At 42.4% G+C, this 144,179-nt stretch overlaps 1 protein-coding gene and 1 non-coding gene across 4 annotated transcripts; both read right to left on the reverse strand.

Annotated features, from left to right (window-relative positions):
- Positions 1-17,807: 17,807 nt before the first annotated feature.
- Positions 17,808-81,436, reverse strand: AMOT (angiomotin). Of its 3 annotated transcripts, XM_047764815.1 has the most exons (14): positions 81,004-81,436; positions 73,166-73,243; positions 66,019-66,166; positions 63,155-64,088; positions 56,071-56,596; positions 51,042-51,186; positions 50,382-50,474; positions 47,278-47,423; positions 31,957-32,106; positions 31,024-31,214; positions 22,597-22,719; positions 21,492-21,724; positions 19,634-20,326; positions 17,808-19,289 (listed from the first exon to the last, which is right to left on the reverse strand). In XM_047764815.1, exons 4-14 carry the CDS (start codon positions 64,024-64,026, stop codon positions 19,192-19,194), a joined length of 3,270 nt encoding a protein of 1,089 aa, XP_047620771.1. In that variant the 5' UTR covers positions 64,027-64,088; positions 66,019-66,166; positions 73,166-73,243; positions 81,004-81,436; the 3' UTR covers positions 17,808-19,191. The 3 variants fall into 3 exon arrangements, with proteins under 3 accessions (XP_047620771.1, XP_047620772.1, XP_047620773.1); XM_047764816.1 differs by lacking the exon at positions 66,019-66,166; XM_047764817.1 differs by lacking the exons at positions 63,155-64,088; positions 66,019-66,166; positions 73,166-73,243; positions 81,004-81,436 and adding an exon at positions 60,222-60,306.
- A 20,502-nt stretch (positions 81,437-101,938) lies between these two features.
- LOC125119025 (small nucleolar RNA U13) lies at positions 101,939-102,042 on the reverse strand. The gene has a single exon (XR_007132987.1). It is a non-coding gene; the product is annotated as a small nucleolar RNA U13 (small nucleolar RNA).
- Between the last annotated feature and the right edge of the window lie 42,137 nt (positions 102,043-144,179).

A 144,179-nucleotide genomic window follows, 5' to 3' on the forward strand; every position in this document is an offset into this window, starting at 1 on the left:
AACAAACCCTACTAGTATCCATGAGGATGCGGAATTGATCCCTGGCCTCGCTCAGTAGGTTAAGGATCTGTTGTTGCCACCAGCTGTGGTGTAGATGGCAGACACGGCTCGGATCTGGCGTTGCTGTGGCTGTGGCATAGGCCAGCATCTGTAGCTCTGATTCAACCCATAGTCTGGGAACTTCCGTATGCTGTGAGTGCGGCCCTAAAAAAAAGACAAAAAGAAAAAAGAAAAGGACTTTGTCTTCTAGCTCTGCCTCTTGATAACTAAGTTACCTTAGGCGAGTTACTTAATCTTTTTGTGTCTCAGTCTCTTCCTCTATAAAATGGGATAATAACAGAATCTATTTCTTAGAGTTATTTTGAGGATGAAATGAGGTAATAGAGGTAAAATTTTTGCAACAGTGCCTACATAACTGTTGAGTTACGATAACAAATGTATTTCCTTGAGTCACTTGCCTTTTTTACCCCTGTGTACGTCTACTCTATAGGCAACTTTGGGTAACATTTTGTCAGCCGGATAGTGCTTTTTATTCTTTATTATTTTTTAAAAAATTTTAAGGAGTTCCCATTGTGGTGCAGCAGAAACAAATCCAACTAGGAACCATGAGGTTGTGGGTTCAATCCCTGGCCTTGTTCAGTGGGTTAAGGATCCTGCGTTGCCTCAAGCTGTGGTATAAGTCGCAGATGTGGCTATAGTGTTGCTGTGGCTCTGGTGTAGGCCAGCAGCTGTAGCTCTGATTAGACCCCTAACCTGGGAACTTCCATATGCTGCTAGTGTGGCCCTAAAAAAAAAAAAAAAAAATTAGGGCCAAGACACATGAGAGCTCCCAGGCCAGGGATTGAATCCGAGCTGTAGCTGTAACGCCAGATCCTTTAACCCACTGCGCTGAGCCGCAGTCAGATTCTTAACTCACTGTGCCACAGCAGGAATTCTTTTTTTTTTTTTTTTAATTTTATGGAGCTGCTGCTTTAAAAAAAGATTTGTGTCCTTAAAGGCATAAATTTGAATTCTTTACTGTATCCCCAAAGCCAGCATAGTCTCTGGAACATGGTCTAAAGAATGAATGAATAAATGAATGAATGGATCTGAAGCAAAACATGAATAAATAAACAAACAAAAGTATGAAAAATTGGGTTGACGTTCTGGGGCAATTATAATATCAGCAGGTAGGACCAATTTTTCTGTCCAAATAGTAGAATGGAAAATTCCTTCCTGCCCACTCTGGGGTCTTATTAAATATTTAATTAATGGCACATAAATAGCAATATGCAAATAGCGTATTCCATTTCATTTAGCTCAACGTGCTACCTCATAGTCCTTCATCTGAAAGCAAACATGAGAGATAATTCATTTTGCCTTACAAATCAAGCATCACCATGAAATAGCTGCCTTTTTTTCAAACCATGGCAGCCTGAGGGTCTGCAACTGATCTAGCTGAGGAAAGCTGAGGTTGGCTTTTCTGCTAATGTCCACCTCTTAATTTTGGAGGCCTTTTAAAGGCGAGGGTTTTCGATCTTGACTGCATGAGAATAATTTGGGCGTTTATTAAATATGCAGATACCCACGTCCCATAACAGACCCATTCAATCATATCTTCTGGGAACAGAGGTCCAGGACCTTGCACTTTTAGAAATCTGCCCCAAGGACTAAAGCAGTGCCTTAGTCATTTGACCAGTAGATATCACTGAATCCTCCCAAGCCTCTATCACTCACCTGTCCTATTGTCTTAACCTTTGCCAACTTACTGGGAAACTAAGAACCAGTAGCTCTGACCATATCCCAGAAGCAGCCATAGCTCAGGTCACATGGACTGAGAGAGAGAACAAGGGCCCTGTCATACATAGCATCTGGAAACCAAATGTTTTCCTGGGCGGCTGGGTGAGGCAAGCTTGGTGAAGCCTGTGCAGGAAGCAGTCCCCAAGCCTGTGGTTTTTCATTCCATCTTGATGCATTGACTGCTAAAGTGATAGAGTCTAAAGGAGCCACTGTTCCTTTGGATGCCTGGAAAGAAACAGATCTGATAAATGGAGAACAGAATCAGAAACAGCAATTTCGTTTTCTTTAAAAATGAAAGAACAAAGAAAAATAGTTTCGTTTCCAACTTGACTTCAATTTTTAATGTTTCTAGGTCTTGAGAAACGGGGCGGGTGGGTGGGGGGGAGAAGCAGAGCCAAAGAAGGTGCAGAAATAATCCCATCTGCGACAGAAGGCCTCTACAGAACTTGACCACTAAAAAAGGAAACAGACTGTTCCTTGCATCAACAGCTCAGCCTCTCATGGTTCAGTCAGCCTTACCACAGGATTCAGTGATGTACTCAGTGGCAACATGGCTTTAGCTTAAAACACAAATGACCCCCTGCTGGAAAACAGTTGTCTGGGGACGCAGGCACCACTCACTCACATACCGCTGCTCCCCATGTTTAGGGGCCCCCTTGGATCAGGTGGAATTTCCTCTTGATTCATACCCCTTTCCTCCGTGGCTGCTGTGTGTACATGGGCATATGTGTCTGAGGTGTGTTGGCTGTCTCGGTCAGCATGGGGTGCCATAACAAACACAAGAGACTGAAGGCTTAAACAACAGAAATTTATTTTCTCACAGCTCTGGAGGCTGGGACGTCCAAGAGCAAAGTTCACCAGGTTTAGTTTCGGGCGAGACCTCTCTTCCTGGCTTGCAGGCCGCGCCCCCTGCCCCCTTCTCACCCTGTGCTCACAAGGCCTTTCCTCAGTGCCTGCCCATGGGAAGAGACATTTCACTGTCTCTTCCTCTTTCTATAAAGCCACAGATTTTATCAGATTAGGATCCCATTCTTATGACCTCATTCAACTTTAATTACTTCCTAAAAGCCCTATCTCCAAATCTAGTCATATTGGAGATTAGGGTTTTAACAGGTTTTAACATAGGAATTTGGGGGTGAAGGGGACACAATTCAGTCCATAGCAAGAAGGCAGTGTAGAAAAACTGAAAACAGACACCTCAGCCAGCCTGCAAGCACTTTCTGGAAAGGCTCAGCCAGGAAAGAGAAGCACATGTTAGACAAGGGAAAGAGCGCAAACTCAACTGCCCTGAAGACAGTCAGGCTGCACTCCCCAAACCCTACCCTCCACCCACCCTGTTGCCCTCCCCAATAGCCTGGGAGTGTCTGCTTTAACCACTGTTTCAAAAAGTACCCCAGCCAGTACATTTACACTATCGAAGCCTCAATTATCCTCCCTCCAAGGAGAAGGGAAACTTGGATAAATTGGGTACCAATTATCACCATGACAAGTAAGAAAAATGAACATTAACTGTGTATCACAAGAGCAGAGACATGAAATGCTTGCATAATGGTGATCATAATTGCAATTGTAGAGTGCGGTTTACTTTGACAAAATACATTCTAGTATGTTACCCTGCTTGATCAAAGTAAGTCAGGAGTTATTACTCCCATTTGACAGATGAGGAAACAAATACAAATGAGTTATGACAATTCCCAAGGTCACAAACTAGGTGACTGTTGGAATCAATACTGCAGTCTTAAGGAATGCCACTAGTCATTCATAAATGAACAGGGCCATGCAGGCCTCCTGGACACTAGAAGTGCTATTATATGGACATCACCACATAATGTAGCACTCAAGTTCTTTCCTTTTGCTTCATATATACATTTCTTTGGTCTCTTTGAATTGTGAATTTCTCAAACTCAGAAACCTAGGTTTGGAGTTCCCGCCATGGCACAGTGGAAACGAATCTGACTAGGAACCTTGAGGTTGTGGGTTCGATCCCTGGCCTCATTCAGTGGTTAAGGATCCAGCGTTGCTGTGAGCTGTGGTGTAGGTTGCAGACAAGGCTCAAATCCCACGTTGCTGTGGCTCTGGCGTAGGCAACAGCTCCGATTAGACCCCAAGCTTGGGAACCTCCATATGCCGAAAGTGCGGCCCTGAAAAGAAAAAAGAAAAAAAAAAAAAAAAAGAAAGAAAGAAACCTAGGTTTGTATGTTATCAAATTGCCCATAAGGCTTAGCAGCATAGTCTTTTATTTTATTTTTTTAGAATCTGAGAAAGAATGGATATGTGTACCTGTTTGACTGGGTCACTTTGTTGTACAGCAGAAAAAATTATTACAGCCTTGCAAATTAACTATACTTCAATAAAACTTTAAAAAAAAGGCCTAGCATAGGGCTGGGGCAAGAGGATGAACTCACTGGAAATACTTATATGTTGATATAGCGCTTTACAGTTTGCAAAGTGCTCTTACATATATTATTTCATTTCATCTCTATGACAAGCACCAGAACATCATTTTAGGAAAGGTCACTTTTCTCATTCTCATTACGCTTTTTCTTTCTTTCTTTCTTTCTTTCTTTCTTTCTTTCTTTCTTTCTTTCTTTTTTTTTTTTTTTTCTTGCTTTCTACGGACATCCCCTTGGCATATGGAAGTTGCCAGACTCAGAGTCGAATCAGAGGAGCTACACCTGCCGGCCTACACCATAGCCATAGCAATGTGGGATCCAAGTTGCATCTGCAAACTACACCACAGCTCATGGCTACGCTGGATCCTTAACCCACTGAGTGAGTCCAGGAATTGAACCCATGTCCTCAAGGATGCTATGTGGGTTTGCTAACCACTGAGCCGTGACAGGAACTCCTCATGATGCTTATTTTAATGCGTTCATTTTGTGAAACATTCACTGAGAATTTACCATTGTTGTTATCATGAACAACTAAAACCAAGCACCTATTCTATAAACAGGCATTGAACCAGGCACTGGGCCTAATGCTAAGAATACAAAAATAAATCATATATGTCCTCACCCTAAAGGAACCTCGTGAATAAATAAATAATTCAAGGAAGTTCCCGTGAGGCACAGCAGGTTGAAGATCTGTTGTTCGCCTCACCTGTGGCTCAGGCTACAACTGTGGTTCAGGTTTGATCGGTCCCTGGCCTGGGAGCTCCCACATGCCATGGGTGTGGCCAATAATACATACAAACATACATACAAATTTTAAAAGTTAAATAGGGCATTCCTGTCGTGGCTCAGAGGGTTAAGAACCTGACATAGTCTCTGTGAGGAGGCAGGTTCAATCTCTGGCCTCAGTCAGTGGGTTAAGGATCCTGCGTTGCCTCAAGCTGTGGTATAAGTGGCAGATGCAGCTCAGATCCCATGTTCCTGGGGCTGTGGCTTAGGCCGGCAGCTGCAGCTCCAATTAGACCCCTAGCTTGGGAACTTCCATATGCTGCAGGTGTGGTCATAAAAAAAAAAATTAAATAAATACATAAGTAAATAATGCAGTTTGATGAATGACTATTAGTGATCATTTGGCTCCAGACTGTACTGCTCTAATGAAGATCTAATTTTCCTCTAAGCAGCTGACTTCATTTTGTTTTCCAGATAGTCCTGATAGAAAGCTCTTCCTCATCTTGTATCCCCTTTGCTTCCACTCCTTGCTCTTAGCCCTAGCCCTGGAGCCACATAATACAAATTCTCCTTTACACCTGACAACGCTTCAAATATTTGAAAGCAACTGTTATCATCAGCCACCCCCTCCTATGCTTCCCCGTCTCTGCCTCTGCCCTGGCTCCCTGCCCTCCACCAGCTGGGCCCAGGGATCTATCCCAAGGACTCAGCCCCACCCCAGTTTCCAGAGCAACTGAGGCTTGAGGTAGGAAACAGCCAAGTGGCTGGCCTCTTTCTCCTCCACTCCAAACTCCAATCATGGAGGCTCTGCATTCAGACACTTTCCTTGTTCTATTGGTTTCCGAAACTTGGCTTCTTCCCCACCTATGCCCTAGTTTGTGAGGCAAGAGGTGAACCTGCAGCCCGAGCACTTTAATTAGAGGGGAAGGAGGAACTGAGGAGAAGAAAGCTTGCAGATAAGGGAAAGAAGAGATTTCATGGGTGGAACAAAGTGCTCGAGGAGATAAGGGTGAAGTCCAGAGGAAAGGTAGAGATGGTGGGGTTGATCTTGATCTGCAAGAGGGATGCCTTATCTTCAGAGACTGAAGGAAAATGACGAGTTGAGGGGAGCTGTAGATAAGTTTGCTACTGGAGAGAGCTGGAATTTGAAATTATTCCTGAGGCTGATTTTGAGCTGGTTGACACCAACATGGTGACATCAGCTGTTAAAGCTGAAGTGCTTTTGGAGTCCCCGTCGTGGTGCAGTGGGAATGAATCCGACTAGGAACCATGTGGTTGTGGGTTCGATCCCTGGCCTCACTCAGTGGGTTAAGGATCCAGCGTTGCCATGAGCTGTGGTGTAGGTCGCAGATGCGGCTCGGATCTTCTGTTGCCATGGCTGTGGCATAGGCCAGCAGCTATAACTCTGATTAGACTCCTAGCCTGGGAACCTCCATATGCCATGGGTGTGGCCCTAAAAGGCAAAAAAAAAAGAAGAAAAAAAGCTGAAGTGCTTTCTGAGTGGACAATAGCGGTACCCTATCTATTGTTATATATTGTCTTATTTTCTTCCAGTTTTCCTAAGATATAAGTGACATAGAGGTCTTGATAAGTTTGTGCTGCAAAATTACTTGATTTATATACCTCATGAAGTGATTACCACAAGAAGTTTAGTGACATTCATCGTCACTATCGATACAAAATTAAAAGAAAAAAAGGTTTTCCTGGAGTTCCCGTCGTGACGCAGTGGTTAACAAATCTGACTAGGAACCATGAGGTTGCGGGTTCGGTCCCTGCCCTTGCTCAGTGGGTTAACGATCCGGCATTGCCGTGAGCTGTGGTGTAGGTTGCAGACTCAGCTCGGATCCCAAGTTGCTGTGGCTCTGGCATAGGCCGGTGGCTACAGCTCCGATTCGACCCCTAGCCTGGGAACCTCCATATATGCCTTGGGAGCGGCCCTAGAAAAGGCAAAAAGATGACCAAAAAAAAAAAAAAAAAGGTTTTCCTTGTGATAAAAACTCTTAGAATTTACTCTCTTAACAACTTTTATATATAATGCACTACAATGTTAATTATCATGTTGCACCATACATCCCTATATGCAATGTTATATATTTTTTAATATGAACCTCAGGTTCCCAATTGAAAACCCTTTCACACTGAAGTGGGGGGGTGAGGTGATCTGTGAAGAGGGCGGTCGGCAATTGCATACTGTTTGGGAAGAGTGCTATGTGTGGAATACTTTCTGAGGGGAACAGGAAACTGGGCAGGGGCAAAGACAGAAGTTCTCAGCTGGAATTGGAGTCTCTGAGGGTGTAGTGGCACCAATTTCCTTATCTTTCTTCAGCAACCACAGCAGCTCAGATACAGGAATCAAGAATACAGTTTAATTCATTCATTCATTTATCAAAAAAATTACTGAGCACCTACTTGATATCAGGCACTATTCTAGGCTCTGAAGATGTAATAAGGAATAAAAACAGGGTCATTTACAGTATCGGTATGTCTATATAAGTCAGCACTTTCCCTTTCACTTCCTGGAAATCACGCAAGAGCAAAAAGGAGAGTGGAAAAAAAACCCTCCAAGCTCAACTTATCTACTAAGACAGATATAATCACCAGACTCCAAATTACAGCTGCCAAAAGTATTTGCGATAGGGGAGGAATGGGAAGAAGGCATGGGAAGGGAAGAAGCCCTGAGAGTGTAGAAAAAACACAACAGATCTTAAGAAGCTTCAACAAAAAAAAATACTTCCTGAAGGTGAGTGGTACTTCCTGAGGTATAAAAGCTAATTCCCTGGTTTGCAACAATAGGTCCAAGGACTGGGATGAGGACAGCAGGGGCAGATGTTCTCCTAGACTAGATTTGGCTCAGAGAAGCTGACAAAATAGGACTAGACAAAGAACCTCACAGAGGAGGCATATCATCTCTTTGCCTGCCAGGGATAGAATTTTTGGGTAGTGAGACATGAAAGGCTACCCCAGCTCATTTTCCATCACTGGAATCTCCTAGAAATAGCTGAGATGGGATAATCCAAATCACTCAAGCATGGATAATAAAAAGGAACTGACATAGTATTGATAAAAGCATACTGTCTTTTAAAAGGTAGAAAAGTGCAACAGAAATAAAACGCCATACACGATTGTGCCATTGAGTAGAGGAAAATTGTTTCCCAAAATTCCTCCATAAAAATAAAAATAATGAGCTAACCAGCTCTCTGAGTGAAGAACACAAAGCAAAGATGACCAAATTCTGGAAGAGATGGTGCTACAGCAGAAGAAGGTGAAACTAGCACGTTCAGTAGACATGGTCAGATTCTGGGTATATTTTGAAGATGGAAGTCATGGGATTTATTGATGGGTTGGGTGTGGGATATGAATTGCATAGGGATGCCCTGGGAGAGTTCCTAGCAATGGGCTCACATGCTGGGGTGTTCCTATAATATTTTCAAAAATAAGAGAGTTTAACCTATTGGGTAAAATTGGTTAATATTGCTATAATGATTAAATTTATGTGCCAACTTGTCTATGCTATGGTGTCCAGTTGTTTGGTGAAACATCAGTCTACATGTTGCTATGAAGATTTTTTTAGAGGACATTAACATTTAAATCAGTAGACTTTGTGTAAAGCAGATTGCCCTTCATAATATTTGTATACCCATCCAATCAGTTGAAAGCCTTAAAAGCAATGACTGAGGTTTCCCAGAGTAAAAGCAGTTCTGTCTCAACATTTCAAATGGGATAGCTTCCAGATATCTCCCTCTTACTCTCTCCCTCATATCTCTCTCTCTCTCTCTCTCTTTTGCCTTGTTTTTGTTTTTGTTTTTGTTTAGGGCCACACCCTTGGCAAGGGCAAGTTCCCAGGCTAGGGGTCAAATGGGAACTGCAGCTGCAGGCCTGTGCCACAGCCACAGCAATGCCAGATCCCAGCTGTGTCCACGACCTACACCACAACCACAGCAACCCGGGGTCCTGGACCCAATGAGCGAGGCCAGGGATAGAACTGGCATCCTCATGGTTATTGCTTGGATTTGTTTCTGCTGTGCACTACAGGAACTCCATCCCTCCCCTCTCTTGTTTTGTTTTTCTGGAGAACCCTGACTAGTATAACTGCTAATCTCATCCCACTCTCATTTCCGTCCCTAACACTTTCTCTCATGCTGGAGATCTAGCAAAGGGGAAGTTTGGTGGGAGATATATTTAGTTTGTGTTCAGTGATATATTTATGTGGTTTGCAGTCAGTCCTACGTGTAGATAAATCATTGCTAAACCACCCTGGTAAAGGAATGACTTCCAGAAATACCTCCACTGCTCACTGTGCTGAATAATCCAGCATGGTAATACACAGGTGCAAAGCCAGAAGTCTTATCACTCTATGAATGTGTCTTATGGGACTCGGCCCTGAAAGTATGTGGGTACTGAGATAAGGTTTGGAATGTATGGATCCAGAAACAAATCTGTAGAAATTTTCTTCAGTCCCCTGATGTGCAAAATGGTATGCGGGTATTCATTTTCATGAATGTCTAAAAACAGAGAAAGTTTTCTTCTCTTAGAAATATACTCAATAATACAGTATATACAACTAGGCATAGTACTTTTATTCTGTGATAGGGGTTGCCTAAAATATAATTTACCAGAATTCTTATGTGTAGAGAGCACAAACCTGCATCAATTCTACAAGCACCGTTTCTACTTCAAGTATTCATGAAATTGCATGCTTTAGTTTTCCATAATAATACATTTTGAGGAATTCTTGTTGTGGCTCAGCGGGTTAAGAACCCGACTAGTATCCATGAGGATGTGCGTTCGATTCCTGGCCTCATTCAGTGGGTTAAGGATCCAGTGTTGCCATGAGCTGTGGTGTCGGTCACAGATGTGGCTCGGATCTGGTGTTGCTGTGTCTGTGGTATAGGCTGGCTGCTGTAGCTCCTCTGATTCAACCCCTAGCCTGGGAACTTCCATATGCCGCACGTGCAGCTCTAAAAAAACAACAAAAAAATACATTTAGATTAACCATGCTAGGGGGAAGACTACATTATCTTGTGATTCTCTAGCTAGGATAGGAAATGATATTACAAAACCATTGTCATATGAAGAAGCCAACAAAAACATGAAGCCAAGAGTATAGGAAAAATGTATTATAGGGGTGTGCTGGGCAATTAATTAACAAAAAATATTCTGTTGTTTTTCTTTTTTATTGCTATATATGTGAAGTTTGTCAGCTTTAGAAATTTTGTGATTAGTTCTGATTTCTCATTCTAAATAAGTACTTTACCCTCTGGTTGTGTATTTATAATTTAAAAAATCCTTTTTCATAAAGAGGGTTTTCCAAATTGTCTAAATTTCAAAATGCACAAGATGTGGATTTGCCCCTGGGTGTGAAAAAAGAAAAGAGTTTTAAAAAGACATGTTAAAAAAATTTGGATCTCTTAAACTTTTGTTGTTGGGAAGAATACATATGTTATGTACTTGTTGCACAACTAATTTTTAACAACTGGCAAGTTACAAAAAATGTCTTTTCCTTTTTCTCTCCTAGCTCTAGTTAGTCCCATGGGTTTCATGGTAGCTCAGCGAATGGCATCATTCTCTTGGCCTTGATTATTTCCCTTTTACCTTCCCTTGTTTGTGCCACTCAGCCCCCTATAACTGAATAAATGCGAATTACCATAGACTCATAGCTTGAAAGAAATTTAAACTATCCTACCTTCTCTATGTTTTGATCTTTGATTTTTCTGGGAAATTTATTCTTGTAGATGTGCCTTTTTGGAAGATGGCATGTATAGAAGGAGAATGAAATATGTATAGCCAAGATGGGAGAATAAAATGCCAAGTGTGGGCAGAACTGGCAGAAAAAAATTGAAGTTTGATAAATAGATTTTAGGCCTTTGGAATATTTTCAATATATTCAGATTTTAAAAACTTTTATCTGTGCCACATGGCCAATTTTTGATCCATGCAAAAAAAATCTATGACCTGAGAGGTTGTATTTAGTCCCATGGAATCAAGGAATATAAGACTCAAAAGGGACATTGGAAATTATAATCCAGTGGTCTCATATTATTGGAGCTAAATGAGCTGACCAGGATCATACGTATGGTTGTGGTTGTCTTAAAGACTATAAACCATGTAAACCAATAACAAAGGTAACCAATATGTCTTGTTTGCTCAGAGCACTAAATTCAACCACTTAAGAATTATATCTGGGGAGACTAGGTACCTACTGATAGATACTAAGAGTGAACAACACAGAGAAAATGGCTGCCTATTGAAGTAAGGGTGTGTGGTGATAGCTAATGTTCAAACTGGACTTAATCATTTAACTGTGTGCAGTTGAGAATCTTTTATGTAGCAGAGGAACTGAAGAGGGGGAGGGAAGTAAGATAAATGCCAGGAAATCCTCGGCCAGAGTTTTTCAAAGTATGTAGTCTCAGGACAAACTACATCAAAGTCTCCTGGGAAGCTTGTTAAATTGCAAATTCCTGGGTCTTATCCTAGAACTACAGGATTATTTCCCTGGAGGCAAAGCCAGGGAGTGTGCATTGAATAAACACCTGGTTGAGGAGATTCTGATACAGATGGTTTGGAAAAGACTTCAAGAGGTATTCTTCTAGGTTAATATCAGAGAGAATAATGATGCCATGGCAGTGGTGTGCTGTGAGCCTAAGAAAAAGAAGATACTCAGAATAAGTCACGATAAATGACCCTATTGGAGCAAGAGTTCAAGATATTTGGGTTTTAGCTTCAAATCCAGCAAATCCCCCCAAATGTGGGGTTAGTTGTTTAACTCTTGTGGTCTCATTCACTTTTTCTTTTTTTTTTTCAGAGCTGCACTTGAGGCGTGTGGAAGTTCTCAGGCTAGGGGTTGAATTGGAGCTATAGCTGTGAGCCTACATCATAGCCACAACAATGACGATCTGAGCCATGTCTTTGACCTATACCACAGCTCACAGCAACACTGGATCCTTAACCGACTGAGCGAAGCCAGGGATTGAACCCTTTTCCTCATAGATATTAGTCAGGTTGTTGCCGCTGAGCCACAATGGGAAGTCCTCATTCACTATGCAGTGGGAATTTTTGAAAGATTTTAAGCAGGGGAATGACACGATATGAATTATATTTGTTCCTGAGTAAATATAAATATTTGTTGCTAAATAGATATAAAAAAAGGAGAAGCGTGGGCATGGCAGATCAGTTAATACGCTATTGAAATAGTCTAGGTGAAAGATAATGAGAGCCTAAAATAGGTTGTTGGTGGTAGAATTGGAGACTATTGAATGGATTTTGTGATTTATTTTGTTAGGATCAGTGATAGATTGGACATCATCTATGAGGAAGAAGGGGGTGTCAAGCATGACTCATGAGTTGCTGGCTTGTGATGAGTGATTGAGGTTTTAAGGGTATGAATGATCTGAATTTTCAGGTGATTTGAGTGTGAGGTTCAGATCAGGTAGCTCAGGGCTAAAAGTTGAGGAAATAGGGGCATCAAAGGACTTTGAGGGCTCTGGGAAGCCAAAGGGAAGATATATAAAGTGGGAGTAGGAGAACCAGGAGGATGGGAGACTGTGGTCAGAGTGGGCTTCTGGGGCATGTGATCTCCACGGTGGAAGAGTTCTGCGTGATGCCAAGGTTCGGGTCAGCCAGGGGAACGAACATGGAGGTATGTGGAGCTGGAGAGGGCAATGAAGCTGATAGGCCAAGATGGTAACCGTGTCTTTGAACCTGGAGAGGAAAACTGTGACCCAGGGAGCCAAATCATTAGTGTGCTTTGGAGAGTGACCAAATTGGTAGATAAGAGTAAACAAGGAATAGTTGGATGACAAGGACTTTTAAGGAGCTGGAGCTTTTTATATGGCTTAGAGGAGGAATGATAGCTTGGAAACTTCATTGGAGTTTCTTTAGAGAACATATCTTCCCCTTTGATATGTGAATTGTGGGAGAATGAACCTCTCCATTTTTGAGACTAAGTTTTAATTTAGGGCAGGAGAACTTACAAGAAGTTTTGTAAGCGATGAAGCACAAAGATGATATCATTTTGTTGTGTTGGTGGGTTGTTCATTTTCGTTCCTGGAGTAGCCTTCACATTTTTCATTAATAATAAAAATGTCATCTTTATGCATACAAAAGTATTTTGGGATGAAATGCTATTATGTCTGGGATGTGCTTCAAAATAACAGGGTGGATGGGTGGTGGTGATAAATGAAGCAAGATTTGCTGTGTGTTGGTAATTGGTACAGCCCGGTCATGGACACACAGAAGTGCCTTAGAGTGTTCTGTTTTTGTGCAAGTTTGAATTTTTCTTTGATGGAAAGTTAAGTAAACCATTTCATCTTTATAGATTCAGCCTATCATTTTGACCAGCATCTTTTTATATTCTCACTTTGTGAAGCACTCTTATCCTCTCTCCAAGAGGTCTGCAGGGATAAGTATTTATCCCTATTTTACTGATAAACGTCTCTGATCCCGTTAAGAGATCTGTACAAAGGTAAACATCTGTTTTGCGGCACTTTTGGACCTAGAACTCCATGTTCTTTCGACTTCTGGACCAGAATGTCCTATCACCTCATTGAGTGAGTTTTTAAGTTGCCATTAAGAAGTCGTTAAAATTCAGAGTAGTTCTCTAGAGACTTTGGTCTTGGAAACAGTTTTCATTCTGTTGCGGGTCTGACCAAGTGAGATTTCCTTCGCACAAGCTCTTTCTCTTGCCTGGCATTTTGTCCCCATCTCCTAGTACACCAGGTTAATACCCGTACAGCCTTCAAAGCTCAATGTGGTTCTTCCCACACTCATCCAACTCTCTGTTGCATCCCCGAAATCACTCCCGTCTTTGCGCTAGTTCCGTATCCTGTTTGAACTTCTTCCATTTCATGTATCACAGTGGATTGTAAATATGTGTATGTGCATGTGCGGTTTTCTCTAAGAAACTAGAATTAGGGACTGTATTTTTTGGAACTTTGGGGCCTCATACACAAGGGAAACATCTAATATGTAGTCATTCAACAATTCCCCTGTGCCTAAAGCTAAGGGTAGAGGCAACAGGCAAATGAAAAAGAGTGGGAGCCAAAATAAATAGCCTGGGCTTGGCCAGTTTGGGCATCTGAGGAGTGAGGTACTTGGATGTGGTATGCAATTTTAAAGTTGTAGAGAACATTTTTTTTTTTGTCTTTTGTCTTCTTTGTTGTTGTTGTTGTTGCCATTTCTTGGGCCGCTCCCGCGGCATATGGAGGTTCCCAGGCTAGGGGTTGAATCGGAGCTGTAGCCACCGGCCTACACCGAGCCGCGTCTGCAACCTACACCACAGCTCACGGCAACGCCGGATCGTTAACCCACTGAGCAAGGGCAGGGACCGAACCCGCAACCTCATGGTTCCTAGTTGGATTCCTTAACCACTGCGCCACGACGGGAACTCCGAGAACATATTTCTTTTTGGAAACTAAGTCCTGTCATTCAGGGGACTTCGCTCCAACTATCAGGGTGACCTCCAAGCAATGTAGAAACGATTCTAAGACCAAATCACTTATACATTTTTCTCCTCCAGTAAAAACCTTTCCGCAGGATAAGATGGAGGCGAAGGTGAGAAGCAGGGGGTGTTTTGTTTTTTTTTTTTCCTGCAATGTGTAACTCATACAGACTGAGTAGATCACTAATCATGGTAGGGGTGGCCCACAGGATGGGAGGCGCAGTACCATAGAGATAATAAGATTGATTATAATACTGCATAATATATAGAAATTTTCCTACAATGTGACCTTAGTCACTTTTAAAGGGACACTTGCTTTTTCTCTCCACAAATGACTGCTCATTAAGAACTAGGCACAGTATATTTCTGAAAGGAATGCTCCACAAAGTTTTGTAAAAAGGTGTAGTTAATACTATCTCCTTTGCCCTGAAAAAGAGGACTGGGCTTTCACGCATATAGTTATCAAAGCGCTCATCATAAATATGGAGGGAACATAGCACAGCTTTAAAAAAATCGAATTTAGAATTGAATGCATTCTATACCCCCTTCCCATCTCTTTTGCAACACCCATCAAGCCCAATTTCACTGTGAAAGTGTCATTTCAAAGCCTGTGGGGATCTTAACCTCCTGGGTCAGACTGGGACTCAGTGGTAAACAGGAGGCACAGAGAGGGCAGTGTAAAGGCAGCTTTAACATTTTCAGTGAAAAGAGCCAACTTGTTTGTGGTTTTGATTTGCTTTTAATAACAAGCTCCCTCAACCAAAACTGATGAATTGGCATAAGAACAAGGGTACAAAAGGAACATCAAGAAGCCTTCCAAAATCCTAACCGAAGGATGAATTCTCTGCTTTGGGTGGCCATCATTTTATCCCTTGGAACCAGGAGATAAAAAGATGCAAAGCTTTTAATATATGCTGCCTGAATATATAAAGGAACCGATTAGACCATGCGGCCCACGGTGGTGTTATCTTAATACTTTATAATCACATTCCATACTTTAAGCAAATGCAAATTCTGCCACATGCTGCCCTTGAAAGGCAATTTCACCACATACTAAATTGAAAATAATCACTGACACAGCCCAAATAAAGCCTCCGTTGGGTAAACACCAAAGCATTTTCCACACAGTACTGCATTTTAAAATAGCTAACTTTATTGTCAGTGAAAAGATAGGCACAAAGTGGATTCAAACCTGCTTAACTTTATTGGAACTAGCTCAGTTGATTACAGAATGGGGGGGTCTCAATCATTATGGGGCCACATACACTTTAACCCAAAGGTGATTCCTGCCTAGCCTTCTACCAACCCCAGCTATCCATTTTACAAACATGCCATCAATCACAAGGGAGGCCAGAAGGAGGTTTGATGGCTCCATGTAAACCATCGTTGCTACCAGAAAAAGATAAACAAACTCCCAACACTTGTCCAACTGATGATGGATGGTACATGGAAGATAGATTTCTAAGGATCATGGCGGGCTGACATTGGTGGCAATTAGCCCGTAGCTGATGTCTTCCTTTGAAAACATGTTCAGTAAGAATGCACACATTTTAAGTAACACATTCCATATGTGAATGAGCAATAGAGATAACAGGAGATTGTATGGCTAACAGACATGAGAATATAATTTATAAAAGTTAGTGCATACGTATACACTTTAAGCTGCCGCATTATGAGTGATTAGGCTCTTCATAAAAAGTAGTCTGCACAATCAGTCTGTTCATTTTCCAACTGCTGTCTCCACTCAACTGTGTAACAAGAAAAAGAGAGCATGACAGGTCTCTTGGTGTGTTTCCTATGGCAGATGACGGCAGATATTTCAGGTTCCTACTATCCTGTCATCCTGAAGCTCAAAAGCAGCATTGAAAACAAATCCTTCATTAAAACAACAATCAAGATACATGACCTTAAAAGAAAGCTCAAGCTAGTTTTATTTAATAAAAAATTGTTAATAGGAATTTTATGTCAAGTAAAGTTTGTTCTAATGAAGGTTTTCTGTACATGGGACAATGGTGTTCAACTGACTTAGAAGGTCCCCAGAGACCACCAGGCAGTACGAGTTAAGACAAGGTCACCCTCCTGTCCTGAGGTGCCAGTAAAATGCATAGATAGGTGGGAGTCCAGAAAGATTCCCCCAAATGTTACATCCACACAATCATGAAAAGGTGGCTAACTCAAGATTTCCCCCATGAACCTGAATTTTTTAAATGACATCTATTAGAGATTTTCTGAAAAGGCTGAATCTGTTGTCCTCGTAAACATGATACACTGACACGGACTTCTTCCATCTCTGAGATGTACCATATTATTTTAGCAAATTACCTGGGATCAAAAATTGAGCCTAAAAGGACTCCCTCTGATGTGAAGGGGAAGAGAAGTTGTAGAAAGTTCAAAATAGTACTTGACCAAGAACTTCTTCCTTTTCCCAAAATATGAGTCTAAAGAGATGGCTGCCACACGGTGTGGAATGTATGACATTTGTCGCCTTACAGATTGTGATTAAAATGATGCCTCCTAGAGCTAGCAAAAATTACGGCTGTGTGTTATAACCATGAAAGGAGTCGATGAAAGGTTTTAGTTTATTTTTAAAAATTTATTTGGATAGAAAGTAGCAGTCCTGGATTTGCTACTTGTTGCTTCTATTATTTGAGCGTTTCTTTCCCTATGAGTGAAGGGTAGTATGAGTATTAACACCAATGTACTTTTAACTTTTTTTTATTACTCAAATGAATTTATCACATCTGTATGTACTTTTAATTTCTATTTGATATTCACTTGATGACTGAGGACTAATGTGTAGGATGATCACTTCATTAGCAGAAATGTCAGGGCTGGCTGAAAAATCCTATCACCCTCCCTCCTGTCTCTCCCCTACCACATACAAAATAATTCTTTTTTAGGAACAACATTAAAATACTGTTACATATGCCATTCCTATACTCACAGAGGAACTGTGTCAGATGATCCAAGACAGCCAATCCCATAGCAAGAGAAGAAGTAAGACTGATTTCTTAGGGGGATGGTTCATGTGACTCAGTGTTGAAATAAGGATCAGGAAAGGGAAAACCTTGCAAAAGGCACTGCAGGAGAGGCAGATAGGAATTCAAAACCCTGGACAAACTATGCAAGCCAGGGGCATTTTCCAAAATGCATGTGCCCTGGACCATGTCGCTGTCTTTTCTTAAAATGGGGCTTTTTGTATATAAGGGTTTCCCAAAATAAGCATGGTAACTGGCAGAGCGGAACGCTGTGCTGTGTGATCTGGAAAAAGTCATTCAACCTCTCTGGGTCTCAGATTCCTCATTACTAAAATGAGGGAGTCGGGCTATATTGCTAAAGTTCCTTCCAGCCACTATGCCTCACAACGTCATATATCAGGCCTAAGATCCTATTCATCTGGTTTCTAACTAACACATCCCCAAACCTCTACCCCCTACCCTCACCTAACACCCCCCAACTCCCCTCACCCCCCCCATACCCCTGAAAACTTATCTTAATGACATTATCTGTGGGTTTGTCACCTTAAGGAAGGGCAGAGAGGTGACACAGGGCAGAGGCCTGTGGCAACAGGCAGCCCTTCTGTGTCCCTAGAGGCAGCCCTAAGGCTTGGGGCCCTGGCCTCCTTGGTCCCTGCCCACATGCGCATTTCCTGCTGCTCTCCAAAGGTATTCCCAGATGGAGTCACTGGCAGTGAGAAGAGGTAGCTGAGGATACTGCTGCAGCCCCCCTCCCCTGACCGCAGCATAGTACTTTGGGCTTCTGATGCTCTTCCCTTGGAGGTGATAGTCAACTATGCTTTTGAAGAATTTGGGAAAGACAACATGAGTTATTTCAAAGTAGTCACCAGAAATGCAAAGCATTCAACCCGTCAACAGAAATGCTTCCTCATCTGGCAAATGACTGGCAATTTGAGACGGGTGACACAACCAGTGAATCTGTGCTGGAGAAAAAATAAACACTAAGCAGATTGGTCTCGGGAAAGGCAAGTAAGCTGTGCTCCTGGCTACACACAGACCACACCAGTCTGCATACAGCACCTCATGCAACTCTCCATCAAGGCCTCTGATGGTCTAACTCCCTAAGAGAGAAGAAGTTGTGTAACACTCAGCTAATTTACTCTCCTAGCATCTGAAAGCAATATATTAATTACCCCAATGCATAAATTACTCCAGAGTATATATATGAATGTATGAACCTCCATGAGGGAACCAAAAGAATCCACTTCCAAAGCACCGCTGAAATAAAGAAAAACACACTCTCCTGGCCCAGGGTAGCTGGGAAATTGGGAGGGAAAATTAGCTCCAGCACCCTTCCATACCCCAATACTCCCTACCTTTTCTCCAGTTTATGGAGCTCCTAAAGCTATTCCTTTTCGTGAGCCCGAGGCGAGAGCTCTCTCTGGATGCTGCCTATATGGTTACTATACAAAACAGCACACACCCACATTCTTTCTGGCTTCCCACTTCCGAACTACATGTTACACACTGTCTTCCGAACATGCTGTGCTCTTCGAATCAAAGAATGATCTGGAATATGGAAATGCTCAACAAATTTCAGCACATTGAGAACATTGATGTCTACCCAGCTAGAAACAGTCCCAGTATTTGGAGAAATCCGAACAAGAGACTCTAGAGCACATTCTGATTGATCTGGCTTCCGAGGTACTCTCTAAGTGTACCAGAACAGACTGGAGTTCGTATGGTATATACCTAAGTACTATGTTGTTTCAATAAAAAGTCCCATTAAAAAAAACATTCCCCCCCAACCCTTGTCCTGACCCTCAAAAGAAGAACAAACAAAAGGGAAAAATGATTAAAAACATTCTTGCTGATACACTGCAGCTCTGGATTAGGCCGTTTAGATGAGATATTCCACCATCTCTGCATCAGGCTCTTGTCCCAGGATCTGAATGGGAGCTTTTCTTTCCAGAGTATTGCAGTGGAAAACAGGGCCATCTAAATGGAAATAAGGGGTTAGAAAACACTTAGGTGAAAACTCAAATTGCAGAAATGGCTTTAGAGCTCACATCAAGCCAATGGCAAAGTGAGATCTGCCTGCTACCCACCCCCTGCTTCTTGTTCACCTGAGCATTTACTACTGGGAGAATGGCCTTGACTCAGCCCGTTCCTATCCTGGAGAAGTCATTTTAGACTCTCCGCCCTTATCTCTTCTGATTAATCCGCTTTAGAACTTGAGAAGGCCCAACTAAATGACCAACTGAGCCTAAAGAGCAGCGGCCAACACACACATCTGTAATTGAGGGCAAAGCCCACAGCTACCAGATGGAGAGAATTATTACCCGTCTTATCTGGATTGCAGCTCAAACTTGGTACAGGCGAACGACGTGGTCCAGAACTGGGAGCTGGACTTGCAGGAGCCTCAGCCTGAGCCAAAGCTGGAGTTGAAGCTGGAGCTGGAGGAGCAGCCGCAGTCGGAGCCGGAGCTGGTGCCTGAGTCTGAGCCGGAGCAGAAACCTGAGCCGTTGCTGGAGCCGGAACCGGAGTTGGAGCTGGAGCTAGAACCGGAGCCGGAGCAGCTGGAGCAACCTGAACAGCAGCAGCAGCAGGAGCAACAACAGCAGCAGCAACAGCAGAGGCAGCAGCTGGAATCGGAGCAGCAGCAGCTGGAGAAACAGCAGCGGCAAGAGCAGCAGCAGCAGTTGCTGGAGATGGGGTGGCAGCAGTTGGAGCAGCGGCAGCCACAGCCACTGGAGCAGCAGCTACCATGGTGGTGGTGTTGGTGGCAGCGGTGGCAGTGTTGGTGGCAGCGGCGGCAGTGATGGCAGCAGCAGTGGCGGCAGCAGCAACTGGAGCAGGAACAGAGATTGGAGCGACAGCTGCGGTTTTGTTGGGTTCCGTTCCCCGTTCCGTTTGGGTGCTGCAGTCCCGGCTGCCAGTCTTGGAGTGAGCTGAGAGCAGGGGAGTGGAGGGCGGCACAGGCGAAGGCGTGGAAGGTACAGACTCGGCACGGTAGTCTCCACCCAGGAGGATACCTACCAAGGAAGGAAGGAAAGAGGTTAGGACACTATAGGCTATTCCAATGCAGACATCTGATTACCTCTTCTTCCTCTCGGGAGGTTCACGATAAATATGAATGGTTCCAAATTCTTTATTTTTGCCTCCGGGGAACCCAGGAATCAGTCTGCCAGGCACCTCCCACCACGGCTAAAAGCTTCTTTCAGGACTTGGCAGATCCCTTCTGGTTTTCATTCTCCAACCTCCCACCACAACGTATTAAACCTTTAAACGTCCTGCGTATCTGTTTTGATTTATTTTTCCAATGGTGATTGATTTCCAACGAGCTGTCAGAATGCTTCTACTCAGTTCCACTTATAACCGACACCATCCATTACCAGACAGCTGGAAGGGATCAGGGCAAGAAGCCTGTGGTTGCAGATGAGTGTGGTAATAATTGCGTGATCTAAAGTTCTAATCATGACCATGGTCACCTAAACACCTACTTTAACCAAAGGACACGGTAAGTGTCAGAGGACCGAAAAAGGTATTAAGAGCAGGAAAAAGAGCTACAGTGAAAATGTAGATAGCTTGTTTTCTCAGGCTCTAAAAATGTGCTTCATGGTATCCACAAAACTTCTGGGGTTTTGATTACAGGGGAAGGAATGGACAGGAATGAAGTGAAAGAGTACATTCTGTTCTCATCTCAGAACATTCTGGTAACAAACCTGCTACCCAGCTTCATTGAGCTTAACTAGAACTCCGTGTCCTCCTATCTTATGGGCAGAAAGAACCCAGAAAAGGCTGGAATACTGAAATTTCGAATGACACAAAGGCCACATGGGCTTTGAACAAAGACAAAAGGTCCTGCATGGCAAAAGCCAAAGATGAGAATTTTTAAGAGGAAACTGAAGTTATCTTCCTTCCCACACAAATATAACTCAGGATTTTTATCTTCTAAGGCCTTGGATTCAACCAATATTCTCTCAGGGAGACTTTACAGTGTGGAAGGGCTGCTAAATATGCAGCCAGCCTCTTGGGGGGCGGGGGGGGGGTGTGTGTGTGTGTGTCAAATACCCAACCTGTTATATCTTCCTCTCTAGAGTTAGGACCATTGCTCCTTTTCACTGCCACATGGGCAAGCATCTTTAGTCAAGGTTCCTTAAATGTGTCACTTTGATCTTCCTTATTTACTATCATTACCTAAGCTCCCCTTCCAGCTCTTGTCATCCCGCTTCTCCTCCATGATGGGGGTGCCGGTCAAGGTGGAAGAGTGGGAGAGCAAGCCTGATCCAGCATTGGAAATGGACATCAGAGACTTTGCTGGCCGCATGGATGACAGCTGCTCTGTCTTACTCGGCTCCTTCCGGGAACGCTGCTGGAGTACTTTGATCATGGCATCCTTCTCAATAATCTGGGCATGGAGGGTCTTGATCCTAGGAGCCAAAAGCAAAGAACATATAAAACACTGTTGCCACCTCCAGGTTCTGGGCTCACTACTTGCATGGATTTGAGCTCCCATTATCTTTTTGACTGAAGGATAGTCTCGTTGCGCTTTTTTTTTTTTTTTGTATAACATATCTTTGTAGTTCATTTTATTTTATTTTTTACTTTTCTTGTATTTTATTATTTTATTTTTTTATTTCGTTACTTTTGAGTTGCAAGACCTGAGACAGGGTGCAACAATTTCTAATGCCTTTTATACACCCAAATGGGCACAGTGGAGGATCCAAGAGTCGCTTAAACTTTAGGCCGTCTAAGCAGTGCATCAGTGAAAGAAAGGCTGTGTGTGAGAAAGTAAACTGATGTAGTGGGACCATAGCGAAGAATCTAAATCAATGGAAATGATGAGTCCATGAGAAGATGAGAACCTCTAAGAATGGGCTGCAACTTGGCTAATAAGTAAATGATAATGAGTTCCTAAGAGACATCACATCAGATGCCCTGGCTCCCAGTTTGAGTGGATGTTCTTTTACTGAGCACTCTGCTATAGCACAGAGTTGAGGTGCAATGCTAGAAAGAATACCCCAGAGCGCAAATGCCAACAATTCAGATGTTGGATAGAATACAATTACTGAGGCCCATGGGAAAAGCAATGTTACTTGGCATTCCACAGTTAGTGGGAATGAGCGAGGTAGAGACTGCATCTCAAATCCTAAGTAAAATGCCGGCAGGGGTGCAGAGGTTGGGGGAGGCTGCATTATCACGTGTCCCTCCTGTGAAGGAAGATGCTCTGCCCTTCCCTACCGGCCTATCTGGTCTCCATACCAACTTCTCAGATCTTTCAGGGTCCAAATCAACATTTTACCTGCCCTCCATGTCAAGGCAACGCTTATTGGCCATCAAGATTTCTTCTTCCTCCTTCTGGATTCGAGCTTCTAGAGCTGTGTCATAACTGGTGTTAGGAGAGTGGCTGATGACTGTTGTGTCCCTGGGCAAGAAAAAGGCAGTGATGATGACAGGAGGGCAACAAAATCGATGAATCCTATCTCCCTCCTAAGTCAAAGGTATTGCTGGAAAGCCTTGCATTGAAATCAAACTTATTAGGAATGGTTGGTTTTGAGGTGACTTACTGACAAGAACCTCCAAGATGGGAATATTCAGCTTTCAGAGCTAGAAGAGGAGATCAACATGGAAAAAACTGCAAAAGTCAGTGATGGATTCTATGAGAGGTACACACATGTGTCTTCAGAACCAGACGGACACCCTCCCCAAATCTTCTGGCATACAGTCCCTTCAAGTCTTTAGATCATGACCAGGCAATAGGAAGACATTTATATTTCTACTTCATATTATTATTTATATTACATATGAGATACTCCCACTTTATTCTCATAACAGTCACGAAGGGGAAAAGGCTAGATGCTGAAGGAAGTAGAGATGGTACGCAATAGCGACTGCTACATTTAGTAACAGTAATGCCACCTAAGTGCCGGAAACAAACTCTAGATATGTCAACAGCGAAGTTCAGGTAGGGCAGGGGGAGCTGAGTGAGGAGCAGGGCCTTTGAGTCAGTGCCACTTGATTCCTATCTAAGCTGCATCTTATACACTCTAGTGCCAAATCAACGAGTCTCCCCAGGTGACTATTCTCTTGCCAAAGTCTCAACTGCATGAGGGACCATCTTGTTCCATCTGAAATTATCTCAGGCCATTAATTCAAAGAGTAATTAATTGAAAGTATGTGTGTGTTTGTGCGTGTGCACAGGCGGTGGTGGGGAGGGAAGCGAAGAGAAGCAAGCAGAGGAAGGGAGAGGGTCTAACGCATGGGCAAGGCTGGTGTTTAAGCAGCACAAGTCAAAAACACATGGGAATCCGGAGTTCCTGTTGTGGCGCAGTGGTTAACGAATCCGACGAGGAACCATGAGGTTGCGGGTTCGATCCCTGGCCTTGCTCAGTGGGTTGAGGATCTGGCGTTGCCCTGAGCTGTGATGTAGGTCACAGACATGGCTCGGATCCTGCGTTGCTGTGGCTGTGGTGTAGGCTGGTGGCTACAGCTCCGATTTGACCCCTAGCCTGGGAACCTCCATATGCCGTGGGAGCCGCCCAAGAAATGGCAAAAAGACAAAAATAATAATAATAATAATGGGAATCCTAAATCCTCTTGATAAGTGATGCCATGCATCTTTCTTTAGTTCATTTGGAACGAGTAATAGAGAAAAGAGAAGAGAATGAAGAAAACTGGATCTTATTTGAGTAACTTGGAGGGAAAGAAAAAGGGATCAGGGATAATATTGATGTAATTATATGGGTCTGAAAGAAAACCAGACAATAAGCTGAGAAAACAATGAACCAGCACTGTGGCGTAATATTTCCTCTGAGAACAAGGATCTGCGGGACAACTCCAGGCATCTTTTCTGCTAGCAGCTGGCTATACTCTGTTAGCTTAGAGACTGTAATCAGTGCATAGGGCAATGAAGGGGCAGGGGGATGAAGAGGCAAAACGTCGGCATTAAAGGTGGGGAATTTGGGTGTGCTTCTGCACACCGTTCTTCCAAATGCTTGCACTTTACATGCAAGGCAGAAACAATTTATTTGAATGGTGAAATAAGTGGAGACCAAAACGGTATGGGACCACAGTGGCTTTCACCATTTGCTAAATTCAAATATTTTAGCATCTGGGACTTCTACCCTCTTTCTAGTACAGCTCACTCGATTATAGTCCTACTAGGAACAGCCCCTGTGCTCCAAAGTAATCAAGATGCAGCAGCATATTGTGTAGTGTTGAGAGCACAGACCCTGACTTTAGATCACAGCAGGGCCAAGTTCCTCTTTCCTCAGTACTCTGCCACTACCAAATTCTATGAGCCCAGGAATTAGGTTAACTGCTCTAAGCCACAGTCTCCTTGTTTGCAAAACTGAGATAATAATTTTATCTCATGGGATTTGGGGGAGGATAAAATGAAAGTGTGCATGTAAAACATACAGGGCTAGGCACAGCAGAAACACTCGACAAAGTTATCTGTTATTGAGAAAAAAGTGTAGGCAGAAGGAGAATAACAAACAAAAGAGTATGAACCAAGTGAATCCCAGCCCTTGGAATGACCTGGAGGCAATTCCTGCAGTGCACAGTTCCAATGTGATGGTAGAGATTTCAGAGCCAGGCCTCTTTTAAAAAGTGCACAGTGTCTATGGACACTGGGGACTTGAGCGTACGGTTTGTCACTGGGGGAGCCAGTGCTGGCTTACTGCCACTTTCATTGCATAAAAGACCATTTTGGGGACACAGAGCTCTGCCAGCTAATTGATATGGACACTGTGAACTCCTCAGGAATGGAGCCTGAAAATGTGGGGCACTTAGTGAATTCCTCCAGAGCTGCCAGGACAGCCTTCAACATCAATCTTCTTCTAGAAGACTTAAGCAAAAGCAAGAAAGGACAGCATTTGTAGGAGTAACTTGACCTGCTAACTTCCAATACTCAGAGACTATCCTTAAGCACATCTGTGGGGAGATGATGGACTTGAAATTATAACCCACAGACCCCCAAACTGTATATCCCTGAAATTACTGTCCTATGTCTTTTTTTTTTTTTTTTTTTTTTTTTTAGGGCTGTACTTGGGGCATATGGAAGTTCCCAGGCTAGGGGTTGAATCAGAGCTGCAGTTGCCGAGCTACACCACAGCCGTGGCAAGACTAGATCTGAGCTGCATCTGTGACCTATACTACAGCTTGTAGCAATGCTGGGTTAACCCACTGAGTGAGGCCAGGGATCGAGCCTGAGTCCTCATGGATACTAGTCACGTTCTTAACCTGCTGAGCCACAACGAGAAGTCCTCAAATTCTTTTTTTTTTTCCTTTCTTTTTCATTTTTTTTTTTTTAATTTAGTACCACACTCATGGTATATGGAGGTTCCTAGGCTAGGGGTCAAATCGGAGCTTCAGCTGCTGGCCTCTACCACATGGCAATGCTGGATCCTTAACCCACTGAGCAGGGCCAGGAATTGAACCCACAGCCCCATGGCTACTAGCCGGGTTCATTACCACTGAGCCACAACAGGAACTCCTCCTCAAATTCTTAAGGAAACAATTTCTGGCAACTATCCCTCCTGTCATCTTCCCTTGTCTTCCTCTGTGTGACAAAGTTATCCCTGTCACATTACTTACATTGCTTTCTAGAATGTCACCCATGACCTCCTAATTAAAACATCTAGCCGCCTTTTAAACTTCAAGGCCATCTTTTCCTATCAGTAGCACCCCTTTGTTTACTTAACATGTGAATTAGACCACGAGTGGAGCACAGCGTTTGAAGTTCCTGGGAGGCTGGAGAGTGGATGGACAACGGATAAGACTAGCCCCTGATTGCAGAGAACTTGCAAGAGGAGAAAAAGAAAGTAGATAATTAACTATTACAGACATGAGTTTGGACTTTATTCCAGTAGACACTGAAGATTATTAGAGCTTTTCAAGGGGGACTGAAATGATCCAAGCTGTGTGTTAGGAAGATCGCATCATCTCTGTTAAAATGTGATGGAGGGATTAGAGGAACCATATGCGGGAACCAGGCAGAACACTCAGAAAGTTTATAAGCCTGACAAGAGATATCGAAAACAGGGTCTGGTGAAGTGGCAAGGGAAATGGAAACAGGCTACAGGAGGTAGAATTGCTAGAACTTGGAGACTATTTAAATGTGGGAGTTAGGGAGAGGGAAGAATGAATGAGGACTTTGTTGTTTCTAATTCCTACTGCTCCTTTTCTGTGATAGGAAACCAGGGAAAACTTTTTTTTGGGGGGGGTGGGCGGAACTCTATAATAGGTTTTGACTTTAGCTACAGTGGAGTTAAAGCGTTTTGGGGTTTTTTGCTTTTTAGGGCTGCACCTGCAGCACATGGAAGTTCCCAGGCTAGGGGTCCAATCAGAGCTGTTGTTGCCAGCCTACACCACAGCCACAGCAACGCTGGATCCTCGACCCACTGAGTGAGGCCAGGGATTGAACCCACATCCTCATGGATACTAGCCAGATTCGTTTCCAGTGCGCCACCACGGGAACTGCTAAAGTGTTTTATGAATAGCCATATGACAGTAGCCAACAAGTTGTTGAAAATTCTAACTTTAACTTCAGAGATGTCAGAGATACTATTTGAAGCTATAGGAGAGAACAAGATAACTAAGACAGAGGATAGGATGAGAAGAAAATTGAGAACAGAACCTGAGAAAGACCCCTGCAGCGAAAGACTAGGCAGACACATGTAACGTATGTGACCGGCTTCTACCTTCTGCTTTTCTTTACTTCCTTTTCTCCCAGATTTTCTTTTCCTAAATAAAAATGAAGCATTTGCACATCCAGAGAAAGGTAATAACCTGATTCAGTAAGTACAAAGTAACAAGTTACATGGTCGATCAGCTGTGTTATCTTTTTAGCTTTTTGCTGCTAATCAGAAATAAATCACCATTTGTGAGCTGGAACTAAAAATAATGCGCATTGCCAAATCGGTTCTTCTGAGATGAACTCCTGCTTGGTAGTAACTTCCCTCATCTACATTAAGCATCTAGAGAGGAATCTCAAGGAGCACAATAACAGGAAGTTATAATATAGGCCATGTTATTGTGATTAAAAGCAACTACATAATACTCAATTACTACCTCTTAAACAGGTAATAATCCCTATTTTACCATCTTTGAAATCATCCTATCTGGGAGGCAGCAGAGTATCATGGTTAAGGTGTCAAAAATATGTATTTAAGTCCAGGTTCTTCTGCTCTTAGTAGCTGTGTGAATTATTTAACCTGTCTGTGCCTCAGTTTCCTCACCTGTAGAATGGGTACTAGTTCCTATCTCAAAGAATTATTGTGAAGGCAAGCAATAATTGTAAAGTGCTTAGAAGAGTGCCTTATATGGTAAACTACATGAGATTCTTGAAATGACAGCTTCCCCTTTAACAAGAAGTGTTTCATAGAATGAGAGCGCTGAAATGGGTATAAACAGATAACCTATGCCTTCTTCCCTCAGAAAAGACAGATGTCTCTTCTTATATTAAAAATCCGTATTATTCACAATGGCCAAGCCCTGGAAACAATCCAACTATCCATCATCAAGTGAATGCATACACTGTGGTACATCCATGCTATGGAACATTATTCAGTAATTAAAAGGGTATAGACTATTGATGTACACATTAACTTAGAGGAAGCTCAAAATCATCACGCTGAGGAAAAGAAATCAAACAAAAAGAGTACGTATTATACAGCTCTTTTTATAGGATGTTCTAGAAAAGGCAAAATTACCATGACAAAAACCAGATGTTGTCTGGGGCCAGGCATGGGAGGAAGGGATGGAGTTACCCCTTGATTGTGGTGGTGGCGACATTATTGTATACAATTACTGACATTCGTCAAATCATACACTTGAAAAAGGGGGTTTTTAAGTAGGTGAATGATACTTCAATTGAAAAAAATCCTCCAACTGCCCATGATACAACTCAAGCAACATTTCCTAATTGTGCAATCTATTATCTACCTATGAGCTATTGCATTAGGAATAAATTAAGTTTGGGATAGTAGCAGGAAGACAGGCTGTTAAAATGTGTGCTAGACTTAGGGATTTAAGTTATTGAGTTAGAAATCTTTTCCCTCCTTCTTTTACTTCTTCCTTTTTCCTCCTTTTTTTTTTTTCTTCCTTCATTACTCAAATATATGTTGAGGATTTTCCATCTGCAGCAAAGATCCTTGGTGCTTAAAACTTATTTTGGAAGAAAATAGAATATAAAGCTTATACTACAGAAAAGGGCAAAGAGCAGAACCTTGGTCAATGCATTTAGGGTTGGGAGGAGGAAAGTGAATCACTGGCCCAAAAAGCAATGCCAAGAGAAGGAAAGGCAGAAGAGCCTACAGGTTTTGAAATAAGGTTTTCTGAATGTTAATTTCCAAATTTGAAATTCCAACAAGAGAGAAAGGAAGGAGAAGGAAATCCATCTCCGTGGAAAAATAGTTTAATCTTACAAATAGAAGAATCTGGAGGAATCGCCTCGTCCAATTCTTTTATTTTATAGGAATTCGAATACAATCTCTCAGTCTCTCCTGTGGGTTGGATTAATAGGCATGCAAAAGGTACACAGTCCAGATACAGAATGTCTGTCCGGGGAACTATTACAAAGTGTTCCTACTAGGTGGGAACTGGCTGCTTTTTATCATATTAAATGATAAGCATGAATATTTTACAGAAAACAGTGGTTACATGGAAACTTTCTACCTGGTAATTTAAAGGAATTCAATTTAAATTAAATCTATTTTATGGGAGCCAAGGGATTCTGGAAAGAAATCCATCTAAAAGGGTCCCCTCAATAGTCAAAACCCTCCAAGGAGGAAGGAAAAGGGTAGATTGTTCATACACCCCACCTCCCACCCTCCCTGCCTGGTGACAACCTCCTAGCTTTCCTGCATTTTGACCTAGAGTCTTTTCTGGAGTCAGTTTCAGCAGTGAACTTCCCTGTACCAAGACCCTGGGTTTCCAACATTTTCTCACACTGCACACCTTCAGGATCTATTATCTTTCTAAGTTTCTGTCCAAAGATGACAAAATTGCCCTGCATCTCCTTTTTAGCGTTAGGGCTTCCTGAGTAACCTCTGAACAAGCACTGGGGCACAGATGTTTTCTTGGGAGGCAGCAGCTAAAACTACACTTCATTCTGCTTCTAATCTGCCTACAACTTCTCGACCATCTTCTAGCAGAGCTGGGGCTTCTGTGCACTGTGTTACTATGTTACCATGTCCTGAACACAGTGTTCTCAGAAAAAAAGAAAAAGACAGGTAAGCTAAAGCCCATGAAGACCTCAAAATCAAGGCACAAGCAATTTCAATCTATTTAAGGTTTATAGGTGGTATCTGGAAACAGACAGAGCATGTTAGAGAAATACAAGATGCCTTCCTGGGGAATAGGGAGTGGGCTTACAAACCACTAGTCCAACTCTCAAGCACTGACCTCCCCCTGATTTGGCATGAGAAGGACTCAAAAATAAATGTCTCCACCACCCCTTCCACACACATATCCCAGCCCCAAAGTCTGGCAAGTGCTTCCAGACTCTGCCAGCTCACCGTGTTGAGGAGAATGTTAAAAACAAACACCATGGTTTTTAGTAACTTTCTGGATAGAGACCTCTCTGGGTACAACATGTTACAGCCTGCCTTAGACACTCAACTCCAGACCATGGCTCTGTTTGTATCTCCAAGCATCCACATCATATCCTGATTTGAAATGAGTGGGGTTTTTTTTTGTTTTTTTTTTTTGCTTTTTTTTAGAGCCGCACCCGTGGCATATGGAGGTTCCCAGGCTAGGGGTCCAATCGGAGCTACAGCTGCCAGCCTATGCCAGAGCCACAGCAACACGTGATCTGAGCTGCATCTGCAACCTACACCACAGCCCATGGCAATGCTGGATCCTTAACCCACTGAGCTAGGCCAGGGATCAAACCCATGGCCTCATGGTTCCTAGTCGGATTCGTTTCTGCTGTGCCATGATGGGAACTCCTGAATTGAGCTTTTGTTGTTTCCTTCTTTCCCAGCTGATGATTATGAACAGCAGCGAGACAGACAAACTGGATAAGAGCACTATGTCCTCCACAGACCGCGAATAAATGTTTATGACATGAAAAGGGGAACACATAAAAGGCAGAACCCTAGAAGGCCTCCTGCCACTTTTTCTCCCTTACCAAAGGGAATGTGACTGCTTCCATGTGATCAACTCATGAAGGCAGAGAATGTGGGCTTCAAATATAGACCTGCTCAAAGGGCAGGGATGGATTCGTGTTCAGCACAGCCTTTGGCATACCTTGGACAAGCCAGAGCTATCAAATAGCAGTAGCCACTCCTGAGTGACATTTACTTGCTGAGTGGCATTTCTCTGGAGAAACTTTCATGCCAGTCCTGGGGCTAAACAAACCTCCACATGTGGCTGAAAGAACCTGTGGCTCTGGGGAAGGAAGTGTGCAAATGTTTGGTTGATCCCATTCGCAATTCTTCTGGCTCTTGAGGAAAGCCCAACTATGATTCCAGGAAGTTCAGAAGTCACTTTAATTTTCAGATCCCTGACCCTCCGACCCCACAGTCGTTCAGGCACTCCATAACCAGAGGAAAACAAAGAAACAAACAAAAACCCAACTACACACTTAAGAAGAAACTGAGAAACAAGAACTGGAACATTACGGCAGAGAAAATGCTGGAAAAAAACTCTTAATCAGTCACTTTTCTGTTGTCCTCACCACCCATGTCCTTCAAGCAGTGACTCTACCTGGTCAGCTACTCACCTCTGGGCAGCTACGGTCGCTGCAGCATCCAGAGCAAAATGTCTCATCACGTTCTCCTCCAAATACTTCTGCTCCCACTTAGTCATATCGGCTTCCAGGGCCAGGATCCTCTCCTCCTTCTCACGAAGCAGCTCCATCAGGGCAGCGGCATTGTATTCTGAAACGTTGGTGGGCTGAGAGTTGCCCTGGCGCTGTCGGAAGAGATGCCGGGACCCCTCAGGTTAGTGAGAGAAGAATCGTGGTGGCCAAGTTCCACTTGAAGAGCCCTCAGTCTTGTGAAGAATTACTGCCCAAGCCCTTGCAGTTTGGATTCTGATTCAGGGGCAAGGGGAATTCAGATGTCCTCCTAAGGCCACAAGACTTTCTATCTTGGGCTTGCGTTTGGGACTCCCTTGACCATGAAATGGGCCTACCATATCAAAGTGTCATGCTGCCTAGAAAGTGGGTCAGTGGTTTCAAAATCACTATCCCTGCCTGCCAGCATGGTTTAGCATAGAAACGGAAATGAAAAATCTAGGAGTTGGTCTCAACATTGCCCCTAAACCTGTTGTGTGACCTTAAATGAGTCATGCAACCTTTCCTGGGTCTTGACTTTCTCTCATCTAAAAGTGAGGAGGTATATGGCCAAATGATTCTAAAGACTATTTTCAACCTAAAATGTCCAGGAGTCTATTTTAGAGCATCCTCACTTCTTATAGGGTCTACTCTTTCTGGGGTTCCTATGAAAACCCCAAGAGCAAGGTAAGAGGCATTAAGGATTTTGCTGCCATAGGAAGCTAAGGAAGCAGACTTTGTGTTTATAATTGGGATGCACTATGGAGTAAGATCAGTTGGGGCCAATAACCTAAAGATGAGCAAGAGTGTGCTTCTGGCTTTCCTGTCAGACACCATCTGAGAAAGTAGCAATCGGGAGCAATTTTAAGTTCCTCCTACCTGCTGGATTCGAAGGGATTCCAGTTCTCTCTCCAGTCGTGTCCGGAGACGGTGCTCCAGCTGCTCACGTTTCTCACATGCTGCCTGCAGCTGTACAAGAGCCTGCTGCATCTTTTCCACTTTATCGACATACACTTGCTTCTTTTTCAGCTGCAAATCCAGGTTTGGAGAGTTCCAAAAGGGAAGGAAAGGGAACAACAGGGTCAGTTATACAGCCCCCAAATCCAGTCTTGGGTTTAGATCTCTCTGTGTCCAGCTCCAGAAAAGAATGAATGGCAAGAAGGTCCTTCATGATGAGTAGCAGGCTTCCTTATATTTATCATATAGAGAAAGTCACAAAGGGTAGGGATTAGGAGCTCCTTTTCCACCTCTCCCTCCTTCCCCATCTTTGTGTCTGCCCCAGATCTGTTCTTTTCTTTCTTTCTTTCTTTTTTTTTTTTTTTTTCCCTTTTCTAGGGCCACTTCCCACAGCATATGGAGGTTCCCAGGCTAGGGGTCGAATTGGAGCTGTAGCCACTGGCCTATGCCAGAGCCACAGCAACTTGGGATCCGAGCTGAGTCTGCAACCTACACCACAGCTCACGGCAATGCTGGATCCTTAACCCACTGAGCGAGGCCAGGGATCGAACCCGCAACCTCATGGTTCCTAGTCGGATTCATTAACCACTGCGCCATGACGGGAACTCCCCCTAGGTCTGTTTCTATCAGTAGTATCTGTCTTAGATGGCAAGCTCTTAGGATTCCCATTTACGGATGTGGATGTCCTCACCTCTGCTCTTCTTCACTCTGAACTGGAATACTCTGAGAGAATGCGTATCTTATTTTGGTCATGATAGTAGAGGAATGCTGAAAAAATAAAAGAGGGCCTCTCTCCAGAGAAAAGAGTTTAATTTGGAATGGAAAGGCAACCTACTCCTCTTTTTTTTTTTTTTTTTTCTTTTGTTAGGGCTAGACCTATGACATATGGAGGTTCCCAGGCTAGGGGATTGAATCGGAGCTGCAGCTGCCAGCCTACACCATAGCAACTCCAGATCTAAGCCGCATCTGCACCCTACACCACAGCTCATGGCAATGCCTGATCTCTGACCCACTGAGTGAGGCCAGAGATGGAACCCGTATCCTCATGGATATTAGTCAGATTTGTTTCCACTGTGCCATAATGGGAACTCCCAGCCTACTGCTCTTTATATAGCTGTCTCCTCTCCAAGAGAGAGAAAAAGGGTAGTCAGCTACTGAAGTTACAAGGAGGCCAGAATTGTCTTTTTGAACTCTACAGTCCTGGTGATTATGCAATATAATCACTGCTCCCCTGGAACGTTTCTGCTCCTCAAAAGCGAAGCTGCCATGCAATGGTTCAAATGTCTTTAGTCTCCTCATTCATCAGCACTGCCTCACTAGTTCTTTATTAAAAGAAACAGGTCTTCTGCGATTTCTACCCCACTCAGGAGCCTGAGGGTATAACAGTGGACTGTAATCTTTCAACTTTCATTTAAACTTTAAAGATATTTAAGACGCAAACTGATGAATCAAATCTAAGTCTAAATGAGAGCAAATATGACTTTTCCTCTTTGCAAACCTATGAACCATACATAGCCAAAAGCAAAGGGAAAAGCAGGTTAGGACTAAGAATTTGACTTGTTTGTACTCTTGTAACTTACGAGGCAAATCCCATCACAGTAAACCACTGACTGCAGTGGAATGAAGGAATGAGGAGGAATTAAAGAGTTTTTACAGAAGGCATACATACCCTCCACACCTAAGAAGAAATGGAAAAGTTCAGCTTTCCCAACTTGATAGTTATGAGCAGAAGATGCTACTCCTAACACTTGTTGGGATGCCCCTCTTGCTAATAAAATCAACTCATGGACTCTTTCTAAAGCAGAAATTCTTCCAAGCTGGTCACATCTGTTATTATCATTTTCATGGAAGCTGAAGCTAGGGATACTTTCACTGTTAGGATTTAAATTTGAGAATCTTGTTGATAACACGGTCAAGAGGAAATTCAAGAATTCAGCTCCATTCTACCATTTCAACAAATTCCCAAACCCTTGAGATACCTAGGTAGATAGCTGCAATGTAAGAGGTTACTTACATTACCTGCATTGCCCACATCCATTAAGCTGGGGTCGAGGACCCAGGACCAACCTGGCTCCCTCATTGCAGAAACCAGGTAACTCTTTCATGGTAATGTGTCCAAATCATGGCTATCTAGAAAGTCCCGTCAGATAGTAATGGTGTGTTCTGATGGGGAAACTCTCTTTGTCTTTAACTGCTTTCTCTCCAAATTAGAATTTGCTGAACTTTCTCTAGGTGGAAGAAAACTGTTATTTTCCTACCAGACTTGTGTTATGCTTTGCCTAGGTGACTAGGAAAACTTTAAAAATGTGTGTTATACTTCTTGACATTTCCTTTCATTCCAAGGCCTAGTTCAATCTAGCCTTGTAAACCAGTTGAGGCAAGTTATGAGTCTAAATGCTTCTATCCATTTAGACATTTTCCTAGGAAATAAAACAAGCAAGAATTGCCACTCGTTTTCTCTCAATAAGCTTAAGCCTTTCTTTCCTGGGATATGTAACTATCTGTAATAATGCTGACTAGGGCAATCAAGACCTTTAGGCCATGGATGCCTTGCCTTCCTATTTGCTAAGCTTTGAATAATTGGAGAGCAGGAAATATCCTCTATCCTTCACCTTTTGGGTTCTATAATCCTTATGAGCTATTTAAAATTGAATGCATTTATTTGTGAATTGCTCTGAAAACCCTAGGGGAGCAGTGCGATGTTAATGCAGAGAATGTTAACTATAATTACCGAGGCTTACAGCAGTTATACCTAAAAGCAATTAAAGTTAGATAGCATGCAGTTCTTGCCTTGATGGTAAAGTACTGCAATGTAAGCTCAGAGAACTGAAAAATAAGCAGCCTAGGGTCAGGTGGATTTCTCCATGCCCAGACTTTCTTGTGAAAGGAACCCTCCAGGTCTTAGTTAAAGCATCCCTAGCAGAAATCACTGAGGCAGGCCTTTGGAAGTGAAAAGCAATAAAGTCACAGAGAGTTTTCTGAGTTGGTGGAAGACTGACAACTTTCACAAAGCAGACCAAGAAGAAGCCCATCATGCTTTGCTACTGGGATAATTTTCCACAAGGTACCCAGGACCACTATTGTTGGCATAATTCTTCTATTTCCTTTAAAAGAAGAAAGCGTGGAGTTCCCATCGTAGCGCAGCGGAAACAAATCCAACTAGGAACCATGGGTTTGCAGGATTGATCCCTGGCCTCGCTCAGTGGGTTAAGGATCTGATGTTGCTGTGAGCTATGGTGTAAGTCAGACACAGCTTGGATCCTGCATTGCTGTGGCTATGGCATAGGCCAGCAGCTGTAGCTCCGACTGGACCCCTAGCCTGGGAACCTCCATATGCCACAGGTGCGGCCCTTAAAAAAAAGGAAAATAAATTAAAAAAATTTTTTTTGAAAAGAAGAGTGCAGCTCACCCATATCAGGATCACCTAGTATGTGCTTAATCCCTAGATAATTTAGGATAAGAAAGGACAAGTGTTGCCTTTTATCAGTGCAGGACCACAGAAAGATGCAATCAACAAAATCAGCTATCCTCTAAGTTAAATATTTTATGTTTTCTAGATCTCATCTATACATAGAAATGAACAAAGGTCTATATGGTTTATAAACTCCTCTACTATACTGGACTTTATATGCTTCACCTTTACTTTCATCATGGTAAATCCCCTTTTCTTTTCTGCCTCTCCTCTATAAACTTATATCCTGTGCTAAGCCTCTCAAATGTTAGATCAGTAATTAGGACATCCTGGGTCCCCAACTTCACTGTCTGATGCCATGAGAAATGTCAGTGGTAGAGTTCCCCATTGTGGCTCAGCGGTAACAAACCCAACTAGTACCCATGAGGACATGGGTTCGATCCCTGGCCCTGTTGAGTGGGTTAAAGGATCCGGCATGGCCATGAGCTGAGGTGTGGGTCACAGACATAGCTCGGATCTGGCATTGCTGTGGCTGTGCCATAGACCGGCAGCTGCACCTCTGATTCCACCCCTAGTCTGGGAGCTTCCATATGTTGCAGATGCGGCCTAAAAAGCAAAAGCAAAAAAAAAAAAAAAAAAAGCAAAAAAAAAAGAAACTCAGTGGTTCCTTGTAGATAAAGAGAGAGACTATATAGTAAAATGGTTAAGGTCATGAACTCTGGCCTCAGGCTACCCAAGTCCAAATCTTGGCTCACTCACTCACTAGGTATGCAACCTGAGGCAAGCTACTTAATCTCCCTGAACTTCCATTTACTCATTCATCAATAACATGGAGATGATGAGAATGTGATATACCTCTAGAAGGATCAAATGAGATAACAAGTGAAGCGCTTATTTAGTAAGAGGATCTGGTATAAAAACTACTCAAGAGCTGTTTTTCTTTTTTAAAGAAAAAGTTCATGCCAAATCACACATGCTCTAGTCTTCTCAACTCTGAACATTCACTCCAGATAGCCTTGACACGGTTCTCATTATCTCACTAAGTAATTATCACATCAATTAAGACATTAAAAACACAGCCATTTGCCCCAGGGAGACATGTAACACCAGGCAAACCCTCCCTGCAACAGAGCTTCAGATATCTTTATAGGGCAAGGCCATTCATTGGAGATATAATTAGAAGTGGGTACTGAGTAGCTCCAAGGACACCATATTCTCTCAAAACTACACAATTTGGAGGGCACCTCGACTTTATGAGAAATACTTTACCTATGGTCAAAGGTACTGTTTCAAGACACTTAGGCAGAGCTCATTCCTCACCACAAATAAACACACACACATACACACACTCTCACATCAGAAATTTCTATCTGACAGCAAACTGAAAGGTAAAGGAACAGGGTGGCAGTCAGGAGACTTAGGTTCCAGTCCTACCTCTGCTGTTAATGGCAATTTGTTTCTCTGTTCACAGTCTCAGAGTCTTCACTTGTGAAAAATGAGGGGCATTTGGGGTACCAGCAAACCGAAATGGTCGGCAGCCATGCCCATTCATTTACATATTGGCTAGGGCTGCCTTCCTGCTATAATGGCAGAGTCGAGCAGTTGCAGCTGCAAAAGAAACTGTAGGGTCCACAAACAAAATATTTATCATCTTGTCCTTTATAGATAAGGCCCCAGTCCTGGGATTTGTTCCAGAGTCCTAGTGTTCTAAGGAGTGCTTCAGAAGCCATGATGATGGGTGAATTGTATCAAATGGCTCCTGTTTTATGTGTTTTATACTGAGGGTTCTACATAAAATTTCATTTCAAAAAAAAAAGATTGTTGTATCTTTGAGTATATATATGAATATTCAGTTGACCCTTGAATAGCACAAGGGTTGTGGGCGCTGACCTTCCCAGAATTCTCATTTCTGTATAGGCACATTCTTGGAGGTAAAAACAAAGTCCTGCCTTAGTTTGTGTGTATGTACCTGTAACAAGACAGAACATATAATGTGTGTCTTCTCCATAGTCCTAGATGATTTATTTTTCTGTCTTCAGTGTTCAAGGAAGTGAAAGTTCACTTGAAAAGTTTCTAAAGCCAAGGTAGTGGCTCAGGTCTAGAGACCAGTGTCCACAGACCCCTACAAAAAGCCAGTCAATCATCATTTAAACCAAAGTCCCTCTGAGTATTCAATGAATGGGGAAATCATTCTATCCATTCAAGTTTTCTTCCCCAATGACAACTTTCAAAACCTGTCAAAGCCCCTCTTCCCTTGCTTTCCCCAATTCTATATTCTCCTAACATGGTTCCTTAAATCATCCCTACTTTCTGTGCTGATCTTTTATTTATTTATTTGTTTGTTTGTTTGTTTATTTTGTTTGTAAGGCCATACCCATGGTATACCTAAGTGCCCAGGCTAGGGGTCAAATCAGAGCTAGAGCTGCTTGTCTATGCCACAGCCACAGCAACTCGGGATACAACCTGTGTCTGCAACCTACACCACAGCTCATGGCAATACCAGATTCTTAACCCACTGAGTGAGACCGGGGATCAAACCTGCGTCCCCATGGATACTAGCCAGCGTCATTACTGCTGAGCCATGATGGGAACTCTGTCCTGATCTTTCAGACCCACCTCCAATTTCATCCCCACCTCCTGCTATACCCCAAAGGTCCAATCTATGGTAGTTTATTCTTTTATCTCTATACTGATGGTTCTTAACCGGGAGTGATTTTACCCCCTGGGAACATTTTGCAATGTGTGGGGACACTTTTGGTTGTTACATCTGAGGGTAGGTTGCTACAGGCATCTTGTGAATAGAAGCCAAGGACACTGCTCAGCACCCAGCAGTGCACAGGACAGTTTCTTCCAAAACCACCACCAAAGAATTATCTGGCCCCAAATGTCACAGACACTGTGGTCGAGAAATCCTGATCTATACTTCAGCACTACTGGAGATTTCCTTCATGCCACAATTCTGACAATTGTTTATATTCAGATTTTCATGTTATGCTCTCTTTAGTCACAGACCTCTAGCCAAGGGCAAGATTTCTCACTCTGACACAATGTTCCCCAGACTACTTTCATCTTTCTCCAAAATGATATCCTTTCAATAGTTTAGTCATTATAAATCATTGATCCTGTTTTTCCAGTCTCCAAATCTTGGAATTATTCTTTCTTCCCTCTTTCTTTTGATAACCCTATCTAAACTCTCACTATTTGTGTGTGTGTGTGTGTGTGTGTGTGTGTGTCTTTTTTCTTTTTTAGGGCCTCATCCACAGCAAATGGAGGTTCCCAGACTAGGGATCTAATCGAAGCTGTAGCCTCTGGCCTACACCACAGCCACAGCAACGTGGGATCCGAGCCGCGTCTGCAACCTGCACCACAACTCACGGCAACGCCGGATCCTTAACCCACTGAACAAGGCCAGGGATGGAACCCGCAACCTCATGATTCCTAGTGGGATTCGTTAACCACTGAGCCACGACACAAACCCCAATGCTCACTATTTTTTAATTCTAACAATTCTCATAGCCTTTCATTTCCTTATATTTCTATAGCCTATATAGTTTTAAGTCCTTATTTCACAAGTAAATTAGTATAATAATCTAATAGAGCTCCTTATTTTCAGTTGCCCTCTCCCAGCTACACAGAAGCTCATAGGCACAGATGAATAGAGCACGTGCACGCGCACGCGCTCACACACAGGCAAAATCAGTCCCATCAGGCATACAGTTGCTGCAACAGACTTCCTCAAGGAGTACATTTTGGCACTGCCTTATTTAAGGACAAAAACAATCTAGTGTTAGCACATCCATTCAACTATATGCCCAAGCTAACTTTATACCTCCCTCTCTCACTTCTTTCGACCAGAGCTATTCTTTCTCATCCATATTTTAAACCACTTGGTGTTTTTCAATTCACCCTCAATCAACTGTCTCACTGTCCCCTGTCCAACCTCGATATGTCTATTAAAATGCCATTATCAATGTTCTAGGCTCCTACTGCCTTATAATTCTACCAGGCCTACTATGTAAATGGTCAACCTTCATATTAGTCTGTTCATTTCTTCATCCTTCCTCACCATATCACTAAACTCACCAGGAGTTCTTCCTAGAATAATCTTACCTGACCTTGATTGCTGCTTTTCCCTAGAGCCTCTTATGTGCACTCTATTAGCAGGCATTTTATAAGATTTTGTTCATGTGAGGCTTCAGTCATTCATTCAACACATATTTACTGAATGCTTATCACATGCCAGGCCCTATTCGCTATCTGAGAACAGCAGTGAATCCATGGGAAGCAAGACAAAGCCCCTGCCCTAATGGAGGGCAGTATCCCATAAGCCGCTTAAGGGTAGAGCCCTTCTATTTTCCTTCATCTTTCTCCTAAGTTCTAGTTCATTCTTCACTACACTCTTAGTTACCAGTTAATATTAAATAACTGTCAAATACGGGAACAAAAGTGAGCAGAGCATAGCTTAGTTATAACATTGAAATGTAAAAACAATAAACACATTCATAAATATATTTACTTTGCTTGGCAAGTCAAGATAAGGGTTTCAAATCATTCTTATTAAGAGATAAGATTTTAAAGGGGAAACATAAAATTGGGAGGAAGAACAGCAGGAAGGCAACTTATTGAAGAATAGGGCAAATACTCTTGAGCTCAATCAATCATGTTTTTCCATTGCACTTCTGCAATAATTTGAACCCATTCCCAAGCATTTGGCAGATCTCTTAACCCCCTTCTGACTCAGGAAAATCTGATCCCTGCAAATGAATACCACGTGATGGCATCTCTTCCCTCCTTCCAACAACTGCAGATGTCTTTCAAATTTACTTTTTAAAGGATGGCTATATACAAAATTACTTCTAGGGCCCCTAAAGCTACCCATTTGTCTCAGCCATCTGTAAGGAAGTGATTTAACCACTAACCTTCTCCACTTATTCACTGGTGGACAAAGCATATTGTGGGATATTTTGGAATTAAGAGATCTGGGTTTTCTTCTAGATTGATTGCTAACTGTACTATCTGTCTGCACTTTTTCCTTTCTTTCTTTCTTTCTTTCTTTCTTTCTTTTTCTTTTTCTTTCTTTTTTGTCTTTATAGGGCCGCACCCATGGCATATGGAGGTTCCCAGGCTAGGGGTCTAATCGGAGCTGTAGCCGCCAGTCTATGCCAGAGCCACAGCAACGCGGGATCTGAGCCGCGTCTGCAACCTACACCACAGCTCACGGCAATGCTGGATCCTTAACCCACTGAGTGAGGCCAGGGATTGAACCCGCCACCTCATGGTTCCTAGTCGGATTTGTTTCCGCTGAGCCATGATGGGAACTCTGCACTTTTGATTTCCTAATCTATTGAAATTTTCAATGTTCATAATGGGGATATATTAAGTATTTGGAAATATTTTCAAAAGGTTAAAAAAGATATGGGGTAGGGATGAACAGGCAGAACATAGAGGATTTTTACGGTGGTGACAATATTCTGTGTGATACCATAATAATGGATCCATTTGTATCCATTATTGTATTGTAATTATATACATTTACCAAACCTATAGAATGTACACTACAAGAGTGAACCCTAATGTAAAGAATGGACTTTGGGTGGTTATGATGTATCAATGAAGGTTCATCAGTTGTAATAAATTTACCACTCTGGGGGGGGGGGAATGTTGGTGATAGACGAGGCTGTGCCTATGTGGTGGCAGGAAGTATATGGGAAGCTTCTCTACCTTTCCCTCAATTTGGGGGAAATGTAAAACTGCCCTAAAAAAATAAAGTCTTAATAAATCATCAAAATATAATTACAGGTAGGTAGAGGGGGTGGACTATTATTATTAGCCAGATGAACACCATATATACACACATTCCAGTGGCTAAAGGACATGGAGATTAATAATACGGGACTAAGTCCAACATCACAGAGGGCATCCTTCATTATATCTGATTTTTTTTTATCTTCCCTTCTATTGCCCAGAACTCCAAACACTCATATTGCCACAAATGTCACAACTGAAGTGTATTTTCTTTGTTCCTCTCCTTTGTACATCTAAGTTATATGTTGTTCCATGAGCCTTTGGTGATTTTCATTTGATTGTATTTGAGTTAGCCTTACCCAGGAGCCCATGGCTCCAAGCAGGAGCTCCGTCTGAAGCAATTTGGTAACACTACCCTGGTATTAGCAAGTTGCCTGTGTCCACTGCCAAGAAGCTGTGGTCCACTGGTGGATATTAAAAGAATTGAAGAGTAAAAAAACCACCTCTAGAAACTTGCTACCAAGGGAATGAAGTTCATTCTGTTAAGGAAACTAAAGAACACTACCCAAGGCTTTCATTTTGGGAATTTCAAAAGCCAGAATCATAGATAAAACTGAGAAAATCAAGTTGTGAGAGGTGGCCCCCACCTCTATTGGGGGTGGGGGCATAATTTCCTATATCGAGTGGAGCAATATACCTACTTCAAAGAAAATATGCTGCCATAAATATGGGAAATATCATCCTTAGATGTAATGCCCTTCAAATAAGTCAATGACACATCAGCAGAATACTCTGGAAGATTCCTGGGTAGATATGTATTTTATCTGAATTGCTATCACCAATACTCTCAATGCACACATAATTCATACCCTCAGATATTACATCACATTTATAATCCATCATAACCACTGTATGAGTTTAACCTATACCAACAAAATCCTACTGTTTGAGGACTGTTTTATATTAGACATAGAAATATCTATGCCTAAAAAACCCTCCTCTAATATTGGGAAAGAAGGAGACTAGTTATTGTGCTGTGTGGACAGGCGTGACAGCAGAAAATTACGTCTCTCTAAAACCAAAAGACAAACCAAATGAGTGGCAAGAGATCTAGAAATAAGAGACAGTGTCAGCCATGAAAAGCAATGATAGAAATGAAGTTAAACAGTATGAATTTAGTTTTGGAGAGTTGAGTGGAGTGGCCAAAGGACTCTGGAAAAATGTGCCACCACTAAGAGTTTTCACTGCCATGTGTAAATCACCACCAGACATTGCAGTTGAGAAAAGGTTAACACTTGGGCCTTCCCCCTCCCCCCCCCCCATCTCTGTGGCTGTCAATCTAGCCTAAAGCCAAAGAACAAGGCTCACTGGCTCTTTCTGCCAGCCCTCCCACATTCCGCTCTATCCCTTCCTGTGCACTCTGCTCTGTAAGCAGCCCACCCGCAGCATCTTCTCTCTTTGATCTTGCCAGAGCCTTTTTCCCACCATCCCTGAAACAATTACCCAAGCAGTGGCTCAGCTCTGGATCATCAGAAGACAGCAGCCAGCCAGAAGCCTGGGCTGGCTTGAACCTTGTGAGTGGATATGCCAGGCATCTGTCGAAACTCTCCAGTGAGGTCAAATTAGTGGGGGGCAGAGGGAGGTCTCTTTGAATGGGAGAATACCATGGTTGCTGTAGGACACAGAGTTCTTTTGACTTGGCGTTTAATGAGCCTCCACTTCAATAGGACCTACGTGTCCCGAAAGATAAAGGCAGGGATGGAAAGGCACCATTTACCTCGGCTGGCTGCCTGCTACATAAGCTGCAGATTGGTGGCAAGACCTGGATCACAGTGAATCACCCCCCCTCCAAAAAAAAAAAAAAAAAAACCAGGTCTATTCTTTAAGAGTGCTATCCCCTTCCTGGCAAGATCCCATACCCCTTTAATGCCAGTGGAGCAGGGTCTGTGAGAGAATCTCTGCTGAACTTGGAAGGGGAAGGAAGTTGTGATTGCAGGAGAAAAGTTCTCTGTAAGCCTGAGGCACCATTTCTGTATGGAGCACAGTGAACGGAAAGCATCATGGGCAAGAGACTGAATAGGCTTAGAAAGATGGAATGGATTTCAGGAGAAGTATCTAAATAAGGATGTTATAAAGAGAAAGACGAATACATGCAGGGGCCTTCAGATCATTAACACAGTCATAATTGCTCCCTGGCCACATTTTTTCTTAAATTATTGAGATATTATTGACTTATTGCATTAGTTTCAGGTGGACAACATAATGATTCAATATATGTATCAACTTGATGATCTTGATGCAATGCAAAAGAGTTAAACTTAAGCGACCTAAGAAAATGCTCTCTAGAAAAGAGGTTTAATTTAGGAGAGTTTTCCTAACTCATATTTGCCCAGCAGACAAGCGAGGTCTTCCCTGGAAGAACCTCTAAGGAAAATTCATGATGCCATATGTAAGCCATAATTAAATTATCTGTTTCTACGAGACATAGGCAGGTATCTGACCTACCTCTCTGCCTTCAAACGTGACCTTACTTGAGCCATCTCCAGCTCACAGAGGGATATATTTTCTATGCATGAATACTGCTCTCGATTTAGAAATGTTCACTTGTTTTGTGAGGGCATCCTAATGAACACTCCTTGCTAGATTAGTCCCAGAGCTACCTACTCACCTTAATTACCTCCCTAATATTCCATACTTAAAAATTTTACCCCAGGAAAAATGAGACCTAACAGGGGTTGAGTCACAGGAAAAAAAAAAAAGAGCAACACTTCAGTTATCAACTCCTGTACTTTAGGATAAGGGAAAGGAATGTTTTCCTTTGAACATTATAGAGAAGATAGGATGAACACCACCCAGGAGCAAACTCAGCTCTGATAGGCTGATAAAACAAGAAGGAAAAAAGGAATCAGTGGATTTTCCCCAAGGTGTGGTTTCAAGCCCCTGTATGTGCTAGAGGTGATTGGGCTTGAGAATCTGGAAGACATCACATGGTGTGCCCCTGCGAGTCCTCAGGGTAGAAGGTTCCCAGCTTGCTCTCCCCATTAAATGTTCCACCTCCTTTAGCAACAGCAACTCAATTTCCCAACAAGGAGACTCCATGCAAAAGAACACATTAGATGAGTAGTAAAAAAATGAACAGTAATTGACAAGCTCATGTGAGATAGCTGGCCACTAACTAGATGCCATCGTGCAATCCTAGCTCAATATTTAGAGCTGCTTCTTTAAATTGTAGATTTACATGTTTTGGAGCCAGGCCTTGGAAAAATGACTAAAAATCTCTGGAATAAATGCCCAGAAAAGCCTCCGAAGTCTGAAGCCAGAAGTATATTTCAGGCAACTGTTTTAGTGAGGGCTGCCCAGTGGGAACTACAGATTCACATCCTCTCCATACATGTATATTATTTCCATGATTAACAACTAGTTACCATTCAGCCCTCAGACACTGCAAACCAAGATGGTTGCAAAGTCATTGCCTCCATTTATCTCCAACTGGATGGGCACGGGTCCTGGAGGGGCAGTGGGGCTGTATATATACATACCCCAATCTCAAAGCAGTCTGGACAAGCTTCACACAGTCTGTTGAAAAAGAGGGGCCCAATGGGTAAAGCATCTTCTTTTCCAAATTAAAAGATGCAGAGGTTACTAAATCTGAACAAGCGCCCACATTTTCTTTTTGGGAGTAGAACCAAAGGATGACTCAGATGGGGAGACAGGCAGCAGGGTCTACGGATTGAAGAGTCATGAGATTCCAGTTTTATTCCTGGCTCTGCCCAAGACCTGTCATGTGACCACCAGCAAGCTACTTTTCAGAGGGTCTCTCAGTTTTCCCTTCTCTAAAAGAATAGTCTTATCCCAGTCCTATAATTGACTCTATGATTTCCTAGCCAAAAAGGAAAGGAAGGGAATTTAGGAGGTGTGGCGAAAGGCTACAGGATGTGCTAAGATCCTGAGACCTCTCACCAGGCATGTACAAGTATCCCTCATTTTCAACAAAACCACTTGACAGTTATTTCTGATCAAGACAACCGATGGAGCCTGATTCTACACAACCTGAAGTTTAACAATTAAACAATTCAGATTAAAGGAACAGGAAGGTATGGACCCATAATACAGCTTCAACATGCATTTTTAACACCCACAAAAGAAACCAAAGGATACGTGTAAGTCAGGAGATCTCTAGGATCTAGAATATTCTTTTTTGTTGTTTGTTTTTAGGGCCACAGGTAGAGCATATAGAAGCTCCCAGGCTAGAGATTGCATCAGAGCTACACTGCCAGCCTACACCACAGCCACAGCAACTTGGGATCCAAGCCATGTCTGTGACCTACATTACAGCTCATGGACACGCTGGATCCTTAACCCACTGAGCAAGGCCAGGGATGGAACCCGCATCCTCAAGGATACCAGTCAGGTTCATTTCTGCTGAGCCATGACAGGAACTCCTGGGACCTGGAATATCCTTACTGAGGTAGAGGAAGCAGGCAATGAATGAAAGTAGGAAAGATACCTCATATACAATAGCCAGAATGCTTAAGTCTTGGTCCCTAAACACTTTTTAAAAATCTGAAGTTTATAAAGATTTCAGCCTGTTATAATAGAGACTGCTTTTTCTCTTAAAACAATCCAAGTTTTACAATTAAGAAGTCAGGAGTTCCCGTCGTGGCGCAGTGGTTAACGAATCCGACTAGGAACCATGAGGTTGCGGGTTCAGTCCCTGCCCTTGCTCAGTGGGTTATGATCCGGCGTTGCCGTGAGCTGTGGTGTAGGTTGCAGACGCGGCTCAGATCCCATGTTGCTGTGGCTCAGGCATAGGCCAGTGGCTACAGCTCTGATTAGACCCCTAGCCTGGGAACCTCCATATGCCGCGGGAGCGGCCAAGAAATAGCAAAAAGACAAAAAAAAAAAAAAAGTCAGTAAGATGTGAATTTTTCTTTACCAAGTTATACTTTAGCATCATTTTTTGTTGGAACACACCCATTGCCTTAAGTACAAAACATCTAAGAACTAGTAATACTCCAATACAATAACTGACATCCAAGATTAATGACAGGCCAGAAGCAAAGTTCTCTCTGTTTCACATGAATACTGTTTAGTGTTGCAACCAAGTAACATCTACATTGAGACTAAACAGATACATATTAATCAGATGCTTAGTAGTTCAGGAGGCCCTTGGATTTGTTAAAGAAAGGCCCTATCCTTGCTCGCAAATGACTAAGACCTTTACCCTACCACAATCTATATTCCAGAAGCTAGCCAGTAAGAGCTGAGGCACAGTTCTTGGCCTGCCATAAACTGTAAATTGTCCCTGGACCCCATCCTGTCCCAAGTCCCCCAAGACTGCTTCTACTCAATAAGTCTGCAAAATAAATACAACCAAAAGAGTATAGCCACCAAGATTCATTTTTTTGCCTGAGAGGACCAATTTCTCACTGAACATGCAGAGACAAGGACCATTCTGATTTCAAGATCCTTGGAGTACTTTAAAATATCTGGAGTCATGTTCTAGCTCTTCCAAAATAAAGCTATAAAGTCCTGTAAGAGCAGGAATATAGATAGATAGATAGATAGATAGATAGATAGATAGATAGATAGATAGATAGTTTTTTTTTTTCTTTTTAGGGCTGCACCTGTGGCATATGGAAGTTCTCAGGCTAGGGGGTCAAATCAGAGCTGCAGTTGCCAGTCTATGCCATATCACAGCAACGCTGGATCTGAGCTACATCTGCCACCTACGCCACAGATTGCAGCAACGCTGGATCCTTAACCCATTGAGTGAGGCCACATCCTCACAGACATTATGTCGGGATCTTAACCCACTGAGCCACAACGGGAACTGCAAGATACAGCTTATTATATGAATGAACAAATGAAATTTACTCCTTGACCTTGGTGATTTTCTATTCTGGAGCAAAAGGAAGAAACTTGAAAAGAAAAGGAATCAAAGTCCACTCATATCAGCACAGCTATAACTAGAAGTAGGAGATGGCACCTTCCTATTGAGGATGATACAGCTGCCAGTTCACCTCAATGGGGAGCCCCCAGTACCCTTGGTTTCCCAGATCTTTTACTTAGAAAACTACACATACCTCTTCCTCCAGCTTTACCACCTTGGCCTGGGCGTTGCTCAGGGCCTGGTCTCGGATTTCAATGTGTCGCCTTTGGTCCTCGTTGGTAGAACGGGCAGTGGCCAGCTCTGCTTCCAGTTTCTCCTTCTCCCGCTGACTCTCCTTATCTATCAAGACAGGAAATATCAATACTGCCGCTCCAGGGCCGGTTTTAAGCCTCACCTGAGCAAAACTGACAATCATACCCATTACTAGATATTCCAGTGTTCTAACAGATATTCCAGTGTTCTAACACACAGTGACAAGAACCAGGACACCAAGATCTGGACTTTATCACTGGCTCTACCACTAATTCGCTGTGTAAATTCAGAGGTCACTTAACAATGGTGGTTGTGCAGAAGTAATGAGGAAGTAGATGCAACATGTGTTGTGGAAAGTATAACACAAAGTAGAGTATATCCCCCCCCACACACACAAGTAGATGTAAAAAGTGTTGTGCAAAGCATAATATAAAGAATACACACACACTTATGTCAGAAGAATAGGTAAGCTTATCTCTTCTATTTTATTTCTTCGGTCTTGTATTGGTCAATGAGCAATAGAGCCACTACAAATTTTCCCACTGTTTCCTCATGACAGTGTATTAAATTGATCTAAAAATGGTATGTCATAGAATGTATAAAACCACAAATCCCACCCTTTACTCACTAACGTGGTTTTCTAACAGGTCAATCCAGGATCACAGCATAGGTACAGGTGACCATGATATAGGAAGTTATTCCCCCCACCCCGGCCTTTCTAGGTCGCTCCTTTTTTTTAACTAGGACAGACCTCATATCAGAAACTCAAACAAGCAGTTTTGATTCTCATTGGGAGGTAGAATGCCCTTCCTCTCAAGACAGTGATACTTAAGTCGGTAGGAGAGCCTTTAATAAGGCAGCCTCACCTTCCCACTCTGATTTTATGTATCTATTCAGATGTGCCCTTGGAAAGACATAAACATTTGTTGAATACTTACTGCCTAATAAATATTGTATACAAGGTGGGTATTTCATTATTCTCTCTTCCATTGTGCATATGACACAACGGAGCCTCCAAGGGCTTGAGTAACTTGTACCGGGTTCCCCAGTTGGTGAGTAAGGGGTAGAGTCCACACTTAAGGCCGGCTTGTTCTAAGCTCTTTCTACTGTTCCAGACCTCCTTCTCGTAGAATTGGGCTGGTCTGCCCTGTCTAGGGGACCTTTTCAAGAGGGCTTTCTTGGCTCGCAACATACTTCCCACCATGCGGCACCCTGTTGATGCCTGAAGGCCAAAGAAATTAAGGAACCACGCAAGTCATGCCCTCTTCTCTGCCTACTAGATGGGGTCCAGTTTTCTCTTCTAGAACCATCTGACAATTTTTCACCCTGTTGTTAATACAGTTTAATACAGTTAATAACCACATTTTATAAACCAGCAGTGGAGCTCCTAGGACACCTGAATACCATCTCCACACAGGGAGGGGGAGAAGTGTGAAGTAGAAGCTCCAGGGCCAAGAATCCATACATTTTCTGTTTGTTTTGTTTTGTACTATACTGGGGGGCTGCCACCCTCTCACCAAAGTGGCTCCCAGGGTAACCATGCCACCACGAAAGCAACTTCACAGCAATTTACACGGAGCACTGATGACACCAGAAAAACTGCATTCCTTCCTCTAAGAAATACTGACAAAGAAACAGGAGGCTCAGGGAAACGAGGAAGGAAAAAAAAAAAAAAAAAGCCCCAGTTCTGAAGCCAGAGCACAACAGAGCAACTCAGGAAGATATTGTAAGTGAAGATCAAACAAACTTGTAAAAGCTGACTGGAAGCTGCATGGAATGGCCTGAAAGGGTCATGTGGCGGCCCAGTGAGGATGGGGCCTGACAAGTCCCCACCAAGCACTACTCCAGCTGGCAACTGCATAACCAGAGGCTGGGGGCTAGGGGACACCAGCTCTGGGCATCTGCAGAAGTAAGGGAAGATCATCTGTTCCCCCATCTCATTCTCCCTATGGACTCCATCCACTGTGGAGCTTTTATTGCTGGTTTTATTGTGGCAATTGGAAGAATGAGGCATTGTCTGGCTGGGTGGGGTCCATTAGAGACCCAATAAAGAGGAGGATTAATTCATTGTCACGGTCCTAGGAGTATTTCCAGACAAAGGAAACACTATTAGGAGGAGGACATAGCTCTGCCCTTCCCCAATCCCTCCAACTCCACAATCAGAGTCACTAGGTTGGGCTGTAACGGCGGTATCTCTCTAGCTACCCTTGCAATCCCCCAACACGTAATGATATGACACAGTACAGGGTGGATGAGGGAGCCCCAAGGGCAGGTTAGTTATTCCAAGCACTAGTCATCAATTATGCATGTTAATCCCACGTCTTCCAGAACCAACACACGGAGACTTCAACGTTAAGGAAGGACCATGTGGGGCAGTGGAAACGAATCCAACTAGTTATCCAGGAGGCTGGGATCCCACGTTGCTGTTGCTGTGGCACAGGCCGGCAGTTGTAGCTCCGATTCAACCCATGGCATGGGAACGTCCATATGTCACGTCTGCGACCTACACATAAAACAAAAAACAAACAAAAACAAGGGGCTTCTCTGTTTTACTGCAGAAGGAGGTTTTTTTTTTTTCCTTTCCCTTTTAGTGCTGCACTTGCAGCACATGGAGGTTCCCAGGCTAGGGGTCCAATCGGAGCTGTAGCCGCCGGCCCACGCCAGAGCCACAGCAACACAGGATCTGAGGCATGTCTGTGACCTACGCCCTAGCTTGCAGCAACGCCGGATCCTTAACCCACTGAGCAAGGCCAGGGATTGAACCCGTATCCTCCTGGATACTAGTTGGGTTCTTAACCCACTGAGCCACAATGGGAACTCCTGGAAGGAGTTATGTTGATGTGACTACATGCTGTGGCAAACAGCCATCTTGGCCAGGAAGAAAAGAACACAATCTCCCAACTTCATGCTTGAACAGGAAAAATCCTTAGATGACATTCACTCTGCCCTGGCTGTTCTAGAAGGCTAAATAGAACGGTGTGACCTTTTCGTACACCGCACTCCCACCCACACACTAATACCTGCTGCTGAAGCTTTCAGACTTACTTTTTGCAAAGAGCTGAGAGATGGTTTTTCTGGTATCTTCTGACCCCTCATATTCCTTCTCTGCAAGCTGCTTGTTGGCAGTCTCCAGACGCTCTGTGGAATTAAGACAATTAACAGGGTCCTAAGTACAAACTTCCAAGCACGTGCTCTTTGGCCTCAGTAAATACTGATCTTGGGCAAAACAAGCCTGTCTCTTCTAGTTTCACAGGAATGGGTGCCACAGACCTAGGTTTGCAAATATGGATCTCAAAACAACACTAGCCCATAGTGGCGAAGGAGGAGGTGAGTAGCTTAACACTTTCACTCCTCACTGACAACACCTAAGTGCACATTTCCAATTCTACTGAAGGAATCCACCCCTGAATACATGATATCTTTCATTCTCCAGAAAAAAAGGGCATCAAAGTTATGATAGAATCTTTAAACCTGGAAAGGAAGAGAGGTAGCACAGACTGGGGAGCAGGCCAAGTGAGTCCAGGAAATCCGGGAGAGATACTGTCTGATGACACATCAGCTTGTTTCACTTTGATTAAGCAAGGTTAGGACCAGACAGTGCTGTAGTCGCAAAGGCCTAGCCTGGTCTGTGCCCTGAAATTTGCTGACCATCCTAGGGGTCTGGAGAAGACCTAGGAGCCCCTGCTTCAGAAGTAGCCCCCTCACCTCTCAGATCCCTGTTGAAGTCATGCATCCTCCGAATCTCGCCCTCGAGCTTGTTCCTCATGGCTTTCTCCAGGGCCTCTCGTTTAGAGGAGGACTTCACAAGATTCTCATATGCCTCCGAGACACGCTGGATCTCTGTCTCCACCTAAACAACAAGAATGAAAGATAGTGATGATGGCAGGAAGTTGACATGGAAGATGATCTGAAACCATACATGCAAATCCTTAATGACAACTTCTCCCAGGGCTTTAGAGATGGCCAGGAGGCAAGCACAACACAGTCAGATGAGAAAAGTTTCCTGGAAGAATTTCTAAGTTCAACCTTGGGCTCAGTCATTAACCCACTGGGTCATGAGATTTCCTCAGGTTAAAAGCAAATACAAGCTTCTGCCTTCAGATAAGGTGATAGGAGAGGATACATGTCATGAGTATAATTAGAAATGATTTTCACTTTCTGAATAAGAATTGTCTTAACTTTGAAAATACTAATAATGTATGCAGTATGTAGACAACACTATTCCAGAGCATTCAAAGGGCTTTCACATGGGTACTCCAATTCACAGTGATAATGGCCTGCGCAAAGGTACCTTCTCTCCATCTTAGCAGAAAGAAGAGTTCAATTGCCTTTTCCTAGAGCAAGTCAGTAGCAGAGGTGAACGAACTCTCAACATCCTAAGTCTCAGTCTCATGTGGTTAGTTCAGCTGATTTAACAATTACCAAAAAGCCAAATATTTACAAGCATTCTTTAGAGCAAATCTGGGGTATGTACATATGAATGAGAACATTATAACTGCCCTCAAGAAGCTCTCAATTGAATCAAGTGAAAGAATATAGAGAAAGATACATCATTAAGAAAAATAGGAGTGGTGTTATGAAGGAGGAAGAGGTTATTCCTGCTTGGGGGTGAAGGGAGAGGAGAAGAACTTCATGGAGAGGGTGGCATTAGAGTTGGATCCTGAACACTGTGTCAGATTTCAATGAGCAGAGGTGAGGGGAAGGGTATTCTATTCTGAGTGAGTGAATGCATTCCCAGAATGACCAGTAGTCTTGTTTGGCTGGACACTGTGGGGTACACAGAGGGAAGCTGGTACGATCGGCTGCAAAGATTGATTGGAGTCAGATCATAAAAGGGCCTTAATGCCAGGCATTTAGACTTTATCCCACAGTTAGTGGGAAACCAGAACAGATTTTTTAATAGAAATTCATGATCAGAGTTGTGTTTGATGACACCCCAGCAAATCTTGTAAAATGGAAGAGCGCGCACACACACACACACACACACACACACACACACACAAAACCTCAACGAGAAAGAGTCCTGCCCTGAATCAGCCTAAATCAGGAAGAAAATAAGAAATTAGACGCCAGAGTCACTCTGTAACCAGTCCAGCTTCGTTGCACCTATCACAACCACAGAGATATTTGCATATCATTTGTATAAGACAAGTAAACTCCATGGCCTATTAAGCAATCTTCAAATTAAATTTCATGCCTTCAACCATTCTGCATTCCTTCTCAGTTTTCCACTATCCTCCCTGACAAAGCTCTGAGACCTTAATGGGGAGAAGTATCAGGCCCCCAGTGGGGGAACTGGGGGAAAGGTGGGGTTGCCAAACAAGTCAGATTCCACCTGTCCCAGCTCCAAACTTATGCCTGAGGCAGGACTGCCTGCAAACAAATGAGGTTTACAGCATAAAAAAGAGCAGACTTGAGAGTGTTTTTCTCCTTGCAGATGGCACCAAGATAGCAGCACAGAAGGTGAAAACTGGTGAATGGCATTTAGAGACAAGATCTGCAAGGCCTGAGCTTGATAAAGCTTTTGCATGAAATCCAAGTGCTGGGTAGAGAAAATAAACATTTCCATTTGAAAGCATAGGCTTAGCATAGGTCTGCTCTGGGCGGCCTTTAGAGTGCAAGGCTTTCCAGTGCTCACAGACTGCCACACCTGGAAAGCAGTCCCCTCCTCTTTTGTTTGTTTTTATTGAAGTATAGTTGATTTACAATAGTATATAAGTTACAGGTTTACAATATAGTGATTCATAATTTTAAAGGTTATACTCCATTTATATTATAAAATATCGGCTATATTCCCTGTGTTGTACAATATATCCTTGTAGCTTATTTTATACCTAATAGTTTGTATCTCTTACTCCTCTACCCCTATATTGTCTCCTACCCCCTTCCCTCTCCCCACTGGTAACCACTAGTTTGTTCTCTAGATCTGTGAGTCTACTGCTTTTTTTTTTTTTTTTTTTCGTCTTTTTAGGGCTGCACCCACAGCATATGGATGTTTCTGGGCTAGGGGTCAAATTGGGGCTGTAGCCTCAGGCCTACACCACAACCACAGCAACATAGCCACATCTGCAACCTGCACCACAGCTCACGGCAATGCCGGATCCTTAATCCACTGAGCAAGGCCAGGGATCGAATCCACGTCCTCATGGCTACTAGTCAGATTTGTTTCCGCTGAGCCATGACGGGAACTCCCTGCTGTTCTATTCACTAATTTGTTGTATTTTTTATATTCCACATATAAGTGCTATCATATAGTATTTGTCTTTCTCTGACTTATTTCACTTAGCATAATGCCCTCAAAGTCCATCCATGTTGCAAACAGCATAATTTCATTCTTTTTCATGGATGAGTATATTCCATGTTTATACACACACACACACATCTTCTTTATCCATTCATCATCTATTAATGGACATTTACATTGCTTCCATATCTTGGCAATTGTAAATAATGCTTCTGTGAACACTGAGGTGCATGTATCTTTGCAAATTAGGGTTGTTGGTTTTTTTTTTTTGGATGTATATCCAGGAATAGGACTGCTGTGTCATATAGGTTCTATTTTTACTTTTTTGAGAAGCCTCCATACTGTTTTTTACATTGGCTACACCAATTTACATTCCTTCCAACCGTGTACAAGGATTCTCTGTTCTCCACATCCTCGTGGAAGGCTGTCTCTTGACTCAAGTTGTTCAGAGTCAACAAATACTATTTCAAGACATTGTACCAATCCTTTCCCTACCCCCTCTGTAGATATTGTCCCCTCCAAAAGGGCAAGCTGTACATCCATCAGTAGGACCTTCCAGGAAAGGAAGTCACAGAAGGACATATCCATAGGTTTGGGCTGTGGTGGTGGGGACAGGGGAGAGGAAGGATGGTGATGAGTGTCCAAGCTTATTCTACTTACTCTCCTCATGAGCCTTGAACCTTTTTATTTTTTCTAGCACCAGATGATATCTACCTCACGTTCCTTGTCCTCTTCTACCCCACCTGTGCCTCTAATTCACTGCCACATTAGGTCAGCCTTCACTTCTCCCAATACTCAAGCTCTCCCAATTACACTTGGTTGAGGCATCTTTCCCTATACTGGAGAACAAAACAACAACCCAAATCCTATTCTGCTCCACTTCTCTACCACCCACCCTCCCCCTCAAAAAAAATTCACAGGAGTACCCTGGTGGTCTAGTGGATAGGACTCAGCGCTTTCACTGCTGTGGCCTGGGTTCAATCCCTGGTCTGGGAACTGGGATCCCACATCAAGCTCTTGCACGCTGTAGGAAAGAAAGGAAGAAAGAGAGAGAGAGAGAAAGAGAGAAAGAGAGAGAGAGAGAGAGAAACAAACAAACAAAGAAACAAAGAAAGAAACAAAGAAAGAAAGAAACAAAGAAAGAAAAGAGTTCACATCCTCTGGCAAAGAGAACCTATGGAAGATCTGGTTCATCCTTCGGTTGCTGCATCAGACATGGGGCCAGGGCCACCGTGAATAGAGTTTAGGGAGTGGTGTCAACTATTAAACCTAATCAGCCAAGCAGGGCTGGTCTGCTTCTAGTGTTCGAGTATGATTAATATAGTGTACCCATGTGGTGAGGGTATAGGTAAACAAGAGGAGGAAGAACATTTTAAATTGGGAGCAAAGCCAGGAAGAAATATTTCTCATCCGACAATCCCCACTCAGACTTGGGAACACTGGGTAGGGGAAAAGTACCTTTCGCTACATACAATTACTTAGCTGGTGGTGAGCCCTGCTCTCCTTTAGGACCCAGATCTGGTGCTTACAAACTGTCAGCTTCATTCAGGCCCCTGAAATTTCCACTCCTGGGCGTTTCCTAAGGACAGAGTTGCTTAACAATGCCAGGCCACCTTCCTCCCCTCCTCCACCTTCTCCCTCACCACCTTGAACAGTATGCATTGTCAGGAGATCAAACCACGAGCTCCACAATGCCGACAGTGGCCAAGAGGCTGCCAAAGGCATAACCCTATTCACTGACAGCCAGCAGAGGCCAGGAGCTAAGGTTCCTAGCTTAGGGAACTCATGAGCTAAAGTCCCAACTGAAGAGGAGACTGGAAGAGCCCAGGGAAGAATGTGAACTTGGGACATACACTCCGTTTTCTAATTCCTCAGCCTTCGGCTGTCACCTGTTACCCAGCTGTGGTGCTAAGCCCCTCCTGCCTCCTACACAGACCAGAGAAAATGCAGATGTAGAATCTGAGCTTCAGGGAAGGACCAGGGCAAGAAAGGGGAAAAGGAAAGGGAGTGGAAAAAGGGTTACTATGAGAACTGCCACTTGGAAAAGTACTCACAGCCCTTTCCAGAACCAGGAAGGGCAGGATCTCACTTCAGTGGTGAGATTTTTCTGGGAGCTATGGATTTATAGTTAAGATTCACATGCAATATTGGGGAAAATATAACCAAGAGGAAAAGTCTTCATGTTGGCAGGTCCTTCCCCTACACAGACCTCATCAGTGTCTCTGACCTCGTGAAGGAGTTGCTCTGCCTTTTAGAATTCTGCAACACTCAATTAATCTTTCTTGAAGGCTATGGTGTGTGTGAAGTGTGACTTCTCCTAGAAAGACAGGCAGGAGGCTTTTCCAAAGCTTGCTCCATCTTTAACCTCAGATGTGACTCCTAAAGCCCCACCCACAGGTCATGCAGGGATGCACAAGTGGAGACTTTTACACTAATATTAAACAAATAAGACTTCGAGGAGATTCTAATATCCCCACACGAGGGCCTCACCTTCTGCAGTCTTGCCACCTTCTCGTAGCAGCCTTCTAGCTCCTGCCGCAAGTTTCGGTTCTCATCTGAGAGAATCTCAACCATCTGCTGGGCTCTAGAAACAATGGCAAAAGGGTCGGCTGGCATTGGCTGATACGAAGCAGACGACTGCTGAGCCCGAGGCATAGCTGAATAGGTTTCTCCCGGCTGCTGCTGCGGCGGCGGCGGCGGCGGCTGCTGCTGCTGCTGCTGGTGATGGTGGTGATGGTGCGGCGGCTGCTGTGGCTGCTGTGGATTCAGGCCAGGCTGGGTGAGACGGTAATGATCCCCCTGGTGAGCCTGGTTAGGAAGGAAATGCTGCTGCGTCCTAGGCAGGTGAGCTGAGTGGTCTCCTTGGTTTGGGACCAAGGGGTGTTGGGCAGGAGACAATCTAGTGGAGGGTGGAGACTGCAGCAAGGGCAAGGAACCCCCAGACGTGAGGGAAGAAGTAGGGCTGTGAGGCTGAGAGTTCCTGGCTGACAACGGCAATGAGATGTCCTGCGTTGGCCTGGAAAACATGGAGGGCACAGGCAGGTTAAGCTCCCTGTGGAGGCACTGGGTTGGGGGGAGGGGCACAAGAAAAGGCACCCCAGTGCCCGCAGGACACCTGCGAAATGAGGAGCAGTCAGGGTCAGGATATGGGGTCTCTGCCAAGACCTCTAGAGTCCCTTCCAGGCCTGGCCTTCTGCGAATACCTGACAGACAGGGGTGTAATCCCATGGAGAGCAGAACCACAGGATCTCAAAGGTTGCTTTGCAAAAATCGAAGTGTTGCTTCCCTGTCCGCTCGTTACTTGATATATGCATTAAAGCAGTAGTCTTTGACAAGGTAACTGTCACCTCATGATTTTAAACTAAGCCCTTTCTGGCATTCTCTATGTGGTCCAGCACACAGAAAAGAGACACATTTAGAAAGTCTGTTCTACTTGCCCAGAAGGAAAACAGCAAACCGGTGTCAAAACCACCCTTCATCTTGCTATCTGCAACACTCTTGGAAAATTCATTGAGTCACAAATAATTACCTGAGGAGATACAGATACTTATTACATTAGAGACACCAAATAATCATTGTTGGATGACAGTTATTAATTATTGAATGATGCCTTTTAGCAGCAATGATTCCAAGGCTTGGAGAGGATTACAGGCAACCCTATCATACTAGTTGTGATGTACTCAATCATAAAATATAAGGACCAGAAAGGCCTTGAAGAAATCTTCTTGTCCAACTCTGCCAGTGGACAGAGGGGGAAACTGAGGTCCAGAAAAGAAAAGTGATCTGCCAAATATTACAGAATGAATTAGTGATAGAACCCGGGTAGAACCTAATTCCCAATCCACTAACGTAATGCATTGGGTCCACTGATTCCCAGCCTATTGCTTATAGAAAGTTCCAGAAAGAGGACTTTGGTACATGGTTTAATGTGTCTTTCCCATTTCTGTACCTAATACTGAACTATTAGCCATTAAGGGGAGCAATCAAAGTATGCACATGGATCACTTCCACCATCACCACGGCCAGGAAAAATATCTGTCAGTATACACTGAAAACAAAAAAGCATGTTCACCCCCAGCCCATGCCCAGCTAACCTCATATGCTCCCACATCCTGTGGATGCTTGTCCTACAGTTGATATTTCTCAATCCAGGGAAGACAGATGGCTAAGAGCATAGGATTTGGATCCCAGCAGAGTTTGGAGACCTTTCCTACTGCTTACTAGCTGTGTAACCTTGCTCAAGTTACTTCATCTGCATGAGCCTATTTTGTTCCTGAGGCCACGAATGAACTACAAAAATCCTGTGCTCTTCTCATTTTTGAGCTCCACAGGAATAACAGAGCTCTTATCTACCTCCCAATGAGAATGGTTGACCCTGTTAAGTGATTTTACTTAGGGGATAGCCACTTAATCTTTGCACTAAATTGCATAAAATTTGTGGTGAAACTGGGAGAAATCACCAGGAGCAATTAACTTTTAACTGGCATCCCAGATGCTAAAGCACACCCCTCCCACACACACTTTGGTTTTCAGTATTCTTCATTTATCTGTAAGAGATCCTCGTTATGAGCGCTTTTTCCAGCTGCAAAGTCATTGCAAACACATGCTCACAGATACCCAATAACCCAGACATTCACCAGAGCCCTCAAACCTGCCCAAGCCATAGTTTGTCTCTCGGTCCTATCCATGCCTCTGGCGTACCCACAGTCTTTTAATTTCATACATATGTCACTAGAAATAATTCCTGAATACTGAAGAGGGCAAACTCTGTGTGGACTGAAGAACTGACATAGTTTTCAGGATTACAACTGGAAAGCTGCTACCATACATAACCTTTATTTCCAAGAGCTCAAAGCACTCAAAAGCCTGGGAGCTATTTATCAACTTATTTGGGGAAGAGTCTTTTTCCATTTTGCCTACTGTGGATCTTCAGTTTCCTCAGAGGTAAAATGGACTATGTGTTCTCCTTCCACTTCAAGTAAGAGCTATTCTAATATACATATATATATATATATGTATATTAGAATATACTCCTGATTAAACACTAATAAAGGAAACTGACACAACATTGTAAGTCAACTATATTCTAATAATTAAAAAAATTATTATTATATTCTAATAATTAAAAAAACAAGAATATATAAAAAAACAGATAGGAATATATAAATTCCTACAGATAATACATAAATTTCTATAGATAATATATATTATATATTAATTCATATATTATATGTGTGTGTGTGTGTGTGTGTGTGTGTGTGTGTATAAAACTCCTAGAGTTCAGGTATAATGTCCTGAGATTTATTGGGGCTTTCAGATATCTTAGGCAGAAAAGAGGGGCTTAAAATTTCATGGTCTCCAATCCAGTTATCAAATTTTAAGGGGAAAATGACTGTGTTAACCTTCATCCTCATTGCCAAGATTTGGAAACCCAAAGCCTGGGAGGTGTTCCCTTTTTAAGACTGAATGCCCAGTGCTGCACTGGGCTTCCTCCCCGCAGCTCCCCTGGGTCCAGTCAGCCACCCAGACCTCTCTCTCTCTCTCTTATAGACTGGCCACTGGCCTCCCTCCTGCCTAGAGACAGCAAGGCCCCTCCAGGCCCTGGGCAGCAGATGGCCTCCCAGGGGCCTTGGCAAAGGGAAAAACCACAAGGTCCCTGGAAGGAGGTCTCCAGAGTCACATAAGCCCAGGATGGCAGTGGCCCTGGCCATGACTCTGGGCTCTGCCTACAGATAAGTGGAGAAAAGGCAGCTGGCCCTCAGGTTTCCCGGGGTTGGAAAAGGAAGCAGATTTCAGTGCACCGTGATGTTGGGAAAACCGAGGCAGTCTGTCCCTGGCAGGTTTGCAAACATGAAGCAAGGCTTGGGCAGTCGCAAAAGGAGAGAGAGCTCTCCAGCCAACGAACTCCATCTGGACTCCAGCATCCGCCCACCGCAAAAAAAGCAGGACCATATTAACACTCGTGTGAATTTCCCTTTGAGAGGAGGGGACGGAGGAAGGATGACAGGAGAGGGAGAGAGCTGGGAGAATGTCAGAGGAAGCAAAGCTACACTCCAGATTAAACACTAATAAAGGAAACTGACACAACATTGTAAGTCAACGATACTCTAATAACTTTTTTAAAAAAACCAAGCAAGAAAAGCAATAGCAGTAATAGTAATGACAAAGGTGGCAGCTGGGTGCATGGCACACTCCCCAGGTGCTGCCCAGGAGCAGGAATCTCTCCCCACTGACACATTAACCAGGAACCTCAAGCTGCCTGTAGACAATAGAATCACATGATCCCATGGAAGCCCCGACCTGCCTCCCTGGCCCTTCTTCCCTCCCTTCATCCTTCTCCTTCCTAAGACCGCCTGGGCCCCTATTGCTCCGCAGGGCAGAGGCCAATGACCAAAATCAGCATCTCCCCAAAGTGGGGCTGGGGGCGGGGGTGGGGGGAATCCTTCCCAGAGACAGCTTTGAGGAGACGCAAAAGGAAAGCAAAAGCAGATCCACTGAGCTGACCCAGCAACTTCCACACTGACCCCTCACTAACCAGAGCCCCCCCAATCCCAGACACACACTGCCCCTCCCAACCCCCCCAACGCACACTGTACACTCCTGGCCTACACGTGTGCAAGCCCACACACGCACACTCTCACCAGAACAGGTGCCAACAGCCAGGAACCCAATTTATTCTCCCCACAGGAACTGTGCCTTTCCCAGGCTCTGTGATGGTCAATCTCTGAATCCTGGAGAGGGTTGCAAATTCCTGATTTTTTTCTCTTGCACAACCAGCTCTGCTCTGAACTACAGAGTTAGGTCACCCTTAGATTCCACTAAACAAGGATTTCAAGAAACCTCAGATCTGGGCACGATTTCAACAACTGAAAGGAGGTGGCTGCTTGACAAACAGAAAGGATTTAATTTTTAAAAGCAGTTGATAAATATATAAACCCCGGATGCAGAAAAGGCTTGGCACTTAGAAAGACAGAGATTCAGAAAATGTTTGATTCTTCAGATGGCTCTGGCCTTATTTCCCATCTGGAGTTCTGGGCATTCAGGATATTTACTTTTTAAGTAGGGAGGAGGGCATAGGGAAGATGAAGTAATAAAAAAAGATTGTTTGTAACATTTTGTTCAATTGAACAGCAAATCTCTAGCATTTCACGGCACCTCCAAAGGCCAACAAAGGCTTTTTGAACGACAATTTGTTCAAAGAGCTTACTCTGCATCCTGATCTGCAATTTATGGATTAAGAACTAAGGATTTCGTCTTCTAATTGTTTAGTTCTGGCTACAGTTACCTGGAAAGGTACACACTGTCTAGCCAGTTGGTTAAAGGAAATAAAGGAGGAAAAATGGAGCCACCACCTAAAAGTGGTTCACTTCTGGAAAGCATTTCAACAACCTCCCTTCGCCAGTAATTTGTCAATAGGTGCCACACCCTCACCCCAGGCTCTACAAAAAATTTTATTGCCGGTTTGTCTGCTGCCAACCCAAAATTCACCAAGAGCATCTTCTGATTAGGATTGTTTTCAGTTTGATTATTCATTGAACGTACTCCTCTCCCACAGAAGAAAAAAAAAAAAATCAACTGTGAGAGCAAACCTGTGTATTTAAGTACCGCTCAAGAGAGGGTAATCAGCATGGCTCTGCTGCTTTTGGGGAGAGGAAGAGCAATCCACAGATAACCTAGGAGGGAGGAGAAAATACACATATCTTCCTGTCAAATACAGGCAGCTAAATTTCTCTGGTGGTTTAATGAGTATGGGAAGAAAAAAAAAAATCCCTCTTTGGGCTCCTTAGTATTTATTTAGGCAGATCAAAGGGCTTTTCCAACTAGCTTCAAACACTGTGGGAGTCATTTCAGATCACAAACAATACTGGTGAATGAGTTCTGAAAATAGCTTTCCTGGGAGGGCGGGACATGGGCTGGGCGGGGCTTGGATCCTGTTCCATACCCCAGCCAACATACTCCCCTCCCACAAGGCCATAAGTGGGTACACCCTATCCACATACAGGAGGGAGCCCCAGAGACTCTTCTATGCTCATGAGAAGAGCAAAACCACCACCCCCCAGCTTCATTGACATTTTGCTGGCTTGGATGGGTTTCCACTAAGCTAAGCAGTCCAATGGACCAACACCCTGCCTGGGTCTTCCGTTTCAGTGGGCAGATGGGAATTGACTTCTTGCTCATTTAAACCGGAAGGGCCCTGTCCGTTACCCCATTTCCTGTTCCAAGCCACTTATCAGAAGTTAAGCTCCTGCCCTTTGAAAGCTGCACAGAGAAGGTTGAAAAAGGTTAGGAAATCAACTTGGGTTAAGGAAAAAAAATCCTAAACTGGTAAAGTTAGGGGTGGAGTCCAAAGTGAATTGCCTCTGGCTAAAAAAACCCGGGAGGTGGGGGAAAAAAAAGAAATACCAGGAAATGCCAGGTGCATTCTCTTACCTTCACCCTACTCCACCCCCTTGACTGCCTTCTTTCTCTACTGAGTCACCCACTATACTACAAGCCAAGAGGCTCTTTCCGAAATGAGTTGAGAAGGGAACAGGAGGCAAAAAGTCAGACATCAAGGAGATCCATTGGGGCTGTCAATGGAAAAAAGCCACCCATGATTAACCATGGTAATTAGGAATACCACACAGAACGGCCATCATTTTTGCCCAAGGTTGAAACCTCCCCTCTGTCCCATATGCTGAAATACTCCTGGTTGTAGACATGGCACTAGTACTAACAATAAGAACGATGAACACAATCATGGAATCATAAGGTCTGGTTGATACGGCCATGAGTTAATGGGCCCCTGAATAATCCAGAAGCATATTTAGGGATTAATGAATATAAAAAAAGAGTCCTACTGAAGTTGATAGAAGTCACACAAATATTTTTTTCTTCTGCATTTTAGCATCTGACCAAAACTTCTGTACGGCATGAGGCAAATTTAACTTAGGTGTTTAAAAGTATCACCAGCAACTAACACACTCTTGATGGAAGAAAGATGAAGCAGTCTAGACTTCATGACCTGCAAGGAAGTACAAGGCTAGTAACATTCTGAACCTGCACGTATGCAGTTCTCCCAACAATGATATCTGAATGTTTGTTTAGTGTCTGAGAGAATCACACTAATTCTGCAGGAAGATTTGTTCGCAAAAATTCGTGAAGACAGTTTTGTGGAGGAGAAGAGATGAAAGGGATGGGATGTTCCAGACTAAAGTGCATTAAGATCATTTACTTCCTTTCAAAGAAGGCCTAAATAATGCACAAAAAGAGGAACATTGCCTCTTCCTTCAAGATCCTAGAAGACCAGACAGCAAAAAGCTGCTGAAATCAAGACTTGTGCTCCTGTCCTGCCACTAGGCAGCTGGGGCCACGCTCAACCTATAAAGTCAAAGGAATGTTAATACTGGACTAATAAGGACTGAGGAGGCTAGAGATTCAGGTTGGCAGGAAATTTATCAAGCTAGGGGCCAGCCACGCATCGCAGAGCTTATTATACCAAACACCTGCCCATTCCTTCCCTCCAGATTCCCAACACACAGCATAAGCTGGTTGGGGATGAGGTCAGGAAATGACAGAAAGGGAACTCTCTTACCTGGCTGCTCCATATTCAGGGGGATGCTGATACCTCATCAGTTGCCCCTCTGTTCTCCCTGGCTGGTTCAGACGATGCTCACTATAGAAGTGCCCTGGCTCTTGGGGCTTGCACACTACAGATTGGGGTGGCATGCCCTTGAAGGGATACTCTGGTGGGGGGCCTCGGTGTTCCATGCCCTTCAGGCTATGCTGGCTGGGAGGTGGCCCCTGGGCCTTGTAGAATTCACTGGAACTTGTGGGATTCTTGTAGAGGTCATTGGGTTGTGGTGGGGAGAGGGGAGCGCTGGTGACAGGTGGATGGGTCTTAACTCCACTGGTGGCCAGTGACATCTGCATGAGCCGTTCACTCAGGGAGCGAACGTGTCCCTGCTTAAGGTCTCGGAGTCCTTCATCCTGGTGCATCTTTCCAGGATTAAGTCGCTGAACTGATGGGCGGCCCTCAGTCCTCATCTTCTGGTTGGTCACTCCAGTGACGTAGAAGGCAGCTCCAACGCTGGCATGCTGCTGGCCCCGAAAGTACTGGGACTGGACCTTGGCTTCTTCATAGGTCGGGAGTTCTTCATTATTCTGCATTCGAGGGGAAAGCTGCTTCTCCATGATGATATTTTCTGACTGGATTTCCTGCCCCTGGGGTTCTTGTCGAGCAGCATGAGCCACGAGTTGTTGGTGGTGGTCTTGGGGGCTCAACACATCATTCTGAGGGCCTGGGTTCCCACTGCCACTGGGGAAAGGAGGTCCGTTCCCTGTGGCTTGCTGGTGTATGGCAAGCAGGTTGCGGTTTTCATTAGGATTGCCATAGCGAAGCTGCTCTTGTAGCAGACGCTGCAAAACCGTGGTTCCTCCACTTGGCTGTTCTTCAGAATTTCTCATCTCTATTGCTGGTGGTGCCTTGTGAAGAGAGAGAGAAATTGGGCACCTGGGCTGCCCTTGACCTGGGAAGGGGAAACAGGAAGCTTAACACCCAGTTGATGGATAAATCATTCCTCTAAAGGGGAAGAAAATGGGTATGGGGGGGGGGTGTGGATTCCACTGTAGAAACAAAGTAGAGAATTGAATCTAGAATTAATAGGTCAATTGTTGGTGACTTCTGGCTCTAGCATTGACATGATGAGGAACTTGGAGGCATAAGAGCCCTCTGTTTCCTCTTTTACTTTTAGCATGGGTTAAATATTCAATCTCGACTTAACTCCTAAAAGCACTGGGGAAACCTGAAGTGGTCAAGTAGGGTGATTGGAGAGGGCAATTCTCCTAAGTTCCTCCTCAAAAAGTTCATCTCTCTGTATTCTAATGAAATGAAAAATCCAACTCTTATGGTTGAGGCAGTAGGGGCAGGACCATAGGAGAAATCACCCCATAGGCAGGATCTATAAAGCAGTTCAGAATGTAGAGGGAGCTACATAAAGCCAAATCATAACTAAAATAAGTAAAAAGTGAAGAGAGCTTGGCTTCACCAGATAGAAATGATCTCTGCTTGATGCAAATCATTTTCTCTGATCTCATAAAACTCTGAAATACAGCTCTTTTTAAAAAAATCCTTTTAGTATTGTCCATTTTGGATGCTCCTTGGCTTAACAAGAGAAGGGCTTGGGACAACTGTTATTGACAAAGTTTCTCTTTCAGCCATCCAGGAATGGTCATTGAGAATTTGTTGTTGTTGCTGCTGCTGTGGTGACTGTTGTTGTTGGGTAGGACGAGCTTAAAGGGGAAGCCCTCTTTCATTTGACGTGTGCCTCTGATAGCATTTAGATATTGAAAAATAGAAAGGACATCCTTCTGGAAAGGGTATGGCTCCCATATTTCTGCCCCACTCCGCCTAATTCTAGGGAAATGATATGAGTTGAGTGAAACACATATCAGTAGTAAGACAACTTGAGATTCAAATTCTAATCATGCTATGGGTTTACAGGTTAACTTAGACAATTGAGTCCTCTTTTCTTTTCTTCTGTTTTCCCACCTGAAAATCAGTAGTAGGTGACCTCTCTCCTCTCTCTCTTTGCACAGGAGAGTATACACAAACTCATTAGAGGCTCATAAGATCTTTGGACAGAATCTCTGCTGTGTTCAGTACTGCAATTCACTACTAATATTCAATAGTGAAACTTTCCCTCCAAGGATCTTAAGTAGTATTGGAGAATGGACATGATGTCACAGAGAAAGTCACAGTCAGGTCAACCTAACCAGCCTCCGGTTCCTTGACGAGAACTTTGGAATCCTGGCTCCCAGGCCCTGCTTTCTTCTCTGATAATGAACTCATCTCCAGTCTCTCTGGAAACATGACCCCCTTTCCTTTAATCTTGCAGGGAGTGACCCGAAGATGTGTGTAGTAGATGGAGAAAGGTCACCTCCTTTCCTTTTGCATGATTACTGCTACCTGGTTTCCAATTGTTCTATGGAGCAGCATGACCCCACAGTTAACCTTCCAAAGGCCTTTTTAAATCCCCTTCATTATATTCTTTGGGGAAATGTACACCAAAAGGCAGAGCAACCTGCCCTGAGGTTCCCTTTCCCTCCCTCCCAGTGGCCCTCTGGGACTCTTGTATTTAAACTGTCAGATTGGGATTTTCTGTTAGGCTGACAAATAGAACATAAAAATCTCTTTTGGTTCCTGAAACTGGAAAGATGACTACTAAACGACGTCTCCTCTCTCTCAAAAAAGGAAAAGAAAATAAATAAATAAACGGGAGCATGTGCGGTTAAAACAAACCCACTTAGAAACCCCTCCTGCAAAGCAGGGGGATTGAGACATTGAGCTGCCCTCGACTCTGAAGGGCACACCACCCCCTCCCACTCCACACCCGCCCCACCCTGCACACACACAGGCTTGCACACACACACCGACCCACACACACCGATGGTCCATACCTATTTCTGCTTTCTTTTAGGCTTAAAGCCTTGATCAGGATAGGGAATTCTTGCTTATGAGCAGCTCCAGAAACCGCAACGCAGATTCCCTCTCCCCTAACACTCAGGTTCAGGGTTAGCGCCGCCAAGAGTCCAACCACTGGTCACTCTGAAATGGTCAGGAGGGGGAGGGAGGGAGAAATAAAAACGTTTCTATGTTGCCATCAATGGCCAACAGTTAACCAAACCAGTCCTTAAAGGGATGACTTCTCCTCCCAGGTGCTTGCCTTGGATCTAAGTGGCAGAATCTGTTTCCAAAAGGACAAAAAGAAACCTCACTCTGCAGCAGCTAATTTCAGGGCGTCGGCCAGTCTCCAGGGGATGGAAACATTTGGGTCTGAGACTGGAAAAGATGGTTCTGTTCGAGCCTCACAGTCCTCAAGAGTCGCTGCTTCCATGCTGAGTTGGAATGGCAGGTGATGACAAAAGCCATAACCACTGTCACTTTTAGGGTGCGACCTTTCAACTGATATATATCAGTAATAGGGCAGGTGGGGGAGGCTCACTGGCCCACATCCCAGAAGAGAAGGCAGTCATCAGAAGGTGGGTTTTTGGTCAAAAAAAGAACATTCGGTGAGGCTCAGGATTTAACCGCTACAGGCTCAGCTGGGCCAAAGAAAACCCAAACTTCGTTTCAACCAAGTCATCAAGGTATTTCTCAAATCCTGGCTACTCCAGACACTTGCCAGCCTCATGCTGGAAAAAATGAGGGCCACCAAAGACACACAACCTACAGTTCCTGTCCTCACAGAGCTTACCATCTGTTCGACGGGCCATCCATTCTTACTGGGGTAGCAAGGCTGACTGTCTCTCTGCACACACAGCAGCAACTCTTGCTCAGCACTTCCACTGCCTCAGCCTCTCTGCCAACTAGGAAACTACTAGACTCACATTATAGAAGACGAGATGCAAACGCCCACCAGATAGGGATTCAAGATAGTCCTCATTTCTAATTACCGCTTTGACCCACAGAAAAGCCCTGAAGGTCCACACGAAATGGTTATAAAACTGAGGGGTTTGTGTTTAGGTGAGAGGCACATGATCTACATTCTTTTTTTTTTTTTTTTTTTTTTTGTCCTGGCTCAGCTATGACTCACTCATAACGCTTAAAGGAAAGCCTTTAATCTGCACCAGGGACGCCATTTGAGGAGCAAGGCAATGCAAAGGAAGCACACAAGCGTCTCTGTATTTTGGGAGCATGTCCAAAACATCAGAGTTTAAAAAAAAATCCACAAAACCACACAGTGATTAATTTAACATTATTTCCTTGCAATGTTGCCAAAAATAAAGTGAACAGATAGAGAGTGAACAAACACGGAAATTTGTCTTTCCATCTTGTTTTGGTCCAACATGTAATCACAATCAAAAGCAAAATCATCTCCAATATGCAAGGTAATTATTTTAGGGTGTCTCCCCCTCATTTCAAAAAAGAGGAACAACTTCTAATTGGAATCAAAGCTGGGCTGTTACAGAGCTATGGTAAATAACCGCCGTGCTTCCATTGTCCAATTTTGAACAAAACAGTTGTCTTTTTTTTTTTTTTCCAATTTAAACACACAGAAAACAGCCCAAAGCTTTTAAACTTGAGCCCCTGGTGAGAAACCACCATACAATTCTTTTCCAGTACTATTTAGATTCTTCATGCTGATTTTGACTGGTTTGCTCTTGACACCCAGCTCCTTACCAAGAAAACTTTACTTATCCAAAGTCTTACTCTTTTCCTTTAATGTTGTCCCCTCTCCTCCATATCCTTTTCAAAACCCAAATCACTTTATGTCAACCGGACACAGATTGTCCCTCCCCACCACCCCGCCCCCTGGCCTTTTTTGTTTCTGTTTAAAAGAGGAAAAGAAATCAGTCTTAGGGGAAAAAAAAAAAAAACCAAAACCTTTGCTGATTCCTCTCCAGTTTACTGATTTCCTTAAAGAACTTATGTTCATCTACATGTTAAGAGTCACATAAGAAGGAGAACACTACTCCATTTATTTATTAGAGAAAGGAAAAGATTCCTTGTCTCATGCGCAAGAACTAAAATAGTACGAACTCTGCAACCTTTAATCTGCCCACAGCTTTAATCACGCCACTGCCAGGGGTCTGACATCATCCTCAATCAATAAAATAACCTTGTTTCTCCTGGACAAACAGACTGTCCCTGAGGATATTTGATAGGGGAAGAAAGGATATCCGTGGTTCTCTCTTTAAAAATGCAATTAGAGGAGTTCCCGTCGTGGCGCAGTGGTTAACGAATCCGACTAGGAACCATGAGGTTGCGGGTTCGGTCCCTGCCCTTGCTCAGTGGGTTAATGATCCGGCGTTGCCGTGAGCTGTGGTGTAGGTTGCAGACACGGCTCGGATCCCGCGTTGCTGTGGCTCTGGCGTAGGCCGGTGGCTATAGCTCCGATTCAACCCCTAGCCTGGGAACCTCCATATGCCGCGGGAGCGGCCCAAGAAATAGCAACAACAACAACAACAACAAAAAAGACAAATAAATAAATAAATAAATAAAAATAAAAATGCAATTTGAATCTATACATCTGACTCTATTGTAAGGACCACAGGGCAGCAAGGCCAAATCCTCACTCCATTTGCAGTCCCTGGCCTCTCCCAGTATACCTGAGAAGTTGAGCCCAAATGAAACACATTAGTTGAGAGCCCAGATGTTTCCCAAGTTAAGTCTCAAAAAACCAACATTACAAAGGTGGCCAGAGCAGACCAAATTCCCACCCTTCAAATAAATTTTGAAATATGCCTATAAGGTCTTCTTTCTATCCCTTCTACCTCCTCCTTCTATTCAGCTCCTCCCTCACTCTACCAACCAGGATGAAGACTCTAAATCTAGGAAACCTGTTCCTCTGCTAAATCTTGGTCAACATGTTTCATATCATTTTACTTCCAGCTAAATGGAATGAAGCTAGTTCAATGTTTTCCCTATATCTATAGGCATGTATTTGTGCATAAAGCAGACAAAACACACACACACACACACACACACACACACACACAAGCACACGCACACAACCCTCCCACACAAGGAAGATGCAAAAAGGCCTACTGAATTCTCTCACGTCCCCTCACGTTGGTCTGTTTTGTGGCCTGAAGTGTCCTAGAGAATACCTTTCCTAAGTGTCTTGCAATGCAGGATACTAATTTGCTTCTTTGGGGAAGTAAGAAACATGGTCCCTTTGCAGGTTATCCTTAAACTTTCAATGGATAATGAGCAGGCACAATAAATACCATGGTTAAGAGCCTGAATCTCATGTCACACTGCCCAAGTTCAAATCCTGGATCTATAGCTTGCTAACTGACCTCACAGATGTCTTTTGATCCCCCCAAGTCTCATTTCATCACCTGCAAAATAGGGCTAATGGTGCTTATATCTCATAGTGTGGTTGTAAAGACTGAGGGAAGTAATCTATGTAAAGTGCTAAACACAGAGTCTGGTGCATATACTAAAGGCTCAATAAAAGTAAGTTATTAATCTTATTTCACAGTGGTCTTTCTCTAGAAGAGTACAGCAATTTTATGAAGTTTTTTTTTTTCTTTCTTTCTTTCAAACCCTTTATTAGTAACTCAGTCTTCCATGCAGGTGTCCTTAGAAAAGTAAAGGCCAGAACCAGAAAGACTCTTGGGAGACCATCTAGTGGTCCAACCCTCTCTTTCTGTAAATGAAGATGCCAGAACTTAAAAGTGGTGGAAGCCAGGACCAGAAGGTGAGGGGGGGGGGAGTGTTTGTTTGGCTTTTTAGGGCCACACCCCGTGGCATATGGAAGTTCCCAGGCTAGGGGTCAATCAGAGCTGCAGCTGCTGGCCTACACCACAGCCACAGCAACACCAGATCCGAGCCGCAACTGCAACCTACACCACAGCTCACAACAATGCTGAATCCTTAAACCATTGAGCGAGGCCAGAGATCGAACCCGCACCCTCGTGGATAACAGTCAGGTTCATTACTGCTGAGCCACCATGGGAACTCCAGAAGGCAGGTTTTATTACTCCCAGGGTAAGAACACTTCCACTACAGTATATTATCTAGCATATTAACTTGTACATAGAAGATGCTTAATAAACATTTATTAAATTGAATTGACTGTGGTTTTAAGAGATTATAAACCTGGCTTAATGCTACCACCAGTTTTCCAATTCCACTGGAAATAAATCGTTAATGGCGGGAGGGAAAATTCAAAGATGTAAGAGGAGTATGGAGAAGGACCTTGCAAAATCTCTCCTCTTTAGGCCACAAAATGCAGGAAGGTTGGCTAGCAGTAGGAACCTTAACTGACCAACGTTTCCAGGCCCCCGCTCTAGGTCTTGTCAACATCATACCACTTGGCACTTGCCCTTATTTTAAGTCTAGCCCCAGCTCAACAACAAGCTTTGAGTTGGCCCCACCTCTTTGCTCCTATCTCTACTTTTATCTAGGCTAGGCTGGAAAATCATTTTAAGAATCACAGTAAGTCCTTGGCATTTCCAAATCTTCGGATCAGTGTCAGTTATCTGTTTCTCAGATGGCAACTCAAACACATGGTCAATTTCGTGGCAGTTCTACTCTTCTGTACTCACTCAACTTGAAGCTGTTCATAGGCGACAGGTGAATCACCCTAAAGTGTACATGAGCAGTGAAATACTGAGTAACAAGGAGAATCCTATTGCCACCAGCCCCATCTCCCTCTACACACATTCCATTCCAATGGAAGAAGAGATCACACTATCACCTCCCATTTCTTCTTGCCTCAGAAAAAGTAGAAGCAGTCCATGTAATCAGATTGAGTGTAAACAGAGAAGAATTGAAGAATATACCTAGAAGCTGCCCGCTTTACCAACCTCCTGTCTTCAGTGACATACTACCCACTTTTATTTTTACTTTATTTTATAGTAATATAAGCACAACATGCAAATCTTTATAACAAAGAGAAAAAAAAAAAAAACACTCATAACCCTAGTACCTCAACCCAAGCACTGTAAGCATTACAGAATATTTCCTCTAGCTTCCTTTCGATGTGGTTTTGTGTATTTACAAAGCAATGAAATAGTAAGGTACATATCATTTTGGATCCTACATTTCACTTAATCATAAGCACTTTGTCCATGTTGTGGCATAGACTTCCTAGCAAACACTGCAATGGCTGTGTAATAGTCCATGAAATGAGTGTATCAAGATTCACTAACCCATTCTCCAATTATTGAGACATTTAAATTGCTTTCAATTTTCTGCTAGTCTAAATAACGTTACAAAAACATCTTTGTGATTTAGCCTTTTTCTTTCAATATTTTGGATTATTTCCTAATGATAGAATCCCAGAAGTGAAATTAATGGGTCAAGGAACATGAATGTTTTCAGACAACCCACTTTAAAAAGAAAGAAAACTAACAAAACACCAAAGCCCCACGAAATCTCTCCTTCATTTAATGAAAAGTTCTCTTGCTCCCATTTTTCTACCAGGGCCGAGCAGGACTCCTGGGAGGGAAAGAAGCCAAGAGAAGCAGTGTAGTATCCTAGTGGCTTGTGAAATGGCAGAGTGGAATGTGGGCTCCCCTGTGAATCCAGCTTGCATGCACTTGCCCCAAATTGCCACCCGGCCAAGAAGCTAATTAGTAAAAGCATCAGGTGGGTGAGAACAGGTTCATGGCCTGTAATGGCTTATATCATGTTTCATTTTTGCCCTTGGAAAGATCCAACAGTCAGCTCGAAGACATTCAGTTCTAGTGACCTAATCTGCTACATTCTGAGAATTAAATTTCCTCATTTTTAGAACCAATCTTCAATAAGTTTCCAAGGATAGCTGGCTGTATAGAATTAAGCATATATGACCAAATGAGCCTGTGTATGTACCTCTATTTTCAACCACAGTTAAGGAGGCACATTTAAGGTCAGCCTTGCTTAATATTATATGACTAAGTGGCACCTGTCTTAAATGGTCAGTGTGTTATAGACAGTGGTTTATTTGCAGATCCGACTGTAAAAGTCATCCAGTCCTGAGGCCGGGGAGGCAAACGGCCAGAGATGCCCCTGGCTTAGCAAGAGCAGACACAACAAGCATTTCTTTCCTGAGCTGTTTAGTCAGAACTCTCAGAAGAGGGCTGTTCTGCTCTCCACCTTCTCCTTGAAGATTTTTCCCTGATCCTTCTCCACCTTCCCCCTGACCCCAACCCTGCTCAACAGAGAAAATTTACTCTCTCTTCTCTGTTTTCCAACTGGACTCTGTACACATCTCTAAGACAATACTTATCACACCATATTTTCCACACACGTTTATTCAGCACTTACTATAGCCAGGCACTGCACAGGCCCTAGGGTGGAAAAAAAAAAACGGGAAATAAAAGAGTCCAGTCCTCAAGGTGCTTCCAGTCAAGCTGAGGGCACCCAATCCAATAGGAAACCAGAGGTATGAGAAGAAAGCTCTGGCAATGCAGAGGACTCTGCAAAAACTCTGGGCCACTTGACCAAAGCTTCCCAGAGGGGAACAAAAACCCCATGAGTTGAGTAGGAGACATGAAATCTGATAACCAATGCTGGGAAGGTTGGAAAGAGAAGAGTCAAATGTAGGTTGAGCTATATCTTTGGGAGTTATTAACCAATGGATAAGAGCTAAGGTCAGAGAGCGGGCCAGATCATAGAGGAGTAGGGACAGAACAGAACTAAGGATGAAAGTAAGGATAGACCCCTGAAAAAAGTGATAATTCAAAGGTCAGGTACTTTGCAAATGTGGGCGTGAGAGCAATTCCTTTATTTCCTGCATGGCTTTTCCCTCATATACCTTCAATCTAGACCTTGTGGTACACTGCTCCAGGGACAGAAGCCCCTGGTTGCAATGCAGAGAGAAAAAAGAAAGCTAATTCTTGTCTTTTATGCTTCTAAGTACCCAGGAAGAAACCACTGTAATAGGTTGAGCCAGAAATGGAAGTTGCTAGACTGCAAGATCTGAGAGGGCATGGGTTGGGCACATGATTTTCCTCTTGTATCCTTCCCAACACCTAAAACATTAACTGGTACATAAAATATGCTGGATAAATGCATTTTGAGGAAATTACTTTCCAAAGACTTTGCTAGAGGAAACAGAAAGAAAAGGAATGCAAGATAATAGACTAACAGTAACAATAATACTCTTACCTTAAGTTTCTCAGCCTTTCTTCTAAGGAGACAAAAGCTCTTTCACTTCTGTTGTCTTATTTGTCCTTCTCTACAGCTCTGTGAGGAAATAAAGGCCGGTGTGATTAATTCCATTTTACAACTGGGAAGCTTAAGTCCAGGACAGATAGCTAATGATAATTAATTTGACCAAGGTTTCACTCTGGCTCACCAGTGCGGCCAGGATCAGAACCCAAGTCTTGTGAGTTCCCGCCCTGTGCTGGATTACAAGACACAAACTTCTACAGAACGGACTCTCCAATTATGAAGAGGACAGTTCACAGGAGAAATTAATTAGGAAGGCAGATTCCCTCAGGACTCCAACAGTCTCTCAAGCAAGCCAGCGCGCAGCACCTATAAGAAAATATCTAAGGTGTTTCCCCATACCAACAGTGGAATGGCTCAAAGTAGTAACTCACAGTGGTGCGCCACTAACATAACTGGGAACTCCCTGTTTTGTGGTATCCCTTTTGAAGGGAGCCCCATTGGTCTTCAGTCTGGTTTTTGTGCCTGAGTGGGGCTCAGGTGCTGACTGCAGGTGTGGCATCCAGCAGGTGCATGGACAGAAGCCAGCATTTCATATCTTCATACCAAAGGGCCTGAGTCACTCCCCAAAGGCAGCGGCTCCTCCTCCCTCTGACTTGCAAGCTCCAGGAACCGGTCTTGACTGAGTTGCCACGGCAAAACTCAATCTAGACCCTATCTTCTCAGGAAGGGCTAGGGTGAAATCAGTCAAACTACAAATCGGAAAACCCAGCCAACTTCTCCACTTACTCTCCAGAACTAGCGCAGGCACATGCCATGGGTATAGCCCCAGGGAATATGTGTACAGGATGACTGTCTCCTACTAGTTATGGGGAAAGGAGGACCACAGCAGACTCATTACATTTTTAGCTACAGAGCACTTATTCTATTGCAAATGGCCTTGACCCCTCAGGAGCAAGTATTCATTCCCCTAAATAAGATGGAGTACGGTAGAAAGTGCTAGAAATCCTGCACTCCGGTTCCCATCATAACCATTCTCCTCCAGGCTGCCAAAGAAGAACCCCTTAGCCTAGTTCCAAAAAGTACCACGTGGGAAAAGTCACCACATTGTCCTAATGGAAGCCTAACTGAAAGCTTGAGTTCTAAGGGGTAAAGGAGGGAGGGGTCATCAAAATTTTCTTAGCTCCAAAATTTGTTTGCTTTAAAAAAAAAAAAGCAATTCCCCCCCCCCCCCCCACATACACACACTCACACAGCAAAGAGAAACTAATTGTAGGAGGAAAAAAAATACCCAAATGTTACCTTAATAAAATGGTTTATTGTCATTTATCATATGTCTCCAGTTCATATGGGAGACTCAAATTAATAAGCTTTGGTTTACAGCCCATGATCCAGAAAGTAAAACCAGCTTACTAAACTAAAACGCAATCACTGTATATATAGAGAGTGAGAGAAAAATCTGAATGGGAAACCTAAATGTAATAACGAGGAAATTAGGTTTCTTCAAAATAAGTAATCTAAATAATTTTCCCCATCTGTGATTTTTATCTTAGTTTGCTATCACATGGAAAAGAATGTCATTAATTCAATGCAAATCCATGCCCCTTGAAAACAACCAAAATGAGTAAGTGATGTACTAATTAGCTTCCTAATGGGGAAGGTTTTAATTGAACCATTCTATAACAACCTTCATGAAAGTTTCCAGGGCAACTTCATAAAAGGATGTCAAACCTGGCCCATATTTTTATCCCCTTAAAAATAATTCTCAATGCATAGAAACACAGAAAGCCTATTTCTCTTCAATGCTGTTAACACTCAGGCCACTACATTTTCTGATGTCAGCAATCTCCTTCCCACAAATATTCCAAGTATGCACCACCGTCATTCTCCTTTCAATTATGTGGTTTCTCTGCTCCTTTACTGATTGAGTCCAGGCCTCTGGGATAATGAGAAGCATGTGCAGGGAAAATATGCTCTTAAAAAACACATACATCAGTTTCATCTGCATTATGAAGGAGAGGGAGATCATTTGTCCATATCAAAAGGATCAAAATGTAAAGTTTGCTAGGGGATATATAAAGGGGAAAAAAAACAGATCAGCATCAATGCCTAAAGCTGAGGGGCAGTTATTGTGATCTGAAGCAACAGCAAAGAGAATAAAGAGGACCCTCCCCCTCCCCCCTTTCTAGCTTGGCCACATTTATATTTAATGTTATCTTAATGTTGCTTTGGGGGGTATTTAAGTTCTGACATACGCATGGAAATGAGCCACGAATTATACAGCAAGCATAAATATTCCATCATTAATAAAAACCAGCTGTGTATAAAACACTACGATGGCTGGGTTTCAGTTACTGGCTATCATCAGTATGTGTCACAAGCAAATATTACTCAAAACTTTCTCCCTTAAAACACACACACACAGAGACAGATACATGCAGAAATTTTCTTTACTCCTTTTTTTCGGAAGGGCTTTGAAGAACTCACTGATCTCTACGGCACATTCCAACTAATGTCTCTTTTTGAAGTTATTTTTCATCACCCCAGCAGATGCTAGAGTCCTCTTATTAGAACTTCAACTTACCACATAGGATGAAAATGTTTAATTTTTTTAATAAAAGCTAAAAGGGTCAATAATACAAGTATTGGGACAATCAATTATAGTCAGCAAGGGCATGAGGCACCAAAGGGCACTGTATGTTATAAGAGAGCAAAGCTCATTAAAAGTGAACACCTGCTCAGGACCCTATAATAAGCCTGCTCTGCCATCATGCAGACACCTTCCATCCAATGACCTCGAAACATGTGCCCAATATGAAGCATACCTAAACACCTCTGTGAAATATTAATATCCTTACTTCCCAGAAGGGTAACTGAAGCGTAGAGCAGCTAATTCATTTACCCTTGGTCACATGGCAAGTCAGAAAAAGGGTTGGGCAGAGAAACCCAGAGGCTGGCTTCAAGTCACACAGTCTAATGATACTTCATGGAGTTGAGGCAATAGTAAAAGTAACTTAACAAATGTCCGGTAAAGTCTATGGAGTCTTTTTTTTTTTTTTTTTAAAGCAGATTTTCAAAAATCCCATTAGGAGATATTAGCAAATACATCCTTCTGCATTTTCCCCATGAACACATAAACAATGTACCTGTATTAACTCGGTACTTTCTAAGTACTAAAAACCCATAATTCTGGTTAATGAAATTTAATCTAATGGATGAAGAGCCACTGGTTTTCAGGAATGAGTCCATCCAAAATTAAAGATCATATGTATGTTATATCTTCATTATCAAAGGAAAGTTAAAGGACCATATAAATGAACTTTCACTCTACATGGTGAAGCAAAAATGAAGAACCCGTTATGTGTGGGTTACCCTGCTATACCTACATGTCTTTCATTTAATTATCTAAAGCCCTTAGTTTCCTTGCTATTATTTATTCTAATTTAAACCTACTACTTTCAAAGCTATAAAAAAATATGCGCTTCCCTGCTTTTCCTTTCTCATTCAGTAGATTTCATAGTCTTACTCAAATTTGTACTCTCTTGAGATCTCATGATACAGTGACCTAAGAATCATCGCTAATGATTTAGACAAAGTAAACAGTGAACGCTACTTTTCTTTTTGCTTAAAAAAAATGGGGGAAGAGTAACAGGAGGTTAAGGGCGAAGAATTAACAGGCTTGCTAGATACAAAACACCTCTAAATTAAAGAAATGGTTTAGGGATTACTTATTAAATCTGTTAGTTTCTCCTGGCACTGGAGGAACAAACATATGTGATTGCTCCTACATTCTCAGTCAGGTTCTGACTTCATTCCTTCGCATAGGTTTACAAAGCTAAGTCCACGGTGGGCCCTTGTGTCTGATTTAAAAGGAACATCATACGTTTCTGTGACCAGCACTCTGTAACATCCATGTAAGTGCAAAAACAAGGACTTGAAAAGAACTAGGAAAAATGAAAGCAGGTGATCTGTTAGGAGAATGGGATTATTGATGAAGTTTGGGGCAGGGTCTTAGCTTTTTAATTTGATATGTTGTTAAAATAGAAAACACAATGCACTTAGATTGATATATTGATATATCCTTACAGGGTTTGTTTGGGTTTTGTTTTTTTTTTTACATTCAGGTGAGTGCATGATTGTACTTCTAACAACTGTTGCACCTCATTCCAGTAGGAATCATTCACTTTCACACCAGAAACTGAGACCTAAGAGAACCATAAACTTTTGAAAACTGGTTCTCGAAATCACCCTGTCCAATCCCACACAATTTACAGAGGAGGAAACTTGCAAAGGCTGGTAAACTGAGTTAGAGTTGGGCCCAGAGCCATGTCCCTCTCACCAGTAGGCTCATTAGGAAAGTTTGCTGTGGATTCTTTGATTTAAAATGCATGAGTTGCTGTTATTTTCAACAGCCTTGCTAGATACATGAACAGAATATCTGAAAAATTGTTCTGGATCCTTGGGTTATTCAAGTATGATAACTGGAATTTACATCCTTTACTTCTCTGGGATAGAGTCCCACCCTTAGATTTATCAAAATCCAAAAAATCTGATATAGTTCCAGAAAGTCATACTAGCTCTCTTCTAAAAGGGGATGTAGGCTGGGACTAAATGTGGCCAGCATTATTACAAGCCAGAATGATTTAGACAATTAACTCCATGCCATGTAACAAAAAGATTTCAGAGGCCAAATAATGGTCTCACTCAATTCAGGCAATAATCATTACAACAAAATTCTAATGCCTTCCTTTATGCAATAAATATGTTTCTGAGCAGTCCCAGAATTTTTACATACCAAGTCATACCATAGTTCAAAGGCACTAACTAGGAAAGCTAGTTCTTTCAAAGAAAACTATAGTGGATTCTTTTATAAAGCAAATGACCTCCTATTTTCCTTTTTTCTTTTTGTTTCTAGTTCAGATTTTGTGTGTTGTGTGTGGAAGGGGAGACTTCCCTTCTTTCTCTGTGTTAAAAGGGGTCAGAAGCCCACCATGGAGGAGAGTAATGCGGTATGGGCAGCTTGTTTAATGCCCCTTTAGTTCCTGGGACCAAATTCTAACCTTTGACTTGGGGGTGGGACCCTAAATTTTTGACCAAAGTCCACAAAAGGCAGCAAGGAACGAAGAAGTAAGCAAGACTAAAGACAACACGTCATAGTAAACCACCAACAAAAATTCCTGGGGACAGGAAATCAATGGAGAACAATTCAAAACAAATTGGTTTAGTCCCAAGCTAATTAACTTGTCAAGCAGATCTCCAAACCCACTGAATCCATGGGGGAAAGAGGTGATGTAATAGGAGATTTGGGAACATTTACCCATTTACCATCCTAAAAGGCTCAGCCACGACCACACACACCTCTCTCCACTCCTTTCAGTGGGTTTAAGCTGGGCTTAATGGGTGCAAAGGACAATTTCTTCCAGACAGTCCCTAAGAATAGACTGTTCTCATGCATTCCAAATGCTCAGTCTCCATGGAGGAGGCTACCTGGTCACAAACATTTCTCAAGAGGGAATATATCCTCAACACCTCCTCATTGGTAACACCCCCACCCCAATAGAACAAAACAATTTCTAACCATCCTGAGAACTTCAGGGCACTTTTTTTTGGAGGGGGGAAGAAAAGAAATCTTAAGAGGGGAGTAGGAGAGTGTGAGAAACTCCTCTTGTCTCCAAATGGAAAAAAGGCCTTAAAAAGCTGGATCAAAGGAAGAAAGGGGGATGGGGGAGAGAGGCTGCTTAATTACAAAGACACCCTTTTAAAGAAGGCGCGGGCCCTGGGAGAGGGCTCTTAGGAGAGGCACAGAAGCAGATGTACCCACTTAGAATTCTGGCACTCAATGGGACCTCAAGGTCATAGCATCCATCCCTCTGCTTTCTGAATAGACTGTTCTTAAGGCATTCTAGAAAGAGACTGATTCGTTCTTTACAAAACTTCAGAAAAAGCAACCACACAAAATGCTTGGGGAGGGTTCATTAGTCTATAAGTCCTATTTCATAAACCAGAAGTGAGATTTCAATTTCCAAGTCCAAAAGAGTATTGAATGTGAACTTTAAAATTCCCTTCGAAAATCTTTTAAATAGGTAAACAGAGCCACAATTTCTCACGTAAAAGTTACTCTCTATATAAGTATGGTCAGAGGTTTACTTCGTATCTTGTCTATGAAGTAAGAAAAAGCACTTTCAATTTTACGGAGCCACAGACTTTTCCAAAGAAAGAAGTATCTTAAAATGAGGTATGAGGTAGTGCCAGAAAGTGTCTGCAAATGACACCGGATAAACCCATACAGAATAGCTGGAACCTGAGTTATCATCTGTAAATAGATGCAACTACTCTACAACCACCTGGCTATTAAAATGTCCCAGGCCAGTTATAAAATCTAGTTTGGTCAGGCCAACTTTTCCTTCCCAGCCGATCTGAAATATGATAGCCTTTAAAATTGTCACCCTGTAGCATTCCTTCACTCCTTCCTGCTTTCTTTTCCCCCATTAAAATCAACCAACGAAATTAGGTAAAAATATAAGTAAATAATGTGTTCCCAAATAAGCAATGCGTTGAGGACCTCTTGGTAATAGGTCTTCAAACACCACCATCCTTATGAGTTTGCCATGCTTACTCAATAGGAGGTAGATGGGAGATGGGTAAAGATTTATCCTGCTTCCAAAATGGTATTTCAAACTATTCTTAGCTACTAAATGAGGGTGCTGAAAGGTCTAACTGAGAAAGCTTCACAAAGGCTGTCCTGAGAAAGGACTTTTCACAAAGCCTAGTTCAAGGAGACTTAAATACCCTGAGCCCTCCATTATTGAAGATTATGGTGACTAATTATCTTCCTTTCTGAATGGGAGAAGAGGGTTATATTTTTAAAAGTTTTAATTTGCCTCCCAACTTCCACTCTTTATGGGGGTGGGGGGAGGAGAGGGAGGAGGAAGGAAAACTAAATTAGACACTCCAAGGTGTCAGAAAATTCTTTCCAAAATGCATGCTAGAGATTGGAATGCTGTTTCTCACAAACTGTCCCTTCCCTCTCTCATTTAATTGTATTTAGTCCCTTGCTGCAAATTATTATTATATTATTATTAGCGGCAATTTACCAGGGAAAGCTCAGTCTATAAAAGACTGTCACTTTCCCTCTCACTTTTTGCCTTCTTTTCATTTTCATACACTGATAAGCCCATCTTGCTGTTGAAGAACCATCATATAGTGACCCAGGCTTGGGACCCTCAAGCACCTGCAAGATCCAGTAAAACTAGTTACTAACATCTGTAGTGGCAACCCCCTCCTCACCATACCCACACACACACACACACACACACACACACACACACAAAAACACACATATATACCTAAAAGAGTGTAGCATTGTAGATCACTTCAGACTAACTTCAAGAATTCACAGCCCCCAGGGAGGGGAGTGTGAGCCGCCAGCTCAACCCCAAGCATTTAGGAGTAAGCATCTAACAATCTGAGATAAGCCTGGACATTCCTGATGAGTTAAATCCTACTAGACCTCAAGTTCCCTCTGGTCTTTAATTCCTTTTGTGCTTAATTACCTAGAGACCTACAAGGACCCCAGGAAGCAAGAGAGTAAAAGTACCATCGAGTGGTGGTACCCGTTAGCATCTTTGTGGGACTGGAAAGGAGCGCACACTCTTTAACCTATTTAACTTGCTGCACATCCAGGAAAACTCGCGGCCAGCTGCAAAGAAAGTAGAACACACAGGCATCCCCACACGCATCTAGATTGACTCACTCATGCTGAGGTTACGATCAAGTTCATGCCACCATGGATTCCTGCCCCAGATCCCCGCGAAAAGTAACCACGCGTCTCCTACCCCTGTAAGCAACGAAGACAAGGTGACGACTCTGCTCGCTCAAGAGGCTTCCGTCCCAGGCCGGAGGCCAGGGATGGGCAGGAGGGAAGCCCCAACTCCCGGCTGCTCCCCTCCTCGCTGCTCGGTCCGGGCTCTCCTTGGTGGCAGTGGACAAGCAGGATACCGGGCCGGAGGGTGGAGCAGCGGATGGTCGGAGGCGAGACAGACTGGAGGTGGGGGTGGAGGAGGCGGTGAGAACTAAGAGAAGATGAGGCGAAAGGGAGCGGAGATGAAGGAATAAATCAGGGGGTCTACCAGCTTGGGCAGCCAGAAATCTCCTCGGAAGGAAGGGGCGTGACTGCGATCAAGGCAGCTCCTGGGCAAAGGATTGGAGGTAGGGGAGGGGGACGAATGGGTGGCTTTTCTTCTTGCGGTGAGCGGCAAGGACCGCCCAGGAGAGGGGGGGGAAGGGGAGGTGGACTAGGGAGTGGGGCGGAGTAGAGGGCGGGGAAAGAAGGGAGGGAGTAGCTTGGACGGGGTTGGGGGGGGAAGAGGCGGAGCCAGGGGGCGGGGAAGTTTCAAACAATTGAACGCCAGGGTCGGCCGCTAGGCGAAAGCCGGGGTTGCCCTCTGCGGTCCTCCCACTAACCCGGCTCGACTCGGTTACAGTACCCCTGAGAGTCTACACAAGGACTGACTGGGAGGAAGGAAAGGGTTTTGCAAAGACTCCAATAGTAGTGTACGGCAACTGCGCAGCGGAGTCGCGTGGGAGAACCAGTGCAGCTCCCCGCCCCACAGCGGGAGGAAGAAAAACAAATAATAGAAACGCTGAAAAGCAGCTTCAGGCAAAGCTTGCTTAAAATAATGCAGGAAGGAGCAGCGCTCCTCCGTTTTCCTTCCCCTCTTGCTTCCTATGACCAGCAGGCCCCCACCCAGGTCGCAACTATGCGAGACACCCTCCTTTCTTCCTCCGCTCCCCCAGCCACCCCCTTCCTCCCCCGCGCCACCCTACGTCCCCGCCCCGCTCCCGCGGCTGGCCGCGCTGGCCGCTAGGGTGGCGTGGGCGGGGCTCTGCGGAGCCTCCGCCTCTTGGGCGGGCAGGAAGGGCCGGCTTGGGCGGAGCCGGCCCGGAGGAGTAAGTCCCACCCACCATTCTTTGGCAGTTCCCGGTTGGCGACTCCTGGCCTAGGGTTCGCTTGCGATTGGTCACTTGCGTCGTCGATCCGATCCTTTTGTCCCACCCGCCCTCAAAATTAATAAAACTAAACAAGCGGCTATTGTCTAGCTCTCGGTTCTTCCCCAGCTATTGCTGCGGAAAGAAAGATGAGACGCTTGGTCTCTCAGTCTCCGAAGAGAGTGCGATAGAGTGTTGGCCGGCTCTAGTACACCTTTGTGGCACTCACTGCTCGGCCCTCTGGGAATAGGTAACTTTTCTTCCTCCCTAATTCTTTAGCCCAAGAGGAGGAAAAAAAGTACGAGAAGTGTCAATGTGGCGTTCACATTTCCAGGCTGCGAAAAATTGGTATTGCTTAAAGAACACAGGGTTGAGAACAGCCGCTCAGGACACTGAAAATCAACCATTTTACAACCAGGAAACGAAAGCACAAAGAAATTGAATAACCTGGAATTTGGAACTAAGGGAAAAACTCACTTCGAACTCAAGCACTTATCAGCTAGTTGTGTGACTTTAAGTCCCTTAACTTCTATGAGCCTTAATTTTCCCATCTGTAAATAAAAGCCTATAAGACGTGTCCTATTAACTTAATGACACTGGTATATGAAAATAAAATGAATTGTGTGTGAAAACTCTAAACCACAAAGCGCTCCACACGTGTATGGGTTCCTACTTGTGTTTGTCACCTGGTGGAGATCTTTACATGTGTTTGGGAATCAAATATTCTGCTCATCTGTTTTAAGCTTTCATAGCCAAGGTGTGTAGGTTTATTTTAAAAAGTCAATTCTTTTCCTACAGGTTTGGGAAAGGATATGAAGGCTCCCTGAGGTTAGAATAATAAATTACTCCCTTTCTAACTAGGGTAGATGAGATTTCTTTTTAAAACAGTTCTGTAGTGGCACCACAACCTAACTCTATTGTGGTACTGGTCCTGAAAGAGGAAATCATACTGTGTATCTCCAAAGAGAACCTGAGAAAACAAATATGAGGGAACATTTACCATGGAAACCACCATTCTCTACAGATCCATATTTCCTAGAAAATACTACAAGCAGGAAGCAAGTCTAAATGTAAGGCTCTGACAATGGAGAGCTATTTTAATGAATTCATGCCAGTAAGAAAGTGACACCCAGTTCAAGCCTGCCTAACGTGAGGCTTCCGAGGGGCCATGGACCAATGTATGCAAGAGAAAGTGTGTTCAAAGGAAATACCATCTCACCATGAACAGGATCCCAGAATAGAACAGAGTGGGGGAAAAGTAATGGTGTAGTCTCAGTGTGCAGAGTTGAAAGATTCAGAATCAAGAGCATGAGCAAAAATGAATCCTTGGTATGATTAAGTTTATGTGTGAGGTGAAATTATCTGGGTGATTTTTCGTGGGGAACGTCATATTTTTGAGTGTTAAAAACGTGGAGATACCTGATTTGTGAAGCAAAGGGAGATTATTCCAGACCTGTTTGGAGGGGGGAAACAGCAGAGCTGGAGAGGGTAGGTCTATGCTGTGCACACTGCTATTGATCAGAATAGCAATGAAACATTTGCTAAAATTAACAATGCTATTAAAGGGGGAAAAGTAAAATATGCAGGTGGTAAAATGAAAACAGTACTGAAAGTAGGACCATAAATAGTTCCTCTAGACCACTCTGTTCTTATAATCCCTTTCTCCCCCTCTCTCCTTGCTTGCCTGTAATCTTCAAAACATTTTTTTTTTTTTTTTTTTTGGCTGCAATCGAAGCATGTCGAAGTCCCCAGGCCAGGGATCAAACCTGTGCCTCGGAAGCAACCTGAGCCACAGCAGCACAGGGCAGGATCCTTAACCCGCTATGCCAGAAGGGAACTCCTTCAAAATATTTTACACACACACACTTTGCATTTCTTTACTCAGGAATGTCTCTTAAATATCCTTCCATCTCAGGATAACTTCCTTTACCTCATTCTTTTTCATGAGAGTCCACTGTGATGTGCCCAAATCCTTTTGCTCACTCCCCTATTGAGAGGTGATTGAGGCCACTTCCCATCTTTTGCCCTTACAGTAGAGGCTGGGAAACAAATCCTAGTAGCAAAGGCCCGGTGCCTTTGTTTGCAGAATGCCTTCCCCCCAGCCACGAAGTTGTCCTCCAGAGACTTTTCCAAACTTGACTCCCCCACAGCTACCGGGCCTTCATACAATGGAAACCCTTAAAACACTTAAATCCTTTAATGTTTCCCCTCCCTCCTCAAATCCTGCCTTGGGCATTGCTGATCTCCAATTTTGAATTTTGCTGTGGCAGAGCAGAGGATGGCCCTGAATTTAATGGTGGACCAGGCCCCCTGTGAGTCACTTTCTTAGCCTGTGACTAACAACAGGTTTTTTGCTACCTCGTCTTTGCCCAGATCTTCTAAGCGTCTTAGGTGTTCCCTTTTCTCCTGCCACACAAGACTTCCTTCTGTTTTTACCCTGAAAACCCTTCAGTTTGTTTAACCAGAGCTTGAATGTAAAGTGCTGCTTTGCCAGCTCCACTTAAAAGGAAGGGGGAGGGGGGCCAACATCAACAAACATTGATGGAGCTGCTATTATGGACAAGACTGAAAAAACAAAGAGGGATGAGACTTGGCTCCTGCCTTCAAGGGTATATCCAGAAAAAGACAACTAACAAGCGTATGCTAAGTGCTAAATGAATGGGATTGACAGTAAAAGCTGTGGAAGTTGAGAGCAGGGAGCGAAAACTAGTTCCAGAGAGGGAGTTTATACAGCAAAGTATGCCACACACATTTAACTAATCCCCAGAGCATCCCTGCGACTTCATATCCTGACTGTAAAATATAGAGACGCCTCTGGGGGACACCAGGAGAATTAGCCACTGACTGTAAAACACCTATGTAAAGACACTGGGTTGCCTCAGTACATTAAGAACCTCCATATGTCTATAATGGATGTAATCATTTCAAGTTTAGAAATCAAGAATCTCCATGGCAAACTGCCTGTCCTATTTGACTTTTTTTTCAATAAAATGCAACTCCTCCCTTAGTATGCAATTAAAAATCAATGTCCCCCTGAAAAATATTATGCTCGGTGAAAAAAGTCAGACACAAAAGGGCAAATATTGTGTGATTCTGCTTATCTGAGTTACCTAGAACAGGCACGTTCACAGACGCTGAAAGTAGCAGGGTGGTTATCAGGGCCTGAGGAGAGGGAGGAATGGGGAGTTATTATTTAATGAACACAGTTTCTGTTTGGGATGATGAAGAAATTCTGAAACAAGATAGTGGTGATGGTTGGACAACATTTTAAGGTATTTAATGCCACTGCATTTAACTTACAAATGGTTAAAACGGTAAATTGTATATTATGTATATTTTACCAAAATAAAAAAAAATTAAGACAACAACCCTCTGGCTCAGTGTCAGGATACAAGACCAGTGATGGAGGCTGCCAAAAAGAAGGCAGGACCCCTTTATTTTTTATTTATTTCTTTGTCTTTTTGCCATTTCTTAGGCCGCTCCCGCAGCACATGGAGGTTCCCAGGCTAGGGGTCCAATCGGAGCTGTAGCTGCGGGCCTACACCAGAGCCACAGCAACGCGGGATCCGAGCCACGTCAGCAACCTACACCACAGCTCATGGCAATGGCGGATCATTAACCCACTGAGAAAGTGCAGGTATCGAACCCGAAACCTCATAGTTCCTAGTCGGATTCGTTAACCACTGCGCCACGATGGGAAATCCCAGGACCCCTTTAAATGGGCAGCTTAGTCAACACCATGGGAAATGCTGGCCCAATGTGGCCAGGATTTCTGCATTTTCAAGAGAAACTAAAAGTCAAATGTTTTGGTGTAAAACCTCCTAGTTTTTAATTTTGGCAACTAATAAACATTTTAATTTAAAAAAAGTCTGCGGAGTTCCCGTCGTGGCGCAGTGGTTAACGAATCTGACTAGGAACCATGAGGTTGCAGGTTCGATCCCTGCCCTTGCTCAGTGGGTTAACGATCCGGCGTTGCTGTGAGCTGTGGTGTAGGTTGCAGACGCGGCTCGGATCCTGTGTTGCTGTGGCTCTGGCGTAGGCTGGTGGCTACGGCTCCGATTAGACTCCTAGCCTGGGAACCTCCATATGCCACGGGAGCTGCCCAAGAAATAGCAAAAAGCCAAAAAAAAAAAAAAAAAAGTCTGCCCTTTTCACACAATATTTTTCCCAATGTCTAGGAAAAGTAGGAAGGAGAACATGGCTTCTAGTCTGTTCCTCCATCCCTGGCTAAGTTCTTTTAGAAGAAAAGACCTCAAACTCATAGTGCTTTGTATTGAATGACATTCTCCTCCAACCCAACAAGTCAACTGGGAGTGTGAAATGAGCACATTTTCCTCTAATTGCCTGGTGAACAACTCCATCATTTAAATGTATTTAGAAACAAAAGTAGAGGCAAGTGCATGCACCAAGGGGGGGAAAATCCTCAGGATTTATGGCTCCCCATAACTCTCCCTCTTCCCCCCAACTCCAGAAAAAACACCCTACCAGTATATTCAACAAACACTGAAAATCAGCCTTCTCCAGGACCCCTCTTCAAGTCAGCCTCCTATTTATCCACCACTTGCCCTTGCACAGAGGCCCGCTGATTAGAAAATAGCAGCTTTATCTGAAGAGGAAAGGATCAAAGGGATACATATGCAATACAAGCATTGAGTTAAATTCTCTTCCTTTCGGTCCCCCCCTTCCACCCTTCCCAGGCATATAAACACACACACACACACACACACACACACACGGTCCAGACACAGGAAGTTTGAAGCCTGATCCATGTGTGGAAAACAGCAATGTGGGAATTCAGGAAACAACACCAGAACAGTGCTCCAAGGCCGAGACCTGCTCCAGCATTTGGGAGCCAAGTTACTCCTGGGGTACTTGTGGGCCCCAGCGTTTTGGAAGTAAATCGGCTGTGGAAAAACAAAGCTGCCTGCCAGTCTATTCCCCAAGCACCTCCTAGGGTCCTGTTTGAGTAACCTGGGTTTGCCTCTTTATGATTTATGCAGGGCTTCTCTTCAGCTTAACTAAATATCGTATCTCCTTCAGCAGCTTGAGTTTCTGGAGAGGCCCAGACTGTCCATACTTCTCAGTAGGGTTTGTTTGCAAAGTCCTAGGTTAGCTGGTGCAAGAGGGAGGTAGGGAGACCGAGGAACACACATCAAAGTCTATGCTCTAAGAGGGGCTGGGATGGGAGAAAGAGGACAATTTAGTCGACGATAAAAAATAAATTACTGAAAACAAGTCCGACGGAAACCACATTCCCGAGCCAGCGAGCTCTTTAACTGTACAGAGTTAGCAGGATTTAAAGGAAGTTCATCCTCTGACATTACACTTTGCAAATAAACTCTTGATTGATTTGGTGCTGTCTCTGTTTCTGTAGTTGCCAGAGTGTCTGAGAACTCTTATCCCAGTTGGAGAAGGCTGTGACCCGAGTGAAGACTTCTCTTCTCTGGCATGCTGCCCCACTGCAGGACCTACACGGAACGGGTAGGTCAATGCCATTCCGGTGTGATTTAAGGCAGGCTCACCTTGCAGCCCCCAATTAGCCTTCTTACCTCGTTCGCCACGGTCCTGTGAGATTCACACAGGAAAGACCCCTGTTAAAGTGCAAATATGTAACCTGGGAAGGGTTACATATTAAGCCATCTTTGATTTGTTCTGATGGAAGGGGTGTAGACTTTTGGAGTCACTCAAGCCTGGGTTTCAGTCACAGCTCAAATACTTCCCAATGAGGTAAATTACTTAACCACGCTGGGCCACAGCTCCCTCATCTGTAAAGTGTAATTACTCTGCCATGAGGGGCTTGCTGTGAGGATTAAATGAAATAATATATTTAGCGGCCTTATCATGATGGTCGGCTTTTTTTTTTTTTTTTCTTTCTTTTTAGGGCCACATCTATAGCACATGGAAATTCCTGGGCTGGGGTCCAATCAAAGCTGCAGCTGCCAGCCTACGCCACAGCCACAGCAATGCCAGATCGGAGCTACATCTGCAGCCTATGCCTCAGCCTGTGGCAACGCCGGATCCTTAACCCATTGAGCAAGGCCAGGGATTGAACCCACATCCTCATGGATAATGGATACTATGTTAGGTTTTTCACCCAAAGAGCCACAACAGGAACTCCCATGATGCATGGCTTTTTGCTATGACTTAACACAGTTTATTTCATTATGCCCTCCCTTCCAACTTCTTAGGGAATTCCAGGGGCTAGGACAGTGGGTTCTCTTAGTGGCCCACAGGGATTGATCACTCTTCCCTAGTAACCTCCTCAGCAGGGCAGTGTGGTACTCAGCACGTGGGCTTTAGCACCAAAAGGACCGAAGTGTCAGTCTTTGTTCTGTCACTCACTAGCTATATGACTTTGGCTACCTTTGGAGTCTGTTCCCTCATTTGTAAACTAAGAGTAAAAAACCAGCACCTATTTCACTGGGGGAGAGTAAGGATAAAATGACAGCCATATGAAGATATTAGCTGATCTTGTTTTTGTAGTATTTTGTGCAATGGGCCAACTAGGGTTTACTTTTAAACCAAGTAGTCCTAATCTAAACTAGTGAATAGTTTTAGCAAGAGTGTTGAAAATCCTTAAGCACTGACAGCTCTGTGTTCCTGGCTTCCTGGTTTGGGCTGAGGAATTTTGGGTGGTGCTAGAGTAGCTGTAGACATCTCAGTTCCAGGCCATTGAACCTCCGTCCACCCACCACCACAATTTATTTGCACAGTGTTTTGGCAGGATATGAGCAAAAAGAGGGATGCCTAGGAGATGTTGCAGGTGATCCTGTGATAATAGAATATTCTCCTTGTACAGAGTAGGTCTAGGACACTCAAGCTTTCAGTTCCCTGAATCCCACACTCTTCCCTGTCTTAGAACCCTTGCCCACACTATTCTTTCTGCCAAGGACACAAACCTCCCTTCACTCTACTCTCTTCCCACTCTTCAAGTCCCTAACTCGGTTTCATTTCTCAGGCATCAACTTCAGTGCTACTTCTTCAGGGGACTATACCCTAAGCAATACCCTCTATCCCAGTCTCCTATCTATCTATTAAAAAAGTTTGTATTTATTTAATTTTGTCCTTTTATGACCACACCTGAGGCGTATGGAAGTTCTCAGGCGAGGGGTCTAGTCAGAGCTGTAGCTGCTGGCCTATGCCACAGCCACAGCAAGGCCAGATCCAAGCTGCATCTGGAAACTATGCCTCAGTTTTTGGCAGTACCAGATCCTTTTTCTTTTTTTTTTTTTTTTTTTTGCTATTTCTTGGGCTGCTTCCTCGGCATATGGAGATTCCCAGGCTAGGGGTCTAATCGGAGCCGTAGCCACCAGTCTACGCCAGAGCCACAGCAACGCAGGATCCAAGCCGCGTCTGCAACCTACACCACAGCTCACGGCAACGCCGGATCGTTAACCCCTGAGCAAGGGCAGGGACCGAACCCGCAACCTCATGGTTCCTAGTCGGATTCGTTAACCACTGCGCCACGACGGGAACTCCAAGGCAGTACCAGATCCTTAATTCACTGAGCGAGGCCAGGGATCAAACCTGCATCCTCATGAGCCCTGTGTCAGGTTCTTAACCCACTGAGCCACAGTGGGAACTCCTCCTATTTATCTTTAAACTTCCATGTGAATTGTGTAGCCTAGGTGATAAACTATATCAGAAGTGGTTTTAGGGAGTTCCCGTCGTGGCGCAGTGGTTAACGAATCCGACTAGGAACCATGAGGTTGCGGGTTCAGTCCCTGCCCTTGCTCAGTGGGTTAATGATCCGGCGTTGCCGTGAGCTGTGGTGTAGGTTGCAGACGCGGCTCGGATCCCGCGTTGCTGTGGCTCTGGCGTAGGCCATCGGCTACAGCTCTGATTAGACCCCTAGCCTAGGAACCTCCATATGCCGCGGGAGCGGCCCAAAGAAATAGCAAAAAGACACCAAAAAAAAGAAAAAAAAAAGAAGTGGTTTTAGTATACAGATAATGTTTAATTATTCAATAGGTAAGATATTTATTTTATTTTTTTCTTTTTATGGCCACACCAGCAGCATATGGAAGTTCCCAGGCTAGGGGTCGAATTGGAGCTGTAGCTGCCGGCCTATGCCACAGCCACAGCAAGGCCAGATCCAAGCCGCATCTGTGACCTACACCACAGCTTGTGGCAACATGGGATCCTTAATTCACTGTGTGAGGCCAGGGATTGAACCTGCATCCTCAAGGATACTAGTCAGGTTCTTAACCCACTGAGCCACAACGGGAGCTCCCTCAATAGGTAAGTTATTGAATTTTGTCTTCCAATCTAGAAACTCATTGGTCAAGGAAGATGCTTCAGGCTTATCCTGTAGCTCTGTGTATGGCCTGGCACCCTCTTGCCTACTTCCTTGGGGATACCCATGGGCTGCCCTGAGTTAGTAGTTTATTTTAGAGTTTTTCCTGCACTAGGTGAGCACTTTGAACTAGATGATCTTTAGGGTTCCTTGCAACTCTTGACTGCTGACAGTTGTCAGATGCTGACAAGTTTTTCACATGCTGGAGTGGGAAACTACATCAGAAGTTTCCTCCACATCCTTCTGCCTCCCAGTTCCTTGATCTTGCTGTATAACGGGGAGTTTTGAAGTATGGTGAGGAAATGGGGGTGTGAACTCTTTAAGCAGAAGGTGGTATGTTTATTTGGCACAGCAAATGAGTGCTGTGAGATCAGAGGAATGACAGTGCAGGCATGAGCGCTAGGGAATAGATTCATTAGAGTGTGACTGGCTGGCTTAAGGCCTTTGATGGCAACAAGATGGTTCCAGATGACTTTATGGATGGTGTCGCTTCCCCCATCTCCCCATCAGAACTGTAAACCAGTAAGAGTCTTACCAAAAGGCAGCCTAGTGTAGTGGAAGAAACAAGGTAATTTTTGCATTCAGACCAAACTGGGTCAAGATGCCCACATTCACTTGCTTATGGAACTGTGGATAAATGGCTTAAACTCTCAAGTCTGAAGTATAATTTTTGGTTGAACACTTATGTATTGAGTATCCACTATGTGTTCAACACTGTTCTAAGTGCTGGCAATGCACTGGTGAATAAAACAGGCAAAATCCTTGCCCTTGCAGAGCCTACATTTTGGAGGGATGCAGGAATGGTGAGTAGATGTTTAAAGATCTGTGAGGATTCACAGTGCTGTCCAAACAGTCCAGGAACATGGTAGGTTTTCAATATAAATAGTAGTAGTATTAATTATTATTATTACTGTTGTTATTATTATTATTATATTTTTAGTAAAGCAACAGACATCGATGAAGCCAGCTAATTTCTATGCAAACTTGAATTTCTGTACAAAGGGTTGTTAAAAAGAAACAAGGAGGAAAACTCAGGTGAAGCCAGGTAATTTCTACATAGGACATAATAGATGGCTTGAACTAGTACTTGAGATTCTTGCAATTTGTAATAACAGGTGACTTGTACGAGTTTTTCCATCCTAAGTGGCAATATTTTTTTCCTACTATTTAGTAGCAGTTCCATCTGTGACCAACTTTAACCCAGGTTGGCCCTCAGCCATAGGTTTAACCTCCATCTGGATAAACTTGCCTCCTTCCTTATCTCCAGGAGATCAAAGAGCATAAATCTGGGATCATGACATTCCCCTACAACCACTCCTGTCATGCTCCTCCCCTGGCGACATTGACCAACCAAAGGTTTAAGAAAGGTTCGATGTCCAATCTCTCTAGTAGTCCCATAGCCCCCCTTCTAGAAGCTTAGCGTCAGAGGTGGCAAAGAAGGGAAGGCTGCTCATAGTTTTTCACGACTCACGGTTTCCAGCTTGATAACAAAAAATTGCAATTCTTACCACATTACAGAACAATAGAGCCATGATTTATGTTTCACAATGTATGTAGTGCATTTCACGAGGTGTCTTGTTTCACGTGTTATCGCGTTTCCAGCATTTCAGTTACCGCTCCCCTCCCTAGGAAATCGGGCAGGCCTTGAGTCACAGGGTGTCGGGACTGAACGCCAGTCAGCCGTCCAGTCATCCCTAGGCCCCCACTCTCACCCCCACCCCCTGCCCGCTGTTTCCCTAGGCTCCAGTTCTCATCCCAGTTCCTCTCTCTATCAGGTTACTTACCACATTGTCTTGTAGCTATTTATTCTCTGGATTTCCAACTAGACTTTAGGTTCCCCCGAGGTCATGTCTTATTCAATGCTGTAGCCCCCACACCTAGCACATGCTGTATCTGGCCCAAAGTGGGTATCCAAGAAATAGTTGTTGGGTGAAGGGAACATAATTTCATGACACAGGTTTTTGAGTAAATGAGTCATGTATAATCCTTTTCAATTCCCCATCTTACTTTGTGTTTATTTTTCTCAGCATCTCTGATGAACCAAGCAGGCAGAGGCATTGCTCTGGTGTACCCTTCTGCCCCAGGTAAACCCTCACCAAAGCCATCCCAACCCCATCTTGGTGGCTTTCCCAGGATACCCTCAATATTATAAAAACTCCGCTCCCTGTTTCCTTGGAACACAGACTCTGGATTCAAAACTATTTCAATGTAAAAGCCTTTACAATCCCCAGCCTTTAGAGAGCCTGAAGTTTTGTTTTGTTTTCACAGCTCTACCATCCTTACCTTCTAACTGCTCATTTCTATCTCACTCTCTCCAGCTCCCAAGCAGGTGGTCACCTCTCCCAGTGGATGTATTTCTCGGCCAGCCATTTCCCACCTGGGTGTTTTGTCACCCTGGCAGTGGTGTCCAAGTAGCATTGCATATGAACTCTTGAGAGATTTAAGTGCGGTGCTGCAATTTACAAGGTGGGAGAATTTAGGCAAGCAACTCATTGAGCCTCAATTTCCTCATCTGTAAAAACTGAGAGAATAATCTCTATCATGGTTTAGGACCACACTGAGCTTCAGATCAAACGACGGTGCTGACAACAACCTTGGAAACTGAAATATATGGTTATTTTCAGGACACCTGTGGTTAATGTGGTTACCACCCACACTAACCCACACTAACCCTTCCTCCTCCCAATTAGGCACCAAGCATTTATTTAGTCTTAAATGCTCTAGCCCCAGGCTACAGCTGGGTGGGGAAGCATTGTCCTTCCTATCTTCCTGACAAGTTGATCTCAGCTTAAGACTTGTTGCCCTCAGGTCTTTTCAGTCAGCATCTGAGGGGAGGCTCTCCCTGGGTTTCTCAAAAGCCTACTTGTCAGGTGTACTTTAGATACTCCGTATTTTCTGCCTTCAGGCCTGCTTTGTCCTCTCCAGTGAGAAGCCGATCCTGTTGGGGGGAGGGGGGAAGGAACATTTCTAACCTCTTCCTCTCTTGCCCCAGAACTCCCAGGGTCCCTGGCCTCCAATTTTTCAGGCATAATTGCTTTACATCCATCAGGGTATTTTAGGCCGATCCCAGGCAGGTAAGTTACATTTTGCAGAGATTTGAGTTATTCCCAAAGTGCAGGCTCAGCTGCTTGGTAATTACAAAGCCTGGGACTTCCACTGCCTTTGTGGTCAAAAAACACCCTGCGTGTTTGCCTCTCCTTGACCCCAGCTTCCAGACTGCTTTTGGGTCTGCTCTGGAAGCTCCTGGGGGAATTCCCCAGATTTAATTTGTCCAGATGCTCAGGGTCCTGCTCAAATCACACTCACCATTTTTTTTTTTTCCACTTTGAATAGCTTTTGCACTGCCCGTTCGATTCACTCAAATCTGACCCTCTACTCCAGGTAGTTCTTCATGCTGATTGCATTGCCCTATTTGCAGGTTGAGGATCCCTGGTCAGTTAGCCTTGGATTTAGGCTTTCCCTCATTCAAAATCCTCTTCAGCCTAAGTATTCTTGGAGTTGAAATGGAATTGAAATGTATACACACACCACCTTCTAAAGCAAGGGCGATCAGACTGCTGCCGGCATCTTTTAAAAACATTTATTTTTTCTTTTTTCGGCGGCGCTCATGGCCTATGGAAGCTCCCAGGCCAGGGATCAAATTCTCAGCTGTGGCAACACCAGATCCTTAACCCATTGCATCAGGCCAGGGATTGAACCCATTCCCCTGCAGAGACAAGCCAGAACATTAACCCACTGCGCCACAGTGGGAACTCCTAAAAACATTTTTAAAGGGTTGTTGAAAGATCGACAGAACATTGTAAATCAACTATAATAAAAATTTTTTTTAAAGGAGTCGTTAAACAAAGGAGAATATGAGACCAAGACTATAGATCTGTAGCTAGCAAAGGTAAAATATTTACTAGCTAGCCCTTTACAAAAACTTCGTTGACTCTTAAGAGTTTTTCCTCAATATCCAAAAACAGTCTGAAGCCGTTTCGACCCTACCACCCTCTCATCCAAGGTTACAGGAAATTTCTGACTTATTTATTGCCGCATTTTACCATCTCATCTATCTCTTCCTTTCAATTTCTTGTCTAGCCGTGAAGAGTTTAAAAGGTTTCTGTTCTACCTCCTGAACACACATTTCATTTCTTTCCCAGGGAATAAACTAACTTCCTTTGGTGAGACCAGCTCCCTGTTTCCTCCCCTCCTGCCTCTAATTAATATTCCTTTGGCTTTGGTGGACACTTCGGAAAGTGAGAGCTCCTTTGCTCATTTTCACAGATCCTTAGAAAAAGGCCCAAGGTAATTTGAAGACAGAGCAGATGTTAAATATGGGGAGATTTTTGTGGAGGACTAAACCATGGAGACATTTAAAATCCCCCTGCAAATGGAGACTAACTCTGTTTCACCCACAAGGTGATTTATTTCCATTGCTCTTTGGAAGAAGACAGGATCAGTTTACTGGGGCTCAGCTTACTCAGCAGAAGGACTAATCTCCTCCGTTAAATGTATTTTCTGCCGAATTTAACCTTACTATTACTGGTTTTCCTTGTGCACTACCTTCCTGGTTACCGAGGGTGGGCCACACCTAAAGAATCAGACCATCAGCAGCTAGTCCAAACATAAATACTTCCTGAACAATTATTAGATACCCAGCATGTAATTGGTGCCATGTTGGGTAACAAAGAAGTCTAAACTTGGACTCAGCCTTTTAAAAACTCCTTTGTAGCTAGAAAGACAAAATACTCAAATAAATATGTAAGGGGTTCTCTGATACAATTCAGATGAGTGAATATCCTCAATTTTAAGTAATTTCTCCTGGTATTCCTGTTGGGGCTTAGTGGAAACGAATCTGACTAGTATCCAGGAGGATGCAGGTTTGATCCTTGGCCTTGCTCAGTGGGTTAAGGATCCAGCATTGCCATGAGCTGTGGTGTAGGTCGAAGATGCGGCTTGGATCTAGCGTTGTTGTGGCTCTGGTGTAGGCCAGCGGCTACGGCTCAAGATTCAACCCCTAGCCTGGGAACCTCCATATGCCATGGGTGCGGCCCTAAAAAGCAAAAAAAAAAAAAAAAAAAAAAAAGGAATTTCTCCTGATTGTCCCATAACACATATATTTGTCAAACTGTCATTTTATCTGGAATATGTGATTGCTATAACTATGCTTGCTATATAGTAGTGAAAGGAAGGGAGATATCTGTATGAACTTTGGTAAAGAAGATACACAGTATGAGTTCAATGAAGATTCCATGAATGACTGTAGGTAGAGAAGTTAGTAGAAGGTGTTTCAAGCTCATGGAATAACCCTTTAACTTTTGCATAAGCAAGAGTTTACAATCTGAAAAGCTCTGTTTTCAGTACAAGTGAGTTGACAGTTTGTGTAGAGTCTGAACTGTAGAAAACTTCAGTTGAGATATGTGAGGCAGGACCAGATTTTTAGGAACTTGAATGACAACCAGAACAATTGGAACTGGTTCTTTTAGAGGTTTGGGAGAGCGATGAAAGTGGTGTTTAATGAAAAGTAACCTGGTGGTGGTACAGAATGCTTACAGGGTCTATAAACTGGAGGTCAGGAAGACTTTGCAAGGCATTAAGAGAAAATAAGGCCAAAATCAGGTGCATACAACCTTTTGTTCATTCTGTCCAGTTCTCCTTGAGGCATAAGTGCTGTTTAGTGAGGGACCAAGAATGACGAGTACCAAGTTTGACTTTCTTGAGTAATTTACCACCTCCTGAAGAATACGTTAACTACTACGTACATCAATATTTTTCCACCAAGTCCATATACCTATCCACCTATCCTGGGTCAAGAGCAGCTAGACTGTGCTGGCTGGGGGAGGGGGAGTGCACAGGCACAAGGCCGGCTGGTGGCCAGGATCATAAAAAGTATTTCAGGAGTTCCCGTTGTGGCGCAGTGGTTAACAAATCTGACTAGGAACCATGAGGTTGCGGGTTCGATCCCTGCCCTTGCTCAGTGGGTTAACGATCTGGCATTGCCGTGAGCTGTGGTGTAGGTTGCAGACGTGGCTCGGATTCTGTGTTGCTGTGGCTCTGGGGTAGGCTGGCAGCTACAGCTCTGATTAGACCCTTAGCCTGGGAACCTCCATATGCCGCGGGAGCGGCCCAAGAAACGGCATAAAGACAAGACAAACAAACAAACAAACAAACAAAAAACAATGTCCCTTCCATCTGCTGTCGAGAATTCTGAAGCAAGGACTTTTCATGATCTCACAGAATAGCAAAGGGACATGTCAACTCTAAAATCAATACCACCTGTCATATCTCTTATAAGATCCACATATCAGGAGTTCTCCCGTGGTGCAGCAGGTTAAGGATCTGGCCTTGTCACTGCATCAGCTAAGGTTGCTGCTGTAGCGCAGATTCATTCCCTCGCCTGGGAACTTCCACACACTGCAGGTGTGGCCAAAAAAAAAAAAAAAAGTCCAGGTATCAAACTGCCTGCTGAAATTCCCTGAATGTTTCACAGGCATCTTAAAGTTAACAAGTATAAAGCCAAACATCAAACATATCATCTGCCTCCATCCCTACCCATAATTCTTGTCTGCCTCCTCCTGTATTACCCATAGCCATGAATGACACCACCGTCTGCCATATTGCCTAATTACCCAAGTCACAATCACAGGAGGCCTACAAACATCCCCTCTCCTCTCTCTCTCTCTCTCCAGAAATCCTTACCCTCAATTCTCCCAGTTTGGGTTAGATGTACCTCTGTGGCCTCTATGGTACTCTGGTCATACTTTGAATATGTAAAGTAATGACATTTTACTATACTGTCATGGACTATCTTTCCCACTAGGAAATGAGTTCCTTGAAAGAAAATGTGCATGAATTTTTTTCTATCAATGCTGTCTCCGTATAGTACCTCCTTCAAATTACTTGTTGCTGGAATGGATCAAGAATTGAATTTGAACATATTCACAGTGATATGTAAAGATTCAATACTTGACCCCTTTGGAGAGTAGGTTTGATGGGTCCAGAGCAGGGAAATCATAATAGTGACAGGGGATTGAAAATATGAGGGAAATACTGGTATGTGGAGTATTAAGGGATGCTATATGCGTAGAAAAAGTCATACTGAAGGTTCCACAGCAACTGCCCATGACTGGAGAGGGCAAGCCTTAGCAATCTAGGAATTCCTACTACAACAGTGTGCAGCCTAGTCAGAAGAGCCAGGTGACTTCTTGGGAGGCAGGAAGTTAGCAGGATGCTGAAGGTAAACCAGGCAGAAATACACAGTGCTTATAGAAGGAAGAAGACATTCTGATTTTTGGTCACAAGAAAGCATCTGAATAAAAGCATCATCAACCACCTTCTGCTTTCCTCCCACTCCTGAGTAACTCTCTGGAATGAGAGTTCCTTAGACCTGCATAAGACAATCCATGAAATATTTGAGTTACGCAGGACTGGCCTTGAGGAACACTACATGATATGATTTGAAGGAAATTGATTTTAAGTTCCTAGAGGGCATGGACAAGTTCTACTTATTTCTGCATCATACTATAAGGCTCAAGGTAGCGTCTTGAACATACTGGAGGCATTCTTCCAATGTATGACATGTTTATTATGTTTTTTGTTTTTGCTTTTTTTGGGGGGGCACACACTCGGCATGTGGAAATTCTCAGGCCAGGGATGGAACCCATGCCCCAGCAGTGACCTGAGCTACAGCGGCGGCAATGCTGGAGTCTTAACCCAATAGGCCACTAGGGAACTCCTGTAACATGTTTAATAAGTCAGTGTGTTATAAGAGAAAGTGTATTGAGCTGGAAGTCGGAGAAATGCTGGGAGCTAGTTCTAACTTGTACACATTCCTGCTGTCTGACTGTGGGAAATCAATTCTCTCTCCCTTGGTTTCCTTTTCTTTAAAATTGAGATGTCAATACCTACTTCATATGGTTGTTGTGAAGAATACAGTGAGCCGAGTGAGTGAAGGAAAACCCCTGGTGTGCTCAGGAAAAGAGCCCAAAATGAATATGAGAGGTGACAGAATCCCTGCCCCAAAGGATTCATCCACTGGCTGTCAGTCCATCATGAGAGTTATATTCCTTTTGATCTTGAGGACATTTTGATCCCTATGATAGCCCCTCTTTCAAAATAAAATACTTCTCTGTGCAAGTCATACCTCAAACTGACACCTGGTTATCAGTTCGTACCTTAGTGGGCAAAATTACTACAGCCAAAACAAGTATGTGACAAGGACACAAGTAAGGACACCTTGCTGGGGGTAGGCAGAGGGGAGAAGGTGGAGCAAGATAGAAAAAAATGGGTTCTCTGGGGACTTTCCATTATGGCACAGTGGAAACAAATCCGACTAGGAACCATGAGGTTGTGGGTTCAATCCCTGGCCTCGCTTAGATGATAAGGATCTGGCATTGCTGTGAGCTGCGGTGTAGGTCGTAGACATGGCTTGGATCTGGCGTTGTTGTGGCTGTAGTGTAGGCCGGCAGCAACAGCTCCGATTAGACCCCTAGCCTGGGAACCTCCATATGCCTTGTGGCCCTAAAAAAAAAAAAAAAAAAGGAAGAAAGGAAAAATGGGTTCTCTAACTATAAATATCGGAGTGAAGTAAAGGCAAATACTGCTTATGTCATTAATTTGCCAAAGGCTTTCCGTGGTGGCAGCAAGGTCTGGCCTGAGCTCTATTACTGTGTATGATATTTAATTGGCTTTAGATTTGCACCTCCTCTCCCCCACATACACCGTAAACCCTGAGAAGGCCTCATGATGTGATATTAAGTGAACTGTGTATTTGATTAAATTTTGGGGATGAAACAGTGCCACAGTGTGGTCCCTGTATGGCGTCTCATAAAATGTGTGAGGAGCTCCTCATCTGAGAGCACGAGATAGATCATTGAGAATAGGGATTCATCTGGAAAGATATGGGCAGGAAAGGAAAGAGAGCTCTATGAGTGTCTGTGTCCTTGGATAAATGGAATAGTCAGAAATGCCAGGAGCGGAGTTCTTGTTGTGGTTCAGCTGGTTTAGAATCCAACTAGTATTCATGAGGATGCAGGTTCGATCCCTGGCCCCGCTCAGTGGATTAAGGATCCAGCATTACCATGAGCAGTGGTGTAGGTCACAGAGGTGACTCAGAGCTGGAGTTTCTGTGGCTGCGGCCTGCAGCTGCAGCTCGGATTCAACCCTTTGCCCAGGAACTTCCATATGCCATTTGTGCGCCCCCAAAAAGACAAAAAACAAACAAACGACCCCTGCCCCAGATGCCAAGAGAAATCTAGTCTTTTTTCGGGTTAGAGGGGGTTCAAGGCCACACCTGCAAATGGAAGTTCCCAGGCTAGGGGTCTAATCAGACCTGTAGCTGCCGACCTATACCACAGCCACAGCAACACCAGAACCAAGCCACATCTGTGACAAACACCACAGCTCATGTCACCACTGGATTCTTAACCCACTGAGTGGAGCCAGGGATTCAGCCCTCATCTTCATGGATACTAGTTGGGTTCATTACCACTAAGCCACAATGGGAACTCCAAGAAATCTAGTCTTTAGGGCACCTATATACTCTACATGTATGAGCAGATAAGACCAAAAATATGTGTTTGCCAAGTCCTAGGGTAGGGAAAGGCATCTGCAGGGCCCTGGAAATGTCCTAATCCATCACAGAAGACTGAAGTCTGCTTTAAAGGAAGAATAGGACCCATCTTATCTTTGTAGGTCCCTGGTGCCTAGCATAGTGCCTGGCACACAGTATACTCAGTAAATGTCTCATGGACCCCCAAATAAGGGTGTGTTTTCATTTCCTAGAGCTACCATAACCAAGTGCCACCACTTGGGTGACCTAAAAGAATAGAAATTTATTCTCTCACAGTTCTGGAGGCCAGAAGTCCAAAATGAAGTTGTTGACAGGGCCACATTCCCGCTGAAGCTTCTAGGAGAGGATCATTTTCTCCCCTTTTCCAGCTTTTGGCATTCCTTCACTTCTGGCAGCACAGCTCCAAGCCCTGCGTCTGTCTTTACATGGTCGTCTTTCTTCTGTGTTTCATTGTGTCTCCACACAGTATTTTCCTCTCTCTGAATCTTCTCCTCTTCTTATAAAAAAATACCAGTCATGTTGGGAGTTCCCGTTGTGGTGCAGAGGAAATGAATCTGACTAGGAACCATGAGGTTGTGGGTTCGATCCCTGGCCTCACTCAGTGGGTTAAGGATCCAGCATTGCTGTGAGCTGTGGTGTAGGTCATAGACACGGCTCAGATCTGGCGTTGCTGTGGCTGTGGTGTAGGCCCGCAGCTGCAACTCTGATTTGACCCCTAGTCTGGGAATTTACATATGCCCTGGGTGTGGCCCTAAAAAGCAAAAAAAAAAAAAAAAAAATATATATATATATATATATATATATCGGTCATGTTGGATGAGGGCACACCCTAATGACTTCATTTTAACTTGATTATCCCTGGACAAGAAAACAAAACAAAACACATAACTCACAGGAGTTCCTGTTGTGGCTCAGGGGTAATGAACCTGACTAGGATCCATGAGGACACAGGTTCGATCCCGGGCCTCGCTCAGTGGGTTAAGGATCTGGTGTTGCCATGAGCTGTAGTGTAGGTCACAGACATGGCTCAGATCTGGTTTTGCTGTGGTTGTGGTGTAGGCGGCAGCTGTAGTTCCCCGATTCGCCCCCTAGCCTGGGAACTTTCATATGCCACAGGTACGGCCCTAAAAAGAAAAAACAAAACAAAATAAAAGCATTAACTTGATTATATCTGCAAAGACCCTATTTGTTTGTTTTGTTTGTTTGTTTGTTTTGCTTTTAAGGTCCACAGCTGCAGCATATGGAGGTTCCCAGGCTAGGGGGTGAATTGGAGCTACAGCCCCGCCAGCCTCCATATGTACGCCGCAGCCACAGCAACTCACGATTCGAGCCACGTCTTCGACCTACACCACGGCTCACAGAAATGCTGGATCTTTAACCCACTGAGGAAGGCCAGGGATCCAACCCACAACCTCATGGTTCCTAGTCGGGTTCGTTTTCACTGCACCACAATGGGAACTTCGCGAAGACCTTCTTTCTAAAGTCACATTCAAAAGTATGTGAATTTGGATTTCAACATATCTTCTTTATTTTTTATTTTTTCCAATGACTGCGACCTTGGCATATGGAAGTTCCTGGGCCAGGGACTGAATCCAAGCCTCAGCTGTGAGGAATCCATTAATCCACTGAGCCAGGCTGGGGATGGAACCCACGCCTTTGCAGAGACCCAAGCCACTTCAGTCAGATTCTTAACCCACTGTGCCGTGGCAGGAACTCCTCAACATATCTTTTTGGGGACACAATTCAAGCCACAACAGAGCCCAAAATAACCCAAGTCCCTGATTGCATTTCCTGGTTATTAGGTTTGAAGAGCAGTCTTTGTATGAACATCCCTTCAGGCTTGATCTCTACCACAGTCAAGCTCTCACTTTCTCTCCCAAACGTTTTTTTAAGAGAAAATATATGTACAATCTTTTCTTTTTTTTTTTTTTCACGTCAGATAGGTAATGTGCCGATGTCGTAACAAGGTTTGAGGGAGGCACAGATCACGCAGGCGCATGAACACCCAATCATCATGCTTATGAACTACAAAAGGATGTACGATCTTTTTTGAAAAGCCACATATTTAACATCTTACTTTACTTGGACAAATGGTATACTCATCCCCATCGTTTTAGGCTTGCTTCTTTTCCTTTATTTTTAAAGTGCTCTTTCTTCAAATTCTTTCAGTGTGACAATGTGCATATTTTCTCTAGTTGGCAAATCTTGGGGTGGGGAAAGGAGGGCTTCTTGAAGAAGTACTGAGATGCTGCTAAAGTGCACAGAAAAAGTTCCAGTCCTACCCTTGATTTGCTAGGCCACCTAGCACAGCTGTGTTGCTGTAGGTTCTTCCATATCCCATCCCGTATCAGGGCCTTTGTGTTGCCATAATCAGCCCTCCCTCCTCCTGGTTCACTACCTACCTTTGGGGTCTACCTGAGTCCCTGGTTACCGATCCGTAAATGAGAAAGTAGGGTAAGAGTAGGGATTCTCAGTCTGGGCTTCACAGACTATCTGAAATCTACAAGACTGAGTGAATATGTGTTTCTATTAGTTTCCTGTGGTTGATGTAACAAATGATCACAACCTTGGTGACTGAAAACAGCAGCAGATTATACTCTCCCAGTTCTAGAAGCCAGAAATCCAAAATCAAGGGGTCTGCTAGGCCATGCTTCCTCCAAAGGCTCTAAGGGAGATTCCGTTCCTTGGCTCTTCCAGCTTCTGGTGACTGCCCGCATTCTCTGACTTTTGGCCACATCTCTGCCTCTATCTGCACACTGTTTCTTCCTCTTCTGTCTCCTATGTGTGCTTCTCATATGGACACTGGTCACTGGATTTAGGGCCTACCTGGATAATCCAGGATAATTTCCTCATGTCAAAATCCTGAATTTATTTATATCTACAAAGACTCTTTTGCAAAATAAGGTCACATTCACAGGTTCTGGAGATTAGGACATGAACATATCTTTTAGGGAGCCACAGTGTTGCTGTTTTCTTGCTGTGGGGGGTGCGAAGGCAGTTCCAAAGGATTTACCGGATTCTCAAGAGTCTGTGATGTAAAGAAAAATGAAAAACCAATGATCTTTAAAGCCTTTTGAAGTGCAATGTTTTATGGTTCTTTAACCGATGAAGTAAATATGGCTTGGCTCTAGTAAAATACCTTGCTTTTAAGAGGTAGGTGCTCAGTAATTTTTTGTACATTTGATTTGATATTGGAATTATAGAAATATTAGTGTTTCTAATATTATCGACCCCGTACCATGTGTTAGGTGCTACTCTAAGTGTTATATATGTATCAACTCATTTAATCCTCACAACAACCTTATACGGTATGATTATCAACCTTATTTTTCATATGAGGAATCTGAGACACAGAAACATTAAGTAACTTGCTTAAGATGGCACAGCTAATTTTTGGCAGAGCTGGGACTCCATTTCAGCCAGTCTGGCTTCAGAGCCTATGTTTTTAACTACTATATTTTGTGAAAGAACCTATTTAAATTTTAAAATTTATGGAGCCTCCAATGTCATAAAAGATAAAGAACATCTGTGGAAATAGTCCAGATGAAATGAGGCTAAAAAGGAGTTCCCATCGTGGCTCAGCAGAAACGAACCCGACTAGGTTCCATGAGGATGAGGGTTCGATCCCTGGCCTCACTCATTGGGTTGAGGATCCCACGTTGCCATGAGCTGTGGTATAGGTTGCAGATGCAGCTGGGATCTGGCGTTGCTGTGGCTCTGGCATAGCCCGGCAGCTATAGCTGTGATTAGACCCCTAGCCTGGGAACCTCCATATGCCGTGGGTGTGGCCCTAAAAAGAAAAAAAAATTAGGACAATTATGCAACAGAGCTAGTATTTGATGCCAGTTTCTCTGACTCCAGTTCTAGTGCTTTTTATACGTTACGCTACAACTACCTCCAGTTACAAATGGCCCATTTCGACATTTCTGAAACAGACATCTTTAACTATTATCAGCCTGACTTTCTGATTCAGTGGTCAGAAGGTCAGTGGGAGGTTTTTCTCCCTACTCTGGCTGCTAGTGATTACAGCCTTGGGCCCTGAGGAGCCAAAAAGGGAGGATCAGTCGAAAGAAACAATGTTTCTGTCCTTGTTTGATAAATGGAATTAACATTCCCACACGAACAGGAAATGTTGAATTGTTAATGGCCTCCCTTGGGTTTATTATATATATAGTATATCTACATGTTTTAGCTATACTCAGGAGGTTTTCAAGCCAAGTACTCCCACCTGAAAGTTATGCTGTCCTGTTTTCTGTCGTCTACTGACAAGAGTAGAGAGAAAATATACTGCTTAATTTTATATTACAACACAATGAAACATCCTTTATGATGGGATGGATGTAAACCAATCAACCCATTTATTGAATGTCTACAATATTCATAGCACTGAACCGAGTACAGTGGGGAGATATGGTCAATATAGACTATGTCCTCAGGACTTAGAATGTCATTAGGAAAATGAGACAGGGAAACAAAATATTACTGCAATAATACAAGGCAATGCTTAGGTAATGACTCTTATAGGCCAAAGTGCTACAGGTGCCCCGAGGGTAGATAATCACTGCGGTCTGAATTCCTTAGGGAAAGCCTCTTGGCTGAACCGGATCTTGAAGGATGAATAAGATTTAGATAGGCAGAAGAAAGGCATTCCAGCCTGTAGTCATGGAGGTGGGAGGGCCTAGGTTTCTTGAGATAGAATTGAGTCAGATTTTAAGGAGCTTTGAAGTTGGTCAGCAGAGGCTTATTAAAGGTTTTGAGCCAGTTAAGTTACATAATGAGAGCAGAGTTTGTAGAAGTCCTGACAGTAGAGATTAGAATGGAATAAGCATTGGTTCGCAAACTTGGATGTACATTAAAATCAGCTGGGGGCTTTACAAAGTACTGCGGCCTCATTCCTAACTTCGAGATTCTGATTTAATGGTATGGGCTATGGCCTGGGCCTTAGGAGTTGGAAAAGATCTCCAGGTGCTCTTGATATGCAGCAAAGTTTGAGAAGCACTGCAATGGAGGAAGGAGAGATCGGAGCCTGGAGACCAGCTAGGAGGCTATTATAATGCAAGTTTAAGATCCAGAGTTCTGGGACTGCCAGAGGGGACGACAAAGAGAATAGAGAGGAAAGTTTGATATGGGCGACATTTCAAAGGAAGAATTTACTGAGCTTCTGAGCTTTGAGATAGACTGAAGACAGAGAATGAGAGGGAAGTTTTAAAGATGTCAGCACGATTTCTGGGCTCAATATCTTCTTTGTGGTAAGCACCCAGTTAATGTGTGTTGAAATAAACTGAACTTAATAGAGTAATTAGAGACGCATGCTCCATTAGCAGGAATCAGGCAGGAGAAGTCTGTTTGGGAGGAGGAAGGGGATTTTGTTCCTAGGCCAAGTATGAGATGGCAGTAAGTTATCAAAGTTATCAGTCGCTTTAGAGAGGTAGGACTGGGATTCTGAGGCGAAATTGGAGCTGGAAACCATCTTCATAGGTGATAGTTGAAATCCTGAGATTGAAGATGTCACCTAGGGAAAATAATAAAGTAAGAAGAGAAGCAGTTTGTTGATACAAGATTAGGGAAGGCAAAATCATGTTTTTATTGTTGTTTTTACCAGTCAGAAGTTCCTGTGCCTGTAAGTAAACAAAGAAGAGCAAGTTAAAACATCTAACTGGAGCAGGAAGACAAGAGACACCCAGCATTCCAGAGTTATCCTGAGAAGTACAAGTCAAGGTCCTGCTCTTCAGGTAGATTATAATCCAGTTGTGTAGACATGCTGTATTGCTGGCTGTATTAGTAGAGCTATCCATACCACATGTGACAATAACTGTTTGAAATGATCCCAGGAAAGGCAAGAAGATTGAGCTTGAACAATGATTGGGTACACATTTTGAGATTAGAAGGATGAAAAGATAAATTCATGGATAAAGAGGTTTACCTCTTAAAAAGCAGGGCTCAAACCCCATATATTCAGTTACTTTTCCTCAACACTTCAACCCATTGCCTACATCTTCTACCTTCCACAGGCTCCACCCTTAAATATACCACTTACTTTCAATCCAGCTGTGCAATGAGTCACTAGACAACTACAGCCATCCCCTTAATTTGCTTTAGCCTAAGACGGCCCTAGGGAGAATATTTAAGAAAATATTGCATGGGAGACTTTTAGTCCATTTCAGAATGATAAGAGCTTCTCCTTAAGTTTCGCTCATTTAGGTATGCAATGAATGAATGTGTTCTATGTGTTCAGGACAGTGTATCAAGACAAGATGTGGGAGGGTGGCCCAGACAATGCCTCAACTTCTCGGTGTTGCTGTGGGGCAGGCTTGACTGTGCCTCTCAGAATAATTTCAAGTTGCCAGCCTACAGTGTAGGCATGACCTGAGATGCTCCACAGGTTACTGAATCAGCTCATTATTTGTTTAGTGCCCTACCATTTGTTTAACATTATGTAGACACAAGGCTCTATTGAATGAGGAGAGTCTGTTCGCTGGTAGGGTCATAACTGGGGCCTTGGAATTACAATCCAAACAACCTGTCACACATTTCAGTCACACATAGCAGCAATATAATTCTGTTGCTTTGGAAATAGTTAAAAGCTAGTTTTACAATAAGAAGACAAGCTCTTGAAAACAGGGAGGGGTGGGGTTGGGGCGTGATTGACAGCCTGTCATTAGTATTTGACAGATGTCCATGATTGTTTTTTCTAACAGGAAAATGGAGATTTTTAAAAGCAGTTTTAGATTCCTGCTTCTATTTTTTTTTTTTAAAGAAGAAAGCCTCTTTCTTCAACTTTTCTGTGTAGTGTCAGTAAATGAACTGTTTCCTCTCAAATCATGCATATTGCCTTGCAGCCTTCAACTGTGTAGTAATATATCACAAACATGTGGATGTGGGAAGGGGAATGGCCAGAAATAACCATTTAGGTCATATGGGCTTTCAAATGCATCTGTTTACACACAGAAGGTCCCTGTAGAAGACTGTTTTATTTCGGGGAATATTTTGCCCTGATGACAAACTGTAAGTCAGTGAGTCATGGTCATGGTCTGACATTTTGCTATAAAAGTGCTCGAGAGAGGGTACGTCATTTTTACAGGATTGCTTGTGTCCCGAAGCAAAGTTGCAGGCATTGTGCATGACACTCATAGGTTATGTTGGATGGTAGACCTTTATGCGACTGGATTAAAATGAAAACTTGCATTTTTCAACTTTATTTCAATTGTAATACAATACTAATTGCAATAATGGATACTTTGAGAACTATGGAATAGGATTGGTATAATCTAATCATAATGCCTGTAATGTTCCAGTTAAATATAACCGTGATCACTTTTCCTCTGATTAAAAGTCTTCATTTTCGTATATCTCTAGATTCCCATTGATACACTCACTGTACTTCCAAAAAGAATTCAGGAAGTCCCCAAGTTCCAAAGGTTTGTTTTTTTGAACTCAGAAAACAATTTTCCCATATAAATAGTGTTATAAATTATGGGCATATTCCCAAACCAGTCCACCGGAGGCTCTTTTTTTTTTTTTTTTTTTTTGTCTTTTTGCTATTTCTTTGGGCCGCTCCCGTGGCATATGGAGGTTCCCAGGCTAGGGGTTGAATCGGAGCTCTAGCCACCGGCCTACGCCAGAGCCACAGCAACGCGGGATCCGAGCCGCGTCTGCAACCTACACCACAGCTCACGGCAACACCGGATCGTTAACCCACTGAGCGAGGGCAGGGATCGAACCCGCAACCTCATGGTTCCTAGTCGGATTCGTTAACCACTGCGCCACGACGGGAACTCCCCACCGGAGGCTCTTTAACCCATAATGTGCTTGAAAGAAAGTAGTGTGTACATCATCTATAATAGCATTTCTATGAAAGGAAAGTTCCATTCCAACATGAGAAGACCAGAATAAATTTCCCTTTTCTCCAGTGACTCCCCTCTAGTGCTGCTCCCTATCCCACCTCTGAATTCTTTATCCATCAGGACTAGTGAAAGGGAACTCCTGGCTCCAAGACTGATGTGATGTCTTTAGTGGCAGGAAAGAAGAAGTAAGGCAGATTGTATATATATGTACCACATCTTCTTAATCCATTCCTCTGTCATTTAGGTTGTTTCCATATCCTGGCTATTACGAAAAGCACTGCAGTGAACATAGGGTTGCATGTATCTTTTTGAATTGTAATTTTGTCTGGATATATGCCCAGGAGTGGGATTGCTAGATCGTATGGTAGCTCTATATTTCGTTTTCTGAGGAACCTCCATACTGTTCTCCATAGTGGTTGTGCCAGTTTACATTCCCACCAACAGTGTAGGAGGGCTCCCTTTTCTCCACACCGTCTCCAGCAATTGTTTTTTGTAGACTTATTGATGATAGTAGTTCTGACTGGTGTGAGATGGTACGTCATCGTAGTTTTGTTTTTTGGTTTTTTTTTTTGGTCTTTTTAGGGTCATTATAGTTTTGATTTGCATTTCTCCAAGTGTGTGTGTGTGTGTGTGTGTATATATATATATATATATATATATAATTGGGTCACTTTGCTGTACAGCAGAAATTGACGGAACATTGTAAATCAATTATAATAATTTTTTTTAAAGAAGGAAGGCAGAGACTTTAGGCAATCGAGGCACTCCTCTTTTTCTTTTCCACCATCGATATTGGACCATCTGCTGCCCTGACAAAATAGTCTCTTTAAGAATTTTTTTCAGGACTTTTGTTGATAATAGTGGTGGAAACAGGGATAAAAACGAACAGCTCTGTGCCTCCCTGTCTCTATTATCATTCACTCACTCAATAATGCATTCATCCATTCCTCTGTAGCATTCTAGTTCATTCTAATCCCTGGGGAAACAAATACAAATGAGCCCCGGAGGTCCCCTCACTCTAGCAAGGGACATAGACATATAAACAAACCATTGCAATGCAGCATGCTACCTGCAGTGATATAGGACTATACTAGGTAGAGCTGTGGTACAAAAGAGGCAGTGTTCTGCTTGGCCTGAGGGGCAGGGAGATTGCCAAAGAAGGCTCCACAGGGCAGACACTAAGCCTTGTCTTGAAGGATGAGATGTTTGTCAGGAAGATAAGGGACTCTGAGAAGGTATTTTAGGCAGAGACAAGAAGTCTTGAAATACCATGTGTTTGGAAAAGTAGAGCAACTTGGTATGGTTTGACCAGAAGTGAAATAGGGCAGTGTTAGGAGATAGGACGGGGCAGGGGATTTAGGTGAAGAGCCTTGCGTAGCAGACCGAAAACTGCATCTTATCCTGTAGTGGTTAATGGAGAGTGTTAATGTTCCCAAATTCACCATTTTAGTGACTGTATGGAAAATAGACTGAATGGGAGATAAAGGGAGACAGAGATCTTTTTTTTTTTTGTCTTTTTGTCTTTTTGCTATTTCTTGGGCCGCTCCCGCGGCATATGGAGGTTCCCAGGCTAGGGGTCGAATAGGAGCTGTAGCCACCGGCCTACGCCAGAGCCACAGCAACGCGGGATCCGAGCCGTGTCTGCAACCTACACCACAGCTCACGGCAACGCCGGATCGTTAACCCCTGAGCAAGGGCAGGGATCGAACCTGCAACCTCATGGTTCCTAGTCGGATTCGTTAACCACTGTGCCACGACGGGAACTCCGAGACAGAGATCTTTTAAGGACAAGAGAGGAGTTCCTGTCCTGGAGCAGTGGAAACGAATCCGATCAGGAACCATGAGGTTGCAGGTTCCATCCCTGGCCTTGCTCAGTGGGTTAAGGATCCAGTGTTGCTGTGAGCTGTGGTGTAGGTCGAGGATGCAGCTCGAATCTGTCATGGCTGTGGCTGTGGTGTAGGTCGGCAGCTGTAGCTCTGATTTGACTCCTTCTAGCCTGGGAACCTTGTATGCTGCAAGTGTGGCCCTAAAAAGAAGAAGAAAAAAAAAAAAAAAAGGAAAAGAGGAAGGGAGAAGAACATTTTCATTTCATTATTTTATTTATTTTTATTTTTGTCTTTTTAGAGTCGCACCCACAACATATGGAGGTTCCCAGGCTAGGGGTCTAATCAGAGCTGTTGCTGCTGGCCTTCGCCACAGCCACCAGCAACATTGGATCTGAGTTGCGTCTGTGACCTACACCACAGCTTATGGCAACGGCTGGATCCTTAACCCACTGAGCGAAGCCAGGGATCAAACCCGCATCCTCATGGATACTAGTTGGGTTCATTAACCTCTGAGCCACGACAGGAACTCCCATTTAATTATTTTAATTATTTTAAATTTTAGCTAATTTTTAAAAATAAATTTTATTGGAGTATTGTTGACTTAAAAGTTGCATTCATTTCAAGTGTATAGCAAAGTAAATCACTTTTACATATACATATATCCATTCCTTTTCAGATTCTTTTTCCATAGAGATTATCACATAGTATTAAATAGTTTACCCTGTGCTGTACAGTAGGTCTTTGTTACCTATTGTATATATATAGCAGTGTGTATATGTAAACTGTGGCAAAATACACCTAACACAAACTTTGCCATCTTAACCATTTTTAAGTATACAGTTCAGCAACATTAAGTACATTTACATGGTTGTGCAACTGTCAACACCATTGATTTCCAGAAATTTTTCATGTTCCCAGACTGAAACTCCTTACCCATTAAACATTAATTCCTCATTCCCTCTCTCTCTCCCCTTCCCCTTCCAACCACCATTCTACTTTCTGTCTCTATGAATTTGACTCCTCTAGGAACCTCATATAAGTGGAATCATAGACTATTTGTCCTTTTATAACTGGTTTATTTAGTTATTTTAATTTTAAAAGAAGAAAAATTCATGTTTGGAGTTCAAAAAATTCTAAGTAATATCAAAATATGCAAAATGAAAAGTAAAAGCATGAAATGGTAGATTTTGTTAAGGAGATTTTCAATGCCCGTTTGGGAACTAACATTTGCTGAGGGTATGCCATATGACACTGTGTTGAGTGCTTTACATATGTAATTTAATTTGCCTCTTAAGACATATGTGATTTCATTTACTCATCATACTTTATTATTTCATCAGCTATAGTCCCCAGGGAAAGGGGTCTGAAAAGAAATAGGTAAGCAGTCAGGATTAATGCCATAAAGACTAGAATGTAGAAAAGAGCTTCCATGCCACTAAGAGCACTAGACTATACTCTGGGAGCCAAGGAAGCCCAGCCTTGAACACTGAACAGGGCAGAGAAAGTCAGGGGGAGGTTATTAAACCAAGTGGGCCTGGAGTTCATAGGACTCTTCTCAGATACACTGGCTCCTGAGCTTGAAAGACTTGTCAGACATGCTCCCTGGTGGGTTTGATGTTCTTATCAAGCTTTCTTCATGTTGACTTAAGAACTTTTAGGTTGGTTGCCAGAAACTTCCGACAGTGTCTTGGTCCTCCAGTATAGGTACCAATTAATGTGTCATATCTATTGCTACATTAGCCTAGACTAGCATTCTTTTAATTGTGTTTCATGGTAACATAGTAGTTTTCTCTAAAATGGGGAGTTCTGTGGTGGCTCAGCAGGTAACGAATCCAACTAGCATCCATGAGGATGCGGGTTTGATCCTTGGCCTTGCTCAGTGGGTTAAGGATCCAGCATTGCTGTGAGCTGTGGTGTAGTTAGCAGATACGGCTCGGATCCTTAGGTGCTGTGGCATAGGCTGGCAGATGCAGCTCAGGTTTGACCCCCTAGTCTGGGAACTTCCATATGCTGTAGGTTCGGCCCTGAAAAAAAAATGTTGATATGTAGTTATCAAAAACAAACAAAACCCTAGTCAAATAATTGGAAAATAGTTCATACTAGATGCTTCTCCTAAAGCATCATAGCACATATGAGTTTATTAAGACCTCTGGCAGGTCATATAATAAATAATATACCTTTTAAACACTTAAGCCATTATTTCCTAAACATTTTGTCCACTATGCCTTTTTTCTTTTCTCCTTAGAAACATCAATATATATATGGTGCGACCCTAATATTCTATAGAGACCAGAAGCACAGTAAGTAGGTAGCATCTCTGCTAGGCTATGTCAACCATCCAGGAACTAACAAAGCCTGCCCTTGGGCAGTATCCTAGATATACAGGGTTCAGAACTGGGTTTAATAAGTAAAAAGCCAAGGAGATGTCCTCAACGTCAAGTGTGATTAGACTATCTCCAAAATGCTTCAGGTGATGATTTCTTCCAAAAGGTTTAACTAAATTTTTCAAATTCATAAGTTCCAGCTCTTTAAACTTCTTACACAGAGCCAGCCTACCACTTTCTACTTCCTGCTCCAGTTCCATAACTATTACTGAGGCTTTAAGGCTCCATGACTGCCTAGGCCACATTTTTTTTTCTTAGGTAGGTCTCTGAAAGACGTACATATTGATATTCATGTGGAAGGAAGATGAGAATAAAACCACCTTCCCACTGAATACAGTCAATGTGAATACAAGTTCACTTTCCTCTGCGTAACAGCCATGAAGTCTCTCACGGATTTATGAACACTACATTTCATTATGGACTAGAACAATGTGGGATTATTAGTCTCCTTTACCAGAAACGTGATGTACTCTAATCACATCAAGGACTTGCTTGAGTGAATAGAACACCTCATTCTGGACAGCCCTGAGGACAGCCATCAATTCTATACAAAACTCCAGAGGGAGTTCCCTTCCTGGCTCAGCGGTTAACAAACCCGATTAGGATCCATGAGGATGCGGGTTTGATCCCTGGTCTTGCTCAGTGGATTAAGGATCCAGCATTGTCGTGAGCTGTGGTGTGGGTCGCAGATGCAGCTCGGATCCTGTGTGGCTGTGGCTGTGGCGTAGGCCGGCAGCTGTAGCTCCGATTTGACCCCTAGCCTGGGAACTTCCATATGCCGAGGGTGTGGCCCTAAAAAGACAAAAAATCCAGAAATGTCAATTCAATATCAGGTTTGTAATCCTATAAGGAATAACTACCAAGTTCCATACCATGCTCTAAGAATAAAAAATATACCATATTTTGCCTATTTTCAGAGTTCATGGGATATCACCAGCATTCCATGGGACATCTGTGCATAATGGTAAGAACACGAACCTTGAAGTTAGATAAACTAGCCTTAAATTCCAACTCTGAAAATGAATATATGTGTTATCATAGCAAACTTTTTTTTTTTTTTAAAAAGAAGCAATACCTATCTAAATGGGGTTATTGTCACGTAATGTATATAAAATACCTGGCATTATGCCATGCATACAATAATAATAATAAAACAATTGACTAAATACTTAATATGGGCTCATTGTACAAAGTACTTTACATGCATTATATAAATGAATATATCCAACACCATTTTGTTCATGGTCCTTCATAATTCTGAGCTTGATCATGGATGTGTCACAATTTTGGAGCTCTAATGCTATTTATATTTTTCAAACTGGATTCTCTCAAAAACATCCACAAATATATGCATCCTTAGGAAATGTCCTGCTCCCTATCTTTCCTTGACTATCAAATGTCCGATTGCGGACCAAATTCATCTCCTGAATCTGGGAGGTTCATCTTTTTGACACCTTACTCATTACATTACACTTCTTTTCTGTACATTTTCCCTAGATCTTTGAGCAATGACTTCATTTCTATACCTTTTATAATAAAATAGGTAGTAGAGTTGCCTTATTACCCTCACTGGACTTCTTATACAATTACATATCTTACTGATTACATATCTATCAAGAATACTCCATTCTACACTAAATGTAATTTTCACCTTGTATCTTCCACTTCCAACCATGCCTACTGCGGTGTTCATTAGACATGACTACCTGACAAAGATTCTAACAGCCCAAATTTTTTTTGGTAAGCAGTATCCTAGCACAAACAGTTCCAATCTGTGTCAAATTCCTGGAGAGCATCTGAGTAGAAGTCCGAATCTGGACTCTTGCTCAGAAAGTTGAATTATAAGTTCTTGGACCCTGTAGTGGTTATATCCTGGTTTTTCTGACACCCCTACTTCCTTCAAGGAACTGCTCCTCCTCCTCTCCAACCGTGTAATTCTTGTGAGAGAGCTGCTCTATCTCATTGGCCAAAAGGTTGGCCTCTGATCCAGGCTCTTCCAAACAAAACTCCATTTCTCTAACTATACCGATTGTTCTAGGTCGAGCACATGACTGAGCTTAGCTAATTCGAGGCCATCCTTGAGGTTTTCATTCTTGAGCTAGAGAAAAGTGGTCTCCCTTTTTAGTTCATAAATCTAGATGTAGAAAGGAAACTACAAGCAGTTATCATCTCTGCCATAAGGAAAACCCTACCTCATTAGAAGAAAATGAGGCCAACAAAGGGATGCAAAGACAAAAGAAGGGCAGAGATATTCCTGATGACATCATTTGAGTGGTCCAGATGTTCCAGATCTACCTAACATTTCCCAGTTATATGAACCAATAATTTTCTTTTTCTCTTCAAATGACTTTGAGATTATGTCATTTGCAGATGTGCTTTCCCATAACTCGCATTGCCTGTCTGGTTGCCTGGCTCTCTTCATACCTCATATATACTCTGTTCCAACAACTCCTTCTCCTGTTGTGTAAACAGGACCCCACTCCATACCTGACTCTTTGTGGCCCACTACTACTGTGCAGCAATCCAGCAGATTCCACAGGTAATGGAGCAGATGTTTTGGAAGTAGCCATCTAGTCATGAAATTGCTCTTCAACATCAGGGTAGTATGAAGTAGGAGCAAATACTGTGAAACGATGGGGCATCCTAATAGGGAAAATATTACAATAATGAAGAAATTCAGAGGTGGATAATATTTGAAACAAGAAAATAAGAAGTTAAAATTGAGAAAAATAATTTTTAGGTTTTTCGTGTCCTCTAGTTATTCTTGTTAACTCTAGTTAACTATTTACCTAGTTATCCTAGTTATATCTACTAACACATGGTTGTTCAAATGAGAAATGAGACATTAGAATTGAGTACAATGTGTATTTCTAATCCCTTTGGCTCATTCCAGCTGTTCTAGTTGTCTGTAGTATGTGGCTATTAGTTAGCTTTCTACTAGTTAATTATATGATTTCTCTATTTGTCTCTAGTTTTCTAAAGTTCTCACTGTTCTAAGAAATAAATTATTAAATTGAAAAGGAATGAGTTTTTTAGCTTCTTGGTTTATTCTCATTACTCTAGTTATCTAATCAGTACTAGTTACATTTAGTTATCAGTAGTTATTTCAGCAATAAATGAGAATTTAGAGTTGAGCCTCTTGGCTTACTCCAGTTATTCCAGTTACCTAATTATTAGTTAGCTAGTTACTGCCTGACTTTCTCTTCTTTTTTTTCTAATTTTCTATAGTTCTTGATAATTCTAACAAGAAAATAGAAATTACATTTCAGTAGTTCCCGTCATGGCCTAACGAATCTGACTAGCATCCGTGAGAACGCAGGTTCGATCCCTGGCCTTGCTCAGTGGGTTAAGGATCTGGTGTTGCCGTGAGCTGTGGTGTAGGTTGCAGACATGGCTTGGGTCCTGCATTGCTGTGTCTGTGGCTGTGATTGGCAGCAGCTATAGCTCTGATTCAACCCCTAGCCTGGGAACCTCCATATGCTGCAGGTGTGGCACTAAAAAAAAAAAAAAAAAAAAAAAAAAAAAAAAAAAAAAGAAATTACATTTCAGAGGATTTTTTTTTTTAGTTTCTTGGCTTCATCTCATTATCACTAGTTACCTTTAGCTAACAAGTTATTAAGTTGCCACTAGATACATCTACTTATCAATGTTTGACACTAAGCTTGTTTTCTTTTCTTTTTTTTTTTTTTTTGGTCCTTTTTTTTTGTCTTTTCCAGGGCTGCACACGCGGCATATGGAAGTTCCCAGGCTAGGGGTCCAATCAGAGCTGTAGCCGACGGCCTGCACCAGAGTCACAGCAACTCGGGATCTGAGCTGCGTCTGCGACCTACACCACAGCTCACAGCAACGCCAGATCCTTAACCCACTGACCAAGGCCAGGGATTGAACCTGAAACCTCATGGTTCCTAGTCTGATTTGTTAACCACTGAGCCATGACGGGAACTCCTTGGGGGGTTCTCTTAGGGACTCCCTTGGTTCTCTTAAGGTTCTCCCTTGGGGGAACTCTTAGGGACACAGGTGAAAGATCTTTCCCAGTCTTCCTTTGTCTAAGTGGAGTCACTTAGACCCGACTGGTTCTCACCTATGCAATTTTGGCAGAAGTGATATATTCCTTCTGGACACAAGCAGGTAAGAGTGGATGTGTTTTCTACACACTCTTTTTTTTTTTTCCTCCATGGTGATCTTAGAGACCATGTGTTGAAGATAATGGTATTGTAAGATTGAAGGAGTCTGGGTCCCTGAATGACTGGTTGTAGTTAGAGGGCCCTCTGCCTCCTCCTGACCACATTGGACTTTGATTTGAATGAACCTCCAAAAAAAACTTTACTAAGTTAAGCCACTGATATCTTGAGGTTTGTTATAGCATTTAGCCATCTTGACAAATTCATCCTATCATAGTACTTATCATACTCTATTGTAAATTGCCTGTTTTATTTCTCTGCCTCCTCCGTTAAGGCTGTGAGTTCCTTGAGGTCAGGGTCGGTGTCTATTTATCCATTGTTGTGTTCCTGATATTTAGTGCAGTGTTACTAATTACAATGATGAATATTATTGAAGATTATGATAAACAAATGTATTTACACTGACAGCATCCCCCTTATTGTCTCACTAATAAGGATCTCTGATCTCTCTCTCTTTTTTTTTTTTTGGCTTTTTAGGGCCGCACCCGCGGCATATGGAGGTTCCCAGGCTAGGGTCAAATTGGAGCTGTAGCCGCTGGCCTACGCCACAGCCACAGCCACACCAGATCCGAGCCACATCTGCAACCTACATCACAGCTCACACAGTGCTGGATCCTTAATCCACTGAGCGAGGCCAGGGATCGAACCTGCAACCTCATGGTTCCTAGTCGGATTCGTTAACCACTGAGCCATGATGGGAACTCCATAAGGATCTCTCTTAATTAAAGGGGAGTTGCTAATTCTTTACTAAGGGAGACTCAGTGCCTCTCCCTTAAGTTTTTTATTGTAAACAGGTAGAAGAGTTTGTGATGATTTTGATCTGAGTGATGAGGTTCAAAGACCAACCAGTGCTTACTCACAGTGCATTTGGAGACCATATTCTACATGGTTGAGTCACATTTTAAGTTGCTTGTAAGTAGTAACAGAATTTTTCTAAAAAGCTGAATTTCTATTATGGAGTCCATAGATGTCAGTATAACATAAAACAAATATACTGAAAGGTGGTTTCACGGGATTTAAATTGTGCATAGTAAAGATATTTTGAAATTCATATATATGGGGGTCTATGAAATTACAATGTGATTAGTCATTCTGTATAAAAAATGCAACCAGTCAACCAAATGCAATTAGCCAAATATTAATATTTGGCAGTATACAGCCAAAAAGAAATCTGGTTATTTGAGGGAACTTTTCACTTTCACAAGTTGAGCAATCATATATAGAAAATGAGCTTAGTGTTTTTAAAATGAGTGTTTATAATCCTCAAGCAAATTTAACCAAAATCTCTTCAATCTCTAGCACATGTTTTGAAATGTGACAGGCATTTTCTAAGCTGGTAGGAAAAGAAACTTGCAGTGTTAGGCGGAAACGTTTTTCGTTAAGTCTTAGGAAAGGTCACCGAAAAGATTTCTGAGAAACTTCTAGAACATTCAGGCTATGCCACTTCCTGAATTGGTATGTCCAGTTGAAAAGGAAACTGAATCCAAAACAAAACAAAATTGGGGGTTATCTCAAGGTCCATTTCATGACTAATAACCATTTTTCTTTTATTTTTCAACTATCCTTTTGGCTTTGTGTGATGCAACCTGAGTGTGTGAGGTATTACAGAATGCTACAGGGCACGACTGACTCTGCTATAATTTAATACACCGGGTATACTTGTTTTTACAGTTCTGCACATATTCTTATAAGAAATCTTCTAAGGAAAGTGCAGAGTGACAGGCAGCTATTGTGCTACTAACAGACAATGAAGATAAGGTTGCAATTTTCCAAATGAAAGTTTTTAGTTATAATTGCATATGTAGCACATTCCTTAACCCACTTACATAGAAGACATTGCCAATTACTTCTGAGAGTCAAAAGGGACAATTAGGTCCATATTCATACGCTAATAAGCATTGTATTATTTAAACCTGTTTTTCTTTTTACACTATGAAAATGAGGATTGAGCAGTGGCAATGGAAACATAGAAAAGTAGTAATTACCTTCTTCAAAGTGCAGCTTTTCACATAAACACATTTCAGCTAGCAGGTTTAGTAGCTGTTTTTTAACAATAAAATTTGGTAAAGAAACCTTATTTTTCCTTGTAGAAATAGCCTTTAAAATACAGGCTATCTAGTTACTTTAAAAACAACTCTAAGGAAAGTGAAGTTTGCAACAAATGCTGCAAACTTCCCATTTCCTATTTTTGAAAGCCTGCCTTCATAGAATATGCTTGAACCTCCCTTTCTTTTTCGGAAAAAAAAAAATCCAGCAGGAAGAGGAGCAGGCGGTATTCTCATGCTTTCATTAATTGGGTTTGGTTCTTAGACTCCAGAGAGATTGTAGAACATGGCTATTGTAGATGTTGAAAATTAATCCCCAAAGATCTCACAGAATATCTGAGTTTTGGCATGTGTCTCTCCCAGTGTCTATTCAACAACAGGCTACCATTTGACATGTTAGGTGGGCTGGCTGATGGTTAATAAAAAGCAAGCCTTAAGAAAATTATTCCCTGACTTGCTTGAGGGGTAGACTTTAATTTAGCAAGTTTAGCAGGAAATAAATCATCATGAAATACAAATGAAGTCACACCTTCATCAGGGATTTTTGTGTGTGTGTGTGGTGTTTAGGTCACACTGCACATTGATTATTTGGTACATGATGCTGAGCTAAGTTACTGAACATTCAATACTAGCTCATTATTGAACATCAGCGCTCACATCTGCATCATGCCAGTTTACCCAGCGACTTGCATATCTGAGGCTTCTGCACAACGTTTAACATACTGAAAACGCTAGTCAAAATAAAGAGGCATGCTACACACTGCTGTGAGATTTTCTTCACAATCATGACTCATAGGGGATAGAATTGGGAATCCTTCAGATACCTCTATTCCTCATTTACCTTGCACAAAAAGCAACTGATTCTTCTTTTTTTTGGTCTTTTTTTTTTCTTTTTTTGTCTTTTTAGGGCTGCACCCACGACATATGGAGGTTTTCAGGCTAGGGGTCCAATCGAAGCTGTAGTTGCCAGCCACAGCCACAGCAACGTTGGATCTGAGCCTGGTCTGCAACCTACACCATAGCTCACAGCAATGTCAGATCCTTAATCTGCTGAGGGAGGCCAGGGATCGAACCCGCATCCTCATGGATGCTAGTCGGGTTCGCTAACCACTGAGCAGTGACGGGAACTCCCTGATTCTTGTGCATACCAACTCACAGTGCAACCTTGGAAAAGTCACTTAACCTTTTTGTGCCTGAATTTCTTCATCTGTCAAATGACTAATATTGATGAATACCTGTCCCACAGGGTTGGTATGCATCTCAAATGAGATAATGGTTGTAAAAGGGCTTTGTAAATCGTAAAGTTTTGTAAAAATGCAATGTTTTAATAATAATAATAATAATAAGTTAAATAAATGGATTGCTTTTTGTTTCTGCTCTTGCCTTTTTGCCTTAGAGAAACTAGACATTTGCCCTCTTGCCCTTTAAAAAAAATCAGAAATTCTGAACCAATCTAGCTGCTTACTCTGTGTTTAGGAGGTTGTTTCAAGGCGAACTGCCCTGTAGCAAATTGCACAAGCTGCAATGTCCAGTTCAAACCAGAAGCAACCTGGAAGGTGTGCTCTGAGGCATTAGAAGTCTGGGAAATGTTCTTTCTGTACAGGTCAGGATAACACGGTCAGAGCAGAACTACATCTGCAGATTCTGCTCAATATGCCAGATAAGCAAGGAAACCAAACAAAGAAGCCATCACGTTTTGAGGCTAATAAGTAGTGCAAGTGAATGAAAAAGGGGGACTTGTTACCTTTGCTTTCCCCCATGAAAGAATCCAGGATACTTGTCAACTCCATAGTGAAACCTAGATGTCACGGAGAAATCCTTTTCATCAATGGGGTAGTGAAAAACATAGATTGTGTTATATAAAAAGCACATAAGACTTTGTAACCCATGAAATCTCAATGCTGACTTATTGGTAGGTCTGCATGAAAATATTCCTTTGGAAAGCTGATCTTACTGCTTATCCAAATGCTGTGATTTCCCAGGTGTCAAGTGAATCTGCTGCCTTCAGAAATGTCTGTCCAAAAAGCCAAAAAAAAAAAAAAAAAGGAGTTCCCGTCGTGGCGCAGTGGTTAACGAATCCGACTAGGAACCATGAGGTTGCGGGTTCGGTCCCTGCCCTTGCTCAGTGGGTTAACGATCCGGCGTTGCCGTGAGCTGTGGTGTAGGTTGCAGACGCGGCTCGGATCCCGCGTTGCTGTGGCTCTGGCGTAGGCTGGCAGCTACAGCTCCGATTAGACCCCTAGCCTGGGAACCTCCATATGCCGCGAGAGCGGCCCAAAGAAATAGCAAAAAGCCAAAAAAAAAAAAAAAAGCCAAAAAAAATGTTTGCATTTGCAACATGTATGGACTTGGAGGGTATTATGCTTAGTGAAATAAGTGAGACAGAAAAAGACAAAAAAAAAAAGAAATGTCTGTCCACTAGCAGACCACAATCCGCAGGTTCCTGTTTATTTATTTATTTATTTGCTTTTTAGGGCTGCACCTGCAGCATATAGAGGTTTATAGGTTAGTGGTCGAATCAGAGCTGCAGCTGCCAATCTACACCACAACCACAGCAACGTAGGATCCAAGCTGTGTCTGTGACTTATGCCACAGCTCATGGCAACACCAGATCCTTAACCCACTCAGCGAGGCCAGGGATTGAACCCACATCCTCATGGATACTAGTCAGGTTCATTACTGCTGAGCCACAATGGGAACTCCCCAGGTTCCCTTTTACCTGGGGCTTCATTCCAGGACTTTAAGACTTTAACTCTTCTAATTTTTCTTATTAAGGTATTGCAAGTACTGACGTCTTATTCATGATTATAGAAACCGGAAGTGTTATTAACAACTGAAACTAAAATTGAAAAAAAAAAAAGATGATCTCCTGACAGTGTGAGAGAAGGGATCTTCTAAGCTAAGGGGCTGCGAGTCCTTTTGTGAGAGCAGGGTTGGATCATGAAAAAGCATTTGGGGGACAAGAACCTGAAGTTCTTAAGAGCCCCATAGAAGGGATAAAATTTGGGAATTAAAGACGCCTCACCTGCTTCAGTATTTTTCCCCTGTAGACACATTCAAAAGAGAAATTTTATGGCTGCCATGACCTTGGAAAGACAGGATTGCACAATTACACACACCTGTTACAGTGGCCTTCTTCAGAAGTTTGCTTCTATCAGGCATCTGGCCAGCTTAAAAACATTTTAATTGAGAAGAGGTTTGTACTGTTGCATTGCTTGGCCTCTCCTTTCTGAAGCCCTTTTGATACCAAGCAAAAGGTTCTTCAATCAGTTGCTTATCAGGCCTATCTTAATTTTACCTTGGAAATCAGTATGCGAGTTAAATTGTCGTGCAGCTGTTTCTAAGACAGTATTGTCTTAGAAAGTGTGCTCTCTGTTCATTTCTGGAAGGAGATTTTCTTCATCTGGAGAGTCACAGCTGGAGCATGACTAAAACCTCACACCAGCCAGGAAACCTGCTGTGTGCAGTTTCCTAGCTTTCTGCATAATTATGCAAATCCATCTTTGACATTAGAGAAAGGCCAATGACAATGTCAGGCAAATGTTATCCAATTTTCACTTAGCCCCATTTTAGGTATTCACAGAGCTGAGCTGATGTTCAAGTGCTAAAATATGAGCGTCATTTAAATGTCTAAGGGAGTTGCAGTTTGGTTCCTCCCTCGTCTGTGCAGAGGCCTCTCCACTTCTAGCTCCTCAACCAGCAATGGTGCTTTCAGTTTGCTGGTGATTCTTATAAGACTCCCAACTGGTGGTTTCCATGACACTAACCACTGCAAACTCTGCTATTCTGGAATTTGGTTGTGTCTGCATATAAAACAGAAGCACCTGCAGCCAGCATTTTATCCTGGTTTCTTTTTGTTTTTGTTTTTGATTTGATCGTATTTTTGTAGCTCTACCCAGCCACATTGGTCTAGGAAACCATATACATTATGTGGCTTTTCAAATAGAATAAAATGGCAGCAGAAATTTTTCTCGTTGGTTACAGAGGCTGTGGAAATAGATTTGTGGACAAGATGAGCCAGGAATAACCATAGTATGAACTCAAATGGCTGCTACATTCTACATGTGAATTACTAGAAGCCTGTAGCAAAAGACTTGTCCAAAGTCTCTAAGTCAATCAGTGGCATTGCTAGGAAGGAAAACAGATTTTCTGACATCCAGTCTGTATTCATCCTACTGCATTACATTGTTTCCAGATGTTTGAGCCCTAGGATCCCAAACTTTCACAGAGGCAATACTGGCATCTTCTTATGCCATGAAGTTTGGCAGGTTTTTGAAACCTCTTAGAGAAGACCGGAATCCAAAAACTTACTTCTACCAGTGCAGGAAGCTTGGATATTTGCCCAATGACCATGGTGACCATGAAGAATAGATGACCCAGATGATGATGTTTTTAGCTGATTACAGAAGAAGATTTGAACATTCCAGAGAAGATCAATTGGCTTTGTGAGACTTTGATGACTTGACTCAAGTAGGTTTCTTTGGTTGGGCAAGCTGGATTCCATCATAGCTATGTTAGCCTTGGGATCCATGGAGTCTGAAAAAAATATGCACTGTCCATTAAGAAATGTGTTATGGGTTTTCAAGCTTTTTTTATAGAGTGACTTGTGAGCTTACTTGAGTTTTTAAGGGTGCAGGCCAGAGGACAAAGAAGGTGAAGCAAGAAGGATGTAAGGGGAAAATGAGACCAATATGGATGAGAGGGTAATATAATAAAAGAGAGATGTAAGAGCAGGAATTCAAAGAAAGGAGGCAGGGATCTTATCTTAGTTTCAATAATGGGTTTGCAGAGCAGTTGAACTCTTACTGCAGAGGTAGAAAGAGCAGAGTCAGATTGGCAGATTCTACAAATATTTTAGACAGGATACAGGTTACCAAAGACTGGTTCTAGGGTAAAAGTAGTGTTGCTGATGAACCATGCTCTGATACCCAAGTCAAGAAACTGTGTCTCCAAGTCTGAGCAAAAGCAAACAAAAACCAGAGTTGGAAGGGACAAATCTGATAAGAACCAATAAAATGGAGCCAGTTCACTTATCTCCTGGCCAATTTGTAGTGTTCTGTGTTGGTGGTACGGCAAGCCCCAAGGAAGGAAGGCACTCTATGTTTCTGAAAACAACTTTATTTTCAACATCTAGCATAGTGCCTGGCACAAAGTAGGAATTTGATAAGTGTTTGTTGAAGGAATGAATTACTGAAATAGGTTCTCTCTTAAATACCTCTTCCTCTGAATTGGGTGACTGTCCATAGAGACAGGAAAAAAAAAAAATCTGGAGGATATGTATAATGAGAAGAACATGGCAGAAGCGTGTGGGGGTAGAGTCTGAAGGTATAACTAGGGGAGCCTACACAGATGCTAAAGATAGACTTAGTAGAGCTTATTATTTTGCTGAAAGCAAAGTTTGTGTTTTTTATAAAATGAGATGGTATCCGTTTGTGAGAATACTTTGAAGTTTGGAGCGTCAATGTAAATATGAATTATCATCATTGTGCACCTTAGTTGAGTCAAGATATGTTGTTCTTTCTGATCCATTCCCTTGGGGATTTTGTGAGTATAGAATGGGTGTGGGATATATATTTAGATTTGACAAATCTCAATGTATTTCTTCTACTCCCCATATGAAAAGGACTAATATGAAGACATTTCTTGTTAGGCTAATATGTCACTACTTGTATTGACATAAAAAGGGAGGCTTTAATGCCCTCATGATTAAAGAGTACAAGCAGAGTCCCTGAGTTACCGTTCCAAAGTATTTATTGGTCATGAAAATTCAAAAGCACCCTGTTCATAAAAGAGTCTCCCACCCCCTCAATTATTTGTTTCTCCATGTTTTCATGGCAAATTGCAAATTGACTTCAAATCCTAGTTTAATTTAGCCTCGCTGGAGCTAGTTAACAAATATGTAGTAAATAAATGAATGAATGGATGAACTCAGAGGCAATTATATTGTACAGTATATGAGATATCTAAATGTCTCACTGGTACCCATTAAAGAAAGAAAACTGTCAAAACCTTCTTTTCTCAAGTTAACTTCTTGTAACCCCAGCTGCTGGGTCATGATGTCCTTGGCATCCAGCAAATTGGACTGGTTTGAAAATGAATCATTTCAGAGCATTACTTTTTTTAAAATCCAAATTCCTACTGTTGGGATTACTGGTCTTTAATAGTTTAACCTATGTTTGAGTTTGTAGTCTGCCTCCCTTGGTTACTTGCTTTGTGCAAGTTATTTAATCTTTAATGTCTCAGTTTCCTTCTCTGTAAAATTATGAGAACAGTATCTACTCTGTCAGGTTATTATGAGGTATTTATGATGTTAAATGTATATCATTTTATAATAGTGCTTGACTCACAGAAAGTGCTCAATAAATGTTTTCTGATATTTTTCCATTATTATTATTTTAAAGATTTTTATTAGAAAAGAGATGGAACTCTCAACAAAGAGCTGCTGGTTTATCAGGAAAGATGTGGGACTGTTTTTGGCAGATTGAGTTTAATGTGCTGGTAAAATAATCTGTAGTGCCATCCAGCAGTTTGTTTTAAACATACAGTTGGTGTCTTAGGGTAGTAATTGAATTGTTGAGAAATAGACTAAGGATAAAGCTGTATAGAGGTGAGAGCTGAAGCTAAAAGAGGAAAGTGAATATCTTGGGAGGAAGTGTAGAAACAGAAAAGGACCTTAGGCCTCAACTTTGGTGAAAACTCACATTTATGGAGTCAGAGACGGAGCTAGCAAATCCAATAGAAGTAGAATTCAAATACATCCACAAAATCCAAGGGGAATGATATCTTTTAGAAGGGATAATCGAGAATTTTCAATACTTCTGTGGAGAAATCCAGGATGATTAGGTTGAAAACTCTATTCGTTTTTGTTAGATTGCTCTTTGATAGCAAGAATTGAGTTTTATCAACATCTACATTCATTTCCCCACATAGTGCCTGGCTCATGGTAGGTGGTCAATGCATGCTTATCAAATGAGTGAACAACAACAAAAAAGGACATCAGAAAGAGGAATATCCATGGAGTTTTCATGATAAACCAGATTGCAAAAGGTAAAGAGTAAATTGGATGATGATAAGATGGGAGATACCAATTGAGAGGATGGTTATAACACAGGTGGGAGATTAGGATGGTAACTGAAAAAGTCCCAGGGTAAACAAATGGCCTTTTTTTTTTTAAAAATGTTGAGGTGATAGGGGAATGGAGCTTGTTTTTCGGGAGAGAGAAGACAGAGGGAGAGATTATATATGCCCCAGGAGAAGGGGTGAATGATGGAACAAGGATGGATGGAGAAATAAGATGCAGGAAGAGAGTACAAGTGAGATACCACATGCTCTGAGTGGGAGGAAGGGAGGACGGGTGGTCATATAAAAATACTGTGATTTAGGAAAGAAACTTGTGGCAAAGGTAAGGTTCAGAGATACAAAAGAGCAGACATGAGGAATTCCTGTTGCAGTGCAGCAGAAACAAATCTGACTAGTATCCATGAGGATGTGGGTTCAATCCCTGGCCTCACTCAGTGAGTCGGGGATCTGGTATTGCTGTGAGCTGCTGTGGTGTAGGTCGCAGATGCAGCTTGGAACTCCGGTTCCACCCCTACCCTGGGAACTTCCATATACCATGGGTGCAGCCCTAAAAAGCAAAAAAAAAAAAAAAAAAAAGTGCAGACATGAGATATCTCACTTCAGGTGGTTTAAAAGTGTTCTTAGTGTTTGTTAGAGAGGGTGGATGGGGCTAGGGATTAGAAAGGGAAAGACTGAGAAGAGCTCTACAGAACATTCCATATCTCATCTATGAGGTTAAGGAGCAGGCCAATTGCTCTTAGCTTTGTTTAAGGGTTTCATGTATTCCTTGAGTTCTGACATTATTTCCTAAGAGATTTTTGTGTGCTTGTAATAATTTAATTTCAGTTACAAATGCTGAAGCTGGAGGAAATAAGAACCAAGCAGCACTTTAAAAAAAATAGTGTACCATCATGTCAAGCTCCAAGAGTGTTCGTTGGTATCAATAGCTACCTTGTCAGAACATAATTTTATTTCATTTACTCTCTGTACTAAGGCAATAACATTTTAAATCCAGCAAAGAGATGGTTTAGTGTTTTCATGACAATAATTCAAATGTGTAAATTACTGTTTCATAGCCACACACCTTGCAAATGTAACTATCACATTTGTAGCCCAGTGGATTCCAGGGTTTGAATGTAATCAGCCTTAGTTAAACAGTTTTTTTTGCTAAGTTTGTGTGTGTGTGTGTGTGTGTGTGTATGTGTATGCTTTCACTTTTTTGCTTCATTGTTTTCTTTTCAGAAGAGAAGGATTCATTCTATGTCTGCCTGTGAGCGACTGGACTGAATCTGAGCCAAAAGTTTCAATTTCATTTGGTCCATTTTCCTTAGAGTCTTGAGATTTTTGTAATAGGGAGAAGCTGAGCTTATTTCAGAACTGAACTCTACTGCAGCTAAGAACTGCACTATCATGTGGCCCTCATTTTCTCTAGCACACAAATAAGTTATACTAGGCTTCTAAAATACACAGCACTCATCCCACCCCGACATTATTTTATAATCAGCAAGTGTGTGTGTGTTGGATGGTGGAGCACCTTAGTATGAGGATGTTTATTAGAAGGGGTTGCTTAGAATTTTCTGTGTTTCTACTTCTGCAGCTGTAGAATCCACATGAGAAATATGACTTTCTTTGTGGCATCAGGGGATTTTTCAGGAAGTGTAATAAAGAGGTCAGTGGCTTTTAACATCTAGATTTCATTCTCAAGATCTCTTTCCTTTTGCTTCTTTTTCCTTTGGAGTGATTTCTGTGAGTCCTACCCATTTAGGTCTGGATCATATTTCATAATTGGTTCTTCCTTCAATTGTGGGCTTACTTGTAGCTTTTGTATTGGCCAGTTTATAACAAAAGCTAGTTTTTTCTTTGCAGTTCCTCATGATTTTTCCCTTACAATCTGCTCTTTGGCAGCAAGGTAATTCTTTAAAAACTTCATTGTGTGGTTTTAAAATCTAAACTTTACTGAGATTTTCAAGGTTTATTGCTTTTTATTTTTGTAAGGCAAGATGTTTTGATTTTTGAGAGTTCATTCGTCAACTATCAAGCTTATTTTTCATGGATTTTAAATTATTTTTTAATGTATGTGTCCTTTGTGTTCAGTACATTTCGGATGGACACTATTACTATAACCCTTTGGGTATGAATTCCTAAGGCTCGGATGCTACCGCATTTTATTTGCATTCAGGTACGATTTTAACTTTCAAGCACATAGATGCAAAAGCTGTAAGTAGTTTTATCCTGTGAGGTTTTGTTTTGTTTTGTCTTTTTGCCTTTTCTAGGGCCATACCCGCGGCATATGGAGGTTCCCAGGCTAGGGGTCTAATCGGAGCTGTAGACACTTTCAGGCTAGGGGTCTAATCGGAGCTGTAGACACCGGCCTACCACAGCCACAGCAATGCCAGATCCAAGCAGCGTCTGTGACCTACACCACAGCTCACGGCAACACCGGACCCTTAACCCACTGAGTAAGGACAGGTATCGAACCCACGACCTCATGGTTCCTAGTCGGATTCGTTAACCACTGTGCCAGGATGGGAACTCCTATCCTGTGAGGTTTATAGCTGACCAAGTTTCCTTCTTTACCTCAGCCGGCAGGTAGCTTAAAACCAAATTTGAATCCCACTTTTAGTAGCTTCATATGACCATATATGTATAACTTTCTGGTGGCTGATCTTCCCCTTGTTTTTTTTTTTTTTTTAAATTATTATTTTCTGGAGTTCCAGTCATGAAGCAGTGGAAATGAATCCGACTAGTATCCATGAGGATGCATGTTCGATCCCCGGCCTCGCTTAGTGGGTTAAGGATCGGGTGTTGCCCTGAGCTGTGATGTGGGTCGCAGACATGGCTCGGATCCTGCGTTGCTGCGGCTGTGGTGTAGGCCAGCAGCTGTGGCTCTCTTTCGACCCCTGGACTGGGAACCTCCATATGCTACGGGTGTGGCCCTGAGAAGACAAAACAAACAAAAACAAAAACAAAACAAAATAAAAAAGTTATTATTTTATATTTTCCATGTTTCAACTATTTGTTTTTTTCCCCTCCTTTTATACATGCTTATGACTTCACATCCTTGGCAGAAGGAAGTGAGTGCTAAGGAAATATATGTAAATGGCATCTATAGCACGGACTTCCTATCACTTCCCAGTTTTCTGGAGGACACTGTAGGAAATCTGTCATCACCTCCAAAAACCAGCACTTCTAAGGATATGAATGTTTTCCTCCTCGATTCCTAAGACGTTTCCATACCACCCCCTTACTGTCACAGGTGTGAGCATGTCTGTGGAGGAGCCACACTGCATATATTTGGGGAAGCTTCCAGCCACATTGACTTCATTATCATTTTATTCCTGAAGGGTCAATAGTCTTGGGGAGCAGTCATTTGAAACGGAGTACTGCAGTATTCAGAGATGTCTTGCTCTCAACTCTGAATATGCTAAAATTCTTCTCTCTCTTTTTTTTTTTTTTTTGTCTTTTTAGGGCCCCACCTGAGGCACATGGAACTTCCTAAGCTAGGGGTTGAATCGGAGGTGTAGCTGCTGCCAGCCTACACTACAGCCACAGCAATGTGGGATCCAAGCTATGTCTGTGACCTACACCACAGCTCACGGCAACGCTGGATCTTTAACCCACTGAGCAAGGCCAGGGATCGAATCTGCATTGTCATGGATGCTAGTCAGATTCATTTCTACAGAGCCATAGTGGGAACTCCATGCTATAACTTCTGACTCTTGTCACCCTGACGCATAAGTGCTTACCTAGAGTAGGTAATGTGAGATTATGTGGACATTTTAAAAATAGATTTTGAATGGCAGACTCCACGAATGGTTCATCCTTTTTGAGAATCTGCACTCTATAAGCCTGAGTCAGTAAGCACAGTGTTAATATCATGCTCCAGAACCAGAAAGAAGGTTTGTATAACTGAAATGACTTGTAGATTTTGGGGGGCAGGCACCACCTGTGTTCTGTTGACTCATTTGGTCAGAACTCTCTGTCTGCGTATTTTGAATAGGATTAGTATTTGTAACTGCCCTTTTGATTTAGGAGACATTTAGCAATGCTGTTTCACCATCTAGAACCTTTTTCAGGGCCATTAAAAATGTCAAATTGAATCTAGTCAAACGTTTCACTGTGTCCTCCATATACAAGGTGATTCCACAGAATATTACTTAAAAAATCATCAAGCAATATTGAATTTGATGGTGCAAGTTGGGGTTGTAAGCAGTGAGAGCTGTTGATTAGGATTTTAAGATTTGAATTTCTGAGCTCAGGATGGAAATACATTTCCTTGGTACTTTGAGAATTTTACACCATTTATATTAAAAAAAAAAAGAAAAAAAATGAAAATAATGGAGTTCCTGTCGTGGCTCAATGGAAGCGAATCTGACTAGCATCCATGAGGATGCAGGTTCGATCCCTGGCCTTGCTCAGTGAGTTCAGGATCCCGCGTTGCCTCAAGCTGTGGTATAGGTGGCAGACGCCACAGCCACAGCAATGCAAGATCCGAAACACATCTGTGGCCTACATCACAGCTCACAGCAACACCGGATCCTTAACCCACTCTGCAAGGAGGCCAGGGATTGAACCCATGTCCTCATGGATACTAGTCAGGCTTGTTAACGGTTGAGCCCATGACAGGAACTCCTGCGGACAGTTTTATCTTGTATTTCTGACCTCCCTTATTCTTTTTTTATTGCATTAATTTGATATATAACTGTGTAAAATTGGAAGCATGCAATGTGTTACTTCGATATATATATATACTGTAATGAGTGCCATTGTAGTGATATTTATTACATTATAGAATTAGAGTTCAATATTCTCTATACTCATGCTGTGCATTAGATTTCTATGGCTTATTTACTACTCATTGCAAATGTGTACCTTTTTAAAAATTATTCAATGAATTTTATTACATTTATAGTTGTGAAATGATCATCACAACCCAATTTTATAGCATTTCTATCCCAGACCCCCAGCCCATCCCCGCAACCCTCAACCTGTCTCCTTTGGAAACCATAAGTTTTTCAGTCTGTTAGTCAGTATCTGATCTACGAAGAAGTTCATTGTGTCCTTTTTAATTAATTAATTAATTAATTAATTTGTCCTTTTGTCTTTTTAGGGCCACACCTGCAGCATATGGAGGTTCCCAGGCTAGGGGTCCAATCGGAGCTGTAGCTGCTGGCCTAAGCCAGAGCCACAGCAACGCGGGATCTGAGCCGCGTCTGCAGCCTACACCACAGCTCACGGCAACGCCGGATCCTTAACCCACTGAGTGAGGCCAGGGATCAAACCTGCATCCTCATGGATGCTAGTCAGATTTGATTCCACTGAGCCACGATGGGAAGTTCTGTTGGACATTTTTAATCACAGTTTTAATTTCAGTACTTGTGACTGGTCCATTCATCTTTTCTATTTCTTCTTGGTTTAGTCTTGGAAGATTGTACTTTTCTAAGAATTCGTCCATTTCTCCTAGGTTGTCCATTTTATTGGCATATAGTTGCTTGTAGTAGTCTCTGTGATGTGCATTGTAACTTCTCCTTTTTCATTTCTCATTTTATTGATTTGAATCTTTTATCTTTTTTTCTTGATGAGTCTGGCTAAGGCTTTATCATTTTTGTTGCTCTTTTCAAAAAACCAGCTTTAGGTTTCGTTGATCTTTTCTATGATTTTCTTCATTTCTATTTTGTTTATTTCTGCTTTGATGTTTATGATTTCTTTCTTTCTGCTAACTTTAGGTCTTGTCTGTTCTTCTCTCTCTAGTTGCTTTAGATGTAAAGTTAAGTTGTGTATTTAAGCCTTTTCTTGTTTCCTGAGGTAGGTTTGTGTTGCTATAAACTTCCCTCTTGGAATTGCTTTTGCTCAATCGCATAGGTTTTGGATTGTTGTGTCTTTTTTGTCATTTCATTCCAATTATTTTTTATTTTCCTCTTTGATTTCTTCAGTCATCCATTGGTTGTTTAGTAGCATGTTGTGTTTTTTGAAGTTTTTTTCTTGTTGATTTCCAGTTGTATAGTGTTGTGGTTGGAAAAGATGCTTGATACGATTTCAGTTTTCTTATAGTTACCAAGGGCTTAATTTGTGGCTCAGATGGTGATCAATCCTAAAGAATGTTACATGTGCACTTGAGAAGAATATGTATTCTGCTGCTTTTGGATGGAATGTCCTATAAATATCTATTAAGTCCATCCAGTCTAATGCTTCATTTAAGGCCTGTGTTTCATTGTTGATTTTCTGTCTGGATGATCTGTCTATTGCTATAAGTGGGGTGTTAAAGTCCCCCACTATTATTGTGTTATTGTCAATTTCTCCTTTTAAAGTTGTTAGCAGTTGCCTTATATATTGAGGTGATTCTATGTTGGGTGCATATATATTTACAATTGTTATATCTTCTTCTTGGATTGATCCTTTGATCATTATATAATGTCCTTCTCATAATGTCTCTTATAATATTCTTTATTTTAAGGTCCATTTTGTCTGATGTGAGTATTTCTACTCCAGCTTTCTTTTTATTTCTGTTTGCATGGAATATTTTCTTCCATCCTCTCACTTTCAATTTGTAGGTATCCCTAGGATTAAAGTGGGTTTCTTGAAGACAGCATATACATGGGTCTTGTTTTTGTGTCCATTCAGCCAGTCTGTGTCTTTTGGTTGGGGCATTTAGGCCACTTACATTTAAGGTAATTATTGATATGTATATTCTCATTTCCATTTTGTTAACTATTTTGCATTTGTTTTTGTTGGTCTTTTTTCTTCCCTTCTCTTTTTCTCTTCTCTTGTGGTTTGATTACTATCTTTAATGTATTCAAGTTGCTTTTTCTTATTTGTGTGGTTATCTATTGTAGATTTTTGGTTTGCCATTACCATAAAGTTTTGATATAGGAATATACATATACACACAGACACACACACAAGATTTTTTTAAATTGTTGGTCTCTTAACTGCAAGTGTATCTCCAGTGTCCTGCATTTGTACCCTCCTTGTCTCATGATCTCTGATTTTGGTAGCATATTTGTGTTTGGATGATTTCCTACCTTTGCTATATGTATGCCTTTACTGGTGAGCCTTTCCATTTTTGTTTCTAGTTGTGGCCTCTTCTTTCCACCTAGAGAAGTTCCTTTAGTATTTGTTGTAAAGCTGGTTTAGTGGTGTTAAATTCTCTTAGTTTTTGCTTGTCTATAAAGCTTTTGATTTCTCTTTCAAATCTGAATGAGAGCCTTGCTGGGTAGAGTAATCTTTGTTGGAGGTTTTATCCTTTCATCACTTTAAGTATTTTGTGTCACTCCCTTCTGGCCTTCACAGTTTCTGCTGAAAAATCAGCTGATTACCTAATTGGGGTTCCTTTGTATGTTATTTGTTTCTTTTCCCTAGCTGATTTCAATATTTTCTCTTTGTCTTTAATTTTGGTCAGTTTGATTAATATGTGTCTCAGGATGTTCCTCTTTGGGTTTATTTCATATGGTATTTGTTCTTTCTGAATTTGAGTGAGTGACTCCTTTACCATGTTAGGGAAGTTTTCAGCTATTATCTCTTCAAATATTTTTTTCTGGCCCTTTATCTTTCTCTTCTCCTTCTGGCACCCCTATAGTATGGATTTTGGTGCTTTTAACATTGTCCTAGAGTTCTCTCAGACTGTCTTCATTTCTTTTTAATCTTTTTTCTCTTTTCTGTTCCACATTAGTGATTTCCACCAGTCTGTCCTCCACCTTGCTTATTCATTTTTCTGCTCCCTATATTATCCTGTTGGTGGCTTCTAATGAATTTTTTGTTTCAGTTATTGTATTTTGCATCTCTGCCTGCGTAATCCTTGTCTTGTATTTCTTTGCTTGATGTTTCCTGTAACACATCAATCTTTGCCTCCAGTTTATTTCCAATGCCTTGAATCATCTTCACTATTATTAGTCTAAAGTCTTTTTCATGGAGGTTGTTAATCTCCAGATCACCTAGCTGTTTTTCTGTGTTTTTTTTCCTTGCTCCCTTTCTGAGTTATAGTTATTTGCCCTTTCATTTTGTATAGATTTTTGTTGTGGTCTCCTTTTTGTAGACAGTAGAGTCTTAGCCTCTCTTGTCCACCCCCTTTGTGGCTGAAGTTGGTATGGGGGCTTGCTGTAGGCTTCCTGATTTGAGGGACTGGTGCCTGCCTACCAGTAGATAGAGCTGATTCTTATCCCTCTGGTGGGGGGTTTTTGTCTCTGGGTGAGATTAGAGGTTGCTGTGTGCCTGAGGGATCTTTAGGCATCCTTTTTGCTGACGGGTGGGGCTGTGATCCCACCTGGATTATTGTTTGGCCTAGGGCTTCTCAGTGCTTCTCAGATTTTTCCAAAATGGCCACCTCAAGAGGAACACACACTGATGATTATTCCAGAGACATTTGCCTCCAATGTCCTTCCCCCACAATGAGCCACAGTAACCCCCTGTTTTCCTAGGAGATCCTCCAAGAACTTCAGTCAGGTCCGACCCAGATTCCCAAGGAGTTTCTGCTTTTCCCTTGTACCCAGTGCACATGAAATCCTGTGTGCACCTTTCAAGACTGTGGTCTCCTTTTCCCCCAGTCCCATGGAGCTCATGCATACAACCCCCAATGGCCTTCAATGTCAGATGCTCCGGAGGCTCCTTCTCCCAATGCCAGATCTCCAGGCATGGGGACCTGATGTGGAGCTCAGAACTCTCATTCCCATAGGTGAGTCTCTGTGATACAGGTACTTTCCAGTCTGTGGGCTGTCCACCTGGCAGTTATCGGGTTGCTTATTTCATGTAATGGCCCCTCCTACCATCTTGATGTGGCCTTCTCTTTGTCTTCTGGAGTAGGATATCTTTTTTGATAGTTTGCAGTCTATTTGGTTGAAGGTTGTTCTGCAGTTGGTTGTAATTTTGTTGCTTTTATGAGAGAAGGTGAGCTCCTGTCATTGTACTCCACCATCTTAGTCCCCAGTCTGCAAGTTTGTACCCTTAAACAACATCATTGTTATCCCCCTCAACCCCATCTCCTGGTAACCACCATTATACTCATTTTCTTAAGGGTTTGAATTTTTAGATTTCACATGTGATATTATACAGCATTTGTCTTTCTCTGTATGACTTACCTCACTTAGCATAATGTGCTCAAGGTCCATCCATATTTTCACAAATGGCAAGGTATCGTCCTTTATAATGTGTTAATTATATTCCAGTGTGTATATTTACCACCTCTTTTTTTTAATCCATTCATCAATTGATAGGCATATAACAACCCAATTAAAAATGGGCAGAAGAACTAAATGGCTATTTTTATTTCAAAAAGGACATCAAAATGCCCAATAAGCATATGAAAAGATGCCCAATATCACTAGTTTAAGAGAAATCCAAACCAAAACTATAATGAGATTATCACCTCACACCTGTCAGAATGGCTCTGATCAAGAAGATGAGAGATGACAGATGCAAAAGAGGCTATGGAGAAAAGGGAGCCCTTATACACTATTGGTAGGAATGTATCTTGGCCCAACCACTATGGAAAACAAGTGGAGCTTCCTCAAAAAATTAAAAATAGATCTACCAATTGATTCAGCAATTCCACTCCTGGGTATATACCCAGGATTTGGAAGAGATATCTGAACTGCCTTATTCTTGACCTATAAATAGTAATCTAACTCTGAGTTCCTGTGTCCCTGACACTTTCACCTCTCGAAAACTATAACTCTACATTCTAATCTCCATGTGTAATATCCAGGCATGATACAATAATTTCATCCCCACTCTCACAGCCTTCCCTTCCCTCCGCCCCAGTGGTTTCACTTCTCCACTTGATCCCGCACCATTTCCAAACTCTAAATCCGGTTACTGTTACTCAGAAGGAAGGGCCTGGGTCTTAAACATTCTATGAAAACATATTTTTGTCTTTTGTCTTTTTAGGGCCATGCTGGCATATGGAGATTCCCAGTCTAGGGGTCTAATCGGAGCTGTAGCTGCCAGCCTACACCACAGCCACAGCAATACCAGATCCAAGCTGTGTCTGTGACCTGCACCATAGCTCATGGCAACGCTGGATCCTTAACCCTTAACCCACTGAATGAGGCCAGGGATCGAACCTGCAACCTCGTGGTTCATAGTTGGATTTGTTTCTGCTGCGCCATGATGGGAACGCCTGAAAACATGTTTGAAGTAAAAAAAATTATAATTATCTGTGGTATATTATTCTGTTGCTAAGAGAGAGATTCAAAATATTTAGCAGCCAGAACACAATGAACACCAACAGTCAAAGGTGACTCTGCAAGTTCTGACAACTTTTAAGTCTATAACTGTGTATAGCAGCTGAATATCAGCCTTGGCTATAACATTTCCACCAGATGAATCCTAAAGAATTTCATAAACATAAAGTCAGTCTTTCATTCATTCATTCATAAATATTTATTTCAAACCTGCTATTGCCACACATTGTGTAAACTACTGTTTATAATAAGACCTATGAGCTAAAGGAATTTATATGCTAGTCCTATAATTCTATGAGTGTTGGAAATTACTTTAATTTCCTCTTAAATTTAGCAAGAGAAATACTCTGAGTTGATGGGAAACTTTGATGTTGATGATTTTGATAATCTAAAAATGATATGCATTGGGTTTTCCTTTTTATAATATCAATAGGAGAAGGATTTTGGATTTTTTTCCATTCTGGAGCCCCAGAATGCTTTACAGGAAGAGTTGACTTAACTAAACCCTTAAGAGTAATGCCTAGGAAGGAGAGAAAATATTATCTGCATCACCGTAAGGGAAAAAAAGTTCATATCACTTCTGGATTTTTGTATTTTTCTTAAATTAAAGACAACTTATTTCAAACAGCCCTATCCTAAATTTCTTCAGATGGTTTGGTAGTTGGTGAGCAGCTGAAACTACAGACAGTAGATTAGACAGAAGGCAGAAAAGAAATTCAAGGTGAGCATTGTGGAGAGTTTGCATGCCTAATAATCAAGAATGATCCAGAAATCCTGTGGTGGGGGGCTCCCACCAGACTGGGGCCAATTATCCAGATGTTGTGGCTGGACTGAATGGTGTGGGAGGGTTTGCTCTGCAGGAAATGAACTTGATGAATGTTCCTTTTCTTCAACATGTGGAACACTGAGCACATATTCCTCTCAGGATTATATTTTTACAGTAAAGCCAAAAAGAGATACAAATATAATGCTTTTTTTTTTTCAAATTAGCTTTTACTTTGGATGTCTTCTGAGTAAGTAAAACATGAACTAAAATATCAGATATTAGGAAACTGGGAAAGAAATACATTTAGGAACTTTCTGGATAACATAAGGGTTTTTTTTTTTTTTTTGTCTTTTGTCTTTTTTGTTGTTGTTGTTGTTGCTATTTCTTGGGCCGCTCCCGCGGCATATGGAGGTTCCCAGGCTAGGGGTTGAATTGGAGCTGTAGCCACCGGCCTACGCCAGAGCCACAGCAACACGGGATCCGAGCCGCGTCTGCAACCTACACCACAGCTCATGGCAACGCCGGATCGTTAACCCACTGAGCAAGGGCAGGGACCGAACCCACAACCTCATGGTTCCTAGTCGGATTCGTTAACCACTGCGCCACGACGGGAACTCCAACATAAGGGTATTGAATAGCTCAGATAACATGAAATTTTGGGGACACCAGCTTATCTTTAAACTATTTCAAAAACTCAGTTTAAAATGGCAGGTAAATAGTTAGCTGCTCATTAAACAATGCTGGCTGCATGAGTGGATATATAGATGGATTGAAGAGGATGAAAAAGCACATGGATGGTGTGACTTGGCATTTCCTTGAAGAATTGTTTTGCTTTGTTTTGCTTGCTTTTTTCTTAAAGAATGAGAAAATTTGGAGTTCCCATCATGGCTCAGTGGTTAACAAACCTGACTGGCATCCGTGAGCCTGCAGGTTCAATCCCTGGCCTTGCTCAGTGGGTTAAGGATCTGGCGTTGCCATGTGCTGTGATGTAGGTCGCAGACACAGCTCAGATCCCACATTATTGTGGCCCTGGCATGGGCTGGTGGCTACAGCTCTGATTGGATTCCTAGCCTGGGAACCTCCATATGCTGCAGGTGCAGCCCTGAAAAGACAGAAAGACCAAAAAAAATTTGAGAACTGCTACATTTAACAAAATTTTCTGGCATAGACATTGACATCCTTGAAGACTCCATATATTCAATGAAAGGAGTCATCAATTGTTTATCGAAGGTAGAAGAAAATTTTGATCCTTATTTCCTTTTCTTGTAAAATTCTCTTCCCTCATAATATCTCTTCCCCAGTGATGAGTAAAAATATATGGATTGTTTTGCCTGGTTTCTCTCCTGGGTAAGTGCCATTGAAGGTTTGGTCAGAGCAGTTGAGAGGGTATAAACAACTCTGCTGAATGTAAAAGGAAGATAGCTTAATAATTGTTTAATTCTTATTAGTTGCCTTGATCATACTTCTAAAAACTTACCTGTGGAGAAAGTTATACTTCTAGGGGTAACAGTGGTTTCATAAATCTTCTTTACAGTATCCTCTGGGTAAAATGCCTCCTTGAAGTGGGAAATTTTTAAGTAAATATGGTAATCATGAATCTCTGTGCTAAGCCTGCTGATAAAAAAATGTCATTTTAGGAGTTTGAGTTGTGGCTCACTGGGTTAAGAACCCGACTAGTATCCATGATGATGCAGGTTCAATCCCTGGCTTCACTCAGTGGGTTAAGGATCTGGCGTTGGTGTGATCTGTGGTGTAGGTTGCAGACATGGCTCAGATCTGGCATTGCTGTGGCTGTAGTGTAGGCTGGAAGCTGCAGGTCTGATTCTACCCCTAGCTTGGAAACTTCCATATGCCACAGATGTGGCCATAAAAAAAAAAAGTGCTTTCAGGCATTGCATTAAGAATAATAAAATAGAAAGTTCCTGTTGCTGCTCAGTGGGTTAAAAACCCGACATAGTCTCTGAGAGGATGCAGCTTTGATCCCGGCCTTGCTCAGTGGTTTTAGGATCTGGCATTGCTGTGAGCTACAGTGTAGCTCACAGACATGGCTTAGATCTGCTGTTGCCAATGCTGTGTCATAGGCCCAAAGTTGCAGCTCCGATTTGACCCCTACCTTGGGAACTTCTGCATGCTGCAGGTGTGGCCATAAAAAGAAGAAACAACAGTAAAATAAATTTAAACATGTTTCATTTTAAAAAACACATTACTGCATTTGTTGTACTTTATGAATGATACTATACTTTAGTAATAGTACATCTAAATACCACGTATTTATAAAAATACGACTGTTCTGGAAAGAGAGGAGGTTAAAACCTTTTCCAGTTCAGATCATATCTACATAATGTTAATAATAATAATAATCTTAATTAACAAATTACATGCTTTGGTCCTTGATGAATCTATCTGAGAAAACTAAAGAGTATTATCATTTACATACTCAAACTGTTAAATTGTTCAATTACTCATTCCATTCTTTTAACTTATAGCATCCAGAAAGTCCTAGGTATGACTGTTTTTTGAAAGAAGCCTAGCTGTTCTTTGCTGAAAAAATATCCAGTTGTAAGTGCACTGGGACTTATTTTTCAAGCTTGGGAATCAAAGTGGCTAAATTTTCTTGATTGCGAATTTTCAAGAAAGGGGGATCACATTAAGTTATTATTTTTTTTTAAAAGCATTGACTAAGTGCTCATATTATGCCAGGTACTTGCATCTGGAAAGGGAGATAAATGAAGTAGAATGCAACTCTGCTTATTTAGAGCTCAGATATTTGGCACCTGTAAATGTCTAGAGTATTTGCAAGCTAAAATAAATAAAGAAGCCTCCAAGTGGAACCATTCTTTCTCAAAATGGCTTAGAAGATGCAATGTGTTTGGCTAAATTTCTAGGCGGAATAAAGGACTGTTCTGTTTGACTAGTAATGATGACAGTGACGATGACTTGTATACTGAGAGTGTATTCCAATTTTCATATGGAAACAAAAATATGAAAATAAAGTTTACTTTCACCTAAATGTACCAAAACTTGGGCAAAACTTTTAGTTTTGCACTGTTTTTAGGACAAAATGCTAAAAAGGCTGAAATAGTCAAAGACAAATTTTCCAAGGACTACTCTTAAACCTTTGATATTCAAATCATTTTCTTTTGATGTGTCTACCTATTATTATCCTTGTTAGATTGTTTTTTTCTTGCCATGCCTGATGCATGTGGAAGTTCTTGCCTGTGCTAAGGATTGAACCCTTGCATCAGCAGCAACCCATACCCAAGCTACTGTGGACAATGCTGGATCCTTAACCCACTGTACCATGAGGGAACTCCATCCCTGTTAGATTTATTTTCTTCATTTGTTCACTGATCTTACTCTACCAGATCTTCAGTTGTCAGTGATGTTGCAGGTGATTGGAGTAGTTTTTTAGCATCACTTTTATAAACTGCATGAAATCTAAATGTTTTGCAAAGATTTGCAATTTCACTTTGAAATTGATTTGCATTGTATTGTCTGAGAATATCAGAAAATCTGCCACATAATGATCAACATAGGCTCGTACTAAGCAGGAAGAGATAATTGAGTAGGGACTAATTTTATAGGGGATCAGTAAATTAGCAAATAATTTGTGTTTTGCTTTCATTAATATCCTCTTAACTTGGGGGACATGGAGACTAGGGTAATGAAGACCACCTATTAAATCACCATAAACTCAAACCCAATCAACACATAAACCCACTAGATAGTTGTGTAAGAAGACGGATCAAGGCAACACCAATCAAATTCTATGGTTTATTTAAGGAGCCAAATGATCTCTTTTGAAAAAAATCACTCAACAAAAACTGAAATAGTGGGCTCAGTCTGGGGAATTTTAGTTAATGCACACTCAACATGAGCTGAAAGGCACTAGAATACCAAGTCAATTTTACCCTTCCCCACACCTGATACTGTAAATTCAACCTAAGGGATTTTATTTCTTTATTGTAAGGTTTTATCTCTGACAATAAAAAAAATAAACACAACAAAACAAATGTCTGCATAAAGTATCATAGGATGGTAGGTGTGCTAAGAGGTCTCCAGTTGGAATGCCTGTGTTCAAATGTAAGCCCTGCCACTTACTGATACTGGCTAAGTTGCTTTGCCTCTCTTGGCCTCTCTTCCTCAAGTATAGAATGTGAGATTATATTACACCCATCTCATAGGGTATTAAATAAGGTAATGTGTACAAAGCACTCAGAATACTACCTCACACATGAAAGTCACTCAATAAATGTTACTATTGTAAGTCATTGACTTCTGGCCATGGGCAAGTTTCAGACTCTTTCCTGAGCTAGGATTCTAAGGATAGAGTAGGACAGTATAGGATGGGAAGCAGAGTTGGGCATTAGAAAATGGTGAGGAATAGAGTTCCTGTCCTGGTTCAGCAGTTAATGAACCCAACTAGTATCCATGAGGATACGGGTTTGATCCCTGGCTTTGCTCAGTGGGTTAAGGATCTGGCGTTGCTGTGAGCATTGCTGTGAGCGTTGCTATAAACTGTGGTATAGGTTACAGACAGGCTCAGATCCCATCTTGCTATGGCTGTGGCATAGGCTGGTGGCTTCCCTGGAAACCTTCATATTCTGCAGGTGTGGCCCTAAAAAGACAAAAAAATAAAAAATAAAATAAATTAAAAAATAGAAAATGGTGAGGGACAAAATTTACTTTCTGAAGATTATATCTGTCTCATGGCATTCCAATTCAATCTTAACTTTTCCACAGTTTGGATAAATCTCATTCCAGGTGATATTTATTATAGTACATCTATATGTCATTTTACATTATAAATTAGCTTTTTTGACTGCACTAGAGAAAAAAATATTCTTAATATGCTAATTATAATATTTGTGCAAGTAATGGCTCCTGGTAAATTATTTTGTCTGAAGAGAGTACTTGATGTGGCAACTGCAAAAGAATACTCTTAAGGGTGTCAGAGCTCCATTTCTAAGAAATTGCCATCTGAAGAGCAGCAATCACATAGCAGAGAGAGAGAGAGCCTTTCTCAAGGCTGGCACATTTCTTGTCTCTGGGAAAAGTTGTTGAAGTGGAGGCTTGGGCATGGGACCTAGACAGAGAGGCAGAATTAGTCACTTTCCAGGGGCTGAACATATGATTTTAATGTTGTCTGTGACATTTGGATTTCTCAGGCCAACCGGCAATGCTTCTGACCCATGGCTTTTAATTTGTTTTGCCATATTAAGTATACACTTGATATACTGTAGGTCACCATGTCAAATCTCGTGTTTGATTTTGTTATGACTGTAGGCTTGGGGAGGTGAAGGATGGTTAAGGGAAGAGGCAAATCTCCCAAGACACAGCTTCAACTCTCCATCCTCTGCGTGGAACCTACATTAGCTTTTACCATTCCCACCTCATATACTCCTTTCCTTGTCTCATATCTGTATAAAACACTCAATGCTTTCATATCCCTCTGTCTTTGCTTATTAATTATTTCACAAACATTTTTTGAGCACCTGCTCTGTGCTGTGAACTGTGCTAGGGGTTGGAATGCTGGTGGTGAATAAGCAAACGTGGTCCTGGCTTGAAATACTTTTTCTCTTCCTCTTTATCTTTAAAAATATCTACCATCCTTCAAGACCCAGCTCTGAGTTGTCCTATTATAGGTACCTCCCCCTGATAAACTCACCTTATAGGACCTTTTCTTGCTCTCAACTAGCATCTAATTGGTATGTCATTCATTTGACTCTTACCATATACTCTGTAGTAATTGTTAAAAATGCTTTGGGCTGCAAATAATAGAATGCCTAATTAATAGAAGCTGAACCACAAGGCAGTCAAAAGGTTTGCCCTAGAATTGATCTGGCTTCTTAACAATGTCATTCAGGAGCTTTGATCCTTCCACTCTGCTTTACTCAGTGAGTCTTCCCTCATGTTTTAAAAATGGCTGCTGTAGCTCCAAGTATTACATCATTACATCACGGTGTCTAAAGCAGGATGCAAAACAGCAACAGTAGCACCAGAAGAGTCTCCTTCTTCTGTGCCTTTTTCAGAAGGTCGAGACAATTTTTTTTTTTTTTTTTTTGTCACTGGAAAAGGACAACAGAATTTCTATTGCTGGCTTAAATCATTTAGGATTCAGCCCCTCGGTCTGGACATATTGCTGCCAGAATAGTACTGGGGATCCGTTAGGAGAGAAAGAGTGAGAAATTATTGTTGGTTAGGAAACCAACCTCATATACCAGGGTTTTTCTGATTTTGATTTGTATATTTGTTAGTTATTTTGCCTTGGACAAATTAAATAGCCTTTCTAATTCCCAGTTAATGCATCTGCAAAATTGGGCATAGTAATATCTATCTCAGAGGGTGGCTAAACTCGTCAAATGAAATGCTGCTTGTAAAAATGCCTCACGCATTGTAGATGCTTAAGAAATGTTTCCTATATAAATATATTAGGCATGGCTTTAGAATAGCAGACCTATAACCATGCTCCTAGATTCTAATCTGTAGTCTTTGTCCCAGCTTACACAAATAATTATAGTGAAACTTTGCAATATTGGAGATATATATATATATATATACATACCAAGTAAGTGATTGCCTATGATTGTAATATATGGAGTGTTGAAAGAAACTCCCAATATAAAAATACCTTATTCATAATTCCTGTGGCTCACTTCTCCTGTTATAATTCAATGACCCTTAGAAGGATGAAAAAGTAAACTATTAGGCAGTAGTATCTTAGTGTGAATTATGTGATCAGATATTTTCCAATGATAACTTAGAGTAAGTTGAAGGATGAGGTATAAGTCTATAATACCAAATATATATTTTTCCTTCAGGTTCCAGAGCTCAGGCTATAATAAATTAGTTCATATTAAAGTGTTAATGTCTATGTCCAATCTAATGTATTAAATAGCCTAGTCAAATGTAGACTTTCACATCTAGATAGGCTCTGGAATCAGACAGATTAGAACTTGAATCTCATCTCTCACTTAGTGTGTGATTGTTAGCAACTTATGTAGCCTCTCTGGACCAGGTTATCCACCTGTAAACTTATTGGAAATAGAAACAAGAATCTCATAGAGTTTAAAGAATTAAATGCGATTTATCAAAGGGCTTAGCACTTGTCTGGCACATGATAAGCTTGCCCAAAAGTTCAATATTATTATTGTTGTATATTGATATAAATATTATCATCAAAATCATCTTAGGGTATAGAAATAGCATTGCAGTCATGCACCCATTACTTGGCTTTGAAGAAATGGGTGCATACAGTTTAATTGATTTGCTTTATATCTCCAAGGAAGATAATGATAGAACCAGGACTAGAATCCAGGTCTCCAGCACAGAGCCAGAAGTTCTTCTGCCTGGATTGAAAGAGTTTCTCAAAGGCCTCTATGTTCTTCCTGAGCAAGGTGGATTCCTAATAACACAACTAATTTTTGACATCTATTTTGATAAAGGAACAGGGTTAAAACACTGTTTTTAATTTTTTTCTTATTTTTAAAAATTTTAAGAACTTTTTTTAAAAAAATAAATTTTATTGGAGTATAGCTGACGTACAACATTGTGTTAGTTTTAGGTATATGGCAAAGTAAATCATCATACATATACATATATCTGTTCCTTTTCAGATTATTTTCCCATATAGGTTATTACACAGTATTGAGTAGATTTCCTTGTGCTATACAGTATGTCCTTGTTACCTATTTTATATATAGTAGTGTGTATATGTCAATCCTAACCCCTAATTTACCCCCCACAAATTTCCCCTTTGATAACCATAAATTTGGTTTTAAAATCTTTGAGTCTGTCTCTCTTTTGTAAGTTCTTTTGTATCATTTTTTGTTAGATTCCACATATTAGTGATCTCATATATTTGTCTTTCTCTGTCTGACTTATTTCACTTAGT

This window comes from Phacochoerus africanus, chromosome X (assembly GCF_016906955.1).
Source record: "Phacochoerus africanus isolate WHEZ1 chromosome X, ROS_Pafr_v1, whole genome shotgun sequence".
NCBI classification, from domain to species: domain Eukaryota; kingdom Metazoa; phylum Chordata; class Mammalia; order Artiodactyla; family Suidae; genus Phacochoerus; species Phacochoerus africanus.

Excerpts from the sequence above, each read along its gene's own strand:
- AMOT (XM_047764816.1), bottom strand. The coding sequence starts at position 64,026 with ATGAGAAATTCTGAAGAACAGCCAAGTGGAGGAACCACGGTTTTGCAG. Across the intron at positions 56,597-63,154 it reads CCTGAATATGGAGCAGCCAG|GCCAACGCAGGACATCTCAT; the intron begins GTAAGAGAGTTC and ends CATGTTTTCCAG. Across the intron at positions 21,725-22,596 it reads TGCCTTGACATGGAGGGCAG|GATCAAGACCCTCCATGCCC; the intron begins GTAAAATGTTGA and ends TTTGGCTCCTAG.